Below are 125164 nucleotides of genomic sequence, written 5' to 3'. Positions count from 1 at the left end.
GTTGTGTTCCGGTTTGAAGGGTGAGTGAGCCAGCCAACTACATGCACAAGGAACATAACATCTTAGGCCCTAAGGTTGGTGGCGCATTGGTGACGTAAGGAACGGTTAATATTTCTTACATTGCCATTGTCTATGGGTGGTGGTGACCACTCACCATCAGGTGGCCCATATGCTCTTTCGCTTATATCGTTAAAAAAAACCATTTAAAAACCACAACATTTCAGCTGGTCATAGGCTATATAATAAATTGCGTATTTCTATTGACAGCCAAAAAATGGTTTTTTGTTCCAAGTTATATGTCCAGACATACATATAATTAAATGCAGATTTGTAGATGCAAAATAAAATAATAAAAAAAATGTTTTAATTTTTTCATACCCAAGCTGGGTATCTTGCAAAATATGATAATATAAGTTCCTGAACACGCTGCATATAGAGCGATCGTGAACTTACTGCGGGTGCGGCAGCGAAAACATAAGTTTATCCCGTTTGCTACGTTGATATTTCATAAAGTAATTGAAAGTTGGCTGAGATAAATATATATTTCTATCTATTTATTCTACCCTCTGGACTAACTTATATAGTACAAATCATTTCTGATAATAACGCTCTGCATATGAATTTTGATACTGGTGTGCGATAGTTATACGTACGAATCAGAAGTGATCGTATTATGGCATTCCGTGTAAATCAGTACTGCGCTTTTTTGGAAAATATCTCGAATAATCTGGAAAATACAAGCAAACCTCGAATAATTTTATAAGTTGTCTAAATACGAAATCCTACATCCTTGTCCAAAATCAATAGGGACTGATCGATATAGGTATTGTGTAAGAAGACACTTGAGCATCACCGCAGATTAACTCGAGCGTGAAATATCAGAACTTGATATGCTACATTTGCTATTACAATTATAATATTTATAGGATACATTCACCAGAATGGCGTATCACTGTAAGTCGGTTGTTAACATTTTACGTGTGAGATACGAAGTAAATTCTTACATGGCGCAGTTAAAATGACTTTTGATTATTTCGACCAAATGGCGGCATTTTAAAGAGAGTTTTTCATTCGATTCTTTTTGGTAATTGTTCTGTAAATACATGGATACTTTTTAGGGAAAATAAGCAAAAAAATTATAAGTTAAAAATATATATATCACGAATACATTTTATCGACAACGGAGATTATTAATGAATATTAAGTTTTCTTCACAGTCCGATGTAGCAGGTCCATGTAAACCGAAAGAGTCCACCTCCTTTCCATACAGGTATCTGTGCTCAAAACACGGCGGTGTTTACAGTCGGAGACCATTTGTGACCAGTGTTCCAAGATTTTTAAAGGGTAATGAATTCAACAAGTGAACAACAACCTAATAGGAACAAAGGTTTTTGTTTTAGTTTTATTGAGTGACTACCATTTATGGATATATGCGGTACCGGTGAAGTAAACAACAGACGTGTTAAACATTACTTGTGACAATAATATCTCGAAACAGTGTTTAAACCTTCGGAAATAACATCACTTTGGATTATCCACAAAGACTGAGCGACGGAAAGTGCAGGAAAACTGAAATCACGCACTATTAATGGCTGTGAAGTGATTATTTAGTTGTAAAAATATTATAAAAATTAACTTAAAAAGCTATCAGAATGAAGTTAGTGCAAAACATTGACATTTGACAATCATACCAACCTCACCAACTAAACCTGCCAGCAGAGGTGTTGCTATATAAAGATTTCAATTTCCACCATCCTAATAACACTAGTGCGCCAAATCCAAACTCGTTCGCAATTAAAAATCAAGAAATGTACACACAAATGCAAACATTACTAGAAAAAAATCCAGAACAAATGGAGAAGCAAACAATAACAATCACCGAACATACTGATACAGCCTCAACATCAATGGTTGCCGCCTTAATCATTTGAGATTCGCAGTAGATCTTGCTTGAAGAGCATCCAAGTAAAATTCAAATAATGATACATTCTCTAGCCAAAAAAGCAAAGATGTTGGGTTTAAAATTAATAAAATTAAAACAAAACTAATGACCAACTCAACAGAGATCGATATATTACTAGACGGAAATAAGCTTGATTACGTACACGAGTATGTGTATTTGGGTCAGATAATTGCCCCTATAGACCAAATGTCAAAGGAAATAAACAAGAGGATTGCAAGTGGCTGAAAATATTACCACCCAGGCCACAAATAGTCAAATACATATTTTTACACGTGACCTATGCTTTTCTCTTTGTGAGTATACCAGAAATTAGCATCTCAAAAGTCGTCTTCGATAAGTTTGGCTAAATCTAAAGTGACATCAAGATGAAAACTGTCCTTGTTTGAACTCGCCCCAATATGACTCTACAAAGAACTACGATTTGGATCATAATCAACTCTCTACCATTCGGCATGAAGTTGCCGCAAACATGAGATCCTGCTTTGCCAAGCGATTCTCTGATTTAGAAAATTACCGTCTTTAACTTCGGGAGCTCTCGTGATCTTTGTAGTATATTAGCACTCATTATGGAATCAAGCTATACAAATAGAAAATCAATATTTAAAAGAGAGCGTCTTTTATTTGTCTTCTAGTATTAAACATTTTAAAATGCGGAAAATAGATCAGAAAACATTATGCGTGTTATAAACTAGAATACTCGTCTCGTGCTACAATAATGAAGATGTCGCATCTCCATTACAACGCAACGCTCTCGATCTCTTACATAACACAAAGTAGTAAACGGAAACATTTCATCTTTACCTCTACTGAGTCTATTACATTTATTAGTACTACGATCTATCAGGTCAGATCAGAAATAAACAAATACAGTTCCACAAAAAAGAAATACGCAAAATTTAAACATACAGGACCGATAATATGATGAGTTCCTACAATAACATTCTTAAACAGACTTTGAAATTCCTCTCCAATTCATTATTAACTTCTAAATTTTGATCCATTTTTAAAATAACAATTGATTACAATGAATTCAAAATGATTATTTATAAATAAATTCCCTTATTTTATGATACTTAATTAATTATTTATATGACATTCAAATTTAATTTACATTTACAAATTGAAATTGAATTTGTTATAAACCTTTTAGCTAATATTGACCTTATTATACAAATTCATGAAAATAACAATTTAAATACAATAAAGCTCCAAGACTAACTCAAGTAAGTTAAATTATTTTATTTTTTTTAACCGATATTAATTCAAATGTTACATATTTATTTTATGTCATAATAACGTATTAATTTTTGATTATTATATAAAATAGCACCATGATGATTCAAAAACGCTTCATTGTGCAGTTTACTTGAATAAAATGGATTTGATTTGATTTGTATAAGAAAAAAAAAAGAAAAACGTTAACAAATATAAATAAATTGTTTTCGACATATTTCAATTCTAACGGAACTAATGTATACTATATGATATTAAAAAAAAATAATTTAAAAGACGTTTCACCATTTTGGCGCCGAATGTAGATAAGTGACTTGCTGTTCACAATGAAATTAAATTAAAACAAAACTAAAAATTCCTAAAAAAAATCTTTCGAATAAACGCGAAGATTCGCTGGAGACTAGTTAATATTAAAAAAGGAAAAATCAAAATTAAAAATATGTAAAACATTTTTTTCCATTGTATAAGAGTTACATTTTTTTTATGTTATAGGGGGCAAACGAGCAGGAGGCTCACCTGATGGAAAGTGATTACCACCGCCCATGGACATCTGCAACACCGGGGTGCTTGCAGGTGCGTTGCAGGAATGAGTACGCTCTTTTCTTGAAGGTTTCCGAATCGTATCGGTTCGGAAAAACCGCCGGCGAGAGCTGGTTCCAAAGAGTGGTTGTGCGAGGCAGAATATGTCTTAAAAATCGCGCTGTTGTGGATTTTCGGACATCTAGGTGGTGCGGGTGATATTTGGAATTTTGACGAGATATTTTGCAGTTCATACATACATATGTACCTATGACTATTTAGACATAATAATTTAAGTTACATCTTATTTATGATAGAATTAAAGATCATTGTTATTATTAAGTTATTGTTACTAACGGGGGTCCTTTTGGTTGGGGTCTCTTTGGCTAGTGGTTGGGGTCTCTTTAGCTGGTATAACTCTTTTTAGAAAAATAAGTTTAAAATAAAATTGAATTCTAATTTTAATTACGCATTCCATCGTTCCATCGACTGTTATATATGTTATATTTTCTGTTTCTCATCACTAGCAACAGGGTAAAGAAGTATTGTGCAAGCATAACAATGTACGGAAGACACGAGGCGTCGCGTCAGCAAGCATCGGACTCTTTTTTTTTTTCATAGTTTCAAGTAAATTAGGTAAGAACATATTTTATTCATTCTGATTGTAACATCGCGTTACAAAAGACACTTTAGTATTAATTTGTTTAATTTTAAATAATTTTATTTAATTAACATGTTTGATTTTAAATAATTTTACCTTTTGTATTAATTATTTTAATTATAAATAAATAATTTATTAGGAAATTTCGGTATTTTTTTTCGGCTCTTAAATCTAAATCAAAATATACATTACGCAAATAGGCTTTGGCAAGCACTTTGAATTCATTTACAAAACTATATTAAAAGTAAAGCAACCACCAGTCCGCAAAGGAGATTTAACCGAGAACAACCGACAAGACACTCAGAAAAATAAATCAACTGGAAATATGCTCTACTCAATATTCCCGATTTCAAATAACGATGTGCAACAAAATTCGGTATTATTATTTTCTATTAATATTATTATATATGTATGTATATTTATTTTAATAAATTTAAAAAATATTTATTTTTTAAATAAAAATAAATATTTTTCTAGTTATGTAATTTTATGTATATATATATTTTTTTTTATTTGTAATAGAATAGGCATTTGTCTTCCATCTCACCTGATGGAAAGTGTAGATGAAGGCGAAGGTGGTACACGCCCATCCAAAAGAAATCTGTTAAAGGCTCCAGAGTTCAACTCATCAGGAAAAATAGACCCAGGCAGGTCGGTTCAAATTTTGGCGACTCTCACCAAAAACGAGCTGTCAAACCGTTTAGTTCGAATTTTGGGTATGTCAACAACGTATGGATGAAACTTTTGCCTGCGCCTAGTAGTCCGATAAAGGAATGGAGATGGCTCAATCAGTTCGAAAAGAGCCTTCGAGCACTCTTTGAAGTGTATCCTATAAAAAACCGATAAGCTGGCTGCTATTTGAGAGCTTTTCGTTGTTAATTAACCTACGGGCTCTTCGGTCAACTGAATCCAAAGCTTCCAGATGATATTTGGCTGCACCGTCCAAGAGATGACTGCAGTACTCCATGCGGGATCGAACTTGGGCAGAGTAAAGTTTAAGCAGCTGTTCAGAGCTGAAGTACCGCCGAACCTTTGAAAGAATTGATAATTTCTTGGACGCCGCTTGTGCCATAGACTCAATTTGTTGGCCAAAGTTGAGGTTAGAAGTGATGGTAATACTAGAAGCCCTAGATGATTAGTAATCCGTAAGGATACACTTTCGAAAGTGGGTGTTAAATCGAAGCTCCTCTTTTTCGCGGAGAAAAGACACACCTGTGCTTTGGAAGGGTTAAACTGGACAAGATTGGCGTCACGCCAATCGGACACCCACTGCAATGTCTCATTCACCCGTTCAATCATGGACTCTCTCAAGGACCGTATTTCCGCTGGACTAGCTCGCGAGTTGGACACGTACCTCTCAATTACGGTGCTGTCATCGGCGTAGCTAATAATACCGGGTTTTAAAAGATCGTTTATGTGTAACAGAAACAAGGTCGCAGAGAGAACAGATCCCTGAGGTACCCCAGCATTGATTGCCATTAGATCGGAATAGCAGCCATCCAAGACAACTCGAATCGACCGTTCCCTCAGGAAGTCACATATCCAGCCGCAGAGCTCAGTAGGTATGCCGTATGCTGGAAGCTTACTAAGTAGTGCCTCGTGTCAGACCCGATCAAAGGCCTTTGAGATGTCTAATGAAACGGCTATTTCTTCACCGTGACCCTCCAAGGCCTCGCTCCAAAGGTGGGTGGCATATATTAGCATATCTCCGGTCGAGCGTCCCCTGCGAAAACCATATTGGTTATCACTAAGGAGCTCGTTTGCTTCAAGATATGTCAGGAGACGTTTATTTAAGATACGCTCCATAATCTTACAGATTATAGAGGTGATCGCGACAGGTCTGTAATTGGCTGGGTCTGCACGGCTTCCTTTTTTGGGAATAGGCTGAACATTAGCAAGCTTCCAGGATCTCTTTAGCAGTTTCTAGAGAGAGTTGGTATAGACGAGTCAGAACAGGAAACAACTCGGGTGCACAACACTTCAGTACCACTGCTGGAATGCCATCAGGACCACTGGCCTTATTAATATCTAGGTTCAGCAAACATTTAAGTACCTCTTTTTGGTGGATTTTAACGGCGCTCATTTTAGGGCCAAACGGAGGTAACTGAGGTGGACACTTACCGTTGCTGTCCAGACGAGAATACTCTGAGAAGAGATTGGCATTTCCTTCTCTTTAGCGCTGCGGGCCAGGGATACGTCAGGTTTGTGCAGAGGAGGCAGCGAAGAGCGAAAGAAGTTTTTCTCAACCGACTTGGCGAGGCTCCTGAAAGCTTTGCTCCCTGAGGGAAAAGGTAAAATTCCCCCTATACGGCCAATGTGGTCAAAACGAGCTTTTCGTTTTCGTTTTCGAGCTTGTATCGCCACACTCGCCTAGTGCCTTTAGGACTGGTGTCAGGAGGCGAGTAGTGCGACACAGATTTCACCATACAATGATCCGATGTCCCGAGTGGTGGTGAAACATAAACCGAATATCTGTCAGGATCGGTTGTCAGCAGCAGGTCCAGGCAATACGCAGTGTGGCCCACGACGTCAGGAATACGAGTGAGTTCGTGGACGAGCTGAGAGAGGCCTCAAGATATTGCAAATTTGTAGATCTCTCTTCCAGCGTGGTCAGTGTCACTATACGGGTACAGCCACTCTTCATGGTGTGCATTAAAGTCCCCAAGAAACACCAACTGCGCAGATGGGAAGCGTCGATGGACCGAATCTGCAGCTTTACTTAGATGGTTAAAAAGCCTAGTCGTCTCCTGGTCCCCGCTGTGCGAACGGTACACACTGGCGTAAACTATTTGATCAAGGCCAGTATTCACAAGAACCCATAAAACAGAAAGGTCATGAACCTCCAAGTTACGAAGACGCTGACAGCAGATCACGTCCCTAATGTATACGCACATGCCTGCATGGGCACGGAATTGGGTCTTCAGGATATACCCTGGATAGTGCAAGTATGTTGGATCGGACGGGTTACAGATCTGCGTCTCCGTTAGAAAGAGTATTGAGATTTGAGTGCAATCCTCGGATATTAGAGAAATGCACTTTAAAGGAGAGGAAGTGCAACCGCTGGTTAAACTTACTTTTCTTTTTGGTTCTTTTCATAGTTAGAGTGAATAGGGGAAGGGGAAAGAAGTTGGGAAAAAGTACCAAACCAGGAGCCAAGCAGCCCGCAAGGAACAATACACCGATGGGGAACTTGTTTGGAGAGCGCGGGGACGCCCGAACCCCCCGGGAGTCGCCATCGGGTCCTCTCCATCCGGTCGCCAATCGGCACGATGGAGAAACTCCGGGATTATGCGTGGCCGGTGGGGCAGCCTTTCACGTGGGGCTAGCATGCTAGTTGGGCCCCCTACAAACCACGGGCGGCTAGCGTAGCACCGTTTCTTCGGATCCCGCTGACCTCCAGGACAAGTGACCCAATGCATCGATAACTTGCGAGCCCAAACGGCTATCTAATATAGCACAACCACCCAGACCAATCCCCATTTATGGGCATCCGGAACTCTCACTCACCTGACGAAACACAGCAACATTAATATGCTGCTGTTTCACGACGGTATTCTGTGAGAGCGTGGTAATTACCCGGTTCGAGCCTGGCCCTTTTGAGCTACTGGTGTTGGTGTAGCTTGGCTCTACCACTTACATATGTATTTATTAAAATGACATTTTTGCCTTACACTTCACAGCTTCAAAGCAATATACCTACGGATCAAAAGATATATATATATATAGTACATACTAATGGAGTTGATCGCTTTTTTTCGGAAGGTCTAGGTTCAGGACTTGTTGAATCGCATTTATAGTTAGTCTAAATAAAAGTATTCAAATGTATGTCCAACTATATTGGTTCATTGTTTATTTGATAAAAAGCGTCTTTTAAAACAGAGAGGCAAAGAAGAATTTTGATCAACATTATGACTGGCTTTACTATGTTTTCAATTAAGCTCCGGCTGATAAGGGGCAAGCGTAATCATGGAAATATCGACCATGAAATAAATCGTCTAATTCTGGAATTGGATTTTCTGAACTCGTCTGGATTTTTTTAAATCACAGCGCAAAATCAGTTTTTTTTATGACTCGTCTCAACGTAAATTTTATATGCGGAAAGCTGTCTGCATTTTTAATTTCCTGAATTTCAAAACAGAGGAGATAAGCTAATTAGTATGCAAATTAGTTAGATGCGTTAATAACTAGATATATTATTATTATTCTGATTTTCTAATGATTTTAAATTGCTTAAAACATTCATCATAATACGGATATAATAGTTTGAATAGGTGCTAATTATTTAAAATTCAGGTAACAACTATCTGACTAAGGAATAAATCGATTTGGAAGAAAAACGTGAGTTTAAATAAACAATATTTCGTAAACTCTTGCTCATTTGGTATAAAACCACAGTATCTGTTCTTTAAGGCTATTTTGATCACGTGACATTGAATACACGAACTCACCCAGCGATACGGAACTCATTGACTTGCATTTTTTCGTACCACCATGTGTTCTCAGATTCCGAGAAGCAACAGCCAATGAAGACACCGGTCTTAGTGTTGCGCAGTTCTTGTGCATTCACATCTAAGTACAAATAGTTTTGTTAGGATTTATACATTTGGTTAACTTCACGATAGCCGTTATATACTATATACCCAAGAAAGGGATACTAATTGTATTTTGTTATTATATGTGGCACAACAGAAGGAGCATTTAATTCAACAAAATATCCTTGTAATATGAAATCAACCAAATCTTAAAACTGGCAGAAGAAACCGTTCAAAATTTGACTAATCGTTGTAATTACATTTTTGTTTGTTTTGACCTAAACTAACTGGACAGTTAGGTTAAGATTTTCACTTGGACTTACAATTATAAAAATATTAAATAAAAATTACCAGCATCTAGTAGCTTCATATGTTTTCTCCATAAGGGTTCTACACTTAGGATCTTTGGTGTGCGCCTCCTTGAAGTGCACATCAAAAAAGGAGGCGTCAAATTACTCGATATGATTGATTTTGCCGGTACGCTGCGGGATCTCAGGGTGGGACAGCTTTTAAAGAACATCAACAGTTTAAATCCTTTCAGAACATAGTTAGTTTGTGTCCGTCTAATTGTTATTAAATTTTTCGCAATTGTTGACAATTGAAACTAAATTTTGAATGTTCCTTGAATGTTAAATTAAATAATATATGATATAAATAAATATGCAAAGTACTTACAGCGGTTTTATTAGCTTTTTTATAAGCTATTTAACAAAATACTTTTTTTAAATCAGAGTATCAAATACACAATACCAAGGAACCAATCGTCTTATTTTTGCATAGTATATATTTTTAACGATTTTATGATGTTATTGATAAATGCAGATCGCTCACCGTCGTACAAACCCCTTTATCGCCTAATAAATCAGTGCGGGACGAGACGCTATGCTAAGTAAACCTGTTACACGTTTCGTCGCAGTTACAGGGCACTAGAAGATACAGCACAGGGGGTGTGAGGTTGAAGGCTAGCGTCTTAAATCATAATTATCATCATCATTAGACAGTTAAAATCTACTGTTGGACATAGGCCTCTTCCAAAGTACACCAAAACTTTCACATCCAATCGGGTCCTACCATCTTCTTCAGGTCAGTCGGTCACCCCTTTAGGACTTACAACATATGTAACTAGCCCACTGCCATTTCAGTCTGCTATCCATGCAAGCTTTATTGATTTTATCCTTCAACGATACTGCGAGCTCGCTCCATGGCATGCTGGGTGAACTTTAATCTAGTTCTGCAGTTCCGATAGTATTGAAGGCTTTTTTGTAATCCAAAAATACCACACGCATTGCTCTAATCAGTCTTCTGTTCAATCCGCCGTTACATTATGGATGTGGACTACGGTGCAGTGCCTGATCGAAATCCGGTTTGTTTGAGGGTTAGAAATCGACGACGTATATCCAGCTCTTAGATCTATTTTCGAGAAGTACATAATTGATTTCCATTCTATTTTATTTCCTACGTGCATACTATCTTTATTCCGTGTAACGAAAGTAAATAGTTTTCAAAGTGAGTTGATGTCAATTTTTTAATCGTAAAGCATCAGAGAGTTCACTTATCTTACAGTCTAATAACTATTCAGTGGATTATAATAGATTACAATTTAATGTATACTTTAGAATAAATCCTCGTGCCCAAATTAAGTGCAACGAAAAAAATCGTTCGACGAAAAACGGATAGTCGGATAACTGTCTGTAATAATTTGGCAGTTAAAATTTTCCAAATTTGAATCACTATGCCGTGGACGAATTTTGGTCTATTTTTCACAATAATATTTCGACTCGAACCAATTTTTATGTTGTTAATGTTTGTTTCTTATGACATACGCATAAACATTTTCTTTTTTTTTTAATTGTGGGTGTTTTTTTTGTGCCGAGACAGACACAGATCATTTCGCTAAATATTTATTATGTCTGTCATTCTTTAGTCTTTCTCCTATTTACTGTGTATATAAATAAATATTACATAGTAAAAGGGAATCCAGGAGACCCTTAGTACAGGGCAACCTAATCGGGATCCTCCCTCCCACACGATTGATATATAGGGCACATGAAAAATGTAAACTATTAAGTCTGTGGGAGAGATTAAATACATTTATCAGTATAATTATTATTATTATTTATCATTTTCTTCATTTAAGATTTGCACGTGTGACGTTGGGGCCAATCACCAATGTTTTTAAATTAAGACAATATTATAGTCAATCAGTCATAAATCACTGCTGTTAAGTTTCTACTGCAGAAGTAGAACTAGATCAATCAATTTGTTAATGTTAACCAACATAAGTCTATTGTAATTATGTAAATGAGTCTCTGTTACTTGAATATAAATATTTATTTTTTATTATGAGGTCAATAGTGTTAACAAATACAATGGCGACAACAAACTACATACATTGCACTCGCAGTAACTGTTGTCAAATTTAGTAATATATCAATAACTGCTGTTCCGTATCTGTATTTAGTATTTCAGCGAAGAAGATCGCAGATGAAGATCGCTAAATATATAATGTTAAGGTTTTAAATGCGACGTTTTTTTAGGAGAGTTATCTTCTAAACACGACCAAAGAAACGATGGACGGATTGTGTGAAAGACGATATGGTTAGAAAGAATGCTACTCGTGAGATGACGCCCGACAGAGAAGTATGGAAGAAGAAGAAATGTTGCGCCGAGCTCGGTTGAGCTTGTTATTAAAGGAGCATCATAAAGAAAACTTTAAGGAAAGTGGAAAAAATAGGATTACAAATAAATCCAGTAAGAGGATTTTGTATTATAGTACTTAAGGATATTATTTAATAGAAAGGAGAAAAGAGGAAGTAGAAGAGGTTGAAAAACTAGCACGGGAACTAAGTGTATTGAGCCACCAGCGTCAGAGAATTCAGGAGGAGAATCGTCCCCGATTATAAAATTTAAAAATTAAAGAATATTACAGTCATGTAAAATACTCACTACTTTAACCAAATACCAAATATATACAAATCTATACGTACATATTCAAAATCTGTTAACACGTGTAATAGCCTGCGTTAACATAATCGAATACAATATTATTGTAATAGATTGAGAGCCAGTGTTCCGCAGACTTACTACTTTTGAATCGTCATTTAACAAACTATATTAAATTACCACCGATTTGAATGTAGATTCTACAGAGAAAAACCGACAAGAAACTCGGTAGTTACTCTTTTTCAACATTTAAAAATACAATCATTTAAGTTATTTAAATTCAATTTTATATGTATATAATATATATCCTGCCTGGAATGTGACTTATAATATGTAATGTTAACTCATTGTCAATGAAAATATTAGTAATTAAATTTTAATTAAATCTTGCCAAGTTTCTTAAATATTTTAACTATGATTTCGTTTATTGTTTTAGTTTTCGGTTGAATTTCTATGAGCATATTTTTACCCATTTAGCGTATATGTACAATATTTGTTTTTGTTGAACGATAGTACCTTCTAAAATCTAAGGCAATATCTAGGTACTAAAAACTGGCATTATTTTAAAGTTGATCTGCCACTTTGTACAGTCATTCCGATGCACGCAAGTCTAAGCAATCTATTTTAATATCAATTAGGTATTTAATTATATTTATCTGATTTAAAAAGTTTCGAGAAACAAATGTCGGTATCTGTGGTTTTTTCGTCTAATCAGGGTTAGACTCGGTTTCATTAAAACAATTCATCACCATTCATTAAATTTTAGGGCGCCTGATGGTCGAGCACATTGCAGGAGGAATGCATTTTTCGGTAGTATGCGAGTCACAGACGCACTTTAGATTTATGCATACTCTTTTGTTGGGGGGGGGGGGGGGGGTCAATGTATACGGTTTACCAACAGGATTCCAGAAAGCACAAAGAAACCCTCGGAATTTCTACTTATTTATTATTATATACATAACAAAATGTATCTTTATTAGTGAAACACGGACAGTTTTGTGTAATATTTATTGTATATAATGATTAATTAAAAGCGATTATTACATAATTTAAGACTTATAGCACAATAGGACCTGTTAGATTTATATTATTATTAATAAATGATAATTAATAAAGTATTTAAATTCAAGATTTGATACCCATTCATTACCATAGTTAAACTTCCACTAATATTGCAGTTCCATTATGCCTGTTATAACATTCGTGTCTTTGCACCATCTTGTTCAGCTAAAACTCTATTGATAATATTCGCACAATCTTTATTCTCAATTATACTGGCATGGTTACCTTCGACGAGATGTACCGTCACGGGACCTTCAGTTAGTTTGTCCAGACCATAATTCTCTTCGGTCACCATGAACGTTGGATTTTCCTTCGGACGCAATAAAACTATTGGAGCCTTGATCTTTTTCAATTCGTGTTGACCAAGAACCATTTTGATACGGTCGAAACTACCAGTTGCAATATGTTTTATAAATTTATCGGAGTATTTCAGTTCTGTGGGAGATACCTTTATTGCGTAATCAACTCTATCGTCATACGATTCGATTTCGTTAAGTTTCTCCATGAGTGTGTCATTGATTTCACTTTTCGGGTGGACCATGCTCATAGTTTTACAAATCAAACTGTTCTGTAACTGGGTTTCGTTTTTGGTTGACATTGTTGCAGCCACTATCCCGTAGAGGTAATCAGGACTGCCATCTAAGCAGAATATTGTGCCGCTGTGACCTGAAATTTTGAATTCCTGTGTGTTTTAAACCATTATTTAAAACTGGCTTTTACTTTTGCCTATACAGATCAACTCAATCAATTATCAGAATCACAGAGAAGTACTGGCAAGACAAACAACAAAAGTTACTCTTTCAGTACACTAACATATACTTATTTAACTTTTTATATAGAATATATAACATTATTTGTTTCAGATTTTACATAACCTCAAGCTAATTATTAAGGACAGCCAATCTTCTACATATATTTTTTAAAATGTTATTCTGATATACGCATATTACGAACGGTTGGGTGACAGCGTGAAATTTTGTTCAGAATCTCTTAACGGAACGTGAGTATTTAGAAAGAATATTTCTTAATTCAACTCCTAAAGGGGTTAAATAGGAGATAAAAGCTTTTGTGGAAAATGTCAATGGAAATTCGCTATTTCAGATAATTAGAAATATGAATATCGGCATAAGCCGATAATAAATATAAATTTAAATTTAAGAGCAAAAGTCTGTTCTTCTCTAGAAGAGAAATGAAAATTTGTAAAGAAGATCACCTTTTTTCAGTGTTTCAAATATGAAATCGATTTAATGTTTACGTTTATGAATGAAAGCCGGACTGGCTTAAAGCGCTTTTAGAAACTCATTTATCAAGGTGATGAAAGTTGATGTAAAAATTGGTGATGAAAGTTCGCCACTTTGAATTAAGAAACATATAAATTGATTTTAAGGTGACCGAATGAATATAGAGTATACAATATAGGTTACCAAAAAACTCTTAATATTTAAAAAGAAAATAACGAACAATATTTCCGTTGGGATATACGAACGTGTACTTGGCTAGTTCTTCATCTTGCTATTGTTTACATTTAACATCGTATCGACACCGTATTACTTCTAAAACAAATCAACCTTAAAGTTAATTTTAAAAAAGGTACCTTCGCTTTCCAATAGGCTCGCCATTTTCAACATGGGTAAAGTACCAAAACTGTATCCGAGGAGTACGTAAGGACTTCCAGGATTTAATTTTGATTTTGTAAACTGAAACGAAAAATCTCCATAAATTTGTTTACTTTGGTATTTTAAAACTTAGCAAATGCACTATTTCTTTTACCAACATCTTTGAAATGAGAAATGTTAAAGTAGTCAGACTCGTTACTTTGTGTACGCCGCCTAATCGAAGTTGTGAAACTATAATTAATAAATTGTTGAAAGAATGACAAAAAAAAAAATAAAAAAAGAGGGTACTTAAGGCGGTGCGAGCGCATCGACAGGGGATTACTTTTTCGAGACTTTGTTCGGAGCGGACTTCTTGTCAAATTAAGTTAAAAATCTATTATTGTGACAAAACTTTGATTACTGTTATTTTGATTATAAGAGTGAAAAATAAAGTTCTGTTTATTTTTCCACGTCTATATATTTTTTTAAGTAAAACCGCTTCTGATTGCTAATAATATCATAATATAGAAGATGCATAAAATTATTTCATGATTGATATCTCATACCTTGTATAACCTATTGACTAAAGAGTCTAAAGTATCTCGCTTCTCTTCATTATTGGCGAACTGCAGGACACAATTCTTGATCTTAAGCCTACGACATAAGGCCGCCATTCCTGCAGCACAACCTTCGATACCGGGCAGCATGAACATTACCAAATCGTTTTCAGGAACTGATACATCGTTCTGTAAATAAAACTTGACTCAATTATGTTTGGTATCGTTATTTTGAATTCAAGTTAGTTATTATGTCTTTTTTGAATAAAATCAAGAGCCGAGATGGCCCAGTGGTTAGAACGCGTGCATCTTAACCGATGATTTCGGGTTCAAACCCAGGCAGGCACCACTGATTTCATGTGCTTAATTTGTGTTTATAATTGTGAAGGAAAACATCGTGAGGAAACCTGCATGTGTCTAATTTCAACGAATTTCTGCCACATGTGTATTCCACCAACCCGCATTGGAGCAACGTGGTGGAATATGCTCCAAACCTTCTTCTCAAAGGGAGAGGAGGCCTTAGCCCAGCAGTGGGAAATTTACAGGCTGCTGATGTAAAAATGTGATGTAATGAAAAAAATCAAATTTAAAATCTTTATTCAATATGAAAACGTTGATCTTACTTATTGACTATCAAAAATCTACCAGCAGTCCGAAATAAGCACCTCGGACCTGAGAAGAACTTTTTTATAGACTTTAGTGTTGAAATAAAATAGAAAAAAATAAATATAAGATTCGTTTACCTTCGAGTCATCGCTAACTAAAGAGGGCATACATATGAAAGGTAGGGAGGTAGAACTTTCATCGCCAAAGTTTCTCAAAAGAATTTGAAGACCAGCCGCATCTTCAGAGCTCGCTTGAAGAACTGCGGCTGATGTCGATGCTGCCGCTTCTTTTTGAGCTGTTATTTCTCCTAATCTGTTGGTATATTTATTTAATTATTAAATCAAACAGTACTATGACATAAAAAATGGTATGATTATGTGCAAGCCCGACTGGATATAGTACCACTCACTCATCAGATACTTTACCATCAAATATTAGTATCTGCCCCTCCCCCTTTGCCTATATAATAAGAAAAATAAAACAATTGTAGGATAAATATCAAGTACATAAATTAAAGGCAAGGTTCCTGCTCATATTGAATCCTCTTGAAACGACATTGATGATTACAAATGGGAAATGGGAACGGGAAGGGATCCTGTTGTGGGGTTCTACATGTGTTGACCAATGGCCAGGTCTGATGTCAGGGATACAACGTTACTAGTAAATACCAAAATATTCGTCTCAATTTCCAAATCATTGATCTCAACTCAAAAATGAACATTCATCATCTAATATTTCAATTATTACAGTTGGATAGAAACAGTAATTACCTTGCAAATGTCAATGTTCTAATATCTGGCGCTGTCAGGAATATCTCGAATTCACGTTCTAATGTCTGTTTGATTTCGATTGCCATCATACTGTCCATACCCAATTCAGCAAGAGGTACTTGGTGAGACACTTTCTTTAAGTCCTTAATACCTGACAATCAAAAAATGTATTTTATAACAGAAAGGAAGTTGAAAAGACATCGTTGCTATGATTTTTGATTTACAAGATCGAAAAGATAAAATAGAAAAGAATCACTCTCCTGGTACACGAACCAAAACCTTTGCTGATTGATCTGCTAATTTTGCTGTCTAGTTACGACGGTGAAAAGATAGTAAGTGTTTTAGTATTATTATTTTTAACTAGAATATGGTATTATATTCGATAACAAAAAAAGATTGTGCATGAATCCTGCTCTTATTAAATGTTTTCATAAGAAGCTAGTGAAAAAAATGCAGAAAAAAATGTACTATGGTATACATTTTCTGATAATGTCGTAATGAGTTAAGTGACTAGGTGCGGATTTGTGTAACCTGAATCAAACTAAGACATAACTCATATTTTTGTAGTGATTGATTTGTTTTGTTACCCATAATCTGCGCGACTACTTCCACCATGCTATCACATCCAGAACCTCCAGACTTTTTCTCGGCCACTACTATTGAGGACACTATCGCAGCATCCTGTTTCAAGAACTTGTCGAGTGAGAGCAGACAGGAGGAAATCCTTTGTTGGAGAGTTCCGCCGATTTCTAATTGGACATCTTCATCTTGCATGTCTGCTACGAGACCCACCTAGGTAAAAATATAAGAATTTTGGTTTATGTCAAATTGAATATTCAAATTTTCTACAGCTAGCACTACTGATCCGGTTGTATTATTTTTGTTTTCGATATTTTTCATTCATTCTAGTTTGTCAAATTAATAGAGAAAAAAAATAATAGTCCAAAAGACCATCTCAATAATAAAGTCATATCTACAACATAATTGGGTACAATACTATAGAAACTTCACCAGCTAACGGTCTGCTTAGAATATCTGTTGGCAGACTGTGGCAGCCAAACGTGGCTATTTCACTTCCATCATTTCCTAACACGAGCGTTACTTTTAACTTAAACCTGTCAGAAAGTTGTTCCTTCAAATATACGATTACTCACGTCTCCGATGGCGCCCCATTGCACAGCAAGAGCGGGAAGACCGAGCGCCTTTCTCTTCTCGCAGATCCTCTCCATCACGGAGTTGGAAAAGCCGTAGTTAGTCTGACCGGCGTTACCACGACCGCAGGACACGGATGAGAATATCACGAAGTCCCTAGATAAATGCAAAGATTAAATATTTCTGTAATATTAATCACACACTCTAAAACAAAAACAAGTATGATCCTGAACAAGAAAGGCAATAATTAAAGTGATAGCTTCTTATGGAAGGGTAAACCGCTTCGTTAAGTAACGCGTTACTGCGCTGTCACGTCGTTACTGTCTGTCTGGCGTCCCTTTATCTTACGCATGTTCAACTTAGATTGGTTTACGTTATAATTTTTTGACAATGTACAAAAACTCACTTCAAATTTGGGCACAATTTCTGTGATAACTTGTCCAAATTCATCGTAGCCAATGCCTTGGGTGCGTAGGATATCGCAAACGTCTGCGGAGTCTGATTCTCGAAGATGGAATCTTTCAATATAACTGCCAAGTTGAATATCGCCTCGACTGTTCCCATAGAGTTCGCCATCTTCAACATTTGTTCACATCCTTCCTCTGTTGTGACGTCGTGAGTTGAAATTTGTGTATCAGCTCCATAGCTCGCCCACGCTCTAAGAAATAAGAAGGTAAGTCAGAAATATAGCTTAAGCCTAACTTTCATAATTTGTTTCTTAGTAAATTATTAAGCTATTACGAAGATTGTTCTAAAAAAATAGCAATAACTGAAGATTAACTACCTCAACCGTGATGATTGGTAACCATTACTGATACCCCGTCTCGAGGTGAGCAGAACTTTTCTGGCTCCTCTCATAATAAGCCAGTCTGCGAGTTCCAGGCCGAAACCTCCGAGACCTCCTACCACAATGTACACCTTTTCTTCATTACACATATATCTAGAAAATAAATAAATCTTTGTTAAATTTGTACTGAAAATTAGACTTGAGTTTTTTTTTTTTTATTTTAAAAGAAAGGGCTTTTTCGCATAAGCGAACATGCCGCCCTGGTTGAGGATTCTTAGGATGATACAAAAATAATATATATTAAACTTAAAACTATCTTAATTAATCACAGGTCTATGATTTAATTTGGACAACATTTTTGCGAGATTTGACGTTGGATCTGCCAGAATGACATTGCACTGTCCAACAGACAGAAAAGTTCAAATTTAATGAAATGCAGCTCCTATTCCATATTTGTCTTTCAAACCATCTGTAAATATTTTTTGACAGTTGGAGTAATTGGAATTTATGTATTTTATAAAAGTATTTCGTAAACTAATTTGATGATACTCTCGCTTTGAACCAGTGAATCCTTCTATATTTGTACTTAGTATGCTTGTCATATCAATACTAGTTACCCATTGATCTAATGAAAACATGCCTAGACTTGAGAAAGAATTGCATGGTTGAGATTTGTACTTCTCGGAAATTTGTGTAAGTAAAGGTTTTTCTTGTGAGTCCAGAATCTGTTTTGTGTCAAATCTGTTAATTTATTAATTAAAGTTAAAGAAGTATTATTATGGAGTGATCTGTTTTTAAACCAAAATTTTCCTGCCGAATATAATCTTCTTAAATAAAAGGAGGTAAACAAAGTTCACTCTCCATCACATGTATGGGAGTGGTCCTTATAAACCCCCCAATGGTTCGCATTGCTTGATTTTGAATTTTGTCCAATTTTGACAAATTTGTTTTACAACAGTTGTCATACAGAAATGAACCATAATCTAATCTACTTCTAAGTAACGTTATATAAAGCTTACGAATATGTTTTGTATGGACTCCCCAACTTGATCCTGCTAAAACCTTAAATATATTTAAAAACTTGGACACCCTAGACACAATCTCTTTAATATGTTTATTCCATCTAAGACCACGATCCAGCCACATACCCAGGTACTTAACATTATCCAGGACTTCTAAAATTACATAATTTAGAGTAATAGTAACATTGTGCAATTTGTGCCCTCTTGGAAAAATACAAATTTTGCTTTTTGTTGATGAAATTTCTAAATTAATATCGCGGAATTTTTTGGCTATACAATCAAAAGCATATTGTAATCGGCTTTGAACGTCAACTAAATTATAAAATGATGTAAATATTACAATATCATCGGCATATTGCGAAAAACTAATATAATCCATCGAACTAATAGTTTTACATAAATCAATTGTTGCAACATTAAATAGTAGTGGAGATACAGGATTTCCCTGTGCAAGGCCTACTCCCGTACATCTTACAATTTTAAAGTCTTGGCCTTCAATAAACAGAAGTCGTTTATGTAAAAATTCCCACAAATAATTACAAAGCATACTACCTACACCTAATTGATCTAGTTTACAAATAAGATAAGACACATCAACATTGTTATAAGCATTTTCTACGTCTAAAATACACCCCACTGTCATTAGATTTTTACTAAATCCAATTTGTACACTAGATACGAAGTCTGTTAGATTATCTAAGCAAGAGCGGGCTTTCCTAAACCCTTTTGTTTGTTCGGAAAATATATGATTTTTTTCAAGATACCTTTCGATTAATAGAATCGAAAGGTATCTTTAAGATAGTATGAAAAATTTTCCATATACATGACATCAGGGATATTGGTATAAGAAAGGAAAATTGGGTACAGTCCCGGCCAGGCTTAGGAATGAGAAGTATGCGAATGTATCGCCATTGATTAGGAATTATATTACTATTGAGGAACACATTATAAATTTTTAGTAGCGTAGTCTTTCCTATAGAAGGTAAATTAAAAATCATTGAATATGAAACATCGTCTAATCCTGGTGCCGTGTCCTTAGATTTTAAACACTTTTCTAACTCGCGTGTCGAAATGCTGGATTCTAATTTTAAGTTTCGAGATGTATAGCAAGGATGGCATGGGATAACAAAATCGGGGGTGAGGTTATTTAACATCGATTCGGCTATGGTTTTGCCCACCATTCGCTTAGCAAATTTGTGTCCTTTTATCCATCTCATTCGCATCCACATTTGATTGGCAGATGTTTCTTCATTTATTGAAGAGCAAAAATCCCACCATTCTTTATTCTTTGCTTTTCTAATCAGCCTTTGAACGTCAGATATTTTAGCTTTCAGTTTTTCTAATTTAACAGGTATTGGGTTTTTCCGAAACTCTGATAATGCCAATCTCCTTTCCGCTACGGCTTTAGAAATTGCCGGTTTCCAGTAGGTTTTTGCGACAAATTTAGGACTAGGGTTGACACATACCTTAGTATATGGAAGGCATAAATTTGCTGCCCTATTAATTATGTTAATAAAGACATCGTAAGCTTTTTGGGGTTCAACTGGCAAACTTATTTGTACTAGGTCTTCCTCTATCGATTTCCTATATTTTTCCCAATCTGCCAATTTGTAATTTCGTTTTTTGTTAAAAATCGGGTTATAGTTAGAAGATGTTGATAATTTTATTATGAGGTGGTCGCTGCCTAGACATTCATTAGTAACATTCCAGGAGAACCCCAATGCAATATCCGACGAGACCATAGAGATATCAGGACTCGAATGTTGTAATACACCATTTACAAGTTTTATGCGCGTATGTCTACCATCATTAAGCATAACAAAATCATAGTCCATTAGTGCGTCAAATACCTGCATTCCTCTGACATCAGTCTTATTTGACCAGTTTGGGTGGTGCCCATTGAAATCCCCAAGTATTAAAGTCCTTCTATGTGAAATTGAAAATATAAAATCCCGATCTGAGTTTGTTGTATAGCACTTGGGGAGCAGTATACTGAAATTATGTTTTCTAATCTTTCACAGTTTAATACTCTAACCGAAATAACCTCAATGGCTGTATTTCCACTTAGAATTGAAAGAGGTTCCTTTTTAAAGATTTATGAGCTATAGCGACACCCCCATAAGAGTCATCCCGGTCCCTGTAAATATTATAGTTTGTAAGTGTGAATGTATTTACTGAACTAAGCCATGTTTCACTTATGATGCAAAATGTATTTTTTCCCGACACAGTAATTGTTCCAACTCAAGTATTTTTGGTTTTAGGCTTTGTGCATTCCATTGCAATATATTAATATGAATACTGTTCATAATTAAATATTAATCCTTGAAGAAAAGGCAAACTTGAGATGTTTTGTAGTATCCAAGAGATAATCCACTCGACACATAATTTTGCTAACTTTTAAATTTTATCATTTATTGACATATTGCTTCTACAAAAAATATTAATTAATTCTTTAACTAGACGAGTAAAAGGTACAACTCTTGAAAGTCTCTTTTACTTTTTCCTACTCTTCTCCTTTTCCGAATAATTAGACACACTTTCCTCAGAGTCTGTAACCATCATATTTTCTTTATCGCTGTTTGCTTTCGGTTTTTGTTTTATTTCTTCTTCTTCATTCTTCTTGTTAGCGCGACTTATGTTCCTATTTCCTAATCGCACAAGTTGATGCAACTGAGCATACGTCGGGGCTTCTGTGGTAGATTTCTCCGGGGAGTGATGATTTGTAGGTTCAGGCGTTGGGGCACGATGACCAGGATGATTTTGGTTCGCTGAGCGCGTAGCCTCCTTTGCATTAAGTTGCGGCGGGACATACATTGTAATAGCCTTCCGGTATGAGACATTAAACTCAGCCATTATTTCCCGTATCTTTTTTTCCCTACGATATTCCGGGCAGCTATGATCTAACGCGATGTGGTCTTTGGTGCAGTTAATGCACTTATATATTGTTGTTGGGCAGTTATCATGTTTCCCACCACACTTTGGACAAAATACTGTTTTCGAAGGACACATCTTAATAGTATGCCCGAACCGCCAGCATCTAGAGCATTGCGTCACTGGAAACATATAAGGCTCAACTTTCACTTGCATGCTATAAATGTGTATGTAGGCAGGCAAAGACGGCCCTTTAAATTCAATCCTGACTGCTTCACTATCTGTCCTCACTTCAGCCTCCCTCTACTTCAGCCCGACGCTTAAGTCTTTTCAAACTAGCTACCTCACATACGCTCGTGATCGCATCTAGCAATTCTTCTTCAGACAAATTAAGCTTTATGTGTTTGATAACACCATAGGAAGAGCCACTTCCATCGGTCGTTGAAATCTCCATCCCAACCCGAGAAGATATTGGCATGAAGTTAATTTCTCCATACTGCCCTGGTTAGTTACCTCCACGATTATTTTATAAGGGTTTATATATTTAACGCGGCTTATGTCGGTAATTCCTTGATCCCTGAATATTTTTGCTAAAGCAAATTGTTGGGGTAGAATATTTGTTGAGGTAATGCAAATATCTATAATACCCCTTACTTCCCTTCGCTTTGCTTTTTTATTTCTGATTTCAAACCATTCCTCATCCCCTTCATCTTCCCTGATTCTTTTAGCTAGTCTTTTTTCGCCGCATTCAAAAATCGGTGACGGTACTATTATTTCTTCCTCGCATACTTCTCCCACTTTACTCAAGATTGGATCCACGCTCTTTGGGATAAGGTCTAAATATCACTAACCGGTCCAGTCCACTAGAACCGGCCGTTAGCAAACAATTCCGAGAACTGATAAGCGATACTCACGATATACTACAAACAATGAAACGCGTCCAAGCAATATAACAATTACTCGCACACTGAGACTTGAGTTAATAATATAATAGTTGTCATGAAATTTTATAAAAATCATCACCATCAACAGCCTGTAAATTTCCCACTGCTGGGCTAAGGCCTCCTCTCCCTTCGAGGAGAAGGTTTTGGAGCATATTCCACCACGCTTCTCCAATGCGGGTTGGTGGAATACACATGTGGCAGAATTTCGTTGAAATTAGACACATGCAGGTTTCCTCACAATGTATTCCTTCACCGCCGAGCACGAGATGAATTATAAACACAAATTAAGCACATGAAAATTCAGTAGTGCTTGCCTGGGTTTGAACCCGAAATCATCGGTTAAGATGCACGCGTTCTAACCACTGGGCCATCTCGGCTCATATGTTATAAAAATAGAGAGTACAAATTGAAGATTTATATTTTTAACCTTTATAATTTATAAAAACATAATTGTATAAAAATAAATTCAATCCGGTTATATGAATCAGATCATAATTTAAATACATACAAAAATCTTTTACGCGATAAAAATACATCAACTTTTATGTTTCTGCAATACAGTAACCAAACAACAAGAATTGTATGTAGATATGAAACGTTGTAACTAAATGGTAGGAAGGGATTTTTAGGTCAAAATTAAAGCAGGGAATTTGTCTAAAATACTGATATCTACGAGCTTGATAGTATGGAAGAAGAAAGCAGAAATATATGTATTCAAGTTTGTGCAAGCCCGTTTAAGTCAAGTCCCGGGTAGGAAAAATTTACTCATGAAATATTCCAACACCATACTGCAATATTTCATTTTGTTGTATTCCGGTTTCAAGGGCGAACGAGCAAGTGTAAATACCGTCACAAGGGACATAACGACAATAACTTTAGTGATGTAAGGTATTGTTTATATTTCTTAAAGCGCCAAGCTTACCAGCGTCTATGGGTTGGGCTGACAACTTACCATCAGGTGGCCCATTTGTCTGTAACTATATCATACCACAAAATTTTTTGGTGATGGATAATACTTCCTTTTCACAAATAACTCATTAGGTACGTACCTGGGAATAGCTTCAATGCGAGTATTCTTCGGTTTCGTAAGTTTAACATTTCGTTCCTCATCACGAAGTTTAACGATCACCTAAAACATTGAATAATGAAAATGATGTATAATTTAATGCAAATTTGAAACATCAAAGCATCAACGGTTCTACATTATACATTGTTATTTTATTAATAACTCCAAATAATATTCAAGGAAATGTATAAACTAGAATCTCACTTTTCCAATATGTTTTCCAGCAGCCATGTATCTGAAGGCGGTCTCGATTTGATTCTTCTGAAAAGTGCAGTGAGTGAGCGGACGAACAGCGCCGCTCTCTATACCAGATATCAGGAGATCTTGAAGGCTCTGTGTAAGATTGTATTCAATCGATTTAGTGAATGAAATGCCATTTTAACCATACATGATCATTTTAATTATTGCGGGTTACTTATAGAATGTTTTGACAATACGTTACCTTTCTAAACTCATAGCCTTGGTCGAAAACTGAGTCCAACACGATACCGTGGAAGGAGATCTCTTTGAGGAAAAAGCTCATGCCGATGAGCGTGTTGTTGCTGATGTCGAACTTTCCGATTTCTAGGAAACGGCCGCGATAGCCAAGACAGCGAATTGAAGCCTAAACAATATAATAAAATTTAATTTTTTCTCACCGACCTATTTCTGAAGTATGCTTGCAAACTTTTGATTTAATTGCGTTTAATATATATAATTATTACGACACTAATCTTGGATAAGAGACCATTGTCCACTTCTGCTAAATTAAAATGTTAGTCATGATTTTAATTTCAAGTCAAAACTCCAAAATACCTGTAACTTTTCATCGGCAAGAGAATTGAGGACCATATCCACTCCCTTTCCGTTCGTTTCTTTCCTGACCATGTCTTCGAAGGATGTGTCACGAGAATTACCGATATGATTGTCTGTACACAAACAATATTTTCATTTAAACTACATTTTGGATCCTTCTATATATAAAACTAAACACTAATATTATACCTTGTATAAAATTAAAATTAAATTATAAATATCGCCTAGAGTTCGAAATTTTACCATAATCACTGATGATAATTTGAGAAAAAAGTATATGAATAATTTATTGCTCCTCAATTATAGCAACTAAACGGACATAAATCGGCAAATATACAGAAGAGAAAAAACAAAAAGAAAAGTGTCATCTATTATTATAATTTAATATACATGCATTGACCCGCTGGCCGGTGGCCCCGTCTCCTATCAGGAAAACCGTGTTAAAATCAGGAGCCGCCACGGCGAAAGTTGAAGCGAACAAACGATCAAAATATTCGTCTCTTATTCCAAATTATGACTATGTCCTATTTGCAGCATAAACACTTGGACCTTGGAGTATTTTTGTCTCCATTGGTGAGAGGAGGGCTGGTTAATTTATTGTCCAGAGGATAGGAATCCAACGGGAAAATGCTGCAAGCATTTTTCCAATTCGTCCACGTGGTCATGATTTGTAAGGTAACTATTTTGAATTATTATTTGTATATAATTAAGACCTTAATATTAATTATTATTATGTATCCCTTTCCTTTGCTAATAAACATAATACACATAAGAGTTATTAGAATTGAGGAAAGATGATGAAAATAAAAAGCTACCACACAATTCATGTCACACTTATAATAGTTCCCAAATAATCAGTTTCAGTCCATCAGGTACTATACACTACTCGATAAGATAAAGAACCTCTACCATGGCTAGAGCCCATTTATTTATTTAAAAAAATCAAATGAAGTTTATTTCAATTCAATTTTATATTACCTTTAAGCTGCGGGAAAAGTCTCTTGATGAAGGCTCGTTTCTCCGGAGTACCAACAGTTGTGAAGACTTCGCATCCATAACGAAGAGCAACGTTGATAGCTGCTTGACCAACACCTCCAGAACCGGCATGAATTAAGATAGATTCTCCTCTTTGAATCTGTGCTATCATTACCTATTTTAAACAATGTTTTTAATTTACTTTTTATTTATTTAATCTAACATATAAAATCTAACTAATCCATACAGAAGCCGGCTCACTTACTCTTTAGATCGGACACAATACAATTGCTTGTTATTGCTTTATTTGTCACTAATACACTTAGTGGGTAGATGTTATCAACCCAGATGGGCCAGCAGAAAAATCAGATAATATAATACCGCAATTTCCAAATTTTTTTAATGCCTTTACTAAATTAATTTTCATTGATATATGTTAATATATAAAATGCTATTGCTATTAGTCATTATGTTTCAGGTATTTATAGGTTTTCTTTTAGTTAGTTTGACCCTTGCAAAATCTGGTGCTACCCTTTTTTGTAATTGTTGAGTAGTAGCTTATGTTAGATATTATGACATATTTACAATAAAAAAAAAACAAATTGTGTCTGCACAAAGCACTTTAGATTAAGGTTAGGAACCGAGTCCTTTCTTAGGTTTTGTTTACTAGTGAGAACTAATACTTCTGTCGAGTAGCCCAGCTCATTTTACAAATCACCTTTCATAATATGTTAGTGTAGAAGTCAAATGAATAAGCACTAATGGAATAATTACCAAGGCATAGTATACAGTTCCATAAGCTACCGGCACACTGGCAGCCTCCTCGAAAGTCCACTCGTCAGGAATACCCCATACGAGTGCCTTATCTGCTACCACCATATTTGCCATACCGCTGTTTCTCACCATGCCCATAACTCGAGTACCACTGAGTGAAATGTTCAATTAAAAACATTTCATAAAATATAAAGAATAAAACGTAAAGAATTTGAATTGTGAAAATAATTGATATATTATCCTAGTTTTTTCTCGAGAAATAATTGCCAATTAAATAAGACATTTTTTTATTAAATGCTTATGTTAGCTATTTTCGAAATATCATATAAAATGTAACACTCACTTGCATGTTCTGCCAACGACTTCGAATCCTTGTACGCACTCTTGTGCAAGTCTACCACTTGCAACGGCGTCGACTGACACGCGACCCATTGCCGTCATCACGTCGCGGAAGTTAAGAGCAGAGCTGTATACCTGAATGAAAACATTTATTTACATTCTTGACAAAAAAATATCTCTATCATTTTTTCAAAATATTGTCCATATATTAGAGTTCACTACACCAATATTTTTTCTTAATTTATATTTAAATAGTAAAGTGAAATGTTTATTTCAACGTACTGTTTGAGCTTTATCAAATAGTTTAAAAATATCAAATTTGAGGAAGATGCATTGAGACAGGGTTTTTCAGTAGCCTGATGTTGAAAATGTTTGAAGTTTAATTTAGTAGCTTTAACAATAAACTAACTTTCAAACTCTTAAATAAATGCTCTATATACTATATACACTAGCTTTCGTAATCAAAAATTAAAGTAACTATGGTCTTAATTACATGTATCAGAACGTTATCTGGGTTCTTCAAATTTGAATTCACGCCGATGGGTCCCTCCAGCCAGCTAAGTGAAGAGAGGTCTCCGATAGTTATTGTGTTCACAAAAGCATGATGTGCCTGAATCGTATCCAAGTCATCCAAAAGTAAGTGGCGGTATGTGCCCCATTGACCCTAAATATAAAAAAAATATATTTTGTGATTAAATTACAATATAAATTATTTGATTCAACAGAACAAGAAATGTGATAATTTTTCGATGTTTTCCATGACATTAATTTAAATTAGTTAATAATTATTTTTCTAGAAAAAATATATTTTAAATTAAATAAAACTTGGACTCACTTCCTGATAAACATTAATTGCCAAATCCAGATCCAACTGATCTTCATAGAATTCTAAATCAGGATTAAACGGTGGTGCCGAAGGATCAGCAATTAAAATACCATAGAATATTTCACCACCGGGTTCCTTTCTAAGACAGTTAATCAGGCCCAGCAGTCCGTTTATTTGCTCATCTTGACTATATAAAACAACTTTTTGCCCGACTTTAAGTTCTTCCTTAACTTTGTCTATCCAAGCATATGTTTGATCAGCTGTTACAATTTTGACGAATTTAGCCGGTTTTGATGGAACACGTTTTCGGAAGAGGACAACGTGTTCTAAGCCAGTGTCTTGTACGGTGATGATGTCGTATTTATCAGCAAAATCTTTGGGATTAATGGGTTCTTTTTCTCGACTCATGATAAACCCTTTGTCACGGAGAGCTGCTAACGCATTTTTAAGTACCTAAAAAAATATACATTTTTTAAAAGATAATTTAGTTTTGTGCCAGCGAATTCTAAAACCATTAATTTATTTAAAATTAAGTCAAGAAGTCGAAACTGTATATCTCTATATTTCATTACTTCGGATTAATAGCGAAAATATTTCAATATATTTTATGAACGCTTTTTGAGAACGATCTAGAATGCTATTAAATAACATTAACATTTCTCGAACAATAACTGGTTGCTTCTGTTTCATCCACCGAATCCGAACCGCGATTTTAATGGCAAATGTATTCTTGTCACCATTCTTTGCGGTCATGTTTTTTAATATTGGTTTGTATATTATACTTACTTAAGTATTCTATCTGATTAAGTAATTTATTGTTAAAAACGTGAATTAAAAATCTTATAACCTACTTAAACAAACAAGTTTCCAATTTCACTTACTTCAGGTCTCTGTAGTAAATTAGCACCAATAAGTATTAGAATACTATTATCTGCTGACAATTTTTTATTTTCCACAGAAATGTTTGATGGCATGTTAATAGCATCCTCAGATAAAACAGACAATTCAGCTTGTATCAAAGGCAGGTCACCTAAGACGTCCGCTACTTTGTCCAGAACAGGTTCTAATCCGTTAGTCATATACACATCGTCAGCAATTTCAACACTTTTAAATTTGTATGTTTGTATGTTTTCAAGAACGAGTTGGATGTTGCTTCTAAGAATGTCCTCAATCTGGAAACGATTTAGTTACGATAACAAAATAATAATCACATTATACTTTTTTTACTTTATCTCTTATTTAGGTTTACGTATGCACATAATACGTTGTGTTTGGTGTTTGGAGCATTTATATACATAGATGTGGACTGGAAATCAGCTACTAGTCGAGTCTACGATCATTTTACCAGCGGCCTACTTTTTAATTCATATTTTAAGATGCTTTTTGGTGTTATCATACTGGTGAATAAACATCTTTATTACTACTAATATCTAGTTATGTCCAACTTTATTAAATATTTTTGTCCCTTAATATCCCTTAATATATTTGCTCATACAAATGTGCATTGCGAGTATGGTTGTGTCAGGGCTGTATTTGTTTAGTATATTTTTGTGTGTTATGAATCAGATTCGATGTGTTGGTATATTTTTATGTAATATGGCAAATTGTACCTTCATCTTCGCCTTTCCAAAGTTGGGAATGAACACATTCTTTTCTAGAACTGGTACACCTAGAGGAATCCTTCTTGAAATCGGTGTCGCGTGTAAACCTCGAATTTCTACTCCACCAGCTCTGGCGAGAAAAAATCATGAATTTAATTTAACGTTAAGAATATCTGAACATTGGATTTTATTAATTTTAAATAGCAACTTGTAATGTTATATTTTTAATTAAAAAAAATCCTAGCAATAATTTCTTAAAGTTACCTGATAACATCCACAGTAGGATACACATTAATCTCAATCGACTGTGTTTGAGAATCAAGATCAACTTGAGGTAAATTGTCGTAGTGGATATTTACGTCAATACTAATTTTATCAATACTGGTTGGAACGAAAAGCCCCCGGGTGTCTGTAGTAACTATCTTCATCTGCATCATACAGTCCAAAAATGTGACCCAGTTGTTCACCCAGGCTAAGCGACCACGGGTACCCTGCACGTTACATCCGATTACGCCTCGGAAGAGGCCACTGTGAATGAAATAAACTTCAATTATGAATTAATTCAAAATGTATCTGCAAAAATTACTTTCCTTAATGACAGCGTATACTGACGCTGTTTTGTTGTGCAGATAATTTGAGAAAAATACCTGCAAAAATCTGATGTTGCTGATGTTCAAGGGTACATCATCAACATCAGTAACAAAGGTGTTACTCAAGCACCCAAAGTCTAATACACGGTATTTTATAAATTTATAAAGATGTACAAAGATAGTCTGACAGAATATACAATCGAAAACATGAAAAAACATAAATGATTTTTCCAGAAATTGTGACGTACATTCCATTTATACTAGGAACAAGAATAAACTTGTTACTCCAAGTACCCGATTACACAGAGTTAGTAACTCTTTTTTTGTGGCAATACGTATTTTATGGGGCATTTGTTTTTACAACAGGATCCCAGAAAACGTTCAAAATTATTCAATTATAAAATTCAAAAAAATTGCTCTGACTGCACACCTTGGGAATGAGATGATCGCCTTCAGGCTGCTTCAAATCAAAAATTTGTTTATTATTGTAAAAGGAAAATTAATATATATTATTGTTATTGCCAAATTTGATCGAAACTACGATCTTAAGTGGTAAATCAAAAGGTGAAGTTTGTTTGATACCGCGTATCCCTATGATTAAAACTGATATGCCATTCGAGCTCAAACGATTACAATATCCTGTTCGTTTATCATTTGCGATGTCCATCAACAAGGCCCAAGGGCAAACACTTCACGTTTGTGGTGTGAATTTGGAAGTATCATGTTTTTCACACGGCCAACTTTATGTTGCCTGTTCCAGAGTCGGTACCCCCAGCCGTTTGTTTATTCACACTCAAAATGGAAAACCCAAAAATATTGTTTATACAAATGTTTTAAATTATTTTTTTAAATAACTAGCATTTAAGTAAATATATTTTTTCAAGAAATGAATCGATGTTCTAACTCATTTTTGTATTATATCACTTTATACGTAGAGAAGCACGTACTGGGCCGCTAGTATATATATATATATATATATATATAACATGTTACACCATCATCTTATCACTAAACACTTAAAATTAGTATCTGACTTGGATAACATACAAAGTGATACATCTTTAAAGGTGTAAACAATTTCCGAATATTTATTTTGTTACGCAATAAAACTTTGCAAATTTATAATATTAGCTATAGTTATAGCTTTATTTTGGACATTACCGTAACGCCTTCGGATTTCCGAAGACATACAAAGATTGCCGTTACATATAATGTAAATCATAGTAACTAAGTACCTAAATATAATGACGATAAACACTCATCGTTTGGAATTTAATTTGAAAATTACCTGTACTGGTAGCCTCTTAGACGTAACTCCTTGTAGAAGTCTTTGGTGAGTAAATGTTTATCATTGGGTCCTTTGGATTCAGGTTCAGCTGGAAGCACGCGGTAATCGCGACCCACGTTCTCCTGGGCGTATATACGTCCAGTCACAATAGGTGCTCCGCTCTCAACAATCTGGTAGATTTTGGTTTAACCTTTATTTAACAATCCTATTATACATATTTTGTTACATTTTGATATTGCTTAAATTCTACTACATGAATGTTATAAAAAAAGCAATATGAATTTAGCAAGTATTCACTATGATACTATACATGGTTGCAGATACTAATGCAGCTTCACTGATAAAGTACTAGCTTTAAGTTGATCAATAATTACATTTCAATCTTTGGTTAAAATAAATAATTGATAAATAAGCTGACATAACACGTAACCGAATATAAGATTATAAAGACTATTTGAAAGTGGAGTAAGTACCCGTTTATTGTCACAAGTAACATGTCAATGTTATTTAGTGATTATTTTGCAGCTACTCATTGGAGCCTATGTTCAAAATTTGAAGAACCACTGCATTTATTCTTGATTTTATTATATTAAATCGATTCCTGGCCGAGTCGAAGTAGAAAAAGTTCATTAGTTTTCTTAGTTTTGTCTTGGGCCTGGGTGTATGTGGTACCGTCGTTACTTCTGATTTTCCATAACACAAGTGCTTTAGCTACTTACATTGGGATCAGAGTAATGTATGTGATGTTGTCCAATATTTATTTATTATTATTTATTTATTTAATTGAATCTTGTAAAATTATGATGTATTACAATATTTTTTCGCAAATAAACTATATTTTGATGTTTGAAATTTTCTTAATTTCAAAGTTCGAAATAAATATATGCCGAAAAATATTATGAATATTTTGTTTTATCAGCTATCTGCCAGTGAAAGTCCCGTCAAAATCGGTCCAGCCGTTCCAGAAATTAGCCGGAACAAACAGACAGACAGACAAAAATTGTAAAAAATGTTATTTAGGTATATGTACCGTGTATACATACATATGCATTTAGTAAAACGCGGTTATTTTAATATTACAAACAGACACTCCAATTTTATTATATGTATAGATGAGCATCGAAAGCTAATGGAAGCAGTGTCAGATAAGATTAACCTTCTCCTCGCAATAGGTAAGGTGGCCATCTGGTCGTTAACGGACTTTCCTTTACTATATAGGACCAATTCATTTCTCAACAAATAAACTTAAATTATAATAACCTCAAATTGACCACTTCCTTTATGAATCATAACAATGAACTCCAGAGATCCTTGTTTAGGGATGTGAGTTGCTCTTTGGAATCGTACGTTCTCGAGCACCACGGAAACTTCTATAGCCATCTCTTCCATCATGAATGCGAGGCTCTCCCACACCATCAATATGTAACCGGTTGCAGGGTACAAGTTGCGACCTAGAATGGTATTGTGGGTATAAATAATGTAAATTATTTTTAGGAGCGTTGATGAGCACTAACGATCAAGTGGTCCATTTGCCCGTCTGCCTTCCTTTAATGAGTAAACCTTACCATCAATCACGTGACCGGCCATGAATTCGGTCATTTCACCATTGACGAACGTTGTCACGGTCGTCTCACCAGACTGCAACTTAGTTTTAGCTTCATGTATTGCTACGTACCTAAAGTAAAAAAATAATAGTTCAAGTCGATATCCGATATGGAATGGTATTCAAATATTAATATTATGCTGTTTAGATTTATGTAATAATATTATATGAGCATTTCTTGAGTATAAATCTTAGACACGGCTTTGTTAAAATTTTGTATTTAGATAAGGTTTTTTTTTCTACCTAGTATAGCAAGTTCCATAAAAAAAGCAATCCAAGATAACTTATATATCAATAAAATGGTTTACTTTATTTTTCACAACTCAACTTAGATATTAATATTGTAAAAACTTTCCCGCTCGTTTTCTATAGTTTATTTTTATATAGATTATTGTACTTACTAGACTATGTTCGATATTTATGAGTTAAATTAGAGTAATAGTTTTTTTTTCCAAAATGTTTATTTCCTGTTAGATAAATAGATCATTTTAAAATGTGATCTATTTTACAAATCAATTTTCGATTTTCAAAATTGATCGGAGATTATCTATCTCTACATAGCAACTTCCCGCCAGGAGCCCGCAGCCACTTATCTTTTCAACCACGCAACGGATTTTAATGCAGTTTTCATTATTAAGGCAATTGATTAAAGTGGAAAGTTTATACTAATGTATATTATATCAGAGAAAAGCCGAATATCGACTTTCCTAACCGGCCTAATACAAGAATTTATATTTTTTCGTTGGTTCTTTAATTTAAAAGTTGTACATATGGACTGATCATAATACAGAACAAAGAGGTTCCGCCGCTCGTGTCCGTCGCGATAAACTCAATACCTAACGGCTTTTTAAAAGGTGTTTACCAATGGACTAAGTGATTAATGAGGAATATCTTATTGTATAATTCATGAATGTTTTGTTGGAAATTGGCCGAAATATGACGATTATTGGAAATTTCGGAAAAAAGATAATGCTGACTGAGAGCAATACTGGTATGCACCGAGAAAACAAATAAAGTTTAATGTATTAGGATATAAACTTTTTATATATCTCCATATTCATCTGTTGCGAAGCTGGCACGCTTAATGGTAAATAGCTCATTTAATGAATCTCTTTCTAGTTAAATACACTCACCAGTCTTCACTGTGTTTCCACTCGACAAGGTGTGCGAGCATGGGAGTTCCTTGCGAGACGGGAAACTTTATGGTCGGGTAAATGTTGGCTAGGTGAGGGTTAAGACCGGCTTCGTACAATCTGAAAATATGGTACTAATTTTATTTGAGATACAATTCCGATTTATAGTTTGATAATGAAGTTTATAATCGTGCTTTTCATAACCTGAAAATATGATACTCATTATTCCAATTATTTGTGAACAACCAGAAAACTGAATATTGTAAATTAACTCTTGATTACATGAACAACAAAATAGTCGGTCTGTAGGATATGACGAAAGTGTTGTCATTTCTTTGTTTTAAAGAGATTAATGCATATATTTGCATTGCATATAAAATTCATGAATTACTAACTGTTGTACCTTTTTAACCAAAGTAATAAGGCCTTCGTTGGTCTAGTGTCCTGGGTGTAAAACTCAGGTTGGACTGATAAACTATTATTCAGTTCTCTATTCTCAGCGGCAATAACTCTGGAATATTGAGACACCCGTGTCTCGGAAAGCATATGAAACCGACTGAAACCGTTGATCCAACGGCTAAAATCTTTCAGGTCGTGTCGGATTTGCCATCTCATCGGATTATAAGACTGAAGACACAATTATGCTCTATAATATATCATGGGCAGTTTGCTATTCTCTTTTGAGAATGGCTGACGCGACCCATATCGATCAGGAGAACATCACAATCTGAAGTAGTTAAAAATTTTGATTTATATGGGTGAGTAATTGTAGTCTTTCGAATTATAAAATATATTTAAAAATGGATAGAGGAAAATCAATTACTTACTTGCCAAGGGCCGTGAAGAGAGATTGTAGGTAGTCCTGGTTTTTTCTATCAATAAGCGAAATGTTGATGATATCCTTCTTGAGAGATCGATATAAAATTGCCTGTAGGTGTTCATTTGGGCAAATCTCTATAGTGATCGCGTTGGTGGGAATTAATTTCGCTGTCTCCTCGAAAAGCACTGGACTCTAATAAACGAATGTTTCAATAACACAATTGGTAGAATAGTATCCCATATTTTTTTAATATTTCAAATAATCTAGCTATATTTAAGACGATAGGAATGTTTTTGGTACAGAAGCTGATTCAGGTACAATCTTAGAAATATTTTCAGTTCTTTAGTTAAAACCACTATATAAATATTCTGAGTAAAGCAGTTTAAAGACGGTTATTTTCATGGTAGACAATAAACAATATCATCACCCAGCCAATTGCACTCTACTGCTGGACATGGACGTTCAAGTACACCAAAGCTCTCGGTTAGACATAGACGTTTCTCAAGGTACACCAAATGCGGATGGCCTTACGTATTCAGTTAGACATACTGAACGGTCAGTTTTATATGTTATTCAGTAGTTTTCGTTTTTCTGTCAAGATCAATAATAAGTTAACAACGATCGACTATCGGTTTTAATCTACTTACCAGAAAATTGTTGGTGTGATATTCAGCCGAGGACAGCTCAGATTTCGAATTTTTCCACAAGTCCTGCTGGATAGAAGTGGATAACCAGCGTTCTGAACGTGGTTTTGGTGTTGGAATCACCACCTTCAGATTTTTAAGCAATGTCGGACCTATTTTAGAAATAAAGTTTTGATTTGTGGATGTCTTTATTTCCTCATTTTATCGTATTTAATTAACCTAATTAATGTATTAATAATCAAAAAAAGATTATTTGTTATTTCATTTAATGAATCTGTTTATATATATTATTATATAAACAGATTAAATAAATTGATAAGGTAATTTTAGATTAAAGTAACTATAACATTTTCCAAAAATTTTAAACATCACAATTTGAACCTTTTCTAATTTTATGGTCTTCATAAAAATTACAAACTCACCAGCTTCAGCGATGTGACGGGAATGGTAGGCGATGTTATTGCAAGGTACCTCCTTAGCAAATATCCCTTGTGCTACCAGTTTAGCAACAAAAGTCTTAATTTTATCTGCTGGGCCAGAAATTGTACACGAGCCTTCATCGTTGTGGCAAGCCACTTCGATTTCAGATGGAAGAATTGTTTTTATCTGTTTTAATAAACAAAAACGTCAATTTGAATATCAAGAATTGATTAATAAAATCTAGAAAAACATTAATAAATCTAGAAACACTTATAAAATTTTAACTGTGTCAAACGGAACTGCTAAGATTGACAGTGTTAAGACTGTAAAAAACTTACGTCCTTATATCCAAGTTCTATTACAGCCATAGATCCCTTAGTAAATGTTGTGTCAGTGGCCGCTAAACCGATATAATATGCTGACAGAATCATCTGTTCGGCTGTCAAACTGCCTTCTGCGTAAGCGCAACATAACTCGCCCACACTGTGACCTAATAAGGCAAATGAAACAAATCTTTATTATACTTCTCAGAGCTAGTCGAATATAAGTGGTGCACAGAATGAACATGATACTGTTCAGATGATAAAATGTCCGGTTTTAATAACAATGTTGTAAAATATTGCTTTCATTTATGATGACCGACCTAAAAGTTTAGCAAATTATTGATTAAATTTGTTGTGAATGTTGGAGGAATACCTATTGAGGATTTACGATTTCGCAATGTTCGAAAGTGGTTCTTTATGAATTGGAACTATTTGTAGATTCATTATTAGTGAGAAGAAATAATCATTCTGAGCATTCATAAAATATCTACACAATAGCTTATTTTCTCATTTCGCTTACCATAAAATATTACAATACTTACCAATAATGAAGTCGGGTTCGATTCCAACAGCTTTCAGGACATCTGTGAGACCAATCTGCACAGCGGCAATACCGATGAAGGAGTTGAGGATGTTGTCGTATATCTTAGGGTCTGAATTGGTTATCAGCTCGATCAAGTGTATGCCCATAGGCTGGAGAGCCCTGTGACACCTGGGGAATATTATAGGTAATTATAATATTTTTAAGGATAATTAAGGAGACCGACGTTAATGAATATTTTCGAAACATTTTGCGATATCTCACTGCTCTACTAATATCTACGTTTTTAATTTACTATTTATTACGATATAATTCAGCAGCTATTGTTAACTTGTCATTTAATCACTTTTATTCTTACTTTTCAATTACAGCTGCGAATATGGGTATTCTCATGAGCTGTGTAGCCAATCCAGCCCATTGAGAGCCCATGCCCGAGTATGCAAAGCACACTGGACGACGAACACCGGAGAAGTACTGGATGTTTCTAGAAAGTGAAACGCTCTTCGTTGGAGTCGATCCTAAATATAAAAAAGTTGGCTTAATGAAAATTCAATAAAAACTAAATTACAGCAATGACTTAACTTTTATAAACAACGAAACAAATATAGTAGATGTCAAAAGCACACATCAATGTTTTTATTCTATTTCGATTAATAAATTCTAAATTAAGGTCTTACCCAATAAAGAATATCCTCTAAAAATGTGTCCACGGATGTCATCATCATGTATAGCGTGTAACAGTCTGACAAGATCAACGTCAACAGTCCTCGATTCAAGGTCATCTAAGATCCTCGCTACGGCTTCTTCAGTGCGACCAGATACGCAGACCAATCTAGGTAGATCATCTGAAGGTATTCCATTGTTGACCTAATTGTAAAAAATAGAATATATTAATAAAACAAGTAATGTTGAATAATGATCGTTATCAAGCCATTGGGATGCTGCGGTGGTGGGTGGTGGGCCCATTAGTGTAACCATTGCTAGATATTATTATGTCAAATTTGCTTAATTATCATTTGTATAAATAAATGAAATTAACAGACTTCATCAACACATCAAACTAAAATTGACACATTGCATCATGTGATCTTCATTTTAAAATAAAGATATCTTATAATTACATCATCATGTTTTTTGCCTGTATAAGCACTTGGCCCTTAGAGTATTCGTTCTAAAAGCTTCCTTAAAAGTATAAAACATAAACAGTATAAAGATTCAATGGGGAAATGCTACTGGTATTCTTGCCATCTTTCCACCATTCCACGCGGTCAAGATTTATACAGTAACTATTTTTAATTCTTATTTGTGTATATTTAAGGACTTATTTTATAGAATTGTCAAATCGCATCATCAATTAGGAAAAAGTTAGAAAAAAAAAAATTAACACTTTAAGAAACAAAACTGTCATAAAAAGTACAATTATTTTTTTCTTAACTTAAAATAACGAACCTTCGTTCTTGCAACGCTTTTGAGCAAGACGTGAGCGTTGGCACCTCCAAAGCCGAAGCTGTTGATACCAGACATACCCCTGCCCCAGGGCTGCTTTTCCGTCACTACCTTTACTTTCTTCTCTTCAAGATATGATATGTCCTTTCTTGGAACTTTGAAATTTATATTTGGAGGAATATATCCTGTTGTATACGCGATGCACAGCTAAGAACATTTTATTTATTTCATAATTAAACATTTAACATAAAAAGGTAGGTTCTAGTATAAATTTAAAAAATATATATAATTGCAAATTCATAGTTTTAGTATTATTTCTTACCTTTGCAACAGAACAAAGACCCGACGCCGGTTCACTGTGTCCCAAATTAGACTTAATCGATCCTATCATGAGAGGATCAGATCTCCCCCCACAGAATATATCACCAATCACGTCCAGCTCTATGGGATCTCCTACCTTCGTACCTGTTGAGAACAAAGTACTTCAACCAGGTATAGAACATAGACGCACAGTTGCCTATTTGAATGTATTGTACTGCCCATTGCCATTCTATAACCAAATTACTAGAGGCACGTCAGGATAATCAGTTATATTTGATGGGAATCCCGATCTGAACTAAGCGCTTTTCGAACATCTTTATAACAGCCAAGTTGTGGAATTCACTGTCGGTATCTGGTTAACAATCTAACGCATTTAAAGCTGGACTAAATCAGAATTTCATATATTCGACCGCTCTATCGTCAAATGTTCTTAAGCTGGACTAAATCAGAACTTCATATATTCGACCGCCCTATCGTCAAATGTTCTTAAGCTGGACTAAATCAGAACTTCATATATTCGACTGTTCTATCGTCAAATGCTCTTCATCGCTATCAAAATAAAACACAATTGATACTTATTAAGAGCACACGAATAAACAATAAAATATATGTAACTGGTGACCCACCCCGGCTTTACAGGGGTGCGTTTTATTAATAAAGAAAATGATATGATATAAACATAAATTTATACCCTATAGCACTCAAGAATTATGTAGCTTCCTATCAGTAAAAAGAGGTTTAGAATTGGACCATTAGTTGCGGAGGTTATTTTATTATTATATTATGTTATATTATATAGATTCGAATGAAATTCGTTGAATATATTATATTGATTCGATTTGCATCAAATTATTTATTGTTATTAGTACATTTTCTTTCTTATAATTATTCCGGTTATGTTAAGGTAAATAAACTGTGTTTAAATATATTTCACCGCGACAATGAATTTTGTTTTTTCTTCAATTATTTATTTATGTATTCATGTAATATATTTATTCTATTTACGTGAACTTAATTGTTTCCAAATATTTATTTGGTTATTGAAACGACTATACTTTGATTAATTAAATAGCTCGAATTAAAATGACTTAATTTTATTTTTCTTTAAATTTGTATGTACTTAGGATAACAAAGAATGTTATGAGAAAATATTATCCAAAAAAAAAAACAGATATCTAACCGACGAAATTGCTATGAATTTCTTCGAGTATACCTTAAATATTATAATATTATAGCTCATTGGATAGAACTTAATCTATCTTATCTTTTTTAGTTACTACGCCGTTGTAATAAATTCACATACCTGTTCCATGAGCTTCTACGTACTCGAGAGTGTTGGGTGGAACAGAACACTCTTCATAAAATTCGCTGAGGAGTAACCTCTGCATGTCACCTGATGGGTAAGAGATACCTTGTTCCTTATACCCATCACAGTTAGTCTTAGCGTAGAGTATTTGGGCGTAGATTCTGAAAAAAATGGTTTTGGCTATTCATGGTGGTTTTAAATTTAATTTAATCCTGGGTAATGGCGATTCAAAAGTGCTCGCAAAACTACTTGACTAAAGAATATTTGATTTGATTTTATTTATGTGCATATTTCGTGTCGTGTGAAATTCTGATCAGAAACATTTTCCACGAATTCATTTTTTTTTCTTGATTATATATTTATTATAGTTTTTTGGTAACCGCCATGTTATACCATTATAGCTCAATAATAAAAAAATCAATAAAATTTTAAATATTAGTGGAAACAGAAAAAGTGGATAACTGATGGGATTTGGTGACTTGTATAATAAGTAAAAGGTATTACTTTTGGCATAGTAATAATTAACCGTGTAAATGAACGAAAAACTACGACAACACAATAGAAATTGCTGTATTTAAAAATAAAGTGAATACCCAGGACGCAGGCTAGAGGTTACTTCCGCAGTTATCATTGATCTCAAAATAAGTTGATAGTTACAGACTAAAAATATTACCTTCTCGAATCCTTAGCCTTCTGCAGTATACATGCAACAATTGCTTCAGAACGAGCGTAACCATTTGCATCATTGTCGAAAGTCTTACATCTTGCATCGGCTGATAATACACCAAGTCTAAAATAATGAATAAATTAAAAAAAAAAACGAATTTCATAACTATTGGGAATGTATGAACTGAAAATGGAATAAACTTCTTTACCTAGAAAACTGCAAAGACACGTTGGGATGAAGGCAGAGGTTTGATCCTCCAACGATGGCTGCGTCACAACGACCTTCACGTATAGCTCTGTATGCGTGTTCCATGGCATACAGAGAACTGGAGCAAGCTGTATCCACAGTGTAAGAAGGACCAGTAAGACCAAGCCACTGAGATATACGGTTAGCTAACATACCTCGGGAGCAGCTGAAAAATATATTATTACTTATTCAAAATCAAAATATAATCTTGTATTGAATAATATACCTGCTTTACCAATGTATTTTTTACAAATGATTTGAATTTATGAAACGGCAAAGTCAAAAATGTCTGCGGAATTTTATTATAGAGACGGATACCTTGCTCCAAGAAGGATTTATAGACTTTGCGGAGTCGGAAACTTGGCGTTATAAACTTATGCTTACGTTTCGTGCACATACAATGATTATCACTGATTAATGTTACTGTGAATATACATTTCTGTAGCTTATATTTTAGTTAAGAATATGTAAGCGTAATTATATATATATTTTTAATATTGAACTTAATAAAGGATTGCCTAGAATCATGAGGATCGCTTATGTTTTAAATTATCAAGAAGTCATACATATTACAAATATTTTTAGAAAATCAATAGATTATATATGCGTAGTCAAAGTCAAGTCAAAGTCAAAAATCTTTATTCAATATAGAAGTGTTTACACTTGCTTATTGATTGTCAAAAATCTACCACCGGTTCGGAATTTAGCACCTCGGACCTGAGAAGAACCGGCGAAAGAAACTCAGCGGGATATATATATATATTTTTTTTTAACTTTAGATTTTATAGCTTTAGATTTTTTATGCTCAGTCAATACGCCCTTGGCAGAGCGGACGTGGTCGTCAGTACGTGCTGAGCTACTTTTATAGTTCCAAGAAAATATCTTTAGAAACATACTAATAATCATTTTTGCTCAAATAGATACTTATATAATATCCTTATGTATTTATCCTTTTGATTGATGCTTTTTATCACTGTTCTACTAAACTATCGATTTTGATGATATTTTTTGAGTGTGTTGTTTTGATTCCTAGTTAGATTGGACAAAAAATATATTTCACCCGTACAATATCGGGACGGGCAGCAAGCTGAATAGATTCAATTCATCATGATTTTAACAATGTATTTTTTTTATACATATATGAAACAGTCGTCGGATTTAGTAGTTTTATACAAAGTAAATTCTAATTAAGAATCTCAACCACAGGACGCTCCTCGAAAAACCATATTTGTATTTGTAATTTTGTAATACTCGTAATATTCATATTAACTTACCCAGTAATACCGAATTTATTTACAGGCATCTTTTCGTACAGACATATCTTCTCCGATTCCGAAAAGCAGGCGCCCACGAACACACCAGTGTTTGTATTGCACAGTTCATTTGGATTTAAACCTAAGGATAATAACTATTGTTAGGACTCATTAAATTAAACATATTAAAGATTCCGAATTGAAAAGAAACATTATGATCAAGATACAGGCATAATCTAATATTTTGGATTGCGAAAACACTTTTCCTTTTATTTTTCTTCTTTAATCAGCAATAAGATTGATAATCCCATCCTTTCCACTTATTATTTTTCGTAAACACTACTATTATATAACGTCCCCTGCCACTGATCTCGAGGTTCTGGGTTCCGAACCCAGATCGAGCCTGTAAACAGTTACATAACGGAGTCTGGAAATTGGAAGTTTGTACCCATCCGTGCCTCGGAAAGCACGTTCTGCGCCTGAGCTCTTTCCCGTCGCAATGGATTTGCCGTCCCATTGGATTATGAGAAAGAATAGTTAATTAGTTCCACCACAACTTTTAAATGCCTGATCGGATTTGGATTTATGGTTTACTATGTAGGACAATATGTTACCAGCGTCGATTATAGCTTCATATGTTTTCTCCAGAAGGATTCTGCTCATAGGATCAATGGTATGTGTCTCCTTGTAATGCACTCCAAAGAAAGAGGCATCGAATTTCTCGATATTATTGATTTTGCCAGTACGTTGTGGGATCTCAGGGTGGGTTAATTTCCAGCGACGATTGTCGTCTGATATGAGGTCCACCTGAGAACAATGACAAACCCTCAAAACCTTTGGTGTTGAACTCTGCAGTTCATGCAAGCCCGTCTGAGTAGGTACCGCTCAATTATTGTTCCGCCAAACAGAAATACTTAGTATTGATGTGTTCCAGTTTTAAGGTTGAATGTTACACTAATAAGGAGCATCTTTGTGCCAAAGGCTGGTGACGAATTGGCCATGTAAAGATTGGTTAAATCTAACGGCGCCAACGTCTTTGAGTAGTGACGACCATTTATCAATAGTCCGCTTAGGATTGCTACAAAAAAATCTATTTAAAACAAATTTAGTGTTATGATCTTTGTCGGGTACTTCTAAATTAATGCGTCAATCCATTATCATGTACAAGTCACAATTATAAAGTACTCGTAATTTATGAGTTGGCCTCATCATAAGCGCTTGTTGCTGCGATCTGAGATATAAGATCTATCGAATTACTTTTTTAATTCTTTTATTAGGTTAACATTGAAAATTCACAATACCTTATTGAACAAATTTTCTTGCAAGTGTATCACTGAGTCCGAATCGGGGAAGGAACCAGAGATGCCGGTTATTGATATTTCGTCCCCAGGCGCTGGATGTGATATCCAGTGGCCTGACGACAGCCTGTCTTCTAAGATAACTGTGGGTGCCATCTGGTTCAACATTTTTTTTATAATTACAAATTTAATCAATAAAAAAACCTTATCTGGGAACAATTATTTTGAACGAAACCACAAAAAGCAAATGGAGCAGTGCGTACTGCGACTGTTTTCTCCAAAAGCGATAGTCCGTTCGATTATAGGTGGTTGGGCCCGAATGAAAATAATTGAATAACAATAAGTACAATATTTATGAAAATTAGTATCCAGTTCCACTGCTGGGCTAAAGGCTAAACTTGTAGAGTTATAGGTTTTTCCACCATGCTGTTCCAATGCGGGATAATCGGGTACACATGAGCCAGATTTTTATCCAAAACATGTAGATTTCCTCACAACGGTTTCCATAGCCACTCAGAGAAGATAAATGTTCACAAATACATATTTACGTATGCAAACTCAGTAGTGCTAGTCTGGGTTTTTTGTTTGAGTTTAATATAATCAAGCTACTATCTCCTAAATGTAATTATATGAAATCAGAAAAAGAAAATCAAATATTAAGTATATAAACACATACGTCAGTAATCGCGGCAATGATCTGATTTAATATTTACAAAATTATGCCTTTTTATAGTTTATGTTCTCAATAATTAATGCTTTTATAATTAAACATTAATTTTACCGAACAATGTAACCACGATACCCTATTTTGACTTTTAAATTTTTACACTATGACCTAGCCTGCACCGAATATGAAAAAAATAATTTAAAAGTTTAATTTTTTTTGTCATGGAACTTATACTTTGTAAGGTGTAACCATTGACTTAAATATTATGAGTTATATTATCATATTATTATGTACCAGCAATTATCGATATTTTACAATTATTCAATGTTTATGACGTAAATATACAGATAAATTTAGTGTATCACGTATAGTATTCAATGATTTTTATTGTATTGGTGAAGAAAAATTTTCGACATCATCTTGAAAAAGTTCGCGTAGTCCGCAAATATTTGTGTCTACTTTTTGCCATTTACGGAAAAAATGTTATAGGTCTGTCCAGCACAATATCTCGACAAGGTCAACGACAGGTCGTTATATAAAAGAAGACTACCCCCAATCAGTCGTTATGAGTAATTATAAGAAAAAGTCTAACTAGCCAAAACAACCCTAAAAAAGAAAAATGACACAAAATTTTCAGCGAAGAAACAATAGCATTAATTTACAAACGCAGTGAATTAGCTATAATAAAGAAAAAAGATGTCAATATAAAGAAAGAACTAAACAAATTATATAAGAAAACTAGCAAAGCGATCCAAAGAGACTATAGTATGTACAGGAAAAGGATAATAACAGAAAATCTAAATAAATTCAGAACATGGATATTCACAACAACAGCAAAACAAACGATAACAAAAACACAAAGAGCTATGGAGAGAAATAATGTACTTTAATTGATGGAAAATAACTGCCGGTGCTAATTTTAATTTAACCTTTTAACATTAAATTAAAATTAGATCATTTGGAAATGCTTTTAAGACTGCTTGATTAAATTATAATTTGATTTTCAGACCGGTCTTCTGTCAGAAGGATGTCACGCCCGAAGCAGAAAGTGCAATAAAGGACTCCAGTCTGTAAGGTAATGACAGATGTGTTTTTTATTCTTATAACAAAATATATATTAGACTCATCATGAGAAAAATTTATAGAAAATATTATTTCTTTCTAACGGTTGGTCTTTGCGATATTGGTGATTATGTCCTAAATTATGACGTATGATATCAATAGTTAAAGAAATAGTTATAATTTACATATTTCATTGTTTACAATTGTAACCATTACGTACTAAATAGAATTACAAACAATTCATAATTTTTACATTGAATTTCAACGCATGTGGTAGAATTTCGTTAAAATTAGACACATGCAGGTTTCCTCACGATGTTTTCCTTTACCGCCAAGCTCGTAATGTATTATAAATACAAATTAAGCACATGAAAATTCAATGTTGCTTGCCTGGGTTCGAACCCGAAATCATCAATTCAACGAAATTCTGCCACATGAGTATTCCGCCAACCCGCATTGGAGTAGCGTGGTGGAATATGCTCCAAACCTTCTCCTCAAAGAGAGAGGAGGCCTTAGCCCAGCAGTGGGAAATTTACAGGCTGCTAATGTAACAAATTAATGTGTGGCCTACTATAATATACAAGTATTATATTTATTTTTGCATATTTATCTATTTATCATTCATCTATTCTTATTTACTATATATGTACTCGATATAATATTTAACATATATTTATTCGCCACCGCACCCGTGCATTAGAGACGCGCGGGTTTTGTTTTTATGCACCGCGTCAGGTGTTCGAGAACAATGCGCGCGCGCCGCTACGTCGCGTCTCGCACCAGTCGGTACTCGAGTTCTCGATAAATCTTCAGCAGACATGAGAAATGTCTTACCAGTTCCACCAGGGGCATTCAGGAAATATAAACCACCATTTCCATCATCAATTCCCTTCATTAATGTATCATAAACTTCCATTTGTTCAGGGATTTAACAGGGGTATATTCGTTTGAATTACTAAGTATAATTCCTGGTGATCATATTCACATTTCCGTTCCGAGACGAAATCAAAGTATCCTATGTCCTTCTCCTGGTTTTAAGCTACCTCTCTGCCAATTTTCAGCCAAATCGGTTCATCCGTTCTTATGTTATACGTAGTGTAACTAACACAATTTTATTTTATATATATACATATATAGATTTATTGAACTTAGCTTACACATAGCCATAAATCGGTGACCGAAATTATTAAATACTAAATAATTTTATCGTCAGCGGCGCCTAAATATTAACTTTATATAATATAAATTATTTTGATTTCTAGTACATTGCTTTTTCAACCGTTCTTTTATTCCAAGTGACCCACGCTGAGCTGGCATAATTTTTAGTAGAATAAATCAAACAATTGTGACAAAATTTAAAAACTGTAAAACCAATTTAAGATCTGAATTTTTATTAATAATCTGTAAAACCAACCAATTTATTTGTAACGTGTAAGTGAATAATTATATAAATAAAAATCTTCTATACCAAGTGTTTTAAATGACATAACAATTATTTTATTAAAATTTAAAATAAATAATAACTATAGTAACAGCCTTTGAATACATATATATTTTTTATGTAATAGGAAGGCGGAACGGCAATTGGGCCGCCACTTTATGTTAAGCGGTCACCACCGCCAATACATTGGCGCCGATAGAAATATTAACCATCCCTTACTTCGCAATGCGCCGCCAACCTTGGGAACTAAGATGTTATGTCCCTTGTGCCTGTAGTTACACTGGCTCACTCACCTTTCAAACCGGAATACAACAATACCAAGTATTGCTGCTTGGCGAAAAAATATCTGATGAGTGGGTGATACCTACTCAGACGGGTTTGCACAAAGCCCTACCACCGAGTGAATATCTCACTGATGTAATGTGGCCTCGTCTCCCTTTGAAGTTTAGAGAAAATTCCGCCACGCTGCTTCAAAGCGGGTTGATAGATACACATATGGAAGAATTTCATTAAAAAGAGACACATTCAAGTTTCTTCATTATGTTTTGCCTCACCACCGAACACGAGATGCATTACAAACACAACTTTAACACATAGGAAATTAATTTGTATTTACAATGTCAGAAGAAGCGGACTTATAGAGCGAAGTAACATCGATTAAATTATGTTATTTACGTAGGAAGAAAACAAGAAGAAACAATATCTGTTTATTGTTGTAAAATATTCGGTTTTTCTCTTTCCTTTATTACAAATTGCGCACCAAAAGCTCAACAAGTCCAAACTGTCATATAAATAAATATAAATATTGGACAACATCACATACATTACTCTGATCCTAATGTAAGTAGCTAAAGCACTTTTGTTATGGAAAATTAGAAGTAACGACGGTACCACAAACACCCAAACCCAAGACAACATAGAAAACTAATGAAATTTTTTCTATATCGATTCGGCCGGGAATCACTGCACTGATTGAATGTAACTCTATTAAGATTGGGAAACGAATCACATTAGATTCTACGAGGAATTTAAAATATTCAGAGTAAAAGTAATTTACGTGAGTTTAAGATAATTATATATCCACATTAACGGGCTGACCTTGCTCAAATCCTTTTAACAATAATGTTTGAATTAAAAGTTTTGACTGTATTATGCTGAGACTAATTAAACCTGAATGATTAAATATACAAAACAGGTTAACAAAATCTCTATCTTATTGACTTGGTAATAAGGTTGTTTTTTGGACAGGGGAATGAAATTAATTTCCCAAACTAGAATGACAGATCAACAGGAAATCCATCGGTAGTTGTGGGTTAATGAATTCATTTTATGTGATATTGTCCTTCAGCGCAAAGCATTAGATGAATTTTGAACACAAATTAAGCAAATGAAAATTCGGCACTGCTTGCCTGGATTTGAAGTTACTAGATTGGGATATGTAATTGATTTTGTGCTCACAATTTCCGAGTACAGTATCAATTATAAACACAAAAACACGTGGTTAATAGTGGTGCTCTGGCGGATTTGAAAGCGCGTCCTTTCGGTAACGTTCTGTGACGTGTTCTACAGTGAATAGAGGCCATTTTCTTTTCAAACGCTGATCAATTGTTCTCGATATTTGAATAACGAACGCATTCTATAGACTGATAACCCTTTAAAGTTACTCAACCGGTTGACATTTCTCTAAAACAAAGCTAATCATCAAAGTAAAAAAGCAAAACTGACAAAAGACAAAAAGGTATTGTCTTTTGTGACCACGTCTACCGCAAAACAGTTGAATTTCGAATTCAGTGTGATTAATGACCAGCTCGATACAAAATAAAGAAACTCGAAATGATTAATGTTGGTACTGAAGTCTTTGTGTCTTTAACGAGGTAAAAATCGTGCTTTGATGTTCCGTTGATGAATCGAATTCGAGTTACTTTGTATTTAATAAGAGTGACGACTTTATTTGGAATCTTTGCTCCTTAATTTTTGTCAAAGACTTTTGAGAATCAGAAATCGAAGTTTGATTTTTTTTTATTTCGATGTTTTTAAGGAAATATGCCTACTGCCTACTGGGCCGAGATGGCCCAGTGGTTAGAACACGTGCATCTTAACCGATGATTTCGGGTTCAAACCCAGACAGGCACCACTGAATTTTCATGTGCTTAATTTGTGTTTATGACTCATCTCGTGCTCGGTGGTGAAGGAAAACATCGAGAGGAAACCTGCATGTGTCTAATTTTAATGAAATTCTGCCACATGTGTATTCCACCAACCCGCATTGGAGCAGCGTGGTGGAATATGCTCCAAACCTTCTGTTCAAAGGGAGAGGAGGCCTTAGCCCAGCAGTGGGAAATTTACAGGCTGCTAAAGGAAATAGATGACTAATAAATCTTCACGTCACGTATGCCTATATCACATTGAAAACAATTTCATTATTTTAATACGGCGTTGTGAATCTTCTACCGGACTATTGGTGGTTGTCAGTCCTCTCGTATGTGAAGATTTTGTTATCAAATTCACATTAACTTCAATATGCCATATTACGTTATTTTTTAAATATTGCTTAATGTCTATATCAAGTAGGCGAAGGTGCAGGAAGGGTTAGTGAGTGTCAACAAATGACAGAACATCATACATCATGTCAGATTTGCATTGACTGTAAGGAATAAGTAATATTTCTTTGTATTGAATTGAATAAGTAATATTTCTTTCAGTGTAAATGTCTATGGGTATGAACATGTAATTAACGATTTCTACATCGCGATGGCAAGATTCGCTTTTTGTTTGATAAGGTGCATTGGGAAGTTAGATAATGAAATCAATTACAAGTGGCATCTAATCGTTTTCTTCGTAAATATTAGTGTTGTGCAAAGTTTTTAAAATAAATAAAACATTCGATTTTCTTTCAATAAAATCCTCCCTTACGCTCAACTAACTTTAACCTGGTCTGTTATAAATATAAAAAAAATTTGATAAATAAGGCATATTATTTGACACAAGATTATATTAAAGATAAAAATCGTGGACTTGTGTTTGTTTTCTAGCAAGGGTATGTTTAAATTTTATTGTTATTAACTGACATGCTCTAATTCAAATAGTGGAAACGAGTAACTACTGAGTTTCATGCCGGTTTTTCTCGAATCTACTTTCCATTTAATTCTTTTATGAGTCTACTTCAATAAAGAATATTACGGACCAAATATTAGCTTCAAAAATATTTTTCTTAAAATATTGCTCTCAAAACATTTTATTCACTTCGTTGTCAGAACTCTTTTCGCCTTAAGTCCTCCTTTGAATTTGAAAACAAATAAAAGTAGCTGATGCCAAGTGTAGACTATAAGATATGTGAATACTTGAACTCATATTTGTGTAGAGCCATTGTAACTTTACTCTTGTGAACTGGCGTATTGTCTTGTAAAAGTAAGGCGCTTATTCATTTTCTGATGAAATTGAAATAAAGTGAATTATTATTTGGTGAAATATAATAAACTAAATAAATAAATAAGCGATTTTTATTTATTTATTATTGCATAACGTATTTCAATTGTACAAAAGGTAAAGAATGCGTTAAGTCTTAACGCATTCTTTACCAGTCAACCTAAAAACGTCTATGAAAAGTTTTTAGTCAGCCTGCAAAATAAAGTGGAGTAATGTTTGCTTTTTGTGAGTTATATAATTTTATATAATATGTGTGGGTTGAATAAAATTCTACAACATGCTAACACCTCAATGTAAATTGAAGTATTGTAATGGAAAAACTACAAAGATTAAATTATGCTTTAGTTACACGTTTGACCGCATTTGTTGATAGTGGCAACAAAAATAACAATGAAACAAGATCAAAATTAAAATCAAAAATCCTTTTTTCAAGTAGGCTTTGACAAGGACTTTTGAATCGTCATTTTACAAGACTATTTTAAGTGAATTTACCACCGTTTCGGCATGTAGAGAAGAGCCGGCAAAAAACGCAGTACTTACTCTTTTTCAAAATTTAAAATACAAAACTATGTTAATTAAATATAATATATCTTGCGCGGAAGTCAACAAGTATTAGCTCCACGATTTTTTATCATCTATAATTATAATCTTGTATTGAATCAGATCGATATTAATATTAATCAAGTGTAAAACATATTTCAGTAGAACGAAAAAAGACCACTTTATATTTTATGTTAAAGTAAAAAATTGACTTTTAAAAGTCATTTCTTTTAAGAGACTTGGAAGCCTTCGGCTAGCGGTAGAATAGTAACAGATGGTTGCATTTCAAATAAAGAACAAATTAACTATATAAAATGATTTATAATATAAATAATTGTTAAATTCCCATTGACAATTGTTTCTCAATTCTACTTGTTATAGCAACCATGTCAATATTTCCTCGATCTTGTGCAGCTAACACTTTATTGATAATATTCACACAATAATTATTCCCAATTATACTGGCATGGTTACATTCGAAGAGATGAACCGTCACAGGACCTTCTGAGAATTTATCCAGACCATAGTTCTCTTCGATCACCAAGTATGGTAGATTTTCTTTCGGACGCAATAGAGTTATAGGAGCCTTGATCTTTTTTAACTCTGGTTGATTGAGGATCATTTTGAGACGGTCAAAACTCGATTTCCCAATTGATTTTATGAAATTATCAGAATATTTCTGCTGAGGAGGAGATGCTTTCAAAGAGTATGTGATCCTCTCATCATAAGATTCGATATTTTTCAGTTTCTCCGTGAGCGTGTCGCTGTCTTTATTTTTTGGTGCAATTATGTCAATGAGATGCTTAATCAGGTTGTTTTGTAACTGAATGTCGCTTTTGACGGAAATCGACGAGGTAAGCATCCGGTAGAGGTAATCCGGACTGCCGTCTAAGCAAATTATCGTACCATCGTGACCTGAAAGTTTATAAAAAAGTCAGTTTCAATTATTTATTGCATTTTTTAAAGAAAAACGCAATTGAATTAAATGATTCAAACCGGCGGGTAATTCAAAATCTTTCTCTCATCATCTGAAGTGATTATTGAAATAAGTATTGTGGTTTTACTCGGTGGTGGGGTTTAGTATAATCCCGTCTGGGTAGCCACCCACCCACTGATCAGATATTCTCATTTCGGTAAACAGCCTTCTATTCATGTTAGAAGGAAATAAATATACAAATACTTATATCTATATAAAACAATATAAACTTACAACATATGCTTTTGTCTATATAAAACCATAAATATATAATTTTCATTTTAACCCACCGTTCAATTATATTTTGATATCGTATTAATCAATAAAATATCGAAGTCGTTTAAGACACAAACCTTCACTTTCCAAAATGCTCGCCAGTTTCAACGTGGGTAAAGTACCAAAGCTGTATCCAAGAAGTATGAATGGACTTCCAGGAGTTAATATAGATTTTATCGTCTGAAATAAAAATAAAAAAAAATTGATAATTCCAAGATACCAAGATAGCTCAAATTTTACTGACTTATTTTAAGAAGTCCCAAAATTAATTTAGTCCGCTTACTTATTATGTTTTAAATCAAATAAGATCTTATTGAAAAAACATAAAAATGTCATAATTGTGGTAAAAAGTAGCTGAATCCCATTGTTGGGTATGGAAGATGCAATTTTCAAAATTCTTACAGGATCCATACCTTATGTAACCTATTGACTAAAGAGTTTAAGTTTTCCTGATTTTCTGCATTGCCAAACTGCAGGACACAAGTTTTTATCTTGAGCTTAGAACATAAAGGCGCCATTCCCGCGGCATAGCCTTCTAAGCCGGGCAGTATGAACTTTATCGACTCCTTTTGGTGAATTGATGAGTCGGTCTGTCAAGAAAACGATTATTATAATGTTATGTTATGTTTTGTTCAATGTATTATTATGAAGTATCGGTTAGTAAAAACCGCCTTTAAATATTTCACTGCTATGTCAAGATCTTCTCGCATTTTTTAAGATAAGGTTCGGAGCTTATCATCACCATTCCGCTATACAAGTTGGTGGAAACACATTACACATATTATGATAAAATTTTAATTGATAAGTTCTTTCACAACTGTTTTACCGAAAACAACGATTATGGAATGAAATTAAGTTTTTGAAATATTAGTGATGGTAATCTGGTTTTGAAACCATACATTCACAAATTCTATAAGAATATATATTTTCATACTTTTAAAATAATAAATTAATTAAATTGACATATTCTCAATGTCTTACCAATGGCTCCGAGTGGCTAACCATAGATGGCAAGTATATAAAAGGTTTTAAAGCCAAGTTATCTTCACCAAAGCATTTCATGAGGACTCGGAGACCAGCCCCATCTTCAGAACGCGCTATATGTGCTGACACTGATGTAGATGCTTTCGCTTCTTTTTGAGCTGCTAATCCTCTCAACCTTTTGATATATTGCAAATAATAAAATCAAGAAGGAAATCCAAATTATGTCATATTTTAAAATTCTTATATAGTTTTAAGACATAGGATTTTTGGAGATCATATTATATTGTTTACATATTGAAAATATCATAACAATTCTGTTGTAGGCTGACAGGACTATTTCAAATTCCCGCTGTAAGGTCTGTTTGATCTCTACCGCCATCATACTGTCCATACCCAGATCAGGGAGAGACACTTGATGAGATACTTTCTTTAGGTCCTTAATACCTGGTCGGATACGGAAATTATACTTACTTAAATTATACTTTAACCCTAAGGGGGTATAACGGGGGTTGGAAGTTTGTATGAAAGTCCTATGTTTTTGAAGAAAGAGACTTGAAATTCGAAATATATCCTCTATAGATGTTGTGGAGGTGTACTAATAATGTGTCTGTAGAAATCAACCCCATTTTGGTGTTAAAACAGGGGATGATTGTTTGTCACAGCTAGTAGTATAATATGCATTCATTCACTGATAAAAAGTTGGTATGCAAAAAAAAAATCGTTTTGGAAACTAATAAAATAAAATGTAAAGTACTCGATATATTTTTATAGCATACGAAGGCGGTCTATCACACCACTGCTCAAAGACTTTTTAACAAACCATATTTCCCCAATGCACAACGAATATATGATGAGTGGGTTTATGTTTATGTGGTGACCACTTACCATCAGGTGGCCCATAAGCTCGTCCGCCAACCAAAGCCATCAAAAAAAAAAATGTCTATATAATATATAACGAGTGGCTGCTACCTACACAGCCTAGCCCTTGCAAAGCCCTTTCACTAAGTGTCCTAAAAAGTGACTAAATTTGACCATTTGAATTAGATAATGGATTTGTTACAGTATCGGATGCTACAGTATTTTTTGATTTATACCTAACTGTGGTAATAGTTAGGCAGTCCTATAGTAAATAACAATAGGAGCCAATGATACTTTCATGCATAAATTTGTTTTCATTATTTTTACCAAGAATTTGTGCAACTGAATCGACAATGCCTCCATATCCATAGCTTCCTGTCTTCTTTTTAGCCACAGCTATCGAGGACACTACCACTTCATCCTGTTTTAAGAATTTATCGAGAGCTTGCAGGCAGGAGGAAATGCTCTGTTGGAAAGTTCCACAGAATTCCAATTGGACTTCTTCGTCATCATGCATGTTCGCTACCAGACCCACCTATAAGATATGCAAACCACTTTTAAAATATACCACTTTTAACTATTATTCCCCAGTACAAGGACCTTAGACATAATGACGGATATACATACGCGGCATGATTTTTGTCGGAAAAGTTGACCATAATTTTCAAATTAACTTTACTAAACAAATTTCAAAAAATGAAACCTTTATGTACGAGGAGTCATAGTGATATCATATCGACAATTCCAGGAATCGAGCATTCGAAAAAAACGCAGCAGCGCCGTAACTTTTCGCTTTGGAAAAGTTTGTCGGACTCATCGCAAAAAAGGCACTCTCAAAATTTTTACATTTGTCAAATAAATTCAAAACAATTTAAGGTCCTTGTACTGGAGCCTATATCTTATTGTCAAATAAAATTACATCAGCATAATTAAATACACACAATGTATTTTAACAGAGGTATAACAAACCATTTTCTACTCTGCCAACGTGCCAGAAACGGATTTTACGTTTTATAGTAAGTGACATCGTTTCAAGGACACAGGTGGGTCCTTATTGAATATGCGCTTGAGCTGTGACAGCAGTGATTCGGTGATTTTTTTCTACATCATCATCATCACATAACACTCGACTATACTCCGCAAATATTGTACACTTACGTCTCCGATGGTACCCCACTGCACGGCGAGTGCGGGGAGGCCGAGCTTCTTTCTTGACTCGCAGATCCTCTCTATCACGGAGTTGGAGAAACCGTAGGGAGTCTTGATTACGAAAGTATCTACTACTTTTAAAAACTAGGTTAGGTTGTTTTTTTTATGTAATAAGTATACGGACTGGCAAATGGGTCACCTGATGCTAAGTGGTCACCACCACCCATAGACATTGGCGCTGTTAGAAATATTAACCATCTCTTACCTTCGCCAATGCGCCACCAACCTTGGGAACTAAGATGTTATGTTCCTTGTGCCTGTAATTACACTGGCTCATTCACCCTTCAAACCGGAACACAACAATGCCAAGTATTGCTGCTCGGCGGCAGAATATCTGATGAGTGGGTGGTACCTACTCAGACGGGCTTGACGGACAAAGCTCTACCACCAATTAAATGTTTATAGTCCAGAATCCTCTTTAATTTTATTTTGTAGACCTTTTAACAGGCAATGCCCAATATACGAATGTAACTTAAAAAAATAATGTTATACTTAATATTATCAAAACACACAAATGGCAATAAAATAAAATGTTATGACATTTAAAGTTTACGGTAGAAACGAAGGTGCAGTGCGTCAGCGGACGGACAATGCCACTTTGGATACCAGATAGTAGCAGATCTCGGAGATTCTGAACGAAATGTTATGCGAGTAATTCAGACCTGGACTTATATTCGAAATTTAAAAACAGTGAGCAATATTTTAAATTCAGATAACGGATACAGTTATATTAAAATTGGGATATATAAATTCTGATTTGTAATTTAAGAAACAAACATTGCAGTTAAAGTGCTATTTCATTACTAATTACGAATATATTTCCAATGGTTAACGTTGATTTCTAATTTATAAATAATAAGGAAAGTCTGGTCCTTATTATTTATAAAAATAATTATGTCTATCTGGTAGGATTTAAGTGAAATTAATTAATAGCAAAATATAATATTATTCATTGCTCCGTAATTCTTCATGCGTTATTTTTTTTTCTGGGACGAATGTCATCTATGAGCTTTACCCGATTATAATCTATCTCTGAGTCAAATTTCGTTCGGATCTGTTCTGCCGTTCTGACGTGATTGAGTAACAAACATTTATTTAAACTTTTTAATTTTTTAGTATTAAGGAGATAGCTAAGATTTGCTAAATACAAAATTGGATGCTCCAATTCCAAAATTATAGTAATATTTTAATACTTTTGTCTTTGAGTAATTTTTTTATAAAAAAAAAAAATTAACTCATTTCGGTAAAAAAGGTATTGCTGATAGCGATCAATACAACTTCGCAAGAGGTACCGCTTTGTGGTAATACAACTTTTTAGACACTATATGTGATTCAAGCGAGAAATCACAAAAGTATATTTGTTTGTTTTGTGATTTAGTTAACTTTTGATTGTTTAGTTTCCAATAATTTGGGTGGCTGGCATACAATTAATTGAAGAAAACAATATTAAAATTACAATAAAAAACCAACCTTTCTAAATTCAAAGCCTTGGTTGAGGACGTAGTCCAACATTATTCCGTGGAAGGAGGTCTCGTTGTGGAAGTAGTGAATGCCAATGGGTTCGTTGTTGTTGATGTCGAACTTTCCAATTCTAAGGAAGCGGCCGCGCTAGCCAAGACAGCGTATTGAGGTCTAAAGCATTAATAAAGCTTAGTGGCTACATATAAGGTCGCTGATCTCAAGACCCTGGATTCAAACCCCAAATCAAACCTGAAGAATGTTATTGGTTTTTTCTGTAGAAAAAATCTTTATAACAACCCAGAGTCTGTATGTTGGAAGTCTGGAAGAGGTACTTTGCTTCGGAAAGCACGTAAGGCCGTTGGATCTGGTTTCATAGTCTCTGCATTTATTTTATATTGATATCCCCTCGCATTATGATAAAGAAGTATGAGACAATTCAATTGTTTTTGGCAACAAACTCGAGTAATACAGAATCTCCTAAATATAAATTAACTGATACCGGCTAAGTCTTCAAATGGTACTAAATGTATTACGAGTAAATCTTATCTAAAATAAAACGTTCATGTATTCCAAATAGAATTATATATTAAGTGAAATACCTATGATACATATATATCTTCGTCTCTTTCATACCTATAATTCGAAAGCTTGGCCGAATAGTTTGATATACGATAATCCTAGCGTATAAATAACAAATAAATGTTTTAAAAACACCTGTAATCTCTCATCTGAAAGAGAATTAAGAACCAAATCCACTCCCTTCCCATTCGTTTCTTTTATTATCATGTCTTCAAAGGATGTGTCGCGAGAATTCCCAATATGGTTGTCCGTGAAGCAATTGTTACTTGGTTAAACTGAGTTCTCTACAAAAAAATATATTCTTAAAATATTCTTATATCGAGTTTTCCAATTACTATGTCTTTTCAAGTTAGCTGCAATGCGATTCTGTAAGAATTCACTTCGTTTATCATTCGTGAAACATTGACAACCGTGTTACAATGATACGCCATTTCCATACTTATCCTATAAATTTTATAATTATTCTACTCAACGTTACATATCACATTCGGACATTTCAAGTTTCTGTTGAGCGGTGAGATTCGAGTTGCTTCTCACAGAATACCGGAAAACTGATAGTCTTACGTGAATGTATGATTATTTTGTTAAAATTATTGCCGTAAAAATAGTGAATGTAAGAATTTTCAAATTGATTTTCATATTACCTTTAAGCTGTGGGTAAAGTTTCTTGATGAAGAGTCGTTTCTCCTCATTACCAACGGTGGTGAACACTTCGCAACCGAAGGAAAGAGCAACGTTGATAGCAGCTTGACCAACACCACCAGAACCAGCGTGGATTAAAATCGATTCTCCTCTTTGAATCTGGCCTACCATCACCTGGTTAAAAAACAATTATATTACTTGGTGAAAGGGCTTTGTGCAAGTCTGTCTGATTAGCACTAACTCATCAGATATTCTACCGCGAAACAGTAATTCTTAATTGTTATGTTTCTATTTGAAGGGTGAGTGAGCCAGTGTAACTACAGACACTGACGACACATTGACGATGTAAAGAATGGCTTATATTTCTAAGGTGACCATTTACTACTAGACGACCCATTTGCCGATCATCTTACCTTTATAATTAAAAAATTTAGAAGGAAGCTTATAACACCTGTTACGCGCCCCATTGCCATAATCATGTCGCGGAAATTTAGAGCAGCACAGTATATCTGCATTGACGTGAAATTCATTAAAATACATTATTTAATAATAAATGTATTCAAATTAAAAAGTTACAGTTAGCCATTTTAGTTCTTGTAATTAGTCCAGTCATTAAATACATAAAAGACGTCTTTCACTACTAAAGGTCAAGGAGAGTTCTAATTAAGGTACCGTTTTTCCTAGACGGTGACGCTAGCGGCAATTGCTCAAGATCGCAAACTAAGAATACTCGGAATCAGGTCACTAAATTATACTAATCTACAAATTAGAACTCTCTGTGACCTTATGTCAGGGTCTATCGAGTGATTGGACTATATGCAATATATTCGATAGAGCCCTTGTATTTTATTTTAATAATTTACTAGCTGCTCGGTCTGACTTCGTATGGATAAAATAAAGTATACTCCTATAACTCCCGTGTGACTCTTCAAAGTTTCCGTGAAAACCTTTCTTAGAATTAAATTATCAAGTCTTTGGCTATCGTCCCAGGATTTTTGCAATGATCCTATTTTTCCGATTAAGAGAATTTCAAGCTTGCAGCCACAATAAGTAGTGGGCATTAAATCTAAAGTATTTGATTAATACTTAAGGCCTGACAAAGTTTTTTGGCCCGATGTGACTAGCAGTGGCTAGCACCCGACTGTCTTAGATGAGCGCTGAAAGCCACGTATACTACCTGAAGACTATGGTATCACTTACATGGATGAGATAGTTTTCTGGGTTCTCGAAAACAGAATTCTCTCTGATTGGTCCCTCCAGCCAGCTGATTGAAGACAGGTCTCCAATACTGACGGTGGTCACTAGAGCATGGTATCCAAAAGTATGTGACGATACGTACCCCATTGACTCTAAGTATGTAAACATTTGTTCAATTTTCTGCAACTTCTTAACTTTACAACACTGCTTTACATGTTTTTTATATAATATCTTAAAAATGTTTAGGGATAAAATGTATTAAATTAAAAATGTAATACCTACAAAGTAAAAAATCAAACATAATGTATTTGTTTACACATCATAAATGTCTAAATTATATAAATTAATTCGCCTTGTTATGCCATAGTTCGTAATACTTGGTAATGGGTAACTGAGTGTTATTTACGTAATTAGCCCAAAATACACAATAATAATTCTGAAATTAACTCGAAGCGTGAATAATTATATTTGGAAGGAATGGAGGAAATCTAATCGGAGTTTTATATGATCTGGTCGGATTTTTTGGAATTAACGATTTATTTGGTAAAACAATATGACGTTCGGAAATTATTTTCAAGTCAAATCAATACTCCAATAATAATGTAACTAAATCAAGTATCGGTGCACGTACTTATGTGAGCTCGTGAGAAGTTCTACTTCTTCGATTTTATTAAAAAAAAAAAAAAATAATTAAAACATACCTTTGAAATATGAAATAATAATTATTGTTATTATATGGCGAATAACATTTATTCTTTTTCACCCCTACTATAACAGTCTCTCACAACTTTAAACATTCACAATTTCAATTTGTAGTCCACTAAACGTTATAAAATAAGGTGTAAAGTTGTCAATTAGAGCGATTTAACTCATAATGGGCGGCGTAGCGAGCAACTTCATTGTGTAGTTTTGACGTCAACCTGTGTGCGCGCTTCATGAAAAATCCCTCTCATTTTGTCATAACGCACCAGAATAAGTTTGGTTTCAATAATAATCATTTGCATTTAATCAGGATACTATTATATTATGAATGTTGGTTATAACATTGAAAGATGACGATGTTGGGTCTTAATTATTTTGAATTCAAGTCATATCAGATTCTGACTTGTTGCTAATAATTCAATTTCCGAATATTTATTTTGTTACTCAATAAAAATTTGCAATTTTATAGTATTAAAATAATAATCTGGACAATTATTCAACAACACAATTTATGTAGTAGCTTTATTTTAGACATTACCGTAACGCCTTCGGATTTCCGAAGATGCACGAATATTGCCGTGATATAAATAATTCAAATCTTAGTAACCAAGTGCCTCAATGTTATAATGATAAACACTCATCATTTGGAATTTAATCTGAACATTACCTGTACTGGTAGCCTCTTAGGCGGAACTCCTTGTAGAATTCCTTTGTCAGTAGATGCTTAGCATTGGGTCCATTAACTTCCGGCTCAGCTGGAAGCACACGGTAATCCTGTCCAACGTTCTTCTTTGCAAATATGCGTCCGGTCACTATGGATGTTCCGCTCTCAACAATCTGTTTGATATATATTTTTTATGGCATAGGTTGACGAGCATATGGGCTACCTGATGGTAAGTGGTCACCACCGCCCATACATAGTGGCGCTGTAAGAAATATTAATCATTCCTTACATCGCCAATGCGCCACCAACCTTGAGAACTAAGATGTTATGTACCTTGTGCCTGTAATTACACTGACTCACTCACGCTTCAAACCGGACCACAACAATACTGAATACTGTTGTTTGGCGATAGAATATCTGATGAATAGGTGGTACCTACCCAGACGGGTTTGCACAAAGCCTTACCATCAATAAACCCACATACCTGTTCCATGTGCATCTATAAACTCAACGTCACTGGTTGGAATCGAACATTCTTCATAAAACTCTCTGAGTAGTAATTTCTGGGCATCACATGATGGATAGGTGATACCCTGTTCCTTGTAGCCATCACAGTAAGTTTTAGTGTATAGCAACTTGAGCATAAACCCTGAGATAAAATTTTTAATCAGGTAATTATGGTATCATATATCATTGTACTTAAACATTTAATATTGCATATGTATTAAGCTTTCCAATATTTAACAGGAGAATCAGTAGTCGAAACCTGATGGTTGTTGTGAGCGATCTCCATACACTTTGATTTGAAGAAAGAATTTTTTTTAATAATTTAGTTAGGCGGACAAGCAGACAAGCAATTCTTTCCATCGCTGAAACACCTTTTGGATCTAAGATGATTTGTCCCTTGTGCTTGTAGTTACTGTTTACCGTTCAAACCGGAACATAAAAATACTAAGTATTACTGTTTGGCGGTGGAAAATATGATGAGTGGGTGGTACATATTAGACGGACTTGCACAAAACGTAACCACTGACTAAAATACTTTTCAGGATAGTGGTCATCACTTTTCTATGCTCCAATCATCAACAGATACTATTATTTATAAAAAAATAAAGAATAATAGAATTAAATTAGAAAAACAACGTAACTTCTGCGATAATAATTATTATCGTCAATCTTAACAATATTCAACAGATAATAAAACAAACGAAGGTATATACTATATTATTTTATTACCTATCTCTCTCTCTCTCTCTCTGCAGCAAACAAACAACAATTGCTTCAGAACGAACGTATCCGTTGGCACCGTTGTCGAACGTCTTGCATCTTCCGTCAGCTGATAATGCACTCAATTTGAAAGTAACATTGGTATTTAGTACTACTTGAATCTCGTGATGTCTATTAATTTCGGTCACAGCGAGCACGTACACCATGTGTGTGCATGTGTGTGTGAACAATGATGTGTGCTACAGAGGTGCACTCTGTATCTTCTCACTCCCATAGCTTGAAACTGTGACACGACCAGAGAAAGATCTTTCGAGGAACGGTAGTGTTAACACTAACAAATTCCAATTCTCTTGACGGATCCTGAGAATTTTCAAAACAGAAAAAGCAAAAAAAATCGTGACAAATTTGATTTTTCACTTCACTGTATACAATAATTATAATAATTTAAGTGGCTCAAACTATCATATCAACCATCTTTGGTAAACGAGACAAGCGAATCATCATATTTTATAAAAAATTTGAATAGTCTGCTTGGGAGGTTCATCTCTAAATGGTCTTCTATTGAAAAATGTCAGTTAGTAGTATTTTGATGGCTATATGAAAAATGGTCATACATTTAGACATCTTTCAAAATTAAACATTTAATTCCTTACCTATAGAAGTGCAGAGATACGTAAGGATGTAGGCACAAGTTCGATCCTCCAACAATAGCTGTATCACAATGGCCTTCATGTATAGCTTTGAAAGCCTGATGTAAGGCGTACAGAGAACCGGAGCAACCTGAGTCGATTATATAGGAAGGTCCAGTTACTTCAAGCCAGGAGGAGATACGGTTTGCTAACATCCCCTTGGAGCGGCTGTAAATCATATTCGTACTTTAACATTTCTGAAATATAGACCTTGACTTATTGCCTCTACTGGTGTCAGGAGGGCTGGTTGACATTTTCCATTCAGAACATCGAAATAGAAAATAATAAAAAATAAAAAAATAAAAAATAAAAATTATTTTTATTCAAGTAAAAAATATTGTGCCAGTCTTTTAAACTATTTCCACTTGTATCAGAGAATATGGAGGATATCTATATAATAGAGTCAGCTCTTTTTATTACAAGACAAGTAGATGGATGATATACTGGGTCACGTGATGATAAATGGATAGCACCGCCAGGAGAAATTGATGCTGTAATAAATATTAGCCCTCCTAGTCAATACGTCACAAACCTTGGAAACCAAGGTGTCATGATCCTTGTGCCTGTCGTTACACGGGCTCATATACTTGGTCACCTATCCAGATGGGCTTGAGCGAAGACCTACCACCAAGTAAAAAAAAAAAAACAAAAACAAAATTTCAATTGTTTGAATATTTGACCTTATTTTATCAAATCAAAATAAAATGATAATAATTAATTATTGTATTAAAATACTACGATACTACTACTATTAAGTCTGGTGTTTTTCCTGACGATGTTCAGTTTTCTCGATAGAATATATATTCCAATTCAGTAGTAGCTTTAAATTTAATTGAATCGTGTAATACTTCGAGGAAAAGTTTGTTAGAGCCTATTTGAATAACGTGTATTTCGATTATTTTAATTTCACTTCGATATAAAAATCGACTTATCTGACTTATTAAAATATCTATCAAAATGTCACTTGTTAATTTCAATGTCAAAATTTCAGTGTCCAAAAGCTTGTTACTATATGACAACACTAGTTGTTGCCCGCGGTTGTTCGTAAGCCGTTAGGCATAAAAAGTATGTCCTTCCTTGAAGTATATGCTTGCTTAATACCAAATTTAATCAAATTCGATTCAGTAGTTTGGCCGTTAAAGAGCAACAGAAACAGTTACTTTCGCATTTATAATATTGGTATAGATTCAAACAAACTCACCCCAATATACCAAACTGGTTGATCTCGGTATTATCATACAACCACGTCTTCTCGGATTCCGAGAAGCAAGTACCAATGAACACACCGGTTTTAGTGTTCCGCAGCTTATTTGGATTTAAACCTGAAAATAAATACTATAATAATAATAAATATATATATATATGTATATATATTTTGCAGTTTACTCATAATACAAGCTGCAAAAATAGCCGCATTGTAAAATGAGAGTAAACTTCCTTGTCAAATATTAATACTAATAGCTACACGATATGGCTTCGTACTGGTAAAATAAAGGTTAAATACGGTTCTACATTTGAAACAATTACATAAAATAAACAATATAAATTCGTTTTATCACGAGTTCATTTAAATGTCTAGTAATATTTGCTAAAACCATCATTTCGAATTGCAAAATATAATGTATTTATTTACATAAAATGTTCAGAATGACTATGTAATAGATAAGACAATTAGATAAAAATTTAGTTACCGTAATATTTCAAATTTTCAATAATAAAACATTTACTGATATTTATCTATGAAAGATAGATATATGATGTCGATAATATTTTTATATAAATTTTAGAGATGTACAATTTTTTTCCTGCATTGGCATACTTTGAAAAGTGTTCAACTAATAATTAATTTACTCTGAGTTCTGAGTGAGTTAAAACGTTAAAGATTAAGTTTGTAATATTAATAAAACTATCTATTTATTTAATATTTATCGAGTAAATAATTGGGTAATATTGAACACAATTTTTAAACTCGCTGTCCATTGAATTTGTTACATTAATTCGATAAAAATAATAATTGAATACATATATAAATTCTGTGCAATATTTAAATATAAAATTCAAGAAATTAATTAAATATCATCCATAAAACGTATTAATTACTTCAGCCTCCCATGAAACCTCACCTCATTCAATTAGTTAAAAGGCTGAATGAAACAAAATGGCGGATAAAGTCACTCCGGAAACCGTCGTCTCCAATGACCACCGCGAATTTAATCTAAGAGCTCCGAATTCACGGATCAAATAAATTGATCCTATTAGGAAGGAACAGGAGGTTGTATTATTACTTCGGATTGTAGCGTTTCGAAGTAATTATTACAATCGCGCCATTAAGTGCCTACAGATAAAATAATATACTTTTTTTTTTAACATATTACAATATTAAAATAAAGAAAAAGGAAGGCAGAGTTACATTAAATTATCGAAAAAAATAGTCGCCATCTGTTGGTCGCTATTTTTTTCAACGCGTTCTCAGCTTCGACAGTCTATCTAGAAGTATAAATAATGAGATTATAAAACTATGCTTAAAATTATTGATGAATACACTTATTTATTGATGAATTTACTTGAGGCACTTCTTTATGTAATTCATATACAGAGTATGAAATATATTTATACCAGATGATTTTCTTCATTAATAAGTTGAACCTGTTCGAAGCCGGGAGGGGCTGGTACAATAAACATCTAACTGCCGCACTGACAGACGTTTAAAGACTTTACACACTCCTTCGTATAGATTTTAATAATTAAATAATCATTAGATATTCTACAGCCAAATAACAGTACTCTGTATTGTTGTATTCCGGTTAGAAGGGTGAGTGAGCCAGTGTAATCACAGGCACAGGGGACATAACATCTTAGTTCCCAAGGTTGGTGGCGCATAGGTGATGTAAGGAATGTTAAATATAGCTTACAGCGCCTTTGTCGATGGGCGGCCCACTTACCATCAGGTGGCCCACATGCTCGTACGCCAACCATGCCATAAAAACTTCTTATTAATACTTATACGAGACCCATTAAATGTTTAATTAGCATCCCCTAATGACGATTGAAGTTAATTATAACAAAATCGTAGACAGACCCTTGAAGTGTAAGGAAGGTCCAGATTAAAGACAAATGCCATATTATATTTACCAGCGTCAAATATAGCTTCATAAGTTTTCTCCAAAAGGATCCTACACATAGGGTCCATAGTGTGCGCCTGCTTGAAGTGCACGCCGAAGAAGGAGGCGTCGAATTTGTTGACATTGTTGATTTTTCCTGTACGCTGTGGTATTTCAGGGTGAGACAGTTTCCAACGACGACTGTCCCCAGAAACGAGGTCCACCTGAGAACAATCAAATCTTGGTGGTACATACCCAGAAGGGCTTTGTTGGAACATAACAATACCAAGTATTGCTGATTGGCAGAAGAATATCTGATGAGTGGGGGGTACCTACCCAGACGGGCTAGCACAAACCCCTATCAACAAGTGCATACTATCTTTAAATTAAGTTTAAGAGCTTACTTATAATTAAAAATAAACAACTCTACCTTGTTAAACAAATTTTCTTGCAAGTGTACAACGGAGTCCGAATCAGGGAATCTGCCGGAGATGCCGGTGATGAGGACCTCATCTCCAGGCTTTGGATGAGACAGCCGGTGACCCGACGTCAGCCTGTCCTCTGAGACGAATGCTGGTTTCATCTAGTGAGATATTTTATTAATAATTTTATACGTACATTGTCAATATTTTCTCAAGACAGCCAAGTTAAAATTAAAGAACTAAATGGTGCAGTGATTACTGCAATTCCTCCGTAAAAGATTGCGGATTCAATCCTCAGCTTTCATTATTAAAATTAACCGAATGTCTTTGATTTTAAAAACGTTTTAAAAATTCAAAGTGTAAACACACACCTTTATTTATCGAGTCTCTATTGTTTCTGATAAACAAATAAATAATTTGTATTGTAAAAGAAAATACTGTCCGGTGCAATATATAAACACTACTTATATAGAACAATGACCACTGGGATCATTTTCTGACGTAGACTTGCAAATGATGGCACTATGGCCTACGCTTGAGTGAATCATTATTTTAAAAATGTAATAATTATTGTATTCCGTAGATTTTAGCTTCATTTTGTGTCTAACTTATTACATGATAAATATCTCTTAATAGTTCTGAAGCTACTGGTTCTGAAGGCTGGCAACAGAATAGAAAAGAATAAAGGTAATGTTAGATATTAACGATTCGTCGCATGCGTGGTGCGCGGGAAATCTTGAATGTAACCGTCGATCCAAGATGGCTGCCGAGCTATCGATGCGACGCTTAACTAGAGCGCCGTTAATTTCCATTGACACTTTTCCAACCAGTATGAATAAAATAAAGTAAGGTGTTTCGAAAAAGTTTTTGCTCTCAACCGTTTTCACCGGTTCACCTAATATGTATATAAAACTCGTGGTAACGGATACTGTACGAAACGAAACGGATGGCTTTAATTATACTTGTGTAAAGTTCATTTTGTCCAACGATAACAAGTATTTTTTAACCGACTTTAAAAGGAGGAGGTTGTCAATTCGTCTGTATTTTTTTTTGTTTCCTCATACACAACACATGATTTTTTTTTAATTTGATAGTTAGTGCTTCCCTTACGGTTCAGTATATAGTCGTATAAACGTCAATTTATAAAAAAATATATTTCTTAAAGTAGTCTCGAATTATTTTTGCTATATAGATTGTAGTGTTTCCTTGGCTGACACCGACTCCAAAACTAACAATAATTGTAACTACATTATATTATCGTAGGAAACTTCGCCTTTATTCAAAAGTTTTTTAGGAATTTCAAAATCTATAATTATTTTCATTTCATTTCATTGTAAACTGCAAGTCACTCATATACATTTAGCGACAAAACTATGAAACCTTATTTTAATATCAAATAGTATATATTAATTCAATTAGAATTGGAGTTAGTCGAAAACAATTTACTTTAATTTTGTTTACGTTTTTAATTTTTTTTTTTTCTTATACAGCCGTAGTAGTAGTACACCGCTGTCTAAAATTAATTCATTAACTTGAATATTCTTTACTTTTTTGCACATCTATAGCTGGAGCTTTTCAAATGAGACCATAACCGATTTTTTATATATCGTGCCATAATCACTATAATAAACAGAATAAAGGATATTTTTTTAGCCTTTTGCTGTCCAATTTTGTTTATTTGGATTTTGTCATCTTATGGTTTGAATACTCTATATATTACATAGGTTCCGTAATAAATCCACAAGCTATAAACCTATATCGGGTCTCATTCAGCATTTCAATTACGCTGCACAAATGCTTTGAGTACATTTCATTGGCACCGTCCAAACAGAGTGTAATTTCAGGAAGGACTACGATACTGAGACAAATTAAATGATGTAAACGAGAGATGGAACTACGAGAATTTCTACATCCGTACAGCTATGACGTCATAGTGTAATCATACTTTGATTGCATGAAGGCTTTGTACAATTTTACGAAAGAGAAGCTGTCTGTTTGTGTGTTTTGATTTTAGAGTGAGTGGTCCAGTGTAGTGGAAGTAGGCATGCAACGTGCACCGTTGAATCGTCGTTTAAAAAACTGTATTAAACTAGTGATTCACCTCGGCTTCGCACGGGTGCAACGCTACTATTAAATATGAATTAGTAGAATTTCTTTATATACAACGTTCACAGCTTTTTCAGTCAGTTCAGGCTCACATTGATCTATATTTAATGAACAATGCACTATTTAGGGTACGTAATTGAATAAGGATTAATGCTGTATTGCTTAAAATCGCTTCGTAAATAAGTCATTGTTTCTCGTACAAACTAGACGATTAAAAATGGTTATTGTGTGTTATCCCAAAGAGATAGACATCGCGGACGGTTTTTGTAAACCTTTTTAAGCTGTACAATACTGTAGTACATTATTTTGATATATCTCGTAGGGTTCAGTCGGCCTTTGCAATGTAAGAGCAAAAAAATTAGTTTATTTACGATATCATATTAGAAACCTTTAAAATTATTATCAGTGTTCTTTTAGTATATTATGCATGTATTATATACATAAATATTTCACTTGAATCAGTCTATCTATTTAAAAAAAACCGCATCAAAATAGTTAGTAGTTTTAAAGATCTAAGCATACATAGACAGACAAACAGCGGGAAGCGACCATGTTTTATACTATATAGTGACGTTTTGCTCAATCGATTGAAGCTGTAATCCGCAATCAGACTAGAACTGTTCGACACAGGGTCGAGATTGAAATTTCAGAGTGATTTTAGGCACGGCTTTGTTTATCTTCGCCCTATTTGTGTTTCAAATTGAGGATTACGTCGGTTTTAAAAGTTATCGCACCAGTATGTATTCAGTTTCGCTGTAAACACACCGTTTTTGAATTGAAATTACATGTTCGATTTAAAATGTACTGATTGTGTTTGCCGATGTAGGCAAGTGATGGAGTTTGTACATTCGTAGGTTTATTATTTATCATTTTATTTTATATCATAAAACCTTTTTTCAAGAATATATCTGTTGAACATATTTTTATATTAACGGTTCAGAGCTGTTGTTCTCGTGGCAAAAACTGCCTATTTCGGAATTGTGGGGTTTCCGAATCAGCGTTGAAAAAAGAAGTTGCCGAGGAAAGCACATACCACCTTGGTCCTATGCTTGAACTTCCGTTTATATGAGATTGTTTTTTCCTAAGTTTAATAGATTTCGACACCGCTTGAGTGATCGTCTTAAACATAGCATCTATTTCTATATAGACGTCAAATCTTCGAAATATTAATATTTACATAACGTAAACTCATCATGTAATAACAAACAAAAAAGAAACAAATTAAAAACAAAAAAAAAAACTGTTGAAATTACAAAGCACACATATAAGAAAAAATAACAAAAAGATAATATTAAAAAAAATGTAAAAAAAAAAAAACAAAAAATATAAATACCTCTTATGGCAAACATAAATGTAGTATGAAAACATTACATAGTATCAAACAAAGTCGCTTACCGCTGTCTGTCCTTTGTATGCTTTGATCTTTAAAATTACTTAAGGGATTTTGAAGCGGTCTTTTTTGATAAATAGATTGATTCAAGAGGAAGGTTTATACGTATAATACTTGCTCAATATAGTAGAGAAACACTGATTATTTTAGTGGTTTCTAAAGTGTTGTCGTAAATAAACACATTTTTTTTTGTGCTTACATTGTAAAAGCTGGCTGAACCCTACGAGATAAATCAAAATAATGTACTACAGTATTGTACACCTTAAAAAGGTCTTCAAAAAAGTCCGCTCTCTGGAGCCCTGGACGGCGAGTGCGCCCAGGTACGCCGAGTTTACCCATTAAAAAATCAGCGGTACCCTCTCCGTCTTTCGGCGGGCGCCACGGGATCGCTTACGCATCCGTGGGCTACCGTGACGCCTTGACGGTCGGCCCGCCTATGCAGGCCTCCAACACCTAGAGTACGCCGATGGACGCAGGGATGAACTCCTTCAGTTCATCCATATTGGAAGGCGCGTCTCGAGGCTTGCTAGTTGTTTCATTTGCCGCTGCCACCGTGGTACGCATCTCCGCTTACTCACGGCGGTGAGTACGCGGTTCTCCCTGTTCTATATATGCATAACATTGCGAATTTTAAGTTGTTATTAAATATCGACGGATGCAGGACAGAGGGCCCCACAATCGCGCCGAACAACGGAAAAAGATTGAAAAAGAAATAAACAGAGAAATTAAGGAAAAACGTAAAAATAGACAAAAAGCGGGCAAAACCGGGACAAATTCGAAGTTTTATAATACTAAAAAGATTGTAGTGGTGAGAACAAATGAAGTGATTTTTTTCAGAATTTTACGGGCGAAACTACTGATAAAAATTTGAAAAAAGTACTTCCTTGTTACTCTAACCTAACCTAACCCTTGATACCGGAACACGACAATACTGTATTGCTGCTTGGCGGTAGAATAAACGATTATTATAGTTATCTATACAAATCGGTTTGCACAAAAGCCTACCACCAAGTGGCTCAAGCCTCCACGCCTCTGAATATGGCTCTCATCTCTGAGACCTAACAATTCAGAGTAACGAAGGGTAGGTGACAAAAAAAAATTAATTGTGTGCGAAACCGCGGTACAGTTAAAAAATAAATACATGACGTAAAATAAAAGAACTTTAAATTTAAAATATTTATTGACTACTTCGATAGTTCAATGACTTTATTAAACTATGTAAAGATCACAAGTCAGACAGTTTCTATGTAAATAATTTATTACTAATTATTTCATTTATTTATACGAATGAGGCGATTTTGACCCGTGATTAGATGATTGCAAGCACCATTGAATTTTCATATGCTTAATTTGTGTTTATAATTAATCTCGTGCTCAGTGGTGAAGAGACCATCTTGAGGAATCTGCCACATGTGTAATTAACAATCCGCACTGGAGCAGTTGGAATAATATCCAATCCTTCTTATCGTAGGTTTAGACGTTAGCCCAACAGGAGGATATTTACAGCCTGTTACTTTGGCCTGATTAGCCAACTTTGATATGACTAAAACTTAGTAGGAAATATTAAATTTTAGCGCTCAACTCTCTTACGTGTAGAGAAATTATTTTTTACCCGTGTTTTACAGCTAGCTTATGTTCTTCCTTAGGGTTATAGCTAGTTTATTTTAGCCGTGAAAGTGTATCGTAAAGATTTTTTTACATTAGAATATTGTCATCGTAATACATGATATAAGTTCTAAGCAATAAAAACGTTTTTAAGTTGGCCAAGTACAAACATCACGTCGTACTTTTAGTTTATTTTTTACGTCAAATCATTTCGTCAAGTCATTCGTCTATCGACAAATATGTTGTTCTGTCTCACGGATGTCCTCAAAGCTGTTGGGATTGAATCGAACTTCATCATTGGTAACAATTTCACCAATAGCAGCTGCTAATAGTATGTGTTATAAGAAATATTAGCAGATCATGACGATTTGTACCAAGACTTATTTAAGGACATAGCTGGTGCTAACCCGTACTCATCCTCCTATAATATATTGAACGAATTATTTTATGGAACGCGAAGAATCATACATTTTTTTTCCTTGTCTGATCATTAAATGTTTCGGTTAAATTAGCTCCGAAGACAGATGACCTCATTTTTCTTGCACGACATAAATATGCAAGCTGTCGTGTTCGTTTTAATGGACGATGCCGTTCGCTCTCTTTTTTTCTTTACGTACCAAAAACCTCTTTATATTTCTATTGTAAATTTACAGCCTAAACAGGCTTGAAATGACCACAGCTGACATCATATTTTAGACTCACAGTCTTTTTTCAATACGATATTGTCTGTGTTTGATTATAATTTTAAATAGCACAACATTTAGTAAACAACAACAACAAATACCCGAATTAAATTTAATGTATAAATAAAATATTTAAATAAACTGTATCAGTATTAATAACTGCATGAATATATATTTTTTTATAATTTGTCATATTACACGTGCAGACAGAATACGATTTTAAATGAACACTCATTCGCCTTCCACGATAGATTTAATTCAACTCTTTAGGTGCACCCTCACCAGAGCGTTAGGGAACATACTTGTAGAAGCAAGCCTATTTAAATAATTATTGCATATTATACGACCAATTGTATAAATATATTATATTATTTTATTAAAGTCAAGTGCTTTTCGAAGGGAAGGTTCAACGAACTCATGAAAATTCAATCACTATAGAAATAGCTCCAACATTCATGTACATAATTCAACCTATAAACCTTATAATTATTGTAACCGAATCGCAGAGTCTTAAGCGCTTATTTTCTTGTGATTTTATGTAACGGTGTGTCGTTTTGTCATTGTAACTGTAGCTGCCAATTATTTGTGTTTATTTAGTTGTTTATGGCCCGATGATATCTTGTATATCAATAGTGTAAGCCGATTTTTGTCCCAGTGAATATGGGACGATAGCTGCATATTAAAAAATCGGTTATGGTCTCATTTCGAAGAGCTCAAGCCGTAGATGTGCAGAAAATAAAGAGGATTCTTGATTGCAATTTATTAAATTATTATGATTTAACAAATAATTAACTTTAGAGAGCGGAAAAAATTACTGGCCACGTAAATAGCGGCAGTATGACTGTATAAAAAAAAACAAATTTAAATCGTGCGAACAGACGTCGTCAGTTTACAATGTAATTAAATTAAAAAAAAAACCTGTTGAATAAACATGTAAAAATTAGTGACTTATTAAAAATAAAAAATGTTTTTTATAGGATATTACAAATTACACGCATTATTTCTTAAGAGTTATAATTCATGGCATGTCATTATCATTAATCAAAATTCGATCTGAATTTTCCGAAAAATCTTGACTATGGTTGATGATTTCTTCTGTATTCTGTATCTAGATACATTTTATTTTCCTGAATGATGTAGTGCTGTTGGCCCTATTGGCCTTTATAGCGTTTTTACAGGAAGTGAAAGTTTCCGAAACTTCTGTATTTTTTACGAAGCATAAAAATACCTATCATGACAATAAAAAGCCAAAAGGGAAGGGCCCCCGTTGCTATAACTGCAATAAATATGGACATTTTAAAAATCAGTGTACAATACAAGTACAGAAAAGTAATCAACAACAATGCACATGACAAGAAGCTCAGACTGGATGTATGATGAACAGACACCTCCGATTCATAGAATAAAGGTGGCAAACAATGAAGCGATCCCTGTGCAGAGTATGGGTAAAGTAAATATTCAAACCAAATTAAACAAAGATGAACATCGAATACAGGTGAGAAATGTTCTGTTTATTCCTGAATTAACTACAAACCTATTATCTGTCAGTCAATTGACAAAGAGTGGCTGTAAAGTTGAATTTACTAATACTGGTTGTAACATTTACACTGGCAATAAGAATTTGGTAGCAACAGCGAGGCTAATAGATAATATGTATAAACTGTATATTGTAAGTGGAAATGCATATGCTATGACAGATTTAATTACATGGCATAAAATAATGAGTCGCTTAAATATGGCCGATGTAAAGAGGTACCTCTATGTACTGAGGGTGTTACTATTTCTGGTAAAGAAGTAAATACTGTTTGCATACCCTGTTGCGAAGCAAAACAAACACGATTATCATTTCCAAATTCGGGTTCTAGAGCAAATGCATTACTTGACATTATTCATACTGATCTGTGTGGTCCGATGGAGACTCCATCTTTAGGTGGAGGGAAGTACTTCATAACCTTCATAGATGATTACTCTCGTAAAGTATATGTTTATTTTCTAAAGAGCAAATTGGATATTACATCAGTGTTTAAGAAATTTAAAGATGAAGTAGAAAATGAGCTAGAAAGGAAAATAAAAATATTAAGAAGTGACAACGGAAAAGAGTTCTGTAATAATGATTTTTCTGATTTTCTGGCAGCTTGGCTTGGCAGCAGACCAGCACTCAATATACGCCTAAAAAAAAGGGTATAGCAGAGAGGATGAATCCGACGCTGGTAGAACGTGCAAAGTGCATGTTGTTTGAAGCAAAACTGCAAAAATAATTCTGGGCAGAGGCAGTCGCCACTGCCGCATATATCATAAACAGATCCTCATCACGTTTACTGGCTGAAACAACACCATATGAGAATTGGACTGGAAAGAAACCACACATTTCTCATTTAAAGATATTTGGCTCTAAGGCCATGGTACATAAGCAGAATCGTCGTAAGTGGGATAGCAAATCACGTGAACTAATCTTTGTAGGATACTGTGAGAATACGAAGGGATACAGGCTCTATGATAAAGTTAGTAAAAAGATTGTAATTAGTAGAGATGTGGTATTTGGTAGTAGTACAGAGGTTGATTGTTTAGACTCACAGAATCAGATAGAAGAAACAGGTATCAATGAAAGCTTACAAAATGAGACATTGACATCTTCAAATAATGAGAATTCATCTGATAGTAGTATCTCGAATAGACAAACTGATGAGACTTATTATCCTGATACAGATGATTATGATGATTGTCATGATGAATATATACAAAGTAGAATTACATTGAGGTCACATCAGAGAAAAAACATGGAAGGCAATAATTTCATGGGTTTTATGGAAGTTCCAGATCCAATAACTGTTGAAGAAGCATTATCAGGTCCAAATGCAAGGCAATGGAAAGAAGCAATGGATGAAGAGTACAAGTCCTTACTTGAAAACAATTCTTGGGAAATGACTACTCTACCAGCTAACAAACGTGCCATACCATGCAAATGGGTTTACAAGGTAAAAAGAAATGAAAATGGAGAAACAGTTAAGTATAAAACACGTCTAGTGATTAAAGGATGTTCACAAAGGGCTGGAATCGATTACACTGAAAGTTTTTCACCTGTTGTGAGACTTGCATCTCTAAGATACTTGTTAGCTTTGGCTGTAAAATATGATTTGGATATATGTCAAATGGACGCAGTATCAGCTTTTCTGCAAGGCGACAGAAGAGGAGATTTATATGAAGCGGCCACCTCTATATGAGAGGAATAAGAAAATATGTAAACTCAAGAAATCTTTGTATGGGTTAAAACAAGCGAGTAGGCAGTGGAATAAGAAGCTTGATTCTACGCTGAAAGAGATAGGTTTATCACAGGCGAAATTAGATCCCTGTATATATAAGATTGAGGATGATAAAAACATGTTTTTTATGCCTATTTATGTAGACGATATATTAATATTTACAAACAATCAAAATATGAAGAGTCATGTTAAGGCAGAACTGCATACTGCATAAACAGTTTAAAATCTTGGAGACTTATGTTACTGCTTTGGAATACATATAGAAAGAGACAGAAAGAATGGAATAATATACTTAGATCAAAGAAAATATATAATGGAAGTATTACAAAAATATGGTATGTCAGATTGTAAGACAGTCAAGAATCCAATGGATGTTAATACAAAGTTTTATGAGAACGAAAATTCTGAGGAAATTAAAATATTAACTGATATTCCTTATCAAGAGATAATTGGATGTTTGTTGTACGTTTCACAAGTAACAAGACCAGACATTAGCTTTGTTATTAATATGTTAAGCAAATATTTTCTTCTTGCATGTTCTATTCCCAGGAATGTGATTCTACTATTTTTTTCCATAATTATGATGATTAAGTTTTTTTATCTACATGATGCTGTTTATGTTTATTTTTTTTTTCAATCAATTTTTGTCAATAATAATGAAATTGACTAAATTAGTTATGAAATAAGGCAGCATTTGTCAAAAAATTTGACATATCGTGTTATCTCGGAACTATTAATGTTTTTTTTTTGTTTTAAACGATAAAATCTAAGCCACGTTGAAATTGGCGAACATTTTGGAAAATAAAGATTTGTGTCTTAAAAAACTTCGATATTTGATTAATTAATACGATGCCAAAGTATAATTAAACCGTGAACTAAAAAGGAAATTATATCGAGATTAATGTTTTATATTGTTTTATATACAATCATATACATACATACATACAAAAACATTTGTATGAATATGATTATATAATCATGAATAGAATAAGGATATGTTTGTAACTAAAATGAGACTAAAACATTTTGAATTGCGTGCCGGTTTTTCTCGATTCGTTTACTTTACGTTTTACTTTAAGATGACAAAAAATCGCAATAAATAATTGAAACTGGCGTATTTTAAAACTTTCAGCTCACGGTGGAACAATAATCTGCTTAGACGGCAGTCCGGATTATCTCTACCGAAGAATTATATCACGGTTCGATAATCATTTAACGGCATTTATTTATGATGCACGAATTAATTTATTTAATTTATTATATCACTAACAATTGCTTACACCAAATAATAATTCACTTTATATCAATTTCATCAGAAAATGAATAAGCGCCTTACTTTTACAAGACAATACGCCAGTTCACAAGAGTAAAGTTACAATGGCTCTACACAAATATGAGTTCAAGTATTCACATATCTTATAGTCTACATTTGGCATCAGCTACTTTTATTTGTTTTCAAATTCAAAGGAGGACTTAAGGCGAAAAGAGTTCTGACAACGAAGTGAATAAAATGTTTTGAGAGCAATATTTTAAGAAAAATATTTTTGAAGCTAATATTTGGTTCGTAATATTCTTTATTGAAGTAGACTCATAAAAGAATTAAATGGAAAGTAGATTCGAGAAAAACCGGCATGAAACTCAGTAGTTACTCGTTTCCACTATTTGAATTAGAGCATGTCAGTTAATAACAATAAAATTTAAACATACCCTTGCTAGAAAACAAACACAAGTCCACGATTTTTATCTTTAATATAATCTTGTGTCAAATAATATGCCTTATTTATCAAATATTTTTTTGTCATGAGCTATAATATTTATAACAGACCAGGTTAAAGTCAGTTGAGCGTAAGGGAGGATTTTATTGAAAGAAAATCGAATGTTTTATTTATTTTAAAAAAATTGCTGATTTTTAGACTTCCTCCACTTATTTGTTCACCATCGCTCATTGAACAACCAACTCACTAGATCCTAAGCACGTTGCACAACACTAATATTTACGAAGAAAACGATTAGATGCCACTTGTAATTGATTTCATTATCTAACTTCCCAATGCACCTTATCAAACAAAAAGCGAATCTTGCCATCATTGTAGAAATCATTGTAGGCAGTAGGCATATTTCCTTAAAAACATCGCAATAAAAAAAAATCAAACTTCGATTTCTGATTCTCAAAAGTCTTTGACAAAAATTAAGGAGCAAAGATTCCAAATAAAGTCGTCACTCTTATTAAATACAAAGTAACTCGAATTCGATTCATCAACGGAACATCAAAGCACGATTTTTACCTCGTTAAAGACACAAAGACTTCAGTACCAACATTAATCATTTCGAGTTTCTTTATTTTGTATCGAGCTGGTCATTAATCACACTGAATTCGAAATTCAACTGTTTTGCGGTAGACGTGGTCACAACAGACAATGCCTTTTTGTCTTTTGTCAGTTTTGCTTTTTTACTTTGATGATTAGCTTTGTTTTAGAGAAATGTCAACCGGTTGAGTAACTTTAAAGGGTTATCAGTCTATAGAATGCGTTCGTTATTCAAATATCGAGAACAATTGATCAGCGTTTGAAAAGAAAATGGCCTCTATTCACTGTAGAACACGTCACAGAACGTTACCGAAAGGACGCGCTTTCAAATCCGCCAGAGCACCACTGTTATCCACGTGCTTTTGTGTTTATAATTGATACTCTACTCGGAAATTGTGAGCACAAAATCAATTACATATCCCAATCTAGTAACTTCAAATCCAGGCAAGCAGTGCCGAATTTTCATTTGCTTAATTTGTGTTCAAAATTCATCTAATGCTTTGCGCTGAAGGACAATATCACATAAAATGAATTCATTAACCCACAACTACCGATGGATTTCCTGTTGATCTGTCATTCTAGTTTGGGAAATTAATTTCATTCCCCTGTCCAAAAAACAACCTTATTACCAAGTCAATATGATAGAGATTTTGTTAACCTGTTTTTGTATATTTAATCATTCAGGTTTAATTAGTCCCAGCATAATACAGTCAAAACTTTTACTTCAAACATTATTTTTAAAACGATTTGAGCAAGGTCAGCCCGTTAATGTGGATATATAATTGTCTTAAATTCATGTAAATTACTTTTACTCTGAACATTTTAAATTCGTACATTCAATCAGTGATGCGTCGCAAAATGCTTAATATATTTCCTTCAGGTGACTGTGTAAAACAACGAATTTAAATGCGGTCCCTCATCTCGAACTCGAACATTACATAAGTGAGTAACAGACTCTGAGCATTACAGTGCGCGATTTGTAATAAGTGAAAGGGAAGAACTGAGGATTTAACCAAGAATAAACCAATATTGTTTTCTTTTCACGAAAATAACATAATTGAATAAATATTACGGCGATCAACATGACCTTCTTCCAAGATAGTACATACAATTACTGTACCGCAGGTGAATGCTGAATATCGAATCATAGATTCTCACATTACAGGCTAATGCTCGTCAGTCAATAATGTAATGTAATCCTCAATAGAATCTTTGATTGTTACATTACTGGCGAGTGCTGCCGACGAGGGACCGCCCTGAGATTAACGAATTTGTCAAATATTGCCTGAAAGATTTTACTCTATAAGTTTACTATACGTAATATTTCTTAAAATAATACTAGAAGCTTCCTTTTTATTATTTTTAATATCAACTGTTTAATTATTATTTTTTATTAAATAAATAAACAAACAGCTATATCTCGATCGTCATCTAATCTAGTTCCATGATATTTTTATTATAGCTCTGCATCGCGTATACAACGGGCTATATTCCTCCAAATATAAATTTCAAAGTTCCAAGAAAGGGCATATCATATCTTGAAGAGAAGAAAGTAAAGGTAGTGACAGAAAAGCAGCCCTGGGGCAGGGGTATGTCTGGTATCGACAGTTTCAGCTATGGGGGTGCCAACGCTTACGTCTTGCTCAAAAACATTGCGAAAGCGAAGGTTCGATACTTTAAGTTAAGAAAATAATTCTTAGTTAAATTTAAAATTTATTACTTGTACATGTTTTGATCGCTTTACGTTGTATGTATAAACGGTTTTCGATAATTTTTTATCATTTTTCTAATTGATGATACGATTTCACAATTCTATTTTTTAAAACTAAACTTAACTTAGTATTAGTGAAAGTTGTAAAGTAATCTTCTAGAGTTTGTTAGTAAAATCTGTTATATGAAATGCCTTTTTCTTTTCATTATTATATTAATACATTAATCAGATAAATAGAATATGAAAAAAAATAAGAAATAACGAAAATGACAAATGAAAACTTTAATTTTTAAATAGGTCCGAATTTGGTTGAAAATCTGAAGCTAGTGATTCCAACACCAAAACTACGTTCAGAGCGCTTGCTATTCACTTCTATCCAGCAGGACTGGAAAAATACCAAATCTGCAATGTCCTCGGCTGAATATTACGCCAACAATTTTCTGGTAAGTAAGCCATATTATTATTAATCTTAACACAAAAAATAATAATTAAAATTAGTAAGTGAATCAATAATCAAATACATAACTGATACTTCTGCACGTCTGAGTACGTAAGGCAATCAGCAATTGGTGTACCTTGAGATACGCCTATGAAAATATAGGCGTATTATAGAACTTTTGTGTATTTTGACGCCCATGTCCAGCAGTTGTGTTATTGGCTGGATGGTGATGATAGATTTCTTCTAATCTATTTTACGTCGAAGATTTATCTATAAAACGAAAAATATTTCTAAGATTGCTTCTGGAACAGCTACTGTGCCAAAAACATATTCTATCGTCTCAAGTAAAGCTAGATTATTCAAAATATTTAAAAATTGTAGGTTTCTATGGTACCAATTGTTGTATTGAAACATTCGTTTATTAGAGTCCAGTGCTTTTCGAGGAGACAGCGAGATTAATTCCCATCAACGCGATCACTGTAGAGATTTGCCCAATTGAACTCCTACAGGCAATTTTATATCGATCTCTCACGAAGGATATCATCAACGTCTCTCCTATTGATAGAAAAAGCCAGAACTACGTACAATCTCTCTCCACGTCCCTGGGCAAGTCAGTAATTGATTTTACTATATCCGTTTTAAAAAAAATATTTTATAATTAGAAAGACTATATTTATCTAAATTAAATGTCTTAAACTAAACTAATTTAAACTACTTTACATTGTGATGTCCTCTTGACCGAGTTTGGCCACGGCGACCAATTCCATGAGGGACTAGCAAACTACACGTGACTGTTATAATTAACAATAGTGTACTCAGTCTAATAATCCGATGGAATGGAAAATCCGATAAAAACGGGAGAGTATGATTTCCAAAGCACATTTGTGCTGCTACAATTGAGAACCCAATAAATATTAATTAGCTTAACCTGCAGTTTAAGCCGAGGACACTGGGCCAGTGAGAACCGTATTATTTTAGGTAATAAGGTACAACAATTACCGTGAATAAATAAATATTATTATGAATTTAACAATGTAAATATATGCTTCAATCTTTAATTGTGTTAATGTGTTATTTTTATTGTCGATCATATACCACAGACCGACTATTTCGTTGTACATGTAATCAAGAATTAATTTACAATGTCCAGTTAACTGGTTGTTTACATATAGTCGAAATAATGAGTATCATATTTTCAGGTTATATATTGCAAGATTGATCGATTGTCGAAAACAACGTTATTATCGTACTATAAATCAGAATTGTATCTGAAATAATACGAGTACAATATTTGCAGATTGTACGAAGCCGGCCTTAACCCTCACCTAGCCAACATTTACCCGACCATAAAATTTCCCGTCTCGCAAGGAACTCCCATGCTCTCGCACCTGGTCGAGTGGAAACACAGTGAAGACTCGTGAGTGTATTTAATCAGAAAGAGATTCATTAAATGAGATATTTTTAGTTGAAGCCGTTTCTGAAATTTATATACAGGAATTGGTCATATAACATTATTACATATACCTAAACAGCATAATATTTAATATTTTAATACCATACCATATCGAATATCGACTTGAAATATTTTATTTTTTTTACTTTAGGTACGTAACAGTACATGAAGCTAAAACTAAGATTCAGTCTGGTGATACGACAGTGACAATGTCCATCAATCGTGCAACTAGCGAGTTCATGGTCGGTCACGTGATTGATGGTAAGGTTTACTCATTAAATGAAAGCTGGCGGGCAAATGAACCACTTTTATCGTTTGTGGTCAACAGCGCTCGTAAAAATAAAGTCAAACTCCTTTATTCGATATACATATGGATTGTCAAATTACCTTCAATTGTAGGTCGCAACTTGTTCCCTGTAACCGGTTACATATTGATGGTGTGGGAGACTCTCGCAATGATGATGGGGGAGATGGCCATAGAAGTTTCCGTGGTGCTCGAGAACGTACGATTCCTAAGAGCTACTCACATCCCGAAACAAGGAATATTAGAGTTCATTGTTATGATTCATAAAGGAAGTGGACAATTTGAGGTTATTATATCTTAAGCTTATTTGTTAATAAATTAATTGTTCTTGTATTGTAAAGTTAAGTCTGTTAAAATCGTGTTGGAGAAAATTTATCTGATCTCTCATTGGGATTCTATGCTCATATGAAAGATTTTAATCCGTCACATGCAGGTTTCCTCAAGATGTTTTCAACGAAGGTTTCAATTGAAACTCTACTTCATCATCTTTCACTGTTAGAACCATCATAAGAAAGTTCGAAATCTAAGTGATCAGCAATTTCATTCATTAATTTGACATAGGCTCCAATTTTCGGTACTTGTTTTCTTCAAGATTGATTGAACTGCGTACTTACTTCCATGGTCAGGTCATGTTAACTTTTTTCCAGCTTTATAAGTTATTTTGCTGTGTTATAGTATTGTACTGCTTAAAAGTTATTTTATTGGAAACTAATGTTCTCGATAGTACTACCATCAGGGAGATATACCGGTTACTATAAAATTCTTAAATGTTTTCGATGGTATATTCAGACAGACTGTCTTTGTAGGTCTTTAAAAATATATAAAACACCGGCTTGGTTAACGAGAGACTAAAAGGAATATACTTGTACTCCGTTCAAGCAACCATTATTGTGTACCGTTTGTTTGATTGTGGTGGCTTGAATAACAAATGGTACATCAGCAAATCAGATTTATTTCCAGGACGTTTTTATTAATTAAGGTTTTCGTGAATATAAAACACACTTCTCTGAGATTTCTGTCAACTTATGTGTAGAATGTAATATTTACAGATACATTTTATGAAAGTAATTTATATTTGAACCTGATTACATTCACAGTGGCTTCTTCCGAGGCGTAATCGGGTGTAACGTGCAGGGCACCCGTGGTCGCCTAGCCTGGGTCAATAACTGGGTTACGTTTTTACACTGTATGATGCAGATGAAGATAATTACTAAAGACACCCGAGGACTTTTCATGCCAACCAGAATTGATAAAATTATTATTGATATAAATATCCATTACGCACAAATTGACCATGATTCTCCAACACAGTCAATTGAGATTAATATGTATCCTACTCTAGGTGTTATCAGGTATCTTTCTGTTTTTTTTTTTAGTTGAATATATTATGTATAGACTTACTAAAAGATATTTAAAAATATATTCTTAATATTAAATTAAATTCATTATTTTCTCGCCAGAGCTGGTGGTTAAGAAAATCGAGGCTTACACGTGACACCGATTTCAAGAAGGATTCCTGTTGATGTACCAGTTTTAGAAAATAATGTGTTCATTTCCAACTTCGGAAAATTTAAGATGAAGGTACAATGAGTTTGCCATGTTGCATAAAAAAACACCATTACCCAACACTCATACAAGTTTTTTTAAGACAAAATGTCGTGATGATGTACAAATCACTCATACGAAGTTTTTGTATATCAATATACATAAATCTTCGTGTGACACACACATACAGAAGATTTATATAAAATAACAGCATACAACTCATATTGTGTACATATAAATGTCATATAGAAAACACAAATAAAAATGTTTATGTTTCAAATAATGTAATTAAAACTTTAGTTGAATTGTAGTGTCGATGTATTAATCTTTATGAAATTAAATAACCGTTTAGAGTTCCGTTACACACGTAACGTAACGTAAAAATCAAAATATTCTTTATTCAAATAGGCTCAAGCGAACACTTCTGAATCATCCTTTTTAAAATTAAAATAAGTAATTACCACCAGCTTCGATTCGGAATATAGATTCTAAATAGAAGAACCGGCAAGAAACTCAAAGTTACTCTTTTCCTACACTCAATCATGGGATAATTTCATCCAATTGTATTGTAGTATAGTATTACTATTTCATATTGATTTTATTTTGCACACCTATGAACAACTTTCGTGTAAGCATGAAGTACTGAAGCCGGTAGCGTTAAGCTATAAATGTCGTTACGGAGCGAATTCTCCCCGTTTTGTGGGGAAAATTTGGAACTTCCCCTTTCGCTACTTTGCAATTATTTCAGGATACTTTATGTATAAGTAAGTACAAATAAATAGATAAAATTTTATAACGACATATCATACTGTAAAATACTGGTTAAAACCAGTTTGTCATCATTATCAGACAAAATCACTTTATAGTCAAATCCAATCAAAGAAGGTAATAAAGATAAACGAAACTTGGATCTACGTATTTCATGCGATTTCCTAATAGCTCAGCTATATTATACACTACAAACAGTTCTTGATTAATGTGTTTTTATTTATAATACAGCACTATTTAACTTAACCTCTTATATCCAGTTTATTTTTCTTCCAAAGTTCCGATAACAGTTTCGTCGACCTTCAATTTTGTCCAAAATACCAATATAATATCATAAACTATTCAAGCTCTCGACCAATGACAACGCGAAAATTCGGTATCAAATATTGTTTATCAGGCCTTTGAATTGTTGTGGTTGTTATAAACTATAAATATATTACATAGGGTTTGTAATAAATCCACAAGCTGTAAACCTATGTCGAATCTCATTCAGCGTTTTCAATTACGCTACACAAATGCTTTGAGTACATTTCATTGGCACCGTCCAAACAGAGTGTAATTTCAGGAAGGACTACGATACTGAGACAAATTAAATGATGTAAACGAGAGATGGAACTACGAGAAAATCTACATCCGTACAGCTATGATATCATAGTGTAATCATACTTTGATTGTATAAAGGTTTTGCACAATTTTACGAAAGAGTGTTTTGATTTAAGAGTGGTCCAGCGTTATTACGACAAGTTTCAAATAAAGCAATACTTTACGCAAGTAGACAAACATCGTTGAATCGTCATTTACAAAACTATATCAAATATAACACTACATCGGTTTTAAAATGTTGATTTTAATGAGAAAACCCGACACGAATATTAGTAATTACTCTTTTCCACCAATCAAAATAACAGCACTTTTAGCAATTAGCAAAATACGACCATACGCACCTATATCTCTGCACCAAGAATGTATTTTCTATAAAATGTTAAATCGAAATGTCCAAGCTACACGAGTACGTATTCTCGTTAATGTAAAAGTACTCACATATAGAGACTTTTTGGATAAAATATGATATCAATAAACCGTTTAATTACAGAACGTGGATGTTAATGTTAATGTTGTGTTTACGGTCACCCGAACATATGCAGGTGTGTTTGAGTACCCACACGTATTTTCATATGTTTATGCACCAAAAATACAATGTTAAATACATATTTCTTAATTTATCGCATATTTCTAATCAATCGCCGAGCTTATTGCACCAAAATTTCAGCAACGTTTCAACTCAATCGATTGGAGCTATAATCCGCAATCAGACTAGAACTGTCGAACACAGGGTCGAGATTGAAATTTCAGAGTGATTTTAGGCACGGCTTTGTTTATCTTCGCCCTATTTGTGTTTCAAATTGAGGATTACGTCGGTTTTAAAATTTACCGCACCAGTATGTATTCAATTTCGTTGTATATACAGCGTTTTTGAATTGAAATTACATGTTCGATTTAAAATGTACTGAATGTGTTTGCGGATGTAGGCAAGTGATGGAGTTTGTACATCTGTTGGTTTATATTCTCCTTTGTAGAAATAATGAAATGACATTTTATTTTATACATTAAAACCTTTTTTAAAGAATATATCTGTTGAACATATTTTAATATTAACTGCTCAGAGCTGTTGTTCTAGTGGCAAAAAAACTGCATATTTCGGAATTCGAAAAGCACATAACACCTTGTTCCTACGCTTGAACTTCCGTTTGTATGGGATTGTTTTTGCCTAAGCTTAATAGATTTCGACACCGCTTGAGTGATCGTTATTAAATGCGTTTTAGTCTATACTAATATTATAAATGTAAAGTAACTTTGTCCGTCTGTATGTATGTTACGCTTTCATTGCTTAACCACTGAACCGGATGAAATTTGATATGAAGCAAACTTGAACCGCAAAGAAAAAATAAGGTATTTTTGTACACTAATAATCTACGACCACCCCCAACTGCCCCCCCCCCCCCTAACACGCGAAAACTAATTTCTCCTTATACACACAAGGGAATAAAACGTGCCAGCTTTATTAATAGAAGTGTATTTATTCATTTTACATTTCTTTAATAATACTTTGTTTTATTTTTATTTATTTTTTCAAGTATAGTTATGATTTGTTATCTTTACATAGTTTGTTAAAATCATTGATTTATTGAAGTAATGATATATTAATATTTTAAATGTATGATTATTTACGCATTTATAATATTAATATTAGTAATAAAACATTTTTTGTTACATTATTATATCAACATCGTAATACATCATAAAAGTATTAAAAAAGGAGTATGTTTATGCTGGCCACATACAAACATCACGTAATACTTTTAATTAATTTTTACGTCAAATATTGTCTGTCGTTCGTCTACCGACAAATATGGTCAAAAGTCTTACCGCTGACGAGACAAAGTCCAGCGTTAAAAGACCGCGCAGTACGAGCAGGTCGACTCGCGTCCCGGTTCATTTCGCTGTACATAAGCCAGGATGTCACTTCGAGAGTTGCTGCGGGGTGTGCAATCTGTTCCCAGGCGTATTGTTAATTGCGTTCTCGCAAGTTTTAGTTGGATCTATCCTGTTGACGATCGTTCTCACACACGGCAAGCAGTATGACGATATGCATCAGACTCCGCACACACAATGTAAGCGTATAATATATAATACTTTTTAACGAAACCAAAAAAAAAAACCAAACCAAATAAGATGTAAAAATAAAAAAAAAAAAAAACCTTTAGTCTTAATAACTAATATGGCTTTAAAAAATCAACATTAAAATTAGCTACATTTTTTTTTTGGTTTAATTAACAAATTTGACCCCTGAAATATCTTATCCATTTTTCTAATTTACATACAAATAGTCTAGTCCAACTACAAGGGGACCAAAAGCCAAATGAAGAACATTATTTGACAATTGACGCGATATCATTGGTCGAGAGCTTAAATATCTATATTCATAATGAATTTGTGTTAAAATAGCGTTTCGAAAACGTCGACGAAACTGTTGTTGTAACTTTGGAAGTGAAATTAAAATAAACCCTAGACTTATTGGCAAAACGCGTGGAATACGTAAATCTCAGGTTTGTTTATCTTTTTTCCTTCTTCGATTGGAACAGACTATAGCGATATATTTTTACTTTAATTTATGGCCTCGCTTTGTATGTCTGTCTGAGTCCTAATGAATTCTACCGCTAAACAGCAGTAGTTTATATTGTTACTTTTTTAATTTGATATGAGGCAAGGGCATATGTTACAACAGGCCCAAGAGACATAACATCATAGTTCCGATTAATAGTGATCACTATCGTCAAAATGGGCATTAAACCGTCCTTTTAACTTATTTTTAATAATCATTAAAAAATCTGAATTTCTTTAGTTATGAGTCTGGCTACTGGATCTATGCTGAGCGGAGTCATCGGCGCTGGTGTGCTTTTGATCATTGTGGCACTCACTGAAAACTGTCGAGCAATGCTGGTTAGTAGTTTTTTAAACTGAATTTACAATGTTGCAACTAGCCGATTCGCATTTGGGTCACTATTGCCGTTAGTAATCAAAATCAAAATAGACTTTATTCAAGTAGGCTTTTACAAGCGCTTTTGAATCGTCATTTAACAAACTATATTAAGTGAAGCTACCACCGGTTCGGAATGTAGATTATACTGAGAATAACCGGCAAGAAACTCAGTAGTTACTCTTTTAATTGGTACAGAAATAAACCTTGGGCACTAAAATGTTATATCCTGTACTTACACTGGCTCACTCACCCCTCCAACAGGACACGATGCGGCACAATTTATGATGACCGGGTGTAAGCTCTAAACCCTATCACCAAGTCTTATTTGACCTGATATTATTTATTGGTATGTATAAATTAATGTAACTATTGATGCATTATACAAAATTTGATTCACATGAAGATCACGAAATTATCGTGTAACACGTGTCATCAACTCGTATCTGGTCCCACCGCGCTTTTCCAACGCGGATTGAAGGTTGATCATTCTTATTTTTTAGTTTTTTTATTATAAGATTATATCGTGAAACGAATGGCAATAACAACTACTATGTTATGTGTATTTTTCGCGATCCAATAGGGCTTCTTTTCTGTTACCACGGTTGCCGTCGGCATCGATCTCCATTGCATAAACTAGCGAATATCGTTCCGAAAGGAACGGCTCGGGGATTCAATTCCTCTCACTGTATTATCGAACGTGACGTCACTAATACACAGGTGGGCTTAGCGGGCAGTTCCAGCACTAGCTGTGGTGGAACAGCTTTGGCTTGGCTTTGGCTTAGCTTAGCTGGGCTCGGTTAAACTCGGCTCGGCTTAACGTATAGCGTGGCGTTATAATAGATTCAGAGTTATATTATGTTATATAAACGTAGACTGCATTTAATAATTTAGACGACCTCCGTGGTCGAGTAGTACACCGGTTTTCATGGGTACGCCACTCCGAGGTCCCGGGTTCGATTCCCGGCCGAGTCGATGTAGAAAAATTTCATTAGTTTTCTATGTTGTCTTTGGTCTGGGTGTTTGCATCACAAGAGCTTTAGCTACTTACATTGGGAGCAGAGTGATGTATGTGATGTTGTCCAATATTTATTATTATTATTATAATAATGTTGTGGCTCGCCAAATACATTTGGTATTAGCTTTTGCCTTGTGTAAATGAAATAATTACATTTAACGGTACTTCATATAAAACTTTGTTGTGTAATCAAATAATAAACTGCATAGAATATATTTGCGACATTTCGATATATAAACAAACAGGTAATCCTCACTAATATTATAAATACTAAATTTAGTCAGTTTGTTTGTAAGCTTTCACGTCATAACTATTCAGCTGATCGTCGTGAAATTTTTCATACACGTTGTCAGAGATGCAAAAACCCTCATGCGTGGGCAAAAACAGGTATTTTATATTTATTTCATACTAGTCTTCGTCCGCGTGTTACGGGGCGTGGTGGGCGGTGTCAAAGTCAAAGTCAAAAATCTTTATTCAATATAGAAGTGTTTACACTTGCTTATTGATTGTCAAAAATCTACCACCGGTTCGGAATTTAGCACCTCGGACCTGAGAAGAACCGGCGAAAGAAACTCAGCGGGATATATTTCAGCTATAAAAAAGTCAATATCGTTCCTTGAGGTTCATGCTTGCTTCAACCAAAAATTTTATCAAATTCGGTTCTTAAAAAGTCTTTACAAACGGAGAAACATCGTCACTTTCTCATTTATAATATTAATGGTGTGTGAATTATGTGATCCTTATTATGAATATTTAACGAATAGATTTAATAGCTGACACAGTTAAAATGCTAGAATCTTTATCGACGACTGTGGTTTCAAAACCGGGCAAGAACAATTGAATTTTCAGGCGAAGAAGCGGACTTTGAAAGAAAATATCGTGTGAAACCTGCACGTGTCCGTATTGGAAAAGTGCGACGGAATGATCTCTAAAAAACTTATCAAGGAAAGAGAGCTGTAGCCCAAAAGTGGTCATTGTAACTTTTTTACACTGTATTGTGATAAATTAAGCTGTGATGAAGAGGAGTTTAGGAATTGCGCACTCTGAGCGACAACATTATTTGACTAAATCAAACTGAATACCACGAATATTTGGATTTCGGTATTTCAAATTAATACGGCACAAATAATACGGTGCGAGCATTGATAAGAAGAGCCAAGATGGCCCAGTGGTTAGAACGCGTGCATCTTAACCGATGATTGCAGGTTCAAACCCAGGCAAGCACCACTGAGTTTTCATGTGCTTATTTTGTGTTTATAATTCATCTCGTGCGCGGCGGTGAAGGAAAACATCGTGAGGAAACCTGTATGTGTCTAATTTCAACGAAATTCTGCCACATGTGTATTCCACCAACCCGCATTGGAGCAGCGTGGTGGAATATGCTCCATACCTTCTCCTCAAAAGGTAGAGGAGGCCTTAGCCCAGCAGTGGGAAATTTACAGGCTGTTAATGTAATGTAAATGTAATAATTGAATTAGATTAATTAGTTTTGATATATATTTGATATTTAAAAATAGAATATCATAAATTTATTTATTTACAAAACTAGTTCAGGCCCGGAGTGCGCTGCAATGCCTTAAATTTTACCAACAAACAAAAGATTCCTTAAATGCATAGTTAAACATAGAACTCTCCTTCTTTATCTTATAAACCTGTCTTTCTATTTATCTTGTAAACTTGTTTGATAATCATTAAACAATCTGTGCAATAGTGGAACAAATGAAAGCTGTTAAGCAAATAAATGAATTTAATTAAACTTAACACCACATCCTAATCTATGTCATAATATATTCCACAAATGTTATCCAAAGATATATTCTTTCAAGATTAATACTTTAGAACCACACAGTTGTACAGTTGTACAGTTGTTAATAAGTTTCAACAATAGTTCGGTCTATTAAACTATAAAAATATCGCTTTGAAAAAATCAGACGCTATTTGGAAAACACATTCATCTCATTTAAAGCAAAGATCCGAAGAGTTTTCCTTTTAGTTCTGCCTCAGCTAACCGTTCCAAATCATAACTAGTATCCCTCTCTGCAAAGTTCCAAAGAGTTTTTTCTCTGGCACTTTTTTTTTTTAATTAATATTTGTAAAATACTAACAGTTGAGATGTACTTCACACACGTAAATATGAGTAGTTAAATTGACAATGTTTTATTATAAATAAAGATATATCAATCAAGAAATGTTAGTAGTATTTAATACAGCTGTGCTTTTAGCAAATTGCGTGGAATACGTAAATCTAAGGATTATTTCTTTGCTCGATATATTGCTATTGCTATACCCCGTACAAGATAGCTTGATCTTTTTGACAGATGTAAATTTTTCTGATCGACATAACTTTGCAATGACGAACATATTATTTTCTTCAAAGTAAAATTTAAATAGAAACACTGAAAATAGTACATCGGTCGGACGGTAGGGACGCGAATAACAGGCAGTAACTGCTACAAATATCGATTAAAAAAATCCTTATTAAAGATCATTGTTAAGTTATTGTTACGAACGGGGGTCCCTTTGGTTGGGATCTCTTTGGCCAGTGGTTGGGGTCTCTTTAGCTGGTATAACTCTTTTTAGAAAAATAAGTTAAAAAAAAATTGAATTCTAATTTGAATTACGCCTTCCATCGTTCCATCGACTGTTATATATGTTATATTTTCTGTTTCTCATCACTAGCCCGTCTGTCGAAAAGATCAAGCTAACTTGAACAGGGTATACTAGTAATTAATTCACATTTGTATAATTATATTTTAACTAGCTGTGCCCGCGACTTCGTTCGCGTAGTTGTCGGAAACACTATCATGATTATCGTTTGATTGGTCACGTTGGTTTTTGTTATTATAATCGTCAATAAGATTTAATAATATGTTTTACAGTACTTCAGCGTAGATTATATTTTTAGTTTTATTTTCTTGTGGTAGAAGAACATACTGATTTTGCCCGCAACCCGATCTTGACAACGCGACATATAGTTGGTCGTGTGAAAAGCAGTCTTGACGTAAATCGATTCCTACGTGTTTAAATGTTTGGCCCTGTGATTTATTAATGGTTACGGCAAAAGATAACTTAATGGGAAATTGAATTCTTTTAAAATTAAAAGGTAAATCATTTGGAATCATTGGGATGCGAGGTATAAGCACTGTTTGACCAACTGCCGGACCAGTCAAAACTGTTGCAACGATCACGTTATTGCGAAGGAATTTTACTTGAAGGCGGGTCCCATTACATAAATTTGGTGGTTTAAGATTTCTGAGTAAAATTATCGCAGCACCTATTTTTAACTTCAGGGAATGTGGTGGAAGGCCGCTCGGGTTTAAAGAATTGAGAAACTCTTGTGGGTAATGGACAGCATCTTCTTGATCCATTACATTATCAATAGATGTGTAGGTAGTTATATCGCCTGGAAGTTTGGTTAAAATTAGGTCGTTAATTTCGTCAACGCTACTATTTCTCGCCGCCAATATTGCCCTTTGACACATCCATTGGTAATCTTTATTTTCTATTTCGACGATATTAGGGTAAACTTTTGATATTAAATCCTCTATGCTAGTCACTTTTTCTCCTAAATCGCGATCAATTTCAATTTTATTTTCAGAATGAGGTACTTTTCCATCTCCTATTAAAAGTAACTTTGAAGAAAAATTTGTACTTCCTCCCCCCAAATGTGCTCTCATATTCTTTGATAGTTTTAAGGTATGGACAAATTTCCATAACGGTGAACTTTTAAGGCAAGACCTTACAATGTCTGCTCTAGTTCCTCTTAAAATTAGCGGTAAAGTTTGTCTAAATAAATTACCAACATCTGTGTTTTTATTGCTTATTGTTATACGGTCAATTATGACAACCCTTTTCTTAAACATAAAAGAAATATTGTACAATAGTGTACGATTGCGAATATTTTTTTTGTTAACAATTCGATGCAGGTGTATCGACATCTGGATGTAAGACAAAAGAAAAAGTCAATTGTAAATAAATAAATCACAAACAAAATTCATACTCTGCCAAAACAAACAAAACGTTCAACAGGAAATGTAATAGTAAATCTGAATGACTTTTCTTTGTCTTGGATTAGGAGAAAAGTTCATGAATTGTAATACCTGACGGTAGACATGTTTGCTTAAACACTCAATTTTGATTCCAATTTTCTGTCATTATATAGGACCACTATGTACGTATAGGGTTTAAAAAAACATCAAGAAGAAGTGTATTTATCGATAGACCAGATTTACAAATTTGGAGTATATCATATATTTACAAACCTACCTTGGCTGACACCGCCTCCAAAAATAACAATAATTTTAACTATAATATATTATCGTAATAACTTTGCTGACTTTTAAATAGTCTAAATATTTTTAATTTCATTTTACATAGTATAAATCTAAAAAATATTGTGATCATTGTTTGTTATTCATAGGTTTGTGTTAAGTTAGATTTAAAGTGGGTAGGGACATACTTATCTCCTTGCGTGGAAACACAGAACGTACCTACATATTGGTAAGTAGAATAAGTTACTTGATTATTAAGTTGTAGAATAATAAGCAATTATTTTTTACTTTTTAGAGCATATTATTTTTTTTTCTCTTTTGAAGTCGGTTTTTTTTTGTCAAAATTTTTGTTTCTAAAAGATTCGGCCGAGTATCGCTAACGTGCTCCTTAGAATTGTTCCGTTCCCTTCCGTACCGTTACTTTGTCATGGATCCTATGCTCAGAACCTTACCAAACTTTCACCATAGTACCCTTGAAGTATATCCTTTATAATAAAAAAAGAATCATTAAAATTGGTTGGCACAATTTTGAGTTATTCACCTATTTATCGCGCACATACATAATGCACATTTAAGACTTATATCGTTTTCATAGGGATACCATCATCGTAACAGGATAAAATTAAAATGGGGCCCCACGGGAAGCACTACCTTTCAAACAAAAAAAAAATTATCAAAATCCAGTGAAAAGTTATGAGGTAACAAACATATAAAAAAAAAAATACAGACGAATTGATAACCTCCTCTTTTTTGAAGACGGTTGAAAACAAATAATATTAACTTAAACGTAATAAGATAAACAAACCGAACAATAAGAAGTTTAGATTGTTTCTCCTTTGGTGTTATTATTTCATAAGGTGATTATAGTACAACCGTGTTGAATATGCTTGAACGTAATAGAAATTACTTGAAATATTGAACCACTAATTTATTTGTGTAGTCATTTTAAACGATATTCACCTATTTGCTTATTTGTTTATTATATAATTTATTTTCTCAGTGATGATTAATCTGCATCGGTGAAAGTATCGCTCGCCATTTTGAACTTTTTTACGTGTGTAATGTAATTTTTATACCTTATTTATACTGTGAAACGTTTGAATTGTTTACTTGCAAAGTACGAAGGAATGTTCATTGAAATTTTATCTTATATCGTAAGTTAAAACTACAGCAGATTATGATTTAAATGTAATCGATTTTAAACGATAAAAAATAATGAGCAAATAAGCTAATAACAAAACCTAATTTTGATAAATAATTTAACTATTAAGAATGTTAATTTTTTTAAGTCGTTATGTGCATTGCTACTTCGCAGAACTACACCGCGGGTGAGAGTGGCGAGCGCGGCGGCGGGGCTGACCCGCCTCCCCCTCAGCCGCCGCCGCGCCCCGCCTGCTAGCACACTCTTAACAAATAGACGTATAGTGTCACGGACTTTTTTTTATTATTAAAAGAGGAATATATCTTTCATACACATTTTTTGAGTAACTTAAAACGTTTATGCTGCGCACGCATCGAAAGTCCATAAATGTGAATAATTTTCCGCGTTTTTGCAACATTTCTCACTGTCGCTGCGCTCCTATTGGTCGCAGCGTAATGTTATATAGCCTAAAGCCTTCCTCTATAAATGGACTATTCAACAAAAAAAGATTTTTTCAAATCGGACCAGTAGTTCCTGAGATTAGCGCGTTTAAACAAACAAACAAACAAACTCTTCCGCTTTATATATTAGTATAGATATGTAAACACTATTAGTGTGCCGTGGGTAAGACGCGCTAATAGACGTGTCACGATTCAGTGGTATGCCGTGACGTCAAACAGCGTGACAATTTTATACCGTCACACCGTCACCGTCGCCGTTGCCATTCTCTTCGCTTGTGTGTACTTGGTACGGTAACTACATAATCAAAACAATAAATATCTTTAAACACGCACAAACAAACAAAGGAATAGAAAAATTTAATACTATGAATATCTACATAGTACAGAACAAAGTCTTTTCATGCCGTCTGTAAACTGAGATATGTAAACTACGCAATGGATTTTAATGCGATTTTCAGCAATAAATAGAATGATTCCATGGAAAGGGTTATATGTAAATTAAATATCTGTTATGGGAGAGAACAGTCGAGAATTTCAATTTTTATGTTGGTTCTTCAATCTTTATATAGAGCATTTTTTTGTCGCTGGAAAAACGCATTACGCGTTTCCCCTACGTGAAGTGAGTGAGGGGGGGGGTGAGAAGGACTCGCAGTTGCTCAGGACGAATAGTACACCGGAATACCCACTAAAAATCCAGCGGTACCATCTCTGTCCCTTCGATGGGCGTCACGGGATCGCTTTCGCATGCTACCGTGACGATTATATATATATATATATATATATATAAAGAGAGAGAGAGAGAGATAGAGAGATAGAGAGACTTACTGTACTCGTGTGAAGCCGGGACGGATAGATAGTATAAAATAAAAACATGCAAGACTCGGTCTTAACATAGAAGTAGTTATTTTTATAAACGTCGTTGCTTTGAATTCATACAATAATAAGAAAAATACTTACTTTACTTTATTGACGTTAAAAATTAAATGTTACTATTTATTGGTTTTCTATTATCTTAAATTATTTCAACAACCATTACGCTTCACATGCAGGGCGACCCGTGAAGTCCACATTTTGTGATGAAGATTTTTATACAGTACTCAAGGATAATTTCTGTATCATAACTGGCTTTCTACTTTTTAATATCTAATAATAAAACTACGGTTAATTTTAACTATAGTTTATTTTCAGATTTATCTACTCGTAGCCACGATGGTCTGGATGGGAATGGTTTCTTTAGCGTTTGCTAAGATAGGCAGAGCTTGTGTACGTTTTAAAGATGGTAAATTTTTTGTATTTATTTATTGTATTCGTCGTGTATCCTATGTCCTTCCTCGTAGTTTAAGCATTTCATCAAATTCAGTTCAGTGGTTTGTCTATGCAAGAGCAACAGACAAACAGAGTCACTTTAATATTAGTATAGATTACTATGTTATGTTTTTCACGAGCCACATTTAATTCTTGATGACAAATCGCTGGATTTCATCAAAACTAAATACAGTCACTGCATTGGTTTATTGATTGCGTTAGCTCCTCTTGTTTGGCCAATAGTTTATCCAATTTCGAGCGAACGCTATGTAAACGAAATCAAAAGCTTATATAAAACAATTGTACTGTTATTTACTTTTAATCAAAGCTGGAATTCATTTAGCTGATGATTGAAATCAAACTCTTAATATCGTTATACAACATCCAAACATAGCTAGCACATTATTATTGAATTTACAAAATCCACCAACTTTTCGAAGATAAAACTCAGACTTGCGAAGATCCGGTAAAATAAACTCAGCTGTATTTTTTTTTTTTAAATCATTCCAATTATAAAACTGGCAGAAAAATAAAGTAAGGCTAAAGAACCTGTCTATATGTCGCTAAAGTCATCTTGCACCGCTCCAATGTGAGTTTAGTTTTTGAGTCGAGATGGCCCAGTGGTTAGAACGCGTGCATCTTAACCGATGATTTCGGATTCAAATCCAGGCAAGCACCACTGAATTTTCATGTGCTTAATTTGTGTTTATAATTCATCTCGTGCTTGGCGGTGAAGGAAAACATCGTGAGGAATCCTGCATGTGTCTAATTTCAACGAAATTCTGCCACATGTAAATCCACCAACCCGCATTGGAGCATCGTGGTGGAATATGCTCCAAGACCTTCTCCTCAAAGGGAGAGGAGGCCTTAGCCCAGCAGTGGGAAATTTACAGGCCGTTAATGAGTATTTAGCAAAATTGCGGTACAGGCAAGCTTCTTATAAAGTCCGGACACGAAACAAATTATTAACAGAAATTACGCACCTTTATTGGTTCCCTTAAATAAAAATTATTTCAATATCCGTTACATCATTCCGTAATTACACTTCTGCCGAGCGACCCGAGAGGGACACGTTATTACTTACATAATCAAAAACAAATCAAAATATACTTTATTCAAGTAGGCTTTTACAAGCACTTTTGAATCGTTATATAACAAACTATTTATAATAAAGCTACCACCGTGTGGATTCTACCGAGAAGAACCGGCAAGAAACTCAGTAGTTACTCTTTTCAACATCTAAAAATACAGTCATGTTAGTTAAATGCAATTTTACATATATGTATGTTATGTCTCGTTCCTGGAAGTCAACAAGCGTTAACTCCACGCTTTTTTATCATAAAATTGACTTACAAATGAATCGGCAATCCATACTTAATAACTTTAATATTAAAAAGCAAAACTCAAATTGAATTTCTCTGTGTAATAGATATTTAAGTGGACAATTAATATTTACCATTTATCAGTAAAATAAGACACAATATACGAAGATGTTTTAATATTGACAAATAACCAGTGTTTATTCGTTTTTATAAATCAGAAGAAAAATATAGATTTTAATTGATACTTTTTTTATATACATTTTCGAAATAACATTTTTGACTTATTTTGAAAAAATCTAGAAAACGTGATAACTCAAAAATGGTTCACTTTTGCATCATGCATATGGGGGTTTAAATTATTGCAAATAGTTACCCCTGTCACCTAACGGGAATACGTCGAATTACCAATAACCCTGTATATGTTTACAACGAATTTCTTAGCTCACACACACAAACATACACACACATACTCATTCACACTCGTACACAGGCATATTGCTCTTAGTTTTGGTCTGACTTATTTCTATTGTCTTAGAAGATTGTACATACATTTATTTTTCTTTTGTCACAAGTACCAGTCTTTACTAGTAACTTACTAGGTTTTATATGAGATTTTAAATTAACATGGTTATTTTTATTACTAACAGTATTTAAAACGGGATATTTAGCATGTTTTTTATTTTTATTTGGTGGAGCTCGATATTTCGACATTATCTACGAATGTCTTGTTCCACCAAATAAAAATAAAAAACATGGTAAATATCCCGTTTTAAATACTGTTAGTAATTACTAGGTTTTGGTTCCTAACCTGTTATAGATTTAGTGTTGTATGTAACACAATAAACATTTTAATTTTTTTTATTATTTATGCTGATCTGTCTTCTTAAGACACGTCAGCCAACTACGCAGGATCTGTTATAGAGCAAAAGTATGTGTGCAAACACAGGTATACTCTGTATTCCCTCACTCTTATAATCCGATGGAAAACAAAACCGACTCGACCGTAAACAGTTCAAGCCCAGGCCTAGGACTTCTAGACTTCGAAGTGTTACTGAGATATTCCATAGAAAAACCTAATAACTTTTTATCGGCTTAAACCCATGACCTTGCAATTAGGATTTAGACGAATTAGATAGCTAACATCTTAATTGTCTCACTGAATAATATGTTTTCTATGATTCCAGCCCCGAAAATAAAAGATGAACAACACAGACTCGCTAACTTAGCGTGTGTTAGTGGACTCTTCACGTTCCTCGGTGCCGGTATGTTAATGTGAACTATTGTTAGTTAAGATATAGTAAGTACGGTCGACATAAAAAAATATATGTACTGTTATGATCTACATACATATTACCGGCGGCAAAATTTTGAAAACATCATTCCATTTACATACTGTAAAATGTACATCATCAGCCTACTGCTGTCCACTGCTGGACATAGGCCTCCCCTAGAGCGCGCCACTTTGGTCGGTCTTAACTTATAACTTTGCCTCCCCCCCCCCCCCTAATGAAATGAAGCACAAAAGAAACGGCCCTCGGTTCCCGTTAAAATGTACATGTTTGAGTTTAATTATAATGAGCTAAGTTTTATTTAAAAAAAAAAAAAACTATTTATTATTATAATAAAATCCACAGGAATATAATTTAAAAAAAGAAAAGAGATATCATCCTCGTCACAATTCTCACCCAAATAATCGATGAATAAAATTGTAGACACTATGTTATTTTAGGAAAATCTCAGAAATAATTTTAATAACGTCTGCATAAACAATAACTTTAACGATATTATTGCAGGCGCGTGTATCTTGTATACGGAAGGGTATGCGTATGTCAACCTGGTCATCTGTGTTACGTTATTGTTATGTTAAACATACATATAATAACAATAATAATAAATTTGGCTCATACCCCTCTCACAGACATTTCAATATAACCTATATTATGACTAAGAGTTGTTCTAGGAATATGAAGTATTTATTTATTTAAGCCTGCCTGTGTTTGAACCCGATATCATCGGTTAAGATGCACGCATTCTAACCACTGGGCCATCTCGGTCAATTAAACGATTGGACATTTAAAAGCACCGTATATTTATAAGAAATACGATTCTACTTAACAAATGAATTTTATCCATAATAAGTGTTTCGTATAATATAACAGGAAATAATATCCATTCATATGAAAACTTCATTACGAGATTGAAAATGAATCAGCGCCGACTCAATCGGACTTGTTATTACCACAGACCGAATTGTTTTAGAAATGGCATCTGGTTTAATTCATGTGATATGATTATCTTTTGATAATTTATAAAATTTATAAAAATCTTTTATATAAATAAATTAATATATTGAAAATAATGCTATAACAAAAAAAAAAACAAATATAATTCGATTGGTATGAAAATATTTTTAAATTCACAGATATAAAACCTGTATTATATTGCTACATATATATGTTACTGTAAAATCTCGAACTAAGGTAAATCTTAAGATTTTCCAGTAAAACCTAAGATTTACCGACATGAGTTGGTAAATGTAAGTATTTATTATAAAAGGACGACTTTTTCGGACTTTTACCATTCCAACCTAACCTAACCTAACATGTAAATCCTAATATTTACCAAGTGAATGATGATAAAAGTTCGAATCCCAAAGTTTTATGGACATTCACCATTCATAATCGGTAAATCTTAGGTTTTACAGGAAAATCTTAAGATTTACCGTAGTTCGAGCTTTTACAGTAACATATACAAATATTTCGTAGATTTTTGTAGTCTGATTTTAGATAACTAAATTATCTTTTTTTTTTTAAATAAATTGAATGACTAGCAAATGTAAGTGGACCATACCACTATACCATACCTGTATAAAGTACCTGAGGGTATTAAGGCCTAGCTAAGCGAAATTTGTGATAAAATGAAATATATCCCACAAAATCAACAAGTTTTTTTATAAATCAATCGTGTACTTCTTAATTCACTACTTAAATAGCGGCACTGAAAGCTAGGATGTTATCTCTTGTGCCTGTTGTTACACTGGCTCGTTCATCCTTCAAATCGCACAAATCAATCTGAAATATTACTATTTGGAAGTAAAATATATGATAAATCAATGGTACCAACGTAGGCACAAAACCCTAATACCAAAAAAAACTATACACCTATATAACTTCCAAAGAAGTATTTGTTCTATGACTTTAACGCATCAACTAATTATGGCATTCGTATAATATATATACATATTCGTTTAACGTATTATAATACGACTCATCAAATTATCGATTGATGGTCATTAAACGGATCCAGTCGTTTACTTTGGAACGTATTTTATTTAAACTTATCTAACCCTTAGTTACTACCGTAAAAAATAAACTAAATTGAAAAACTAGAACTGCCCACGTAAAAATTAGATTATTATAAATTAATTAAAAATATGTGGACTATACATGGGCTACTCTACCGTATCATAGAAATATAAAACACTAGTAGTCGACCGCGGCTTTGCTTGCATTTTAGGGGTTGGTCGTCATGTGTTTAGCATAAAAAAGTCCCTTATGTCTTCCAGGGGGTTGAAGCTTGCTTCGTACCAAATTTAATCAGCATCGGTTCGGAGGTTTGGCCGTGAAAGAGCAACAGACAGACAGACAGACAGACAGACAGACAGACAGACAGACAGACAGACAGACAGACAGACAGACAGACAGAGTTACTTTTGCATTTATAATATTAGTATAAATTATTTACATTGTCAACGTAGAAGCCAAGAGATATATAATGCCGTATGCTCACTCACCATAAAAATCGAATTCAAAACAGAATACTTAGTGGTAGCAAAACTGAAGCAAAACTGGTATCTTTCCAACCACGAACTCCATTAAAAATAAATTATAAAGGTCGCCACAAAATATAATCTTAACTATCAATATGAATACACGAGGACACTCGCAATGCCTAACCGAAACGACTAAACAAATTGTGCACAGAACTTATACCCAACGTTTTTCGTAGAAGGTTATATTATACTTCAATGTTATCATATAAGTTGCTTTTCGCAGTTTCTCTTATTTAAATTACATAACATAAACATAAACATAATCAGCCTGTAAATTTCCCACTGCTGGGCTAAGGCCTCCTCTCCCGTTGAGGAGAAGGTATGGAGCATATTCCACCACGCTGCTCCAATGCGGGTTGGTGGAATACACATGTGGCAGAATTTCGTTGAAATTAGACACATGTAGGTTTCCTCACGATGTTTTCCTTCACCGCCGAGCACGAGATGAATTATAAACACAAATTAAGCACGTGAAAACTCAGTGGTGCCTGCCTGGGTTTGAACCCGAAATCATCGGTTAAGATGCACGCGTTCTAACCACTGGGCCATCTCGGCTATTTAAATTAGGACTATGTTTTTATATGTATATATTGTATGATATTTCTTTTTTCAGTTGTATACTTCTTCTCGTTCGTAGTAGTCTTCAGCTTCTACCATTTCCGGTACGTGAGACGCGCCATTTTGTTGCACGAAGCAGAATGTCAGTAATAATTTTTTCTTTTTGTAAATAAAATATATGAAATTTATTGTTTTGTATAGAAATTTTGTAGTAATTAATTTTTTGTCATAATTTACAAAATATATCGTAATTTTTCTTAATATCGTGTTTTCTTAATTTTCATAAGTGTCTACTGAACTGACTGAAATTCCGGTAAATAATTGGAGTTACCTATATAGGTTGCGAAATACAGTTTTTTTTTCATACGAGCAGGAGGCTCACCTGATGGAAAGTGACTACCACCGCCCATGGACATCTGCAACACCGGGGGGCTTGCAGGTGCGTTGCCGGCCTTTCAGGAAAGAGTACGCTCTTTTCTTGAAGGTTCCCAAGTCGTATCGGTTCGGAAAAACCGCCGGCGAAAACTGGTTCCACAGAGTGGTTATGCGAGGCAGAAAATGTCTTAAAAATCGCAAACAGTATACTGTTGACCGTAGCAGACTGGTCACGTATGTCGAAGGACTATTACTGTTGGAGCAGACGAGACCTTTCGCCAGTTCTTCGCGGGTCAGGCTACCTTCTCATACTTTGTGAAAAATTTACGTTCAGCAGCGGAACACGATTGACTGACAATAGTATAACTAACTGTTTACGTCCTCCTGCTGGGAAAAGGCCTGTACTCCTATCGGTGTCAAATTTTTGGAGGAAATTCCACCACGGTTCTTGCGAATTGGTATCAGACAGTAGTATTAGTAGTAGTTTTAACCAGAGATCTTCAATTTTGTCCACGCCTTTGTGCCGAATCTTTCTATATTGTACATACAAATATATGTTTGATTATAATCGGAGATCAATACGTTAATAAGCATCTGTTTGTCAACCAACTGAATGACAGAATACTGACGAGCCATAGTGCAATTTGTTTTCCGAACATCGGTAAATGATTTTTTTCAAAAATTTCAATTTCGACCAATGTGCGGTCGCTAATAAAGGAAATTCTTTTTTTGCTACAAATAGTTTGTTAAACGTAGCTAGTACAATATAGGACAGGAAAAATAATGGTTCCTTTTATCAATGAAGGAATTGCGGCACATATCTTGAAAGGCGTGTGATTTATGTATGGTTCTGTATGTTTAGGTGTGAAACCTTTTTTTATTGGCCAGTCAATCGTTCTAAAAAAAACTTGTGACTCGCCTCCTGGTTATTTTTTTGTTATTTTGATTAGTTGTAAACATATACAAAATCTGACTAGAACACGTTATGTTTATTTCATTGGTTCTTCTCAGGTCTGCAGTTAACATTATGCTATTAGTAAAAAAAAATTTTTCTATTTTTGTTGAAGACCTTATTTCATAAAACAATCATTCGGTGTATTGACTTATAGTAACGGATGCGACAGAGTACACCAGTACACTAAAGATAAGAATATAGATGAAACTTATGCAAAAATATTATTTCTAAATCCACTAACTTAGGCTTTATGTCAACCTGTCAAATCAAAAGCGAATAGGCAAAGTCCAGACAAGCGCGCTCATCCTTAAGCTGCATCGTCACTTTCAATTAGATTCGATAACAGTCAAGTGCTAGGAATATATGAATTAAAATAATAATAATTAGATGAACTAATAAAGTCAATTAAAATAAAAGATGCAAACTATAAGATTTCAAAAATAATACGAAAATAAAATATATAAAACTTTTTTTTTTTTTAAGATATAATTATGTCCAAGGCGGTCGACAGTTATAGGTGCTAACTCGGCAATCCCAAGAATAAGTCAACTTTATAATAAGTACGATGTACCTGATTTGAATATTAACTCTCTTGCTGTATTCCAAAAATTAATCCTTGCAGCTTTATCTAAGGCTTAAAGTATGGTGTATAGATTTGGATTCTTGCTTTTTTTTTTCATTTTAATGTATATTTTAATACAATAATTAGCGTAGGTATGCTTTTGATTGTTACTTATACTAGTACTTGTAAATTAAAATTGTAAATTTTTATCTTAATCCTTATTGCATGCGGTCTTTACCTATCATTAACTTATCATTTTAGTTTTAGTAGTTTATAAGCATAAAACTGTAATAGAAATACAAATGCTATGTTGTTGGTGAACCGATAAACTAAAAAAAAACTAAAACTGAACATTTCAAAGCAATGTGACGGAACAAAATGATCTACCGATAAATAATTCTGATTTTAATTTACAACAATAAACACTATAATTGGTACGAATAGATTTCTAGAATAATCTTTGAAGGATATTTCGGGTAGCAAATTATGATAACGTTAGCCGTGCGAGTTCGATGAAATAGAATAGAACCCATCTCAACCTGTGTGAGCGTTCTAAGTGACATTTTGGTGCTTATAAAATCGTACCTTTTATACTTAGCGTCCACCATACATATACACACCCGTATGACATTTATAGAAAACACTATCTTTAGCCTTGTTGGCTCAGTAGCCCAAGACGTGAATTTTAAACGACGATTCTGAGTTCAAACCCGGTACAAGCAACACTGAATTCACGTACTTAATTTATATATATTGGACAACATCACATACATTACTCTGATCGCAATGTAAGTAGCTAAAGCACTTGTGTTATGGCAAATCAGAAGTAACGACGGTACCACATACACCCAGACCCAAGATAATATAGAAAACTAATGACCTTTTCTACATCGACTCGGCCGGGAATCGAACCCGGGACCTCGGAGTGGCGTACCCATGAAAACCGGTGTACACCCTACTCAACCACGGAGGTCATCAAAATTTGTATTTATAATTTATCTCATGCTCGGCAGTGAAGGAAAACACCGCGAGGAAACCTGCATGTAGACGAGAATCTGCCATATATCCACTAACAATGGTTGCAGAATATGTGATGAGTGGGTGGTATCTACCCAGACAGACTTTTTAAAGTGGGGGGGTGTGTGGGACTCCCCGGAGCCCTAGACGCCGAGTGCGCCCAGGTACGCCGGGTTTACCCACTAAAAAACCAGCGGTACCCTCTCCGTCTTTCCGCGGGCGCCACGGGATCGCTTGCGCATGCTACCGTGACGCCCTGACGGTCCAACTCCTACACCTCCAACACCTAGAGGGGGTTTGCCCAGACAGACTTACACAAAGCCCTACCATGTAAATAAATACCCACTTTGCCTCAATTGTATGCAATTGAGGCAAAGTAAGTATTAGTAAGTTTTTTGTCATAAAATATTTCTTCAAATCGAAAACAAATAACACTATATAAATATTAGAATACTATGAAAATGTCTGCGCTCCCCTTCTAAGAAGGTTCTGGTAATAATACAAAGAAATAAATTTCATCCAACGTTATCAGATTAGTACCGATTACAGAATGAATTAAAAACTCAAATTTAAATCATGAAATGTCTGTGTACCAAATATGAAGCCGTAATTTTCGATTAAAGTTCAAGGATCCACTGTTTTCAGCCCATGACCTTGAAAAACAAATTGCGGTATGTTTTTCCTGTGTAATCCTGTGACATAAGGCCTGGTTCTGATATATATACCTAATAATATTTACCGTTTCCACCTCTAAGGCTTGCGAGGATCGTGTATCTCCTGCAGTAATTAAACGAATTTATTGTGTGGGGTTCGAGAGATAATCAGATTGGTAGCAGCGTGCGATATGTACCGTTTGATATAAAGATCATTTGATGATTACACCGTGAAATTACTGTACGGTTATCTGAAAAATATACATCATATTTGCAGTGTGATTCTTTAAGAATTCACTTCGTATCTCACTTGTGAAATGTTGACAATTACAGTAACTTTGATACGTGTATCCTATAAATTTTATAATTATTATACTCAGTGACACACATCACATTCTTATGTTTTACGCTCGTGTTCTGCGGTGAGATTCGAGTTTCTTGTTACAGAATAGTGGGGCTGAGAAATAGTAATTAAAAACTTTAGGATGATTTTGTGTATCTATTTATAACTGAAATAATAAATAAACTAAAGTACTAGTAAGGATTTGTGGATTTTCTCATTAGAATTTTTCGAATATCATCGGAATACCTCATTCCAATATTATTTATACTAGCGGCAAGATACGATGGCCGTTTTGACACATTAAAAAAGTGATGTGAAATGTAAATTTATTATCGATATAATATATTCAAATCTTTGTTTTTTTGCAAGTAATTTAATTCAAGTTTTTGTTTCAAGTAGTATCTGATTAAAAAGGTTTAATAAAAATAAATATAAAATAAGTTTAAGTAATATATTCGAACGAAATCAATTTAAATCAAAAATTGGAATTAGAATGAATAACTTTATAAACACATTACATACAAGAAATAGGTTACTCTAACGACCGGAAATCCTCTTTCGTCTTTCCCATGTAATGATGTAGGTACGTTCTGTTGCCTGTTCTTAATACTAATATTATTTCTATTATCATTTTCTACAATAAACATATATAAATAAAATAAAATAAAATAAATAATTTATAAAATAGATAAAATATTTAGTGTCAACACAAATATAACACCGACTACGAGGTCGAGTGTGAGAGTGTGACGTACACGTTTACGCAAAAAAAAAAAAAAATTATCTTCGCGGTACCCTAATATTTGTAGTTTAGAAATCACATTCGATAAATTTTATGACTAACTGCACGTCACTATTGACAATAAAGAACAACAATTTGCTCCTTTGATGTAATTATTTATTAAATACGAAACTTCATGAGCGGGCAAACGTCAAAACGGCCATCATAGCGTGCCGCTACTATAGTCAAATTTAAGTCTCGATGAACGACACTAAACGTCCTGTCGCAGATGTCAATCAGTTGTTTCGTCCTGAGATAACATGCCACAAATATTTTTTATACACAAACGCACGCACGCAACACGAACAGAATGGCTTCCAGAATGGAAATCGATTTTTGAAAATCGACCTAACAAAAATAATTTTCGAATACTCTTTTCAAATATGTTCGATTTTCAAAACGAAATTTAAAAAAAACAGCAAGAAAAACAATAGCATTTTTTTTCTAATCTCGCCTACATTGAGCCCGCACCCAAAAGCAAGCAATTGTAGTAGAGCATCGAGGTATATCTAATTAGGTTGAAGTAGCGAGGTAATTCAATGTCGCCTGATATACGAGGTGTATACTTTAATTACGTTAATTGAGTGAAAGGAAAGTGTCGTTGAGATTTTGAAAATCATGAAAGTTTAACTTGTTTACATAATGAGCCGAGACGGTCCAGTTATTTCGGGGATTTCGGGTTGAATTCGGGTTCTAACCCAGGCACCACTGATTTTTCATTCGCTTAATTTGTGTTTATAATTCATCTCGTGCTCGGTGAAAAACATCGTGAGGAAACCTGAATGTGTGTTTAATTTCAACGAAATTCTGCCATGTGTGTATCCACCAAACTGCATTGCAGCAGCGTGTTGGAATATACTACAAACTTTCTCCTCAAAAAGGAACAGAAGGCCCAGCTGTGGATAATTTATAGGCTGTTAATCATGATGATGATGACATAATGATGTTCTACGTTTGTGATTATATTCATTTTTCTCACTTTGCGAGCACATATTAGATTTGTTAATAAAGTTATTATTGTTTGAACAATTTCAGAATATTATGTGTTATATTTTAACAGGAATTGTTTTGGGAAATTCGTAGGAAGTTTCCTAAATATATAATAAAATATAATATTGGTGTGTTAAAGTAGGTTATTTGTTTCATTTGAGTCTGGAGTTTCATACGAGTTTGTTAATCGTAATAATTTAACTCTTTTAAATTAGTAGTGCAAAAGGCTTCATTAAAAGTAGAACTCGCCTTATTGCCTCCACTGGTGACGCGAGGGCTGGTTCGTTTTTAGCCCAGAGGATCGGAATTGCGATTCAACGGGGAAATGCTGCTAGCATTCTTGCCACCATTCCACGCGGTCAAGATTCATACAGTAACTATTTTAATTCATATTTGTATATATTAAAAGGACTTAACGTTAATAATTCTTATGTAAATAAAATTTTAAAATAAACTCCATTAATACAGTATATACTTAGATTAGGAAGAGGACACACGAGGAAGCCAAAATCGAACAGATACGCTAGTATCAATTATATATTACTGATGTTAGAAATAAGAAGCCGAAAAATTTACTGATTAAACTTTATCTTTTTAAAGTTACGCATAAATATTTTTATTATACCCTGTTCAAGTTAGCTTGATCTTTTCGACAGAAGGACTAGTGATGAGAAACAGAAAATATAACATATATAACAGTCGATGGAACGATGGAATGCGTAATTCAAATTAGAATTCAATTTCTTTTAACTTATTTTTCTAAAAAGAGTTATACCAGCTAAAGAGTTCCCAACCACTAGCCAAAGAGACCCCAACCAAAAGGACCCCCGTCCGTAACAATAACTTAACAATGATCTTTAATAAGGATTTTTGTAATCGATATTTGTAGCAGTTACTGCCTGTTATTCGCGTCCCTACCGTCCGACCGATGTAACATTGTACAAGCGTCTATTATTTTCAGTGTTTCTATTTAAATTTTACTTTCAAGCAATAATATATAATAGAAAAAGTCTTAAAATTTCCGGATAACGCTTGAATTATTAGGTACTTTTGTATTATATGTATTTTTTTTAAATATTTTTACAATCTTTAAAATCATTAAATTAAGAAAATAATATGTTCGCCATTGCGAAGTTATGTCGATCAGAAAAATTTACATCTGTCAAAAAGATCAAGCTATCTTCTACGGGGTACAACACATTGGAACAAATTTTGTCTCACGTTTTAGAACTTACAACATCACTCACAATTAAATTTAGAACGCATGGTGAAATTCAGAGGACTCACACTTGGGAATTAATTTGTGGTAATAAGACCATAACCGACTTTCAACCAAGACCAAATTCTTTTACGATGATCACAATAGGAATTGTTCTCTGGTTAATAACGAAGTCTTTTCTGCTACCAAAAAATCAGTCATCAAAATATATTATTGTTTTGTTAATGTAATGGCAGCCTTACTCAAATAAATTCATATTAATATCGTTCGATATGAAGCTAAAATTAAATCAAAACGATAATGACGTCACTGGTCAGATCGGATGTCGCTGGAACGAAGTTAATTATTGGAAAAAACGGAACAACTGATATGTAGTTCTGGTTTTTTATAAAAAAAAATGCAGAAAACGTTGAATTTTGTTTTCATTAACATTAAATAAATAATTTTAGATATTTAAGTAAATATTAATTCTAGTAGAATTATGCACTTCACAACTAAAGCGTCAAGTAAAAATGGCGTTAATTATTCTTCATCGATTTTCATCTTTAGATTTGGGAAACGTTTTGTTTTGAAGTTATGCTTATATCGAGACTACTTTGGTACTTTATTTTTAAATAATAATATCGGTGTATATTTCTGCACCTTTCCTAAACATTTAAATCAACAAATTTAAACGTATTGATAAAAATACTATAATGTTGCCAAATGATATCGCCTTTCGGAACAGGCTGTTCTCCAAATAGATACCATTGAGCTATCTTATGTCAGATTTTGTAGTAAATAGATTAGAAACCAAAACAAGCGTTTGAGCCCTCAAAAAGTAAATAAGAAACACATTTTTGATAAAGATATTAATTTATTTAAGTTCATGATTAAACGGCGCTGGTTGTATAAATTTGAACAAAATTTGACAGCTATATAGAATAATACGAGATGACAGTTACATTTCCAATGAAGTGGATCACTGGAAAGAATAATAAGTTATTTTTTCAATAAGACAAGAAAATTACGCTTATCGAACCATAAAAAAAAACATGACCTCCTTTCGAATGGAATTTGATAAAACTGTATGGTTGGTGTATACTGGTAGTATTTGGTTTTATGATATAGGTAGGCGGACGAGAAAATCTGCCACCTGATGGTAAGTGGTCACCACTACCCATAGACAACGGCGCTGTAACATTGGAAAATAAGATGTTATAGTCCTTGTGCTTGCAGTTACTGCTCACTCACCCTTCAAACTAGAACACCACAATACTGGGTACTGCTGTTTGGCGATAGAATATTTGATGAGTGGGTAAATCACTATGCAAATTTCTTTAGAGCAATTCTGTTATTTTATTTCTGTGGCTTGAACATTTCTGCACAACACGGTTGACATACTCAAGTGGAAGGGACATTTACGGGGTCTCTTCTTAGTATAAATGATATTTTAACCAATATTATATTTCAGAAGTTGTCTTAGATTCATGAAAACGATCAGTGCGGTAACGTGCCTACTTTGCCGTGCCGTGGACTAGCACGACGCGGCAACGTAACGTGGCACGATACCGTACCGTTCCACGTTGATGACGTCGTGACGTGGAAATGTGGCAGGTCTTTACTAACTGTTGATTTGGCAATCCGACACTACACGAGCATACGAGAATTTCTATGACATTATCTGTAATTTAATACGACTCATGGTTATGTTTAGACGAAGGTTTAAGCCTAGGCATGGGAATTGAAGCATCGTATGTCCAGCGCAACATGGGTAGCTCAGATTGGCGTAGGCTCGAGGTAGACAGCTTGTGGATAGACAGGCCAACTCAACAGTGGGGCGATGACGGTAATAAATAGTACTCACCTGATCCTAGAAGATTAATAACTCCAATAATGCAAGGTGAATTTATTAAAGCACTCTTGCCTTCCAATGTAAATATGTCTAGAAGTAAAATATTAGTTTTTTTTTTTGTATTCTGATTATATTTTTTCTAGTTTTGGTGATCTTTGCATAAAATGGACTTGTCTGGTAGTACCATCAGAAATTCTACCGCCAAACGGTATTACTTTACATTCTTGAGTTACGGTTTGAAGGGTTAGTGAACCAGTTTAACTTCTAAGGGACATAACATCGCAGTTCCTGAGGTTGGCGAAGTATTATTGATGCAAGGAGTGGTTGATACTTCTTAGAGCGCAGATTCGAACCTGATTCATTTCATGAATCTTTGGATAAAATGAAAAATAATATAAGTAATTCCATTTAAAAATATCAGATACAAAATAATACACATCACAAGGTATCATTGCGGACGATGGATTACAATTAACTTGTTTTACTCTAAATATCCACAAATAGAGTAAATATTCTATTAATATAATACAGGCGTGAGGACCGTTCGTGTAGAATTTGGATAAAAAAATTTACGGTACCTACTGAAAGTTTTCTTTCACTGTATTTAAATTTCTAATATATATTATATCTTTATAAAACATATACTAATGATAATGTCCAGTTTGATCAAAATCCAAACTCGAATGGACAAACTGCGCCTCTTATCTTAGAACTTTAATGTCATGTCAACGAGAAATAAAAATACAATCTATACAGTATTATTTTTCGTCGAGTTTTCTTTAACCTCGGACATATGCAAGATTTATCATAATCTCAAAGAAAATATTACATTTTCCGATAAACTAAAAATAACTATACGTTTTAGTTAATATTTCACAATAAATAAATAGATTACATTGTCTATGTATAAAATACTAGTGGCGTCAGCAGCTTCGCTTGCCTTTTAACGATTGGTCGTCAGATGTTCGTTATTGGGACTCAAGCTTGATTCATACCAAATTTAGTGGTTTGGGCGTGACGTAACAGACAGACAGAGTTACCTTCGCATTTATAATATTAGTATTGATATAAATATTTATATGATTGTATGTCATAGTTTACCTACCATTTCTAAGAAGCAATATTCCAATATGTATCTTAAACACCGCCAAAGCGAATATACAAATGTTGAGAAGAGCAGCCAACAATATGTAAACCTGAAAAATAAAGAACGACTTTACACTTACGATCCAAAAAATCATCCAGTTCCAGTTTACACGCACATCCGCTGCGTGGTACGTGCAATAAAACAAAAGTTAAAAAATGTCGACAATTTTTTTTTTTTCGATTTAACTATTGGACATATTGGCCTCTACAGCATCACTGGACGGGTAGCGACATTATATCTTCAGTGTCGAGATGCTATTTATATATGTATTCGAGCGAAGCAAATGCTAGCGCAATATAAAAACCACCTGCATAAAAAAAATCCGTACAAATATTTAACAACGATAGAACGGAATAAATTTGCTCTGCCCGGGTACTCTATTAAAGAAGAGGCCTTATACACCATCCATCCATCATTTGCTTATTACTTAAGAAATAATTGATTACGCATACTACGCAATAACGGATAGTTGGGAAAATGCATGAAAAGTGCTTAAAAGAAAATTAAAATGTCAATTTGACAATTCTACTATTCGTAAGCAAAGTGAATAATTTTCCTAATATAGTAACCGAGGTTCATACCTATTTTATCAGCCAGTTAATAAGAAAAGCTTAAATGACAACAATTTAATCACAATTGCGCAAATTCTCACACAATTTCCTCAATTAGTTATTGGAACTATTATTAGTTACAATTGCTAACTAGAGGTGACTATTTGTCATGAGGCAATCAATATCATCCAAATAATTGTGAGTAAATAAGAAAAATAATTATAAAATATTTACTACAATTTTTTTAATTCATTTTATTTCTCTATCATTAAATTATAAATCTAACTTATATAACACCATTTTCCGAAATTGTATGCTAATTAAATTATGCGTCCAACAACTGCAGCGTCAAAGTTTAATTCAAAGCGACTGTCGCAATTAAATTTCAACATCAAAGTATAATTTCACAACTCATGACTTGAAACAGAAACGACTTATGAGTAAGGAAACATCTCAACAAAACCTGAAATTTGTGATAAAAACAGACGCATTGCGCTGTTCGAGAAACTGGCTAACAAATAAGAGCTGAGTGCCGAGAGCTAAGACTTTTAACTCGATCTACTTCAACGTAAACTTTAGCAAGCGATTCCGTGATACTCCAAGAAGACGGAATGGGTACCGCTAGTTTTTAGTGGGTATCCCGGTGTGCGGATACCACGCGTTCTGGGCACCAGCGACTCCCAGATACGCCATGCTTCATGTGGGGGAAACGCATATAAGCATGTCTCCAACGAGAAATAAAATAAGGGTAGCACAACCATTAGGTACCTTTGGCCGTATTCTAATACGAGAACTTGTATTACTTTTAGTTTTAAAACATCCAATTACCAGACTTTGTTCTTGAAACAGCTGATCGTGGATTCATACGAATTTTCTTATTTCAACATTCAATTATCGATGTAATTTAATAAATTAAAAAAGGTCATATTGGGGCTAATGAATATCGTAAATGAATTTCTCATTCTGGCTTTATTTTTGAACATGGCTTGAAGCTCGTCACGTACTTTGTCGCTCGCATCGCGACTCGGCTCGGCATGGCAATAAAACCGGCATTCCTTTGATTGACTGGACAGTAGATAACATTACCACTAGGATGTATAGCGCTGGTCGATGTGACTAGCGTTGCAATTTTGATACTTTGTTATTAATTATTATTTGTTGAAAGATTATTTTAAAGGAGAAAATATAAATTGTCGCAGCTTGAAGGTGAAACTGTTATGTGAGAGTTGTATTGCGTGACAGCAAACACCAGAATGTTATCTCATGACCATCTTTGACCCCGCTCTGTACTTCCTTACGTATGTTTATCGTATATATTTATTTTATTAATAACGATGTTCATTTTTTTATTTATTTCAATCTAAATGTATACATTAAATTCGCTGAATTATAAATTTCGGTGTTTCAGATTCACCCCTTGATGGCCTAATTTAAATCTCGATTCGCATTATTTAAATCCTTAAATAATTAGTGTGATAAGACTCTTATTTTAAAACCACGCTAACGATTTCACAGTCACGCTGTACTGTTTATCACGAAATATAAATTTCAAAATATGTAATAATAATCTCGTCCTGGAAAAAGCTTTTAACGCTCTCGTAGCAACAGTAACAGCTACAATTTGGCTAAAATTATTTCATTTTATTCCGCTGACCTAAATAGTATCGCTAACATTTTATAGCACCTAACTGGTATGAAAAAATACTATTTCCATTAGCATCCATTTGATTCTATAGAGCTAAATAGCACTGCTAGCATTCAGATAAAAAGGTTTAACATAAATGGTTTGAAAAAATGTTTCGTTTTGTTTTTTACTGTTCTCATCAAACAGATGGCAGAGATACGATATCAGGTATTTTAGACTGGTTCTGTATTTTAATCTTGTAATTGGCATCAATAAAAATCTGTAGATCAGTAGAGCCATTCTGTAATGGCGTATCACCGTATATTGGTGGTCGATATTTCACGAGTGTGATGCAAAAAATAATCATACAGAATCGCACTGCTGTACCATAAGAACCAACTCGAAACTCACCGCAAAACTCAACTCAACTCAATTGTAACATTTAAAGTTACCTATTAATGTCCTATTGCTGGGCTAAGGTCTCGTCTCCCTTTTGAGGTGAGCCTGTCATATTGTAGAGACCATGTGACAGAATTTCATTAAAATTAGACATATACAAGTTTCCTCACGATGTTTTCCTTCAACTGTGCGGTCTGGGTTTGAATATCATCGGTTGAAATACACGCGTTCCAACCACTGGGCCATCTCGACTCTTTACATTTAAAGTGGTACGCCTATTAAAGTAGCGTATCACCGTGTCAGTTTTCAATACTTCACGGGTGAGACACGAAGACAGTTTTTATAGATTAAACGGTTAATTATTAGAGAAAATCATTTATACAAACCAGCATAAGTCTTCGTCTTTTCAGAGCGATCGATGACAGTAACATTGAACCAGTTAATAAGAGGAAGAAGAGAATACATACTGTGGCAAAACTTATAGCTGAAAAAAAAAAAACTATACTAGTTTCACCCATAGGGGGCACAGTTGTTGGTATATACTGGCAAATTGGGCCAACTGATGTTAAGCAGTTCCTACCATAAATATTGGCACTGTAGCACTGTAAGGAATATTAACCATCTCTTAACATCAATGCTTTATCTACGTCGAGTGCTATGATGTTTCGTCCCTTGTGTCTGTAGTTACACTGGCTCACTTGCCCTTCGAACCGGAACACATAAATGCTAAGTATTGCTGTTTGGCGAAAGTCGAAATATTAATCCATGATTAGTGATTTTGATTTGGATAATATTTGGCAAATATATGAGATTGTTCGAATTTGAAACGAGCCATGCCAACGTGCCGCGAATGGCAAAGTAATCTTTGAGAAAATAACCTCGAGGAATTTTGTAATAATTTAATTTCATCGCTTTGCAATAAAATGTGCGTTATGAAAATGAATTTCAAAGGATAACTGAAATCCATTAGATTGAAACGTGCTTCGCATGTAAATTAGCCACTTCTAAGAAGATTCTCTTCTGTCAGCTAAACTACTTTTTTCTTCGGAATCAATTACATAAACGTTCGCATAATTTTGATTCGTTTAGACGTTAATATAAGGTTTAAATTCATCTGAGATGTGGGTTTTTTTCGTCTTATTATTTCAAAATGGATAAAAATCCAAAGGGATTTAATTCCCACAACGTAGCTACCTAGCGAGATCCTCGGGAATTAATCTTCATGATGACAAGACATCTGATGGTCTTGAAACACGTTAGTGGCTTGGTGGGGCACCACACACATGACATTGTGCCCCGTGTCATTTTAAAATTATGGGAACCGCGTCGAAAATATTTAATCAAGATCATAAGTTGAACTATTTGCATTAGTCTCTTATTAAAGATCTCTTCAAATAATATGAATGTATTTTATATGATTGAGATATGACTTTATATTTATGACTACTTTTTACTTCACCAAATTCTGCTTTAGTTACTTGGCTATTATTTTACTTTATACTAGATGAATCTGCGGCTTTACCCCCAACCAAATTTAGAAAACTTTACCAATAGCACCCAAAGCGTCACCCCATTTTATCACCTCCAAAATTGCTTATGTTCGTCCCCGGGATTCAAGCTATCTCGATACCAAATCTATATCTATATGAGCGATTTAAGCGGGAAGCAGTAACAAATCAATCAAAATCAATCAAAATATATTTTATTCGAGTAGGCTTTTACAAGCACTTTTGAACCGTCATTTAACACACTATTTAAAGCAAAGATACAACCGGAATGTAGATAGATACCCACCGAGAAGAACCGGCAAGAAACTCAGTAGCTACTATTTTTCAACATCTAACAGACAGAGTTACTCTCCTATTTATAATATAAGAATAAATACATTTAAATTGTACCTCTCGTGTCCTCTGTACTATAAAGCTGATCATATTCTTTGGCATATATTAATATAATTATTAACAATGTCATGCCAACTACGATTTCAGCAACGCCAACTAAGACCAACATTGGCCAAAGTTTCGACGCCAATTTTTCTCTAGAAAAGCATATATTCTGCCATTTTATCTTGCAATTTGATTTGTGAGGACATTTTTGAGCCAATTCTTGTTTGTTTAAATCGTTTACTGTAATATTGTAATCATTATTAAATTTTGGACAATCTTCCATTGTTTAATGAAGATAAGTGTTTAAAATTATTTACGGATACATTTATATTGAAATTTTAATAATCAAATTTCATTTTGACATTTGTTTAAAGAAGTATGCTAATGATGTAAAAATCGATATTATAACTCATCGCAATATTTTTAAATATTATATAATTTTATCGCTTACGATTTTTTTTAATAAATGTATGAATATGGATGGACTACAAGACGTCACTAATTTTGATTGTAAATGCGAAGGCAGACAAGATAACTGCTTTAATAAACAATATTTATTATACCAAATTAAAAGTTCAAACTTAAAAAAAGCTTTCTATCAAAATCTCCGGATTGACCTCTTCAGCCTTCATTATCATAAAATATAGATTAAAATAGAGGGAACCTACTGGAGTAAATTTTATATTAACTATATGTTCGTTGATATTTTCAAAGTAGTTATTCAATAAAAGCCGAATTCACTCGTACGAATATAACTTTTAACAAGGTCCATATATTTAACATTTTACTAACAATATTTCACAAGCCGAATATTTATTATTAGGGAGTAAATAATATTTATCACTCATTAACTTCATAATATGTCAAAAACTCTGTGCTATTTTTTTAAGTAACTTATGTATTGTTTTACGTTTAATTTTTTCGTCCTTAGTGCATTTTAATATTTATATTCAATACTGGAACCTCACTAGACACGCGCTGGGGCTTCGAAGAGCAGTTCGAGTGCCAAACCCCCTGGATCGAGAAGGTCTAAGGTGCACTGCAAAGATTGATTGCTATAGTGAGGCCGATGGAGGAAGTTCACTGATTTTATACCGATATCTTGTGATTGATGATCCTCTATTCTGGGAGGGTTCACTTAACAATGGCCGCAGACCAAGGTTCGGTTGATAATGAACCACTCTGACTATACTGTGTATAGAGTTATGCGACAGATTATTTAACATCAAATTATATAACGTCTGATCTGAACGTAAAATGTCTTTTGTCAATGATAATCTAATTTATATAAGACCCTCTAATGTCTCTTACAATTCACAAAACCTTCTTATTTTCATAACAAAAAGAGTAATCGAAATAAATAATCACACCACTGGCGTTTGTTCAACGAGCCCTACATTAATGTAAATTTATCTACGACGTTTTAAATGGGAATCATTATTTTATAACAATGTTATAACGATGCTATCCTACGTTTTTTTTTCATGTTATATGTGTGGACGTGCAAATGGGCCTGATGGTAAGTTGGTCACCATCGCCCATAGTCAATGGCTCTACAAATAAACCATTCTTAATATACATCAATATGGCAACCAACCTTGGGAGCTAAGATATTATGCCCCTTGTGCCTTTAAACAGGAACATAACAATACTAAAATTTCTGTATGGTGGTACTTACCCAGACGAGCTTGGACAAAGCCTTACCTCCAAGTAAGGAAAATAAAATTACAAAATAAATTAATATTTTTTTCTACAATATCTAAAACTTCACCGAACGCATATGAATCCTCACTTTAGATATAGAAAAAAAAGTACTTATCTCTATATAACAGTTGCATATTTAGCTTATCAAGTTATATATGTAGTACTATATTACATACCTGTAATTATAGTAGTATAATCTGCAAGCCAATATAATGTAACAGGAGAGCTGTTCTTATGAAACATTTAGGGTATATTCCAACATGCTAGTTAATACATAGTCAGGACTTATACAGGTCTTAGAAGTTTACACGGCTTACCGGTTTTGTCAGGTTTCCCCTAGATATTTTAAGCGTCACAAAACCGAGCTGTAATAGTTACGTGGAAACTCAGAAGTAGCTTGATTAGAAAGCCTTGTACCGTTGCGCTAAAAATCGTGGTGTTTGTCGTCCTCATATTTGGATAGTATCCACTCATTAGATATTCTACCTAGATGGGCTCACTTAAGTAAAACAACAGCCTGTAACTGTCCCACTAAGGCCAAAGTAAATTTCCCGCGGCTCGCCTAAGACCTCCTCTTGCGGAGAAGGTTTTGGAGCTTATTCTACCACGATGCTCAAATGAGGTTTGGGAGATACACATGTGGCGTTAATAAGACATGCAGGTTTACTCACGATGTTTTCCTTCACCGCCGAGAACGAGATGAATTATAGACACAAATTAAACACATGAAAATTCAGTGGTGCTCGCCTGTGTTTGAATCTGCAACCATCGGTTAAAAAGCACGCGTTCTAACTGGGCCATCTCGGCTCTTGGGATTGCCTTCCACAAAATATACTATCTGAAATATGACGACCTCCGTGGTCGAGTAGTGTGTACACCGGTTTTTATGGGTACGCCACTCTGAGGTCCCGGTTTCGTTTCCCGGGCGAGGCGATGTAGAAAAAGTTCATTAGTTTTCTATGTTGTCTTGGGTCTTGGGTTTGGGTGCTGTGGTGTGGTACCGTCGTTACCTGATTTTCCTTAACACAAGTGCTTTAGCTACTTACATTGGGATCAGAGTAATGTATGTGATGTTGTCCAATATTAATTTTATTTATAAAAAAAAATATATTATATAAATAAAACGTAAGCACAACCTCGGCTTAATGTTGTAACCTTAAAAAATAATGTTGACCTAAATCCATTCCGATTTTTTACATAAATCCTTGTCAGAGAGATTTCTTTTCAGAATCTATAAGTACTATTTTTTTAGGTCTCAAAAAAAAACTAAGTGGCTGTCTATATTATCATTGTATAACATTACTTGCAGAAAATGAAATCAAACCAACCGTAGCGTAGTTACCAGATGCTTTGGGTTGATTACATTCCTTAAACTACAAATGCGCTATCTATGAGATATAATATACTATTTACCTGTAATTATATAGACTTTCATCGTGAGCTTAATTTGTGTTTATAATTCATCTCGTGGCGGTGAAGGAACACATCGTGAGGAAACCTGCATGTGTTTAATTTCAACGAAATTCTGCCACATGTGTATTCCACCAACCCGCATTGGAGCAGCGTGGTGGAATATGCTACGAACCTTCTCTTCAGAGGGAGAGAAGGCCTTAGCCCAGCAGTGGGAAATTTACAGGCTGCTAAAGTATGTTATGTATATAGACTATCAAACGCCACCGAATTTTCATGTGCTTAATTTGTGATTATAATTCATTTCGCGGCGGTGAAGGAACACATCGTGAGGAAACCTGCATGTGTCTAATTTCAACAAAATTCTGTCACATGTGAATTCCAATGGAACAGTGGTGGATTATGCTCCAAACCTTCTCGTGAAAGGGAGAGGAGATTTTAGCCCAGCACTGGGAAATTTACAGGCTGTTAATGTTAATGTTATATATAATGACTTTATATGGAATTACATAAGCGAAGTAAACACAAAAAGTCATCGAATTGTATTTTGCGTTAGTTAACTTAAAATAAATAAGTATCAATGCCCAAAATAAATTATTTAGGCAGTCGACATTATACGCAGTCGAGTTAACAATTAGGATGGCAATTTACAAAGCCTTTGTTTGTACTGAATATCTAGATTTTGTGTAGCATCTTTAATTGATGGGAGTATAATTTACACGACTTCGTCCCCAGACAGCACCGGCAATTAATCTTTCGTATTGTCTTAATTTAAAATTTAAAATTCTATTAATATTTTTTTTAATAATTCCGCTTGAAATCGACGATTTTAAAATAACGTTAGAGGAAATTGGAAATTTATGCAAATATAGCTACTGGGGTGTGGTGTCCGTAGGCGCGAAATACGGGACAAGATATTCTTAAGTGTTTTTAGCCGAGTTAAGAATCTGTAGCATCATGGAATATTAATTACAGGATTATGATTCAACTATAAAGGGTATTCATTAAGAATTCTCGTGGAACGTCGAGACGGCTCGAATTCAATGTTGCTATTTGAATATACGCCAACGTAGCCAATTCTTTTTTCCATTCTTATAAGTAAAATATCTATTGAATCGCCAAACACCAATACTTGGTGTTATCGAGCTTCGGATTGAAGGTTAAGTAAACCAGTGTAACTACTGCCACGAGGCGAGTTTGTGGCAAGTTTGTGGCGCGTTGGCCATGCCAGACATTGGTAAAATTTATCATAAATCCAATGTAAATGGTTATTGGTACCCACTTACCATCAGATGGCCTAATCACTCGTCTACCTACATATATTATACTAATTGCTCTTACTCGATGATTTAACCCGAAAAGAAAACGAATTTCTATAATTTTCAGCAGCGACGTTATCAGTAAACCTATTCTGTAAGAAGTAACTCACTGTAGGACACGTTTGTGAAGTTTCAAAAAGTGCAACAGTATTGGACAATAATAATTACACCATTCGAAGTAACGTAAGATCGTCGGTCGTTTTCTAGCGATCCACTATTGATACGAAGTTTTTTCTAACAGAACAGCGTCGCTGGTGCGTTGGTAATTTTATGTTGAGGTATGTACAGGAATATTTGTAAAACAGTGATAAACTCGCAGTACTATATTACTGATGATGTCGCCCTGGTCGGCTATGGCATCCAATCGCAAGAGAGATCAGCCAACTACGCGGCGTCTATTATATTGTTCAAGTGTGTCTGCACACAGAGATATGAACTCCCTATTCCCTCACTCTCATAATCTGCTGACACTCATCATCTTCATTCATCTTTGACATTCATCTTCGAACATATTAATTTAAATTACATGCTGAAAATAAGCCATTATTTCTCGTAAAAAGTGAAGGATAAAAATGTTTATTGTGGGTTATTCCTGAGAGATAGATATATACGTGGACTTTTTCGTAGACCTTTTTAAGGTGGTTCAGCCAGCGTCTGCAATGTAAGCGCAAAAAATGTGTTTATTTACAACATCGCATTAGAAACCTGTAATATTATTATCAGCGTTTCTCTACTATATTATGCACGTATTAAACATATAAACCTTCCTTTGAATCACTCTATCTAATAAAAAAAATCGCATCAAAATCCGTTGTGTAATTTTAAAGATCTAAGCACACACAGGTACAGACAGACAGCGGTAAGCGACTTCGTTTTATACTATGAAATTATTAAGTTTCACTTCCATCCTGTGACTTGCACACACGCACATTTTTTTATTTATCGAGTAAAACATTCGCAATTTCCCAAATAAAGTTTAGAGCCCAACTGTATTTCCAAATTGTTCTTTAATATGCGGTATACCAAACATTACACGTCTCACTCACCAATTTGATTACAACATAAAAAAACTAATCAGCTACATCAATGTGAAATCGATGTAATACGAGAATGAAGAATCGATATATTTGAGAAAAATTTATACAATTATCATAGTAGTCAGTGACAATTCATATTAGATGGAAAGTCAGTGGTGTATTTAGATATAGAAGTCCTAACCTATTCCTATGAAACCCTTTTATTTTAAATCAAAAACATTCATGTTACAAAGTGCAAAATGGTTCAATTATTCAGTAGGTATTTATTCGATGCAATTAATTAATTAATACGAATAAATGTTATTCAATTGAACATGGTTATTATTACAAAATAGTTTGTACAATTCAATTTCGTTTTAAGAAACATAAGGCGCCCGTGCGTGCGTGTGTGCGTGCGCGTATGAGTGTGTGTGCGTGCGTCATATCCACGATGGGCATGACAAAGAATTAATGTTTCCTTGTTTATACATATTTTTCTTTCTTTCGGTTATAATAGGGGAAGCCATATATTAAAAATATTTCACTAACCTTATCGTATATACGGTGACCCAAGGATACGGAAAAACCTTTTACCAAAAATTTTACATGTTGGTAAAAAAATTCAATTGAACATTTTGTAGAATAAAGTTCTGTCATACGTTAAGGGCATTACATCCAATATGTAACTAATAAATATACAATGAAAAAATATAAATTTCGTATATCTTTCCACCTTGAGCTTGTGTGAATAAAACCATTTTAAGGACAGTTCAAGCTCAGACCACAAAATGGCAAACGAAAGTTTTACAAAATATATTCTTACGACGGTGCTATCTTTTAAATTCTATATATTAAAACGATTAAACTGTTCTAATCCATCCTATCAAATCCATCACCGTCCATATCATATCGTAACGCATATTTAAAAAATATTTGATAAGGCTGCCTTTGGTTGTGGTTCGCGTGAATTAAACAGAAACGCCGATTAATTTACGTAACATCTGTTACGGTTTGCGCTTGATAAACGATCGTTTCCGAATTAGTTATAATTTATAGCAAAACAGCGGCTAATTGAGGTTACCATAAAGAACGATCATATTTCCTATATCGCGACAAAAAATATACTGTTCAGTATATTATTTCCGATTAGCTATAAGTTTCTCATTGAGACTGGGTTGACGCCTCATATACAATTGTTTAGGAGTCGAACTCCTAAATAATTGTATATAGACAACGCAGCAGTTAGATCGTTAGTTAAAAAGAAGCAAATCCATGCGAAATATACAGACACGATGTTTCCCTTCATTGCCCAGGAGATGAATTAAACACAAAAATTAACTCGATAAATCAATGGTCCTCACCTTGGTTTGAATTCGCAATATTTAGTTAAGGTTTGCGGGTTCCAGCCAGGGAGAAAATAATACATATCATTTAATAATTGCTTAAACGATATTAACCTTAATTTATTTAATGCTAGTCCATAGTTCGTTGAAGTCAGGATTATCATGTCAAAAATAAAATCGCATCAGATTAGAAGAAATAAACGAGCAAATGGACAGATTCAAAGCGCAATTTTGTTCTACATTATTTCATGGACAATTTTTTTTATATTTTCTTTTGAATATGTACAAATAGAAATTATACCAGTAAAAATTTTAAGGGTCAGTTTAGCTCTTTGATTAATACCTTGTTAAAGAAAAATTTTAAAAAATATATAAAAAATGAGAATGAGCTTGGTGTTGCAACTTCATTTACCGAACCTTTATCCGAAGGACACATCTTCATATCTATTCATGTTATTTCTGCTCACATTTGATCACAAGACATTGTTTCCAATGTCCCTATTCCGAGTGCCTTCAGCGCATTCTCCCAAAATACAATTTCTTCGAATTTGCATGTATATTGGATCACTGGAATCGCGATTTCGTAGAAGAATAAGGCGCTTGGATATTTGCCATCAAACTGTCGTTATTATTATTGATAAGATATCACTTGGATAAGTGGAAAGGTAGCGTCAAGCAATCTAAGCTGCATCGATAATTTTCCATTTTAAACACAATTCAAATACATTGAAAATAGTTCGTTTTATATTTATGTACCGATTTTCAAAATCAAGCTTGTATCGTTCTATATGTGATACTGATGTAATTCTTTTCTGTGCGTTACCTAACTTTGCATTGCTTTCAGATTTAAGTTTTTGTTACTTTCGAATAACAATTCACGAACGATTGGTTGAAGATCAGAGATTAAGGACTGTTTAACTACGTTTATTTATCAGTCTGGACCAATGAATGTGGAAAGATGCAAGGGACATGACAGCTTAGATCCCATGGTAGATGGCTGCGTCAGAATCGGTTTATACTATTACCATTTCTCAATAAAATTTAATTAAATTGGTCGTTATCGTCTCATCGCTGGAAAAAAGCCTGTTCACCTGTTAAGGTTTCTGTTTAATCTACCAGCTTACATATCTTTTTACATTTCATTGAAAATAATCTTCAAATCAGTTGTTTTACTTGAAGTGCTTTCAAACATAACCATCATAATTCCACCAAAACCATATATGTAAAATTTCAGATAAATCACTTGTATGGAACTGGTTTAAAAACTCAATTTAAGATTTGACCCATACTTACTAACAGATGAAGTCTAATGGAGGAGAAGGAGGAGGAGGAGGATTTTGGAACAATAATAAAAACTACCGTTTATTTGAATGCATTTATTATAATTTATTTACAACATACGTCAGAGATATGTTTTCACATGTTTCATAGTCTTGTTTTATTACCATTAAAATATTATTATTATATCTATCAAACTAGTCTAACACTGTAGCTAAGTAGAAATAAGTATTGTTTTTTAAGCTATAGCTTATTCCAATCAGCCTGTAAATTCCCCACTGCTGGACTAAAGGCCTCCTCTCCCTTTGAGGAGAAGGTTTGGAGCATATTCCACCACGCTGCTCCAATGCGGGTTGGTGGAGTGCAGGTTTCCTCACGATGTTTTCCTTCACCGCCGAGCACGAGATGATTTATAAACACAAATTTAGCACATGAAAATTCAGTGGTGCTTGCCTGGGTTTGAACCCGAAATCATCGGTTAAGATGCACGCGTTCTAACCAATGGGCCATCTCGGCTCTTTTTTTTTTTAAATGTAATTTTATTCCAATCACAGGACGAATAAACAAAATTTAAATTATTAAACAATGAATTGACGCGGTATCATTGGTCGAGATTTTGAATATTAGATATTCATTACGGGCTGGCAAAGTTGCCTTTTTAATGGCAAACTTGCTATCAGAACTTACGAAGTAAAATTAAAAGGTACGTAACTAGTTAAGTGGAATTTAGTTGAATTATAAATAAATAACTGGTTTTATATAGGAGTACTATGAGCAAATTATTTGAGATATTCTATACTTTATTTCGTTGGAATAAGCTATAGTTTCGTACATAGTAACTTAAAATATATTATTAATGATTAGATTATTTACAATTTAAAAATATGAAATTAATTTGGTACCAATTTTGAAATTCATACTAATCTTATGGAGTAAAATCTTAAATGAAGATAATCGTATCTGATCTTTTAACAAACTGCCCAAGTCTCGTTTAATAATTCACCCTGTATGTACATATGTAAATGATTGGCACTTTTAATTTTTATTATGTTGAATATGTTATTAGTAAATGTCATTAATGGCTTGACGTAATAACTAAGTAGTCCAGTCATCTTAGTTGTTCACCTCGGAATTCGAGATACCCAGCTATAAACTTATTCAAACTTTTTTTTTGACATCTTAAAACTTGTCTCAAAACTTACACATGGTATTTACAAAACATGTGTAAATAATCAATTTTTATGACCTTTACCTTAATTAAGGGCAGTGGCGTGTTCCCAAACACATGTAGGTTTTGAGACAAGCTTTAAGATGTCAAAATAAAAAGTTTGTACAAGTTTATAGGTGGGTATCTCGAATTGCGAGATACTTACCTAATTTTGTAATCTATCGGCACGCCTTGGGAAGACCGAGTCGTATGACGGCAAACGGCATGACGTTCTCTTATACTTTCATGACTCCTCTCCACGGCCGCAAAAAGGAGTCTCCCTTACGTTTGCGGGCTTGTGTAACATATACTTAGTTATTATAACCATATATTATATAAACAATTTTTTTTATTGGTTTTTTTATCATTAATTATATACGTAACCATCTATTTCGAAGTTTATCATAATTTGCTATGCGTATTGATGTCGAGTTTTTTTGTACCCGTCCATCTTTCAACATAATTACGCAAAAAGTTATACACGCGTGTTATAAAAAAGAATCAATGTATGTTCATTGCGTCTATTCTGATTAGCAAAGTTTTATAGATATAGGTCCTTTTAGAACGAGCCTACAGGATTCAAACGTTATTTGACCTTCAGCAGAAGCAAATTCGCGCTTGACCGCTTTTATATCAACATATATTTGTAGTATCAAGCTATCAGATTACTAAAACATGCTTCGTGGTCAATTACATCAGGTCAGTTTGGTAGACTAAATAATTAATTAATTAATGATTAACTGCCGTTAATTTGATCTTCACAAACAGCTTGATTGTTGATTCGGTCGGAATGCTATTCGAGCGTAACGATCTGGCGTATAATTGTAATATGACGCTTCAATTATGTCGGAGTGTATTATATAATTGATGTTTTTGAAAGTGTAAAACAATGACTGTTGTAGAATTTGATAAGATGATGA

General features: G+C 34.1%; 3 protein-coding genes across 4 annotated transcripts; 1 reads left to right on the top strand and 2 right to left on the bottom strand.

Moving 5' to 3' along the window:
* Positions 1 to 12869: 12869 nt before the first annotated feature.
* LOC113402382 (fatty acid synthase-like) lies at positions 12870 to 66085 on the bottom strand. 2 transcript variants are annotated; one of them, XM_064218227.1, is made up of 41 exons: positions 65987 to 66085; positions 65624 to 65776; positions 65225 to 65417; positions 63294 to 63414; positions 62057 to 62260; positions 40702 to 40818; positions 40026 to 40189; positions 38724 to 38866; positions 38405 to 38608; positions 37633 to 37822; positions 37314 to 37473; positions 36957 to 37126; positions 36430 to 36581; positions 36094 to 36277; positions 35675 to 35823; positions 35035 to 35219; positions 34208 to 34327; positions 33037 to 33146; positions 32732 to 32922; positions 31472 to 31641; positions 29858 to 30121; positions 29603 to 29723; positions 28874 to 29164; positions 28002 to 28445; positions 27660 to 27830; positions 27171 to 27301; positions 26828 to 26978; positions 26057 to 26228; positions 25079 to 25191; positions 24726 to 24887; positions 24488 to 24616; positions 24267 to 24346; positions 18378 to 18533; positions 18000 to 18251; positions 17596 to 17749; positions 17029 to 17233; positions 16442 to 16592; positions 15809 to 15983; positions 15075 to 15254; positions 14508 to 14610; positions 12870 to 13579 (listed from the first exon to the last, which is right to left on the bottom strand). In XM_064218227.1, the coding sequence occupies exons 2-41, from the start codon at positions 65774 to 65776 to the stop codon at positions 13044 to 13046; spliced, it is 7221 nt and encodes a 2406-aa protein (XP_064074297.1). In that variant the 5' UTR covers positions 65987 to 66085; the 3' UTR covers positions 12870 to 13043. The 2 variants fall into 2 exon arrangements, with proteins under 2 accessions (XP_064074297.1, XP_026498403.2); XM_026642618.2 differs by lacking the exons at positions 62057 to 62260; positions 63294 to 63414; positions 65225 to 65417; positions 65624 to 65776; positions 65987 to 66085 and adding exons at positions 40904 to 41107; positions 42216 to 42336; positions 42809 to 43001; positions 43496 to 43648 and having other exon boundaries at positions 12871 to 13579.
* Positions 50893 to 58021, bottom strand: LOC135193912 (fatty acid synthase-like). Its single transcript, XM_064218355.1, is given in 12 exon segments — positions 50893 to 51543; positions 51958 to 52060; positions 52294 to 52470; positions 52862 to 53039; positions 53122 to 53308; positions 54050 to 54257; positions 54881 to 55015; positions 55485 to 55562; positions 56402 to 56563; positions 57107 to 57214; positions 57611 to 57787; positions 58007 to 58021. Coding segments are annotated over 12 exon segments (2106 nt in total). The 3' UTR covers positions 50893 to 50965.
* Positions 66086 to 85595: 19510 nt separating the features above from the next.
* LOC113402376 (uncharacterized) lies at positions 85596 to 100781 on the top strand. Its single transcript, XM_026642611.2, has 5 exons — positions 85596 to 85857; positions 86589 to 86686; positions 94803 to 94893; positions 97426 to 97503; positions 100687 to 100781. The coding sequence occupies exons 1-5, from the start codon at positions 85596 to 85598 to the stop codon at positions 100779 to 100781; spliced, it is 624 nt and encodes a 207-aa protein (XP_026498396.2).
* Positions 100782 to 125164: the final 24383 nt, after the last annotated feature.

Source organism: Vanessa tameamea, chromosome 21 (assembly GCF_037043105.1).
Source record: "Vanessa tameamea isolate UH-Manoa-2023 chromosome 21, ilVanTame1 primary haplotype, whole genome shotgun sequence".
NCBI classification, from domain to species: domain Eukaryota; kingdom Metazoa; phylum Arthropoda; class Insecta; order Lepidoptera; family Nymphalidae; genus Vanessa; species Vanessa tameamea.
This window is presented reverse-complemented; position numbering and strand designations above follow the sequence as displayed.

Bases quoted from the DNA above. Each gene is read 5' to 3' on its own strand.
- LOC113402382 (XM_064218227.1), bottom strand. From the start codon at position 65,776: ATGAAACCAGCATTCGTCTCAGAGGACAGGCTGACGTCGGGTCACCGG. The intron at 38,867-40,025 runs GTATGTGAATTT...TGTTCTCAACAG, and splicing joins CGTAGAAGCTCATGGAACAG to GTACGAAGGTAGGAGATCCC. The intron at 25,192-26,056 runs GTAATATAAAAT...GTTTGTGTACAG, and splicing joins ACTTTTCCCGCAGCTTAAAG to ACAATCATATCGGTAATTCT.
- LOC113402376 (XM_026642611.2), top strand. From the start codon at position 85,596: ATGGTCAAAAGTCTTACCGCTGACGAGACAAAGTCCAGCGTTAAAAGA. The intron at 85,858-86,588 runs GTAAGCGTATAA...GAATTTCTTTAG, and splicing joins TCAGACTCCGCACACACAAT to TTATGAGTCTGGCTACTGGA. The intron at 94,894-97,425 runs GTAAATTTTTTG...CTATGATTCCAG, and splicing joins TTGTGTACGTTTTAAAGATG to CCCCGAAAATAAAAGATGAA.